The sequence below is a fragment of the Biomphalaria glabrata genome, chromosome 2 (assembly GCF_947242115.1).
Source record: "Biomphalaria glabrata chromosome 2, xgBioGlab47.1, whole genome shotgun sequence".
NCBI lineage: Eukaryota > Metazoa > Mollusca > Gastropoda > Planorbidae > Biomphalaria > Biomphalaria glabrata.
Genome location: NC_074712.1, coordinates 55,988,232 through 56,111,411, shown reverse-complemented (window position 1 = coordinate 56,111,411; position 123,180 = coordinate 55,988,232). Strand labels below are relative to the sequence as shown.

The 123,180-nt window shown below is 34.9% G+C and overlaps 4 protein-coding genes across 18 annotated transcripts; all 4 read left to right on the top strand.

The window, feature by feature from the left end:
- The first annotated feature begins 15,742 nt into the window (after positions 1 to 15,742).
- Positions 15,743 to 18,508, top strand: LOC129924776 (uncharacterized). Of its 2 annotated transcripts, XM_056021534.1 has the most exons (7): positions 15,743 to 15,884; positions 16,309 to 16,499; positions 16,628 to 16,727; positions 16,855 to 16,994; positions 17,089 to 17,342; positions 17,520 to 17,700; positions 18,290 to 18,508. In XM_056021534.1, exons 2-7 carry the CDS (start codon positions 16,310 to 16,312, stop codon positions 18,397 to 18,399), a joined length of 975 nt encoding a protein of 324 aa, XP_055877509.1. In that variant the 5' UTR covers positions 15,743 to 15,884; position 16,309; the 3' UTR covers positions 18,400 to 18,508. The 2 variants fall into 2 exon arrangements, with proteins under 2 accessions (XP_055877509.1, XP_055877507.1); XM_056021532.1 differs by lacking the exon at positions 15,743 to 15,884 and having other exon boundaries at positions 16,303 to 16,499.
- A 5,296-nt stretch (positions 18,509 to 23,804) lies between these two features.
- On the top strand, positions 23,805 to 38,958 carry LOC106074643 (eukaryotic translation initiation factor 3 subunit L-like). Its single transcript, XM_013235450.2, has 19 exons — positions 23,805 to 23,937; positions 28,076 to 28,127; positions 29,564 to 29,711; positions 30,497 to 30,576; positions 30,678 to 30,739; positions 30,896 to 30,965; positions 31,365 to 31,438; positions 31,551 to 31,634; positions 32,290 to 32,380; positions 33,269 to 33,423; positions 33,996 to 34,166; positions 34,465 to 34,598; positions 35,882 to 35,984; positions 36,174 to 36,247; positions 37,702 to 37,759; positions 37,872 to 37,910; positions 38,019 to 38,111; positions 38,217 to 38,297; positions 38,546 to 38,958. Exons 1-19 carry the CDS (start codon positions 23,902 to 23,904, stop codon positions 38,570 to 38,572), a joined length of 1,632 nt encoding a protein of 543 aa, XP_013090904.1. The 5' UTR covers positions 23,805 to 23,901; the 3' UTR covers positions 38,573 to 38,958.
- An 11,434-nt stretch (positions 38,959 to 50,392) lies between these two features.
- On the top strand, positions 50,393 to 101,671 carry LOC106056096 (bifunctional 3'-phosphoadenosine 5'-phosphosulfate synthase-like). 5 transcript variants are annotated; one of them, XM_056021530.1, is made up of 14 exons: positions 76,057 to 76,173; positions 78,710 to 78,978; positions 87,764 to 87,957; positions 88,413 to 88,569; positions 89,546 to 89,684; positions 91,492 to 91,610; positions 92,083 to 92,196; positions 92,963 to 93,074; positions 93,411 to 93,616; positions 93,922 to 94,053; positions 94,499 to 94,628; positions 96,207 to 96,349; positions 96,520 to 96,645; positions 99,868 to 101,671. In XM_056021530.1, exons 2-14 carry the CDS (start codon positions 78,970 to 78,972, stop codon positions 100,108 to 100,110), a joined length of 1,824 nt encoding a protein of 607 aa, XP_055877505.1. In that variant the 5' UTR covers positions 76,057 to 76,173; positions 78,710 to 78,969; the 3' UTR covers positions 100,111 to 101,671. The 5 variants fall into 5 exon arrangements, with proteins under 5 accessions (XP_055877502.1, XP_055877506.1, XP_055877503.1 ...); XM_056021529.1 differs by having other exon boundaries at positions 76,153 to 76,290; XM_056021527.1 differs by lacking the exons at positions 76,057 to 76,173; positions 78,710 to 78,978 and adding an exon at positions 50,393 to 50,612.
- Positions 101,672 to 106,521: 4,850 nt separating this feature from the next.
- Positions 106,522 to 121,860, top strand: LOC106056258 (adenylosuccinate lyase-like). Of its 10 annotated transcripts, XM_056021521.1 has the most exons (15): positions 106,531 to 106,703; positions 106,873 to 107,200; positions 107,735 to 107,804; positions 108,274 to 109,553; positions 113,280 to 113,455; positions 114,461 to 114,664; positions 115,101 to 115,145; positions 115,282 to 115,361; positions 115,794 to 116,012; positions 116,297 to 116,387; positions 117,712 to 117,781; positions 117,875 to 118,113; positions 118,979 to 119,068; positions 119,911 to 120,087; positions 121,327 to 121,860. In XM_056021521.1, exons 5-15 carry the CDS (start codon positions 113,309 to 113,311, stop codon positions 121,411 to 121,413), a joined length of 1,449 nt encoding a protein of 482 aa, XP_055877496.1. In that variant the 5' UTR covers positions 106,531 to 106,703; positions 106,873 to 107,200; positions 107,735 to 107,804; positions 108,274 to 109,553; positions 113,280 to 113,308; the 3' UTR covers positions 121,414 to 121,860. The 10 variants fall into 10 exon arrangements, with proteins under 10 accessions (XP_055877499.1, XP_055877501.1, XP_055877496.1 ...); XM_056021524.1 differs by lacking the exon at positions 106,873 to 107,200 and having other exon boundaries at positions 106,522 to 106,572; XM_056021523.1 differs by lacking the exon at positions 106,873 to 107,200.
- The last annotated feature ends 1,320 nt before the right edge of the window (positions 121,861 to 123,180 follow it).

The following is a 123,180-nucleotide window of genomic DNA, read 5'->3' as shown; positions in this document are numbered from 1 at the left end:
TGTTGTTGCTAGCCTTAAACCCAATCCACAAACCTGTAAAGAGACTTGGGTCATGCAAACGGAACCTTAACTGAAGATTGGAAATCATAACATCACAAAAAATATGTAACATTGTTCATTTGTCTGAGCCAGAGAAATTATAAAATACTAGTCGACCGGCGGCGTAGCATACGCGTAGCATACGCCGCTATTTTGCAGGGCCGGCCTTAGGCCACTGCAACCTATGCGACCGGAGTGGGCCCCGCACTTTCATAGGACCCGCACTAATTCAAGGTGTATAAATTATTAATTTAAACCATTTTATAACTTAACAGATTTCCCGCGTCCTCCTGTCGATTAACCAGGAGCTTCTGGAAATCTCTCGAAATTGCAAAATATACGAAAAAGTCCTTAAAATATATGGAAATATATATATACAAAAATTGTCATTTCGGGGTGTCATTCAATATGGTAAACTCCAATCCTACGCGCGATAAATAAAAACTGCATTATGCATTAGCCGTAATTGTGTAATCTGGTGAAAGAAGCTTCTCGTGCCTCAAACTAATCAAGAATTACTTGAGGTCAACAATTCTCAAAGATAGATTGAAACATTTGGTAATTCTTGCTATTGAGCGTGATCTATGTAGGAAACAGAATTATTATGATATACGCTATGACTTTGCTACACGCAAGGCTCGTAAAGTATTTCTGTACGTAGTAAAGAATGAATAAAATGCATAGACGAATTTATTTTCTAATACAAACTCTTACATTTCACAAATTATCCGCTTCCTTATCCAAACCTGGCCCCGCGAAATCTGTTTCGCATAGGGCCCCACAATGGTTAAGTTCAGCCCTGCTATTTAGTGAAGGGTGAATATACATAGTAGATTAGTTGTTCTCTTTCCATGACTTCTTGGTCACAATGGTTAAGTCAGGCGCTCCTATTTAGTGTTTGTAAAATGTTTGTTTGTAAAATGTTTTACATGTTTCGGATGTTCCTTCAGAGTTGAAGGACGAAGGGGGATGGGAGCGGGCAGGGTTTGATAAATCCAAACGACAGTCCAGCGCGCAAACCGCCATCCGTAGTGACTCCCACCCCCCTCTCTTGTTTTTTATTTCGTGGGGGGTAACTCTATCCGCAGAAATAAAAGAGTGATCTTTCCTTTACTTCTTCTTCTTGTCCATATTTTTCCTTTACTTCTTCGTCTCGTCCAAACTGTTGAGGGAAGAAGAGAATTATATATATAGATAGATGGAGAATTAGTCGTGCCATAGCTTATGCACAGTGTTAAAACGAGATGAAGCCTTGCATGTTTACCAATTTGAATGTATGGTACATAAGAAATCACGTCAGAATTTTGAACTACTGTGCCCCCTCAAGGCAATGACCTCTCAGTAAATATTGAATCTTACACTCGTGAAGCGAACTTGTCTTCCGTTGTGTGTTTTGGCCTGGGCAGGTACGTAAAAGTTTTCTTGGAATGAAATTGAAAGCTTTGAAAATTTAAATAAACACATGGATCGTGTTACACAGATGTGCTAGTTACTTTCGGGAGGAGGTCAGGGTCGAAGTGATGGAAATGTCAAGTTAACCTGTAGAGACATTTACTTGAGATGTCATTCAAATGTACCGTATAATCATTGCTAAAAACTAATGAATGTATCTCATCTAAATCTGGATTTGCGTAATCATGTGAAACGCTTGACTCATCCTTAATCTTCAGAATCGAAGACATTGCCATTATTATTATTATGTTATCTAAATAACAAGATACAATGTGCACCTTACTCTAACCATAATAACTAATAACATATGTAGTACTGATACACAACTCTGCAACGCTCACCCATTTACATCTCACGGGTGGTCAGTTAAATGGGGAGGAAGTCGACTGTAGGTAACGTCACGAGGTTAGTATCTACCAATTACTGATTTGTTTTCCTATGGCTAAATTATATTACTTGTATAGTTTGCAAAATGTGACATCTTGAACCAAAGAAAGGTATGTAATTATAGATACAACCTACAATCAAAGGGATGTGTCTCATTACATTGTGTGTGTGGGTTTTTTCTAGTCGATCGAATGCGTTTTCATTAAGTAACCCCCAATTTGATGACGTCTCTTTCTGATACTTTATTAGTGTCTGACAGAGTGGTAAGCTATCTTAGTGTCTGACACAGTGGTAATCTATCTTAGTGTCTAACACAGTGGTAAGCTATCTTAGTGTCTAACACAGTGGTAAGCTATCTTAGTGTCTGACACAGTGGTAAGCTATCTTAGTGTCTAACACAGTGGTAAGCTATCTTAGTGTCTAACACAGTGGTAAGCTATCTTAGTGTCTGACACAGTGGTAAGCTATCTTAGTGTCTAACACAGTGGTAAGCTATCTTAGTGTCTGACACAGTGGTAAGCTATCTTAGTGTCTGACACAGTGGTAAGCTATCTTAGTGTCTGACAGAGTGGTAAGCTATCTTAGTGTCTGACACAGTGGTAAGCTATCTTAGTGTCTGGCACAGTGGTAAGCTATCTTAGTGTCATGCACAGTGGTAAGCTATCTTAGTGTCTGACACAGTGGTAAGCTATCTTAGTGTCTGACAGAGTGGTAAACTATCTTAGTGTCTGACACAGTGGTAAGCTATCTTAGTGTCTGACACAGTGGTAAGCTATCTTAGTGTCTGACACAGTGGTAAGCTATCTCAGTGTCTGACAGAGAGGTAAGCTATCTTAGTGTCTGACACAGTGGTAATCTATCTTAGTGTCTAACACAGTGGTAAGCTATCTTAGTGTCTGACACAATGGTAAGCTATCTTAGTGTCTGACACAGTGGTAAGCTATCTTAGTATCTGACACAATGGTAAGCTATCTTAGTGTCTGACACAGTGGTAAGCTATCTTAGTGTCTGACACAGTGGTAAGCTATCTTAGTGTCTGACACAGTGGTAAGCTATCTTAGTGTCTAACACAGTGGTAAGCTATCTTAGTGTCTAACACAGTGGTAAGCTATCTTAGTGTCTGACACAGTGGTAAGCTATCTTAGTGTCTGACACAGTGGTAAGCTATCTTAGTGTCTGACACAGTGGTAAGCTATCTTAGTGTCTAACACAGTGGTAAGCTATCTTAGTGTCTAACACAGTGGTAAGCTATCTTAGTGTCTGACACAGTGGTAAGCTATCTTAGTGTCTAACACAGTGGTAAGCTATCTTAGTGTCTAACACAGTGGTAAGCTATCTTAGTGTCTAACACAGTGGTAAGCTATCTTAGTGTCTGACACAGTGGTAAGTTATCTTAGTGTCTGACAGAGTGGTAAGCTATCTTAGTGTCTGAAAAGTGGTAAGCTATCTTAGTGTCTGACACAGTAGTAAGCTATCTCAGTGTCTGACAGAGAGGTAAGCTATCTTAGTGTCTGACACAGTGGTAATCTATCTTAGTGTCTAACACAGTGGTAAGCTATCTTAGTGTCTGACACAGTGGTAAGCTATCTTAGTGTCTGACACAATGGTAAGCTATCTTAGTGTCTGACACAGTGGTAAGCTATCTTAGTGTCTGACACAGTGGTAAGCTATCTTAGTGTCTGACACAGTGGTAAGCTATCTTAGTGTCTAACACAGTGGTAAGCTATCTTAGTGTCTGACACAGTGGTAAGCTATCTTAGTGTCTGACACAGTGGTAAGCTATCTTAGTGTCTGACACAGTGGTAAGCTATCTTAGTGTCTAACACAGTGGTAAGCTATCTTAGTGTCTGACACAGTGGTAAGCTATCTTAGTGTCTAACACAGTGGTAAGCTATCTTAGTGTCTAACACAGTGGTAAGCTATCTTAGTGTCTAACACAGTGGTAAGCTATCTTAGTGTCTGACACAGTGGTAAGCTATCTTAGTGTCTGACACAGTGGTAAGTTATCTTAGTGTCTGACAGAGTGGTAAGCTATCTTAGTGTCTGACAGAGTGGTAAGCTATCTTAGTGTCTGACACAGTAGTAAGCTATCTTAGTGTCTGGCACAGTGGTAAGCTATCTTAGTGTCTGACACAGTGGTAATCTATCTTAGTGTCGTACAGAGAGGTAAGCTATCTTAGTGTCTAACACAGTGATAAGCTATCTTAGTGTCTAACACAGTGGTAAGCTATCTTAGTGTCGTACAGAGAGGTAAGCTATCTTAGTGTCTGACTAAAATGTGGGCGATTCACGTCTGACACATATAGGTCTAAATGACACATATAGGTCTAAATGACACATATAGGTCTAAATGACACATATAGGTCTATAAGTTTTACGTTCAGCAACATATCCCATTGACGGTAAATTATTAAAACAAAGTCGATATGAAAATTCAGGAGTTGTGTTTTTTTTCAGCGAATTTTCTGGTGATGTGGCAGGTCTGCAGAAGTACCGCCATCTGACAGTCCACAGAGGAGCTAGATAAGGATGTATTTATTCAGTGATGTGAACAGACTTTGCAAACATTTCTGCAAATTTTCTAAACCTTCGCATGTGAACCGACATGTCGCGACGAGTTTCTGATCATGAATTCTTTGAAAAAAATATGCGAAATTAAATTACATTGAATGTTTTATTGCACACACAGGCCTACACACAAAAATGCATACGAGCAGTGGCGTCACTAGGGAAGTGCGGGGGATGTGGATCGCATCTTATCTTATCTTATATAATACAGACGTTACTTCAAAAAAGAAGATGATTACGTCCTACGCGTCATGCATTTAGTCATGCATATTAACCAATGACTTAAATTCTGCCAAGTCACTGGTTTCCTGGCTAGCTCAGGCAACCCATTCCATGCTCTAATAATACTAGGGAAGAAGGAGAATTTGTACAAATTTGTCCTAGCAAATGGGACGAGGAATGTGCCTTTATCTTTGTGTCTTTCAGAGTATTTTATTAAATTTTGTTTTTGTATTTGAAGATTATGGTTCAGTGTTTTATGTATGATTGCTACTTTACTTTTGAGCCTTCTGTCCTGAAGGCTTTCTAAATTTAGTGATTTTACTAAAGGAGTTACTCTAGTCAAATGTAAATATTCGTTTGTTATGAATCTCACTGCTCTATTTTGTGTCTGTTCCAGTTTCTTAATGTTTTCTTGAGTTGAGGGGTCCCAAACGGAGGATGCATATTCTATTATTGGCCTAACCAATCATGCATCGAGTGACACCCACCAGGGAGTGATACCCGAGTAGACATATTACTGAATTTGAACCAAGTAGACAACATAGAAGATATAGTAGTACAAGAAAATGGAATCCAAAAACTATTAGCCAACACCAAACCAAATAAGCGTCTGGACCTGATGGTATTCCAGCTAGATTACTCAAAGAACTAAGTAATGAGCTAGCCCCAGTGTTCAAAATACTCTTTCAGGCTTCGCTTAAACAGGGCAGAGTACCAAAGGACTGGAAAGAAGCTAATGTCACCCCCCTATTTAAAAAAGGAGAAAAATCTGACCCAGGAAACTACAGACCAGTATCACTTATAAGCATCACATGTAAAATCCTAGAACACATAATATGTAGCAACATCATAAACCACTTAGACAAACATAATGTCCTCACACCATACCAACATGGCTTTAGAAAATATAGATCATGTGAAACACAACTAATAGGACTAATTGATGATTTTTCAAAAGGTTTAGATAATAGTGAACAAATAGATGCTATCTTACTAGATTTTTCTAAGGCTTTTGACAAAGTTATTCACCATAGTTTGCTTAAAAAATTAAAATATTTCGGCATTAATGGTCCACTGCATCAGTGGATTAAAGATTTTCTGATAGGGAGAGAACAAACTGTAATAATAAATGGCTCTAAATCAACACCGATAACAGTAAACTCATGTGTGCCTCAAGGAACAGTCTTGGGTCCACTACTATTTTTAATGTACATAAATGATTTACCAAATTACATTAGGAACAAAAGTCAGATTATTTGCAGACGATTGCATAATATATAGAACAATAAAAACAACACAAGACACAGATATTTTACAAAGAGAATTAGATGAATTACAGAAATGGGAATCAAATTGGAGCATGTCTTTCCACCCAGAAAAATGTCAGTTGTTAAGAGTAACAAAAAAAAACTAAAACAAATTAATTCCACTTATCTTATTCATGGCAAACCAGTAACACAGACTAAAAACGCAAAATACCTAGGTGTTATAATAAATGAAAACTGTCATGGAATCCACATATTGATGAAACTATAAAAAAAAAAAATCAAACAAAACATTAGGATTTATTAAAAGAAATTTCTATAAATCAAATAAGAACATAAAACTAAAATGTTATGTGAGCAGGTCAGGCAGGCTCGAGTGAGAGAGGACCTTTTCTCTGCTCAACATTAAATTATTACAGTAGGCAGATGTTAGCGCTACTGGGTGGGTTTCATCTGTGACACCTCAGTCTACGACCAAGGAGCTAGAGTCGCCTAAGCAACCAGACATACTAAACTAAACTAAATGAAAGCAAGAAGCAATAACGAAACTTTACTTCAAATTAAATAAAACAAAAAGATACTTTATTTACATAAAAAAATAAATCAATAATAAAAAATAATAAATACTCTAACACTACAACTGAACTCAGCAACTAACTAAAACCCTCTAAATCTACGCTACTACAAACACCAACAAACTAACCAAACCAACTATCTAACACAAACTGATCAAACCAACTAATGAACTATAGTATACTATCTAACTAAATCACTACAACTACTACACTAGACCTAGATCTACACAAACACACTACAATAAACTAGTCTAGATCTACAATATTCTACTATTACACTCATAACACTAACACTGAAACAAGAACATAATATATAACTTATAACTAAGTTTACTAAGCCACTAAGGCTACACTACAAAAACAAAATGACACTAGTCTAGATCTACAGCAACAGCTTAAAGCAGCAATAACCAGCAGCAGTATTACAGCAGAGTCATTGCAGCAGCTATAATTTATAGCAGTTTAAAACAGCAGTTAAAACAGCAGTAACAATAGCAAACTTACAGGCCATCCCAGGTACAGAATAATAAAATAATTAGACGACAGACCACAAAGTTCTTCAGCTGTCACACAGACAGATATGGTACTGACCACTGGTCAAATGTACACTCAATTGTTTTAAGACAGCATGTAGTACATCACTTTTATACTATCCCGCACTAACCTATATAAATATGCGGAAGTACAATTATAAAATCTGACACAAACCTATAAAAATAAAATATATAAAAACAGATCTAACCTATACAACAAAAATACATTGAAAAATAGCTAAAATTGCATATAAAACTAGCTCTGGGAGCGCAAGCTCACAGTTATTTAACCTTGGTTAAGCCAATAATAGAATATGCATCCTCCGTTTGGGACCCCTAAACTCAAGAAAACATTAAGAAACTGGAACAGACACAAAATAGAGCAGTGAGATTCATAACAAACGAATACTCACATTTGACTAGAGTAACAGCTTTAGTAAAATCACTAAATTTAGAAAGCCTTCTGGACAGAAGACTCAAAAGTAAAGTAGCAATTATACATAAAACACTGAACCATAATCTTCAAATACAAAAACAGAATTTAATAAAATACTCTGAAAGACATAAAGATAAAGGCACATTCCTCGTCCCATATGCTAGGACAAATTTGTACAAATACTCCTTCTTCCCTAGTGCTATTAGAGCATGGAATGGGTTGCCTGAGCTAGCCAGGAAAACCAGTGACTTGGCAGAATTTAAGTCATTGGTTAATATGCATGACTAAATGTATGACGCGTAGGACGTAATCATCTTCTTTTTTTAAGTAACGTCAGTATTATATAGGATAAGATAAGATAGAAAAAAAAATGCATTTTTGCAAAAGCAAGTAACTTTTATAAATATAATATGAGTGATAGCTATTGGAGCTAGATATCCAATTATTTTTCTTCGCATTTAAAGTGTACATTTAGATCTATATTTAATTAATGTATTTATTTATTTATTTCACTCTTACAAAATAGGGTTGAGCGCGAATATGTTTTTTTTTAATGTTCTATTTGCATCATAGCTATATAGAATATTCCATAGTTGAGTAGCATATCAATTAAATTTAAAAAAAAAAACATTTTTTTTCAAGAGTTTACACAATTAAATTATTAATTTTTTTTATGAACAAGTATAACCTAGTAATAAATTGAAATACCAACGTTAATGAATCTTAATTATTTTTTAAAATCATAAAAATCGTTCAAATAAATATGGCACAGTGAAATTGAACTAATCAAACTTTAATTATTAAAAAATTGAAAAATATTGGAGTTGTCAAAAATTTTATCTTTATGCTCTTTCATCTTTTGACTGCAACATATTTTGAACTAAGTTTCTAAACAATGTTTAGCTAGATTTCTTCAGTTGAGTGATGTTTAGTTAGGTTTCTTCGGATGAGTGATGTTTAGCTTGGTTTCTTAGATGAGTGATGTTTAACTGGGTATCTTCAGATGAGCTATGTTTAACTAGGTTTCTTCAGATGAGTTTTAAAAAAAAACGAACGATAGTTTTTGTCGGTCAATTTCTTTCAGGGGGATATTGATTTTTTGTTTGAAAGGTGGGGGGTTGACATCCTGAGCTAACGCACCGGGTGACAACGACCCTATTATAGTCACGCCACTGCATACATGACACAATTTTCTGTACATTTAGATGTGAGAATTTTAACTTCTTTTTGCACTAGGTCTAGATCATAGACATATAGTAGCTTCTTATATTTTGGACACCCCATCAAATTCTCCTTCAATGAACGGGTCGCTTTTTTTGTTTGTAATTCATTTGTTTTTATGTTTGGAGCAAAAATCAACGTTTCGGGACTGCGCATGTCCAATTTTAGATAAGTTCCGGTAATTTTGTTCCGTTTTTCCAAAGCAGATGACAGTTTTTTAGATTCTCGGTAACCATGTATGTAAAGCTGTTGTTTTAACCTCCCCCGGCAATTCATACCCATATAAGGGATGAAGGCTATATTATGAGCCTGTTTGATCGTAGGCTGATGGGCATATCAAAATAAGCTTCCAAACATCTTTAGAAAGACATTCCAATCACATTTATACCGTTAGCTGTTAAATAAAATTTAATAAGGGGGTGTACAACGAATAATAATGAATTTAGCTCATTCTCCTTTATTGGACACAGCAAAATCGTAATAAGAAATATTATTGGGATTAATAAATCTATGATTTTTTCAATGAATAAGCTTGACCTAGATCGAGATATCTATAATATATAATTTATGAATGAAAGAAAAAGTGCGGGCTGCTAATTTGAAGCCAGAGACCATGCCCACTGCAGGTGATCACTCCAGATGAGCTGGCAGTGAGGAGAAGTATACACTCAGCTTGTAGTGTCACAAACTATCCAACAGGCAGTGGAGGGAAGGGGGAGAGAGTCATGAAAAGAATTATAAGCATCTATGGGAGGGAGGGGGGTGTTAATGTGTCACAAAACGAACATCCAACTTATGACAACAAGAAGAGGGTCCTTGGATGGCAATTAAAAGAAAGACAGAGGAAATACATGTAGCCAATGTAGCCTAGTTGAAAATATCTTATTTATTAAATTATAATAATTAATTTATCGATATATAATCTATATAGATTTATTTCTGTCTGTTTCTACACATAGATTACATAGGTATATAAATAATAAACTATAAACGATATATATATATATATATATATATATATATATATATATATATATATATATTCTATATAGATCTATATTCTATAATATTATAGAGTTAGAGAGAGACAGAGAGAGAGAGTATATGAGGAAATAGACTATAAATACATATTGCAAAAGTGAATCTACTTCTTTTAATACAATCTAAAAAAAATTAAGTAACACAGATATAATTTATTAGCAATTACATAGTGGTGTACAATGACGGTGCTCACTGTCCAATTGAGGAGAAAGCCCAAAAACTGCGTTCAATATAGGAGCATGAAGTGACCCACTTTATTTTAAAATAAAATCTTGACTATGAGTGGTAATACAAAGGAATACAGCTATTTTTAAAGTCCTTTAGTTGCAGAATAAGAATCTGCTTTCAGTTTTTTTGTAAGTTAAACCGTCACCAAATAAAAAAATAAAATAAAAATTTGACCTAGTTCCCGTAAGTCGGTGTTCAGGTATAAGAATCTACTATATATTTATTAGGAAAGGCCCATCAGCGAAATGGCATATAAAGCGAACACCTCCCCGTAATATTTATCCATTCTTATTTATTTCAAAAGTAACTACAGAACTAATAAAATGGTATTACAAAGACTCCATTTTTCTACATTTCCCACATATTCACTTTCGTTTTCCCTCATACAATAAAGCATAGCTGAAGGTCAAAGTTGACATGTATGGAAATTTCATTCTCAAAACGTTTCCGGATAAACGAGAATAGGTCCGAACTTAAGGCGATTTTAAAGCACCAATGGACATTGGCCAAAAAAGATTTGCATATTGTACTTCTAAATAGGTGAGGAAATAGTTAACTATAATAGCTAAGGCTATTTATTCCGTTGACAAAAATATATTATGGAGTGTTCGCTCAAAATGACCTTTTTACCTGAAAACCTATTCAGCGAAAGCCCCTATACTAAGCTTTAAAAGCCATTTAATTATAACTTAATGACTGATTTAATCTGTTTTTCTTTTTGTCTTATCTATTGTTATTGTTTGTTAACTGAAATATTAAAATAATAGGCTTATTTTTAACCTTAACCCAATGTCTTCAATTTCGAAGATTACTCTATAAACAAAGCCCCATCGAAACCATTCTGGCGCGGTGTGGGGTAATAAGGGGTAATAATGTTTCATTGGGTAGATTGACCTACTTACACTCGCCCCTATAAAAACGTTAACGGATCGGTGTGGGATTTTAGTTATTGGGCCGTTAACGTCTTTCCGCTTTCGTGCCGGTGTGGGATTTCCCCAATCACGCCAGAATCAACATGATAAAATCTTTATTATAAAACAGTTAAAAGTATTATGATGTTTTTTTTATTTAATATAAATTATTTTAATTATAAATTTGGCTTTGTATCACTTTTTAAAGTAATATTATGATTTATTTATTTATCAATTAGGGTTCTATTGGTGAATTGCCCTAACTGGTCTGGTAAAGTTTTACCCTTGCCGGTCCAGTTCTGGAAATCCCCAAACAAAAAGGCATTTTTTTTCCCCCGCTGTACAAACTAAAAGAAAACATACAAACAAATGAAAATGAAAAAATAAAAAACACAGATGTTTAATTACATATAGAATCTTTAACCTCAGGAGAACATCTTGGATCTATAATAGATCTAGATAAAAAAAAATATCTAGATCTACATTTTTCATTTTATGCAGATTTTTTTCGACCAATGAAAAAGAAGTATTCTATTTAGACCTACGTTCTTTTGTTTTAAGCGCGCAAACAAAATAATTAATGAAATCTCGTCCCAGCACTTAATTGTCTTATTGTTTCGGAATACATCGCGCCGATCACATATCTCCTCGTATTTAATAGCGCTTATACCTAGACAATAGATCTAGACTTTTTTTTACTCAACTTGTGTGTAAAGTACAGGTAAGCCAGTTGCAAAGGCCGAAATATCTTTTAATTTCTTGTAAATATGCCTCACACCAACATTTTATGCAAATTAAATTAGTAATTTAAAGTAAAATAGATTAGTAGGATCTAGCTAGATCTAATTAAATTCAAATCTTTTCTATTCTCGATCTAGATCTAGAATTGTGCCTGAGTTAATTTTAAAATATCTAAGATTTTTCTAGACCTAGATTTTTTAATTATAAGTATTATGGCGATTATTATTTAAATTCAAATTAATGGTCTTGATTGTTTATAATTATCTAGATCTAATAAAAATCTAATCTAGATTCTAGATGTATATTTATAATATTATAGTCTATAGAATAGAATCATCACGTGTTGTGAAGTAGATCTAAATGTAATAAAATGATTTATTGATTCTAGAATCTATATACGCCTAGATCAATTATAAAAAAAAAATAATCTAATAAAATTAGATCTAAAAAATATAATTCAAATAAAGTATTTAATAAATAAATTTCTAATCTAGATTTAGATCTAGTTGTGAAATAAACGTTACTTTGGAACTTGATTTAGTGAAATTTAGTCTAAGATTATCTAGAGCAGTGGTTCCCAAACTTTTTTGTCTCGTAGACCCCTTGCCATGTTTTCTGATTTTCGGTAGACCCCCTGCTTAACTTATATTGCATTTTTGCACATTCATAAACTAATTTTTTAAACTAATTTCTAACTGCAGTGTACAAACAGTATTACAAACTAATTAATTAGCCTTATGTATTATTGTAAAAGTTCGCAAAGAGCTGTTTCTCGTGTATTTCTTGAGCTTTCACATTTGGCTCAAATATTAGTCCTGCGGAGCTGTATTCACTAACAGGAGAAGAGGCAAAGGCGAGTTGCTGGCGCCTAAAAAAGTAAGCTTCGGGCAGGAGGGACTCATTAGCCTTGGCTTGCAGCCCACCTAGCCGAAGGCAAATAGAATTCAAACCTCTGCTGCTTTGCAGCTATACACCTAAACATGGGATAGGTTTCGTGGGTCAGCCCTGGGGAAAAATATGGAGCTGAAGACCATTAGGTAGTTTGCAGCTTTAATGCTCATCCCACCGATGTGCCCTTGAACTGTAGTGTTACTCAAAGAAATTCGTTTCATAATATCAGATGAAGGTTTGTGTAAAACAGTTTTTAAAACTACTTCAAGGACTGGTAAAATCAATGTTTTGTCTACAGTGTTTTCCGTATTTGGCTATAGGTATAGAGATCTTGTAAGACGCTCACAAACCACCATCTTTTCTATATGATGTTGAAGAAAGATTTTGTGGATCTATTCTGACATTTTTTTCTCACTTTTCTCTTTTTATCAGGGTGGCACCGTCTCAAATAATGCTCAAGTTTAATTGATTTCATATAAAGACTCTTATTATAGACAACCGATTATTTAACAAGGAAATAAATAATCAACGCTTTAAAATCAAGATTTCTTTTTGTTAAATATTAGTTACATGTAGACAAAATTAACTATTTAGATTAGTATTTTAATTATATATGACTATTTTACTTTTGAATTTACGATAATACATTAAATATATATAACTAAGGTACAAATCATTTATAAGTGTTTGAAATAGTTACATTAATGGGGTGTGAAAATTAAAGTCATAGACCCCCATGGATAGCTCATAGACCCCCAATTTACTTTTTCACTTTCGTAGACCCCTTGGAAGTCTTCGTAGACCCCAGGGGGTCTATATAGACCACTTTGGGAATCACTGATCTAGAGCCTATTATATATCTAGATTATTCTAGATCTAGATTCAAGATCTTGATTGAGTTAATCTAGTCACTCAGTTCTTGAAATGTCTAGATGTAGATTTAAATTATAATATAGGTTATAGTTCTAGTTCTAGACTCTTTAATATAGAATAATATAGAATATTCTATAGATTGAAACTAGATTAGATCTATCATCTAGTTCTAGTTTGTTTGGTTTTTTTTTTTTTTTTTTTGGTAATACCACTTTAAGTTAAAGAGCTAGGCTACTCAAAAATTTTCACTAACATAAATAAAATAAAAATTGTCTAGACTTAAACTTCTAAAATGCTCACTAAAAAAAGTAAAACAAACTGCTCCTATTGGACTAAACGTCGAAAAATCCAGACAGAAGTTGACTCTCTATTACAAGTTAGACAAAATCGAACTGTCCAGAATTATGTTCAACCAAATTATAGGTCTAATTTATCACCAGAGTCTGTCATTCCTATTATTCCTAATAACATAGACATAGTTGATGACCAATCACAATCTCCTGATATAGCACCTTTGATAGATTTAAATTTTTCATTTGAATCAAATGACAATAATGCAAGAAATGTTTCTGCAAATATGCCTAGTTTAGATAGTGATGATCCTGAGAATATTTCTTTTAGTTTTTGCGAAAGCAATGAAAATGGGTCTATGATTGATTTTGATTCTATTTATAATTCATCGGAGTCAGAAGATGATTCAGATTGTAATGATGATTTTAAATTAGTCCTCAAAATGTGGGCGTTAAATAATCAAATAACTCACAATGCTTTAAAAGACTTGCTTTTGGTTTTGAGAAGGTTTACCCATTTTGACTTACCTATAGATCCTCGTACCTTGCTGGGTACAAAAGTAGTAGAAGGCATAAAAGAAAAAACAGGTGGGCTTTATTATCACTTTGGTGTTAGCTATGGCCTAAATCAGCTTTTAAAAGAAAATCCTGAACTAATGGCTTCAAATACAGTTTATCTCCAAATAAATATTGATGGTTTGCCATTGTTTAAGAGTAATTCTTTGCAGTTGTGGCCAATTTTAGGTTTGATTTTGCAGTCTAATGCTCCATATACAGAGCCATTTGTCATAGGTGTATTTTCTGGGAATCAAAAACCAACTGATGTTAATGAGTTTTTAAAAGAATTTGTAGATTAAATGATAGTTTTATCAAAAGATGGTTTAAATTTTAATGGGCACCATTTAAATGTTACAATAAAAAAACTTTATTTGTGACACTCCTGCTCGCTCTTTTGTTAAATGTGTTAAATCTCACAATGGTTACTCTGGTTGTGACAAATGTATTACAGAGGGTACATACATGGAAGGTAGGATGACCTTTCCTGATTTAAAAGCATCCCTCAGAAATGATGTTATGTTTGATGAAAAGCTTGATGAAGAGCATCATAGGGGTGATTCTATTCTTTCTTCTTTAGGATTAGGTATGGTTTCAGCTTTTCCATTAGATTACATGCATTTGATATGTCTTGGTATTATGAAAAAATTGCTTTCATACTGGACAAAAGGGCCACTTAATGTTCGAATAGGGCGTCAGATAAAATGTGCAATAGATGCATCATTATTGTCTTTTGTACCTTATATATACCAAAAGAATTTTCGCGAAAGCCAAGGTCCTTGGTAGAATTAGATAGGTGGAAGGCAACTGAGTTAAGATTGTTTTTATTGTATACTGGACCTGTTATTGTTGTAAATTCTTTATCAGAAGAAGTTGTGCACAATTTTTTATTATTTTCTTCAGCAATACATATTCTAGTAAGTCCATCGCTCTGTCAGAAATATGCTGATTATGCTCAACAACTTTTAGTATCATTTATCAGTCATTCTTCTAATCTTTATGGTCCATCATCAGTTGTTTATAATATGCATGCTGTTATTCATTTACCAGAAGATGTAAAGCGTTTTGGTTCACTAGATAATTTTTCCGCCTTTCCATTTGAAAACTTTTTTGGCAGGTTAAAACGATTAATTAGAAAACCAAGTTTCCCACTTTCTCAGTTAGTTACTAGATTGTTGGAATTAAAGCATATGCCACATTTTCCTAAATTTGAAACCCCTAGTTTGCATCAGAAATTTGGTCTTAAAAAGGAACATTCTAATGGCCCATTAGTTGCTGGAGAGATGTGTGTTTCCTGTTCTCAGTTTAAACAAGCAACTATCAATAATATTTTGATTGGTATAGGTTTAGCTGACTCTTGTGTACAGATTGAAAAAAAAGTTGTATTAATAAAAAATATAATTTTACATGCAAATAAAGTATATGTAATTTATCAATTTTTTTCAAGCTGTAAAAGTTTTTTCTTATATCCATTAGAATCTTCTCTATTGGATATTTTGGTTGTTTCTGATGTTGACAAACATCTTAATATAGCTAGTGCAGAATCCATAACTTGCAAATATGTAAGACTACCATATCAAAATAAACATGTAGTTTTTCCGTTAAGGCACACTTTGTGCAAATAGAATCAGCATCATGTCAATCATGTCTGATCTGGTAGGCCGTTATAGATCTATAATACTAATAGTAAAAGTTTCATTAAAGAAATAAATTCATACTTCTTGGCTAAATTGTTAGTCTTAAAAACACCTACAATATGCTTCAGAAGGAAATTAATGTAATTTTTTAAGTTTTTGACAGTCAAAATATGTAACTTAAATAATTCTTCTCTGGGTTGCTAATAAATTCTAGACATAAAAAATAATTACACATAGGTATTTTAACTAATAAATTTGTAAACTGAATTTTATGGGTTATGTGGGTACAATAAAGTAAAAATCAATATTATAATATAATCTAATATTTCTTAAGATGTATATATAGAATATTTACATTTTATGTAGAAATAAATTAAGCTAGGAGCAGAAAATGTATGTTGTAACTATACATATTATTAAACACTAATTTAATTATTGTCTAGAATGTGGGCTGTGGCTATTTTCAATGAAACTGAAGAAGTTGAGGCTGTACCCATTGTCTGGCTGTCACCATGCCAGACCATTGTGTCATGGCCACCTTTCAAGGCTACAAAGGTTTTGAAATGCATGAAAGAGCAGCAGCCAGCTGACAAAACATGGCTTACCTATCAAGTTAGGATCCTTAGACGCTATGGTAATTATTTAAACGTGTTTTAACTAAGGAACACATTTTATATCAAAGAAATTAAATCTATAGTTTTTAATTACTCAATATTCTAGCATTGATGTTTGTTAGATCTTAAAGGTGAATTTTTTTTTCAGAAAACTTTGAGGAAGCCAAAAAAGGGTCCATTTTGGCACAGGAGACCTCCGACTTAAATGAGGATATTTCTCTTCTACCCTTAGGCAGAGGAGCACGTATGTAAGTTTTTTTTCAAGTTGTATGACATTTTAATTTTTTTAAAAATTATTTGCAGTAATTTTGTTTTATATAGCCAATATATTTTATATATTCGTGTGTGTAAATGTATGTATTCAATTTGTTCCAGGACAAAAAAGAGGACTTTCTCAAGTTCAGAGGAAGAAATTCAGCCATTCAAAAAAATGGCTGAGAAAGCTGTCACACAACTACCGGTACCACCAAAGGTTCCCAAAGATTTAGCGTCAGGCGAATCGAGACTTGAAAATGGTTAGTTGTTTTTTTTTATCATTTAATGAATTTATGTTATAGTTGAGGTGTTAGAACTTCATTTCTTATTTTTAAAATGTATTTTCTTTTTCAGAATCAACAATCAATATCTTAAAAACCCTGGTAGAGGTTAAGCACCAGGTGATATCACTCTCTCAACAAGTGGTTGGGTTAGCTGACACTGTCCAGCAACTCAAAGATGTAATTGCACAGCAGGCGAGGGTGATAGCATCACTACAACCTCCACCAGCGGAAGAAAGTTTTGATGTGAACCTGCCCCTTTCTAGCCTGGAAGAATTTGACATTCATGAAGAAAAGTTGTCTGATGATATATATAGAAAGTTTTTGGTAGGTAAATCATTTGATTGTCTATTTATAAATGCTAATGAACTAAACTGATAGCCTTTTTGTATAACTTTGAAAAAATTTTGTAGTTGGTTAGTTTACATATTCATAAATGCTAGTTGAATGTACTGTTTTTTTTTTGTTTTTTTTAAATAACTGGTTTAAAAAATGCTTTTGCAGATAGCAAAATTGTCACATTTTGGTGGCATACATTTAAAGCATACCATTAAAAAAATATTGGACTATATGATGACAACAACACTGCAATGTCAATTCAATTGGGCTGGTAAACCAGGCTGGAAAGGGAATGGAGTGGCTAGAAGAGGATTTCAACATTGCCAACTTTGTTTAGTAATTGCAGGTCAGTGTAATATACTGTCCTTTATTTTGTCAGTTTATTTGAAAATGTGATGACACTTGTAAAGAATTTTTTGTTTATTTTCAACATAAATATTATTTTAGTTTACAATTTAAACATTTTATTTGTAAAGTTAATACCTGTATCTCATTAGTGGTAGAAATTAAATGTCATTTTCTCCACATAAAATAGCTGATGACATTCTCTGGGTGGAATCATCATCTTGAGTTCCTTGTGGAACATAGGGCCTCAGTAAAAACACACCACTCTTGATTGTCTCTTGCTAGTTTTTTTAAAGGCTCTTTCCTGTCCTATCGGCTTTATCTTGTATACTGCGTCACCATGTTCTTTTTGGTCTTCCTCTATGTCTTGTTCCCTAGTTGTTCCACTGCAAGGCCTGTCTAGCTCTGTTGTAGGTATTTTTTCTAGGGTGTGACCAATTTTGTCAAATAAAATTTAACTTCTTTAGATTACTATATTATATTATTAGATTTATTGACGCTTTAGCTTTAAATTTCCTTGTAAATTCCTTTTTGTGAGTAAATGTATATATGCAAAAAAAAATATTATCCTAATCTTTTTTTTTTTTCAGATGCTGTTGGAGAGATGGTCTGGCATGGCGACAGCCAGGCAATGGGTACAGCCTCAACTTCTTCTGTTTCATTGAAATTAGCCACAGCCCACATTCTAGACAATTATTAAATTAGTGTTTAATAAATATGTATGGTTACAACATTCGTTTTCTGCTCCTAGCCTAATTTTTTAAATGACTTTTTTCAACTTTTATAATTAAATTAATTTTTTAAATTTTTACTTTCTGTTTTGTAAAAATAATTATTACTTTTTTATATGTATAAATATTTTTATTTTTGTGCAAAACATTTTTTTTATTCAGTTATTAAAATTTTAGATTTTCTTTCTTTTTTTTTTGTACATTTATATTTTATTGTATCCTTGATGATTGTAAGCTTTAAAGCTTTTTTTTAAACTTTATTTTTATTGTCTTAAATTAGAGGTTATGTTCATTAAGCACACTGATATAGGTTTATTTCTATTTTATTATATTAAATACCATTTTTGTTTGTGTCCAAAGTTTTTTTTTCTCCTGTATTTTTTTTTTTAAATCTCAGTCAAAATTTCTAATTTAATAGTTTGATGAAAATAGTAGTTTTTCTTAAATGAGACATAACTTTTAACATTACATTTTTTTTGTCTATTTTACAGTTATTTTTGTGTCTCACATACATTTAAATTTTTTTTTTCACTGTTTAATTAAATTTTGTATTAGCTTTATTAAGTTCAAATTTTATAACAAGTTTTATCTGATTCTGGCGTCATCATTTTTAATAATAAATAAATCCTTAAAATGAATTATATTTTATTTTTTATTTCATTTTTATACTTGGTATGAGTGTGAAATACATCAATTCAACCTGTGTTTAGAAAATATATAAAAAAAAAAATTAACACTACATTGTATGTTTTATAAATGTGCATCAGGACACCTAATAAAACCTTAATTTTAATTACTATTTAATAATTAAAAGTATGGAACAAGTGTTATAAGTGCAGTAAAGCATCAAAGTTTATCCCTAACTAAACCATAGGGTCTAATACCAATAATGGCACAATAAGGGTTATCCCCAATTGAGCCCTAATAAATATTTCAATTACTAAACCATTAGGGCCAGCATCGGCATGAAATGGGCCCAATAAGGGTTATCCCCAATGGAGCCTTAATGAATATTTCATTTACTAAACCATTGGGTCCAGTATCGGAACGACATTGGCATAGTAAGGGTTATCCCTAATTGAGTCCTAATAAATATTTCAGTTACTAAACCATTGGGGCTAGTAACGGGGTCATAACGGTATAATTAACGTTTTCCCATAATTAAACCCCAATGAAAATCTCAGTTACTAAACCATTGGGGCTAGTATGGGCTTGATTAGGGCGCGATTCTGGAAATCCCCAATGAATCCGGAAGTGGGTTTACCCATTCTGGACCGATATTGGCACGATTAGGGTTGCCCGTATTGGTCCCTTATGGGGACCTAATGACGCCAATGTGCAAACGGTATGCGCGCCCATTAGGGCACGATTTGGGCTATTTAGAGCAAAGGGGGATAACCCTAATTAAAACTGATACTGGGCCGTAATGGGCATGTTTATAAGGATATGAGTGCATTACGTGTTTCACATGACTACGACCAGCATATTTTCCCGCATTTTCTTTCCGTCTAAAATATTTGACTCGCAGCTCTCCAACAGTCTCTCAGATGTCATATGCTGGCAGTTACTTTCCTCTGTGGCAGTGAGGGTGAAATGACGCTTCAATTGATCTTAACAGCGCTTAGGCCTATACAGCTTATACGGGGGTGGGGGAGGGTGACCTCTGTTTTGCCGTCCTCCTTTTTTTAACTGGCTGGTTAACCTCTTGTTACTAATTAATGATATTAATATGTGTATAAATGTTTAAAAGATCAGAATTCATTTTCACAGGGTTCCCCCACCATTCTGATATAAGGATTTCAGGAGATTTCCAAGAGTTTTCCAGGAGAAAATATTCGATCTCAGGAGCGGGAAAAAATGCGAACTATATACTTAGAAATAAATATAAGAATTATCATATAATATACATGTATAAAATTACAAGATCTCTCCTGAGCCTTTCGTCTCCATGCCCCAAACGCAAGCTGTTGTAGATCTGCCTCCCATACATCATCAATTCATCGCATTCGGGATCTGCCTTTGGGTCAATCAGCGCGCGTGTGTGTATGTGTGTGGGGGGGGGGAGAGATCGAGTTGATGGTGATTAAGTGCACTGAACATGTGTTCTTAAAAAAAAATAGTCGCAGTAACAAGAGTTTATTAAATGGAGAGTAAAACGACGTGGACTAGCCTATTGTCCTATAGGGATATAGGGAGGAGGCGAGATTGAATTTTGTAGTTTCTTTCTTTTAAAAATATTTGATCGCAAGTTTCGTAGGCTATATATAGACATCAGTTCCAAGCAGAGAAAGGAGATGTGGAGCACAAGAAAAGTGAAAAAAAAATTAGGCCTAATGCCTAATTTCCTATATTTTAACATGCTATTTCGCTATTTTTTACGGCCTTTCGCTCATTATGACTCCCGCGAAAATTGCGTTCGCTGATTAGGCCCGACCCCTACCGTAAGTTGACTTGAATTATAAATTTAATAGCTGATTTGGAAAAAAGAGTCAAATTTAGTTTTATCGCCCAATAGCTGAGGATTCCGCAGATGTTTTCATTTTTTTAATATGTTTAACCTTTGCGGAGTTATAAATTGTAAACTAAAAACTGGCACAAAAGCGTTCGCCATTGGTCCTTTCCCATAGACTCTATATAGTCTGATTTATTTATTTTTTACGGAAATGACGAGTCCAACGAAATTTCAGCATTTCATTTTCAGTAAATTTCATGAAAATTCCCATCACAGATTTTTAAAAATTAAATTTGTAAAAATTTCATTTAATTTAAAATCTAAATTATGATGTTCGTGTTGTGTTGATCTATCTATACAGATCTAGATTTATATGTAGATTATAGACTATAGATCTATATCTTGATCTAGATCTATCATGGGCGTAGCCAGGATTGTTTTTCGGGGGGGGGGGGGGGTTTGGGCCCCTCGACCCCCCCCCCCCCGCGAAAAACAAATTATATGTATTTATGTGTGTGTGTGTGTGTGTACATAATCTTTATTACATTCTGACCCTTCATTCTTTCGGAAGACGTTTATTGTGCCCTAGAATAGGTTCTTCCATGAGTTAGTGAAAAAATTGTAGATTCCCCGACATTACCAGCAAAAGGGTCTGGGGGAGCGCTAGGAGCTCCCCAGCGCGGGGCGAAGCCCCGCCGCAAAGCACTATTTCTGATATTGAAAACCAACAAAATGCATATTCTGAGGTATCTACAGTGCATTTTCCTGCTATTAAAAAGTTCTATTTCAAAAACCTAATGTGCTATTCTTACTGACTTAGGCCCTCCCTCGTCGTTCGGCGCATTTGCCATCAAGCTGTTTCCATAAAATTGTGGACTCCCCGCCACTAATAGCAAGGGGGTCTGGGGGAGCGCCAGGAGCTCCCCAGCGCGGGGCGAAGCCCCGCCGCCAATCACTATTTCTGGTATTGAAAGCCAACAAAATGCATATTCTGAGGTATCTACAGTCCATTTTAATGCTATTAAAAAGTTTTATTTCAAAAACCTAATGTGCTATTCTTACTGACTTAGACCCTCCCACGCCGTTCGGAGCATTTGCCATCAAGCAGTTTCCATAAAAATCTGTCACTGGTAATGTTTGAAGCCTCTTCCCACCTACCATGAGGACCTCCATGAATGAGTGGCGTCAAGTTGTACTAGGATATCATTGCAACTCTTCTTATGCGTAATTCATTTTGTCGGAGAACATGTCCCGCAAACCTCATGCGTCGTTCTCTCACAATCTTACTAAGGGGTCGACTCCCAGTTCGGCATAGGATTTCCTTGATTTAGATCCGATCTCTATAACTGACTCCTAAAATCTGTCTTAGCCATCTTTGTTGAGCTACATTTAGTGTTTTTCGATTTCGGTAGATGACTATTCACTGCAGTTTATTAATGGAGCCCTGCCACTGGTAAAAATGTGTAACCTCTCTTGAATACGCTCAATTGGAATTAAGTGACTGTAGTTTGCTTTGAATTTTATATCGAAAAGAGAAGTTTTATCGTCAAAATCTTCTGTTGGGGGTTTTCCACCTCAAAATGCTCTGTAAGGGGATCTTAGACTCAAAACCATCTGGAGGGGTTTTAAACTTTAAAAAAAAAGGCATCTGTAGAAGAAACTCAAAACCCCCGATTGGCTTGGCTACGCTCAAATAATTTTAGTGTGTAATTTGCTTTTTTTATATTGAAGAGGTATTTTTTAGCACCAAACCGTTCTGAATGGGGGTTTAAACTCAAAACCCCTTTTCGGCATCGCTCATAGCATTTTGAGTGCGTAATTTACTTTTTTTCTTACACTGAAGATGGCTGGGGGTTTAACTCAAAAACCCCTTTGACTACGCTCATAGATTTTAGAGTGAGTAATTTTCTTTTATTTATATTGAAGAGGTACTTTTTAGCTTCAAACTCTACTGGAGGGGAGTTTAAACTCAAAACCCCATAGGCTACACTCATAACATTTTTAGTGTATAATTTGCTTTTTTTTTTTTATTATTAAAGAGGTATTTTTTAAACTCAAAACTGAGTCAAAACCCATTTAGCTACGCTCATAACATTTTGAGTGCGTAATTAGCTTTTTTTTATATTATATTTATATCGTAAATTTTAGACGGGGTTTTAAAATCAAAATCTTCCTTAACTGTGCTCTTGGAATTAGGGGATTTTCGTTTGCATTTTTTGTTTGTTTTGTTTTATAGAAGAGGGGGAGTTAACTGCAAAAACCCCAGGTAGGGGGTTTTAAACTCAAAACCCCTAGTAGGAGTTTTTAAACTCGAACCGCTCTGGTAGGGGTTTTAAACTCGAATCCCCCTGGTAGGGGTTTTTAAACTCGAACCCCCCTGGTAGAGGGTTTTTAAACTCGAACCCCCCTGGTAGGGGTTTTTAAACTCAAAACCCCTTTGGTTGTGCTAGGGCAAGTGATGGATTAGTATTAAAATCTCCCCTAAAATAAACAAAATCAAAGCAAAAAATCAGTCACTAAATTCCGACTCCCCCCCCCCCCAGGGGGGGGGAATTTCATTTCGGGGGGGGTTGAACCCCAAGAACCCCCCCCCCCTGGCTACGCCCATGAGATCTATTATAGGCTTTGTTTCGACATTTTTACCGTGTTCCGCAATTGTGACTTCTTTAAAAATCCTGTTCCGTAATTGTGACTGACCATATGTCAGTCGATTTGAATGTAAAATTTAAATATCTGTTGAAAAACTAAACAATGCGTCTATTTTTATCGGAAAATGGATGGGCAATACCTAGATAATTTTAGTTTTTCCATAGGTCTAACCATTACGGAGCAAAAAATTGAAAACTAAAAGTAGCTGCAAACTGTTCCGTAATAGTGACTCTACTGGATCTATAATATATATAGATCTAGATCTAGACTCTAGTCACAATCTAGTGATAGAACACGGAATTATCCCCCCCCCCCCCCGAAAACAAAAAGTAGGATTTTTTTTGGCCGATATTGACAGCCAGAAAACAACATGTCTGGGGCGTGGGCAAGTGACATAGAACCAGAGGTAACTTTATTCTGTTTTTGTTCAAATGATTATTACTATATAAATCTACATATGTAGATCTAACTGTTGCAGTTCTAAATACGATATACGTTTTCTTTTCCAAAGTCTAAGTACCACCAAAACGTTAAATTTTGAACAGACTAGATCCACAGATCCAGATGTCATATTTATTATCAACGAATGATCACCTAATTTCGATAACCGGCTAGATCATGATAGATAGTAGATCTAGACTAGATCTATATTTTATTTATAAATTCTAGATTTAAAATAATCAAGATCTATCGTAGATTCTTATACCTGAACACCGACTTTCGGGAACTAGGTCAAATTTTTATTTTATTTTTTTATTTGTGAAGGTTTAACTTAAAAAAAAATGAAAGTAAATTATAATAAGCAGAATTAAAATATTAAATAATTGATCTAAAATTTAATTCAAATTAATTGTAGTTTGTACCAACTACCACACTCATACATGATACACTCATAGTCAAGATTTTATTTTGAAATAAATTGGGTTATACTTCATTCCCCTACACTGAACGCAGTTTTTGTGCTTTCCACTTCATTGGACACTAAGCACCATCGCTGAACACCACTGCCACTATGTTATAAAACTCTCTCTCTCTCTCTTGAGAAGAATTTGATGGGGTGTCCCAAATATAAGAGTTAATAAGAGCCTTAAAGGGAAACTCCGATAGTTTTTCAAATTTAAGTTATTGACATATTTAAATTCTGCGTAAAAAGTTGTAACAGTAAATATTAAATATCTTTTTTTTTTTAAATGCTTAGAAAATTTTATATTTAATAAATTAGTCAGTATATTCTTGACATCTAAAAAAAAAAACGGGATTCCTTGAGATTTTGTTTTAAGTTATTTCATGCGTCACTTCCCTAAACAATGCTGAAAGAGAAACTTGATTTAACCAATCGTATCGCTTCATTCTTACAGTAGCTGTTAGGCTTAATGATGACCTAGTCCAGAGCTATGATACAGTTATATATATAAACATGTATAGATTTTATAGATAGATCCAAAAGCATTAGGATAACCAACTCGAGAAAAAAAAAGTAACATTTTCATCTAAGCCTCTCCCTATCCCAAGAAGTTAATAGATCGTGTTTCTATCAGTGCAAGGCTAGTCGAGACTACGTGTAGTCGGTCATGACAAGAAAACCAAGCGATAGTGTTTGTTGTGTGTTGAGTGGTCTGGCGAGAAAATACACACTGCCGTGATTAGTCAAGCATGTAAATCTACTTTTAATACGCATTTTTTCTTTGCTTACAAGATCCTTGATCTAACTGCATAGACAAAGATATATTTCTTTTGCGAGAATGTAAACTTTGCTGTATGGTCTCCTGTTATACAACAAGTCAATAGATTAAAACACCTTTGTGACGTCACATAGAAACCCGGTGAAAGTCTGACTGTTTTGGGTGCGCAGGAAAATTACGTCGGAAAAACATCAATTACTAAGTTATTATTGCAAATTTAAAAAAAAGAATATATTCATTATCTGTAAATCAAAACACATATTATATCAAAAATCGTCAAAACCATCTGAGTTTCCCTTTAACAGACATGCCTACAGTCCCGCATTATGCTGGACCGTCCCGCAAAAGCATCAAAAAAGCTCACATGTTCCGCCGTTCCACATTCACGATTTTTTGTTCCGCCAAGTCTGAATTCCGACACACACAAAAAAAAAAAAATCGCCGATTTTTCATTATTTATTAATAGTGCGAAATGAAAATACTGAATGCAAAATAAAATATATATAGGTCTGTGTTTATTGTTTACTTTTCATCTCCTTCCAGACCCGTAATTTACGAAGATATTAGATTCTAGATATGGTTGAGCTAGATCTAGATTCTAGACATAGATCTAGAATCTAGACATAGATCTAGTAGTCTAGGTATAGAATCTAGATACTAGAGGAATTCTTAGAATCTAGTAAGTGCGGACCGCAAGTACTAATAAGTAATTAATAAGCCAAATTGCCCAAATCATCCAAATGTTCCATTCAAATCCCTTTCTTTTCCCGACAATGACAAATCAGACAATGACTGAATGAGTCACCGTCACAATGGCTCTAACTCTAGACTAGTCTACTAGACTACTTACTACTACTTTTTACTACTAGTACTAGTCTAGTCTAGATAACTAGTACTACTAGTAAGTAAGTAGTAGATCTAGTAGTACTAGTCTTAGTCTAGCTAGACCAGATTGTCACTAGGTCTAGAGTCTAGATCTATTCTAGTATTCTAACACTAACTCAACTCAGACAACTGGTTTCTTAGGTTTCTAAGTAATCTAAGAAAAATGATTATTTTTTAAATACTTTATTCTAGAGTCTAGACCTAAATGTAATTAATTAACTTAGACACTGTAAAGTGTAAGGCTAAGGCCTAAATAAGGCTATATATCTACTTAATCTATATTCCATAGTCTAAATTAGTTTCTAGGTCTAGCACTAGATAATCATAATACTAGATAACTAGACTAGATGATACTTGATACTAAATCTAGATTCTAGATCTATCTAGAAATACTAAATAGAATAGACTTAGAAGCTGATAGATCTCTAGATTTTTAAGTATCATTATGTAATCAATTTAGTTCTCAATAAGTCCATAGATCTAGACATAAATATTTAGATCTAGATCTATAATATAATTATTATAATCTGTGTTCTTAGACTTAGAGGACTTATTAGATGTAGGCCTAGACTAGTAGACTCTTAAATTATTTTAGATCTACAACTAGAGACATCTAGAGTGACTAGAGTAGAGCCCTAGAAAGGATAGATAATCAAGTAGATCTAGAATAATCTAGATCTAGTCATTAGATTTAGATGTAGATCTAGTAGTAACAAATAAAAAATAGATAGTAACATTTGAGTCTTGGTCATTAGAATAATTTTTTTTTAGAATTCATCATATAGTTATAGGAGTTAGAACTATTGATTTCAAAACAAAGGACATAATTATGAATTAAAGGTTTTCTTACTTTTAATTATATAAATACTATTTACATCTCTATTTATAAGAAGCAAACTAGTATTGTTGTTAAAGTAATATAATTGAAGTTTTATTTATAGTGCGTACAGTATGGCTGACAAACATAAACGTGTTTATGTTCCACATTGGGGCCCAAAATTCCACATTTTCAACCTGAGTGTTCCACATTCTGGGTCTTGGGGGGTAGGCATGTCTGCTTTAAACTTAAAGAGCTTACTGTAGATCTAGATTTAGAAATCTATAATCTATCTATATATATATTATATGATCTATATCTACTTACTATCTAGTAGACTTTAGTAGAGTATACTAGACTAACAATTTAGATCTTCATCTTGTCTTAGTCTTAGAGTACTTAGACTTAGATTAGTTAGAATTAATAATTTTAATTTATATTTAGAGAATTTAGATCTTTGGAATCATTCTTGTGACACTGATTTAAATTTTAATTTTAAGTCTAAGTAATTAAATTTAATCCAGATCTAGAATCTATATAAATATCAAAATTGTATTGTCATAATAATAGTATTGACATTGTTTTTATATTGCTATCTATTTCTATTGACTTTTCATTGTAAAATGTTAAAAAATTTTATGAATGTTATAATTAATACAATTAATGTTTAAGTTTATTTTAGAGATTTTTTAAGTGTTAACTTATAAAATTACAATACTAGAATCTAGATCTGGAATATAATTCTATATGTCTAGAATAGTCTAGATGCCTAACCTTAAGTTTACATTTCAATTCAAATACAAGTAGTTTTTATATTATATATATTGTTTTTATGTATGTACAATTTGTACTGTAGAGAGTTTTTACTTTAAGAGAATAGGAACTTGAATCTTGATACATTACTGGGGTAAAGTTTGATTCCTCTCACCACTTGATGTCTTGTGTGGCCAGCACCACTTAAACACATTGCTAAGTATGCCTCTCTTGCCCTCTATTACATCACCATACAATAAAGCTTGTGGAAATTGACCCCCATGGCATTGGTGTATTCCTTAAGTTCACGTAGCAATCTGGCTGTGTAACTGTTAGAATGTGATGCAATTTTTCTTTTTTTATTTCACTTGTGAAATCTTTTAAGTAAATACAACTTGTGCTTTCAGTATGTTCCAGGATATTATGGCTCCTATCAAGACTATGATATGTCACATACTGGTAAAATTATACTTTTTTTTCCTGTTTCATTTTGATTATATGCAAAATGTTTTGTTTTGTTTTTGTTACATTTTCTAAACCTACATTGAAAGTTAAAGAAAATACTATTTTAAAACCCTACCCCTCTTAAAGCTATTTAATAAGGTAATAAGAGCCTTTAAACATTTTATGTCTGCAAACTATAGTTTAATTTATTTATTTTATTCTTTTGCCTTAACATCGCTAAATATTGAAAAATAGCAACTTTTATACATTGGCTTGATAATAGACAGCCATATTAAAGCACAGATTTTGGTGATATTTATTGGCTGGACGTTTTGAAACACATGATATTTTTTTAATCAAATGAGCTAATTTGATTTATCATTTTTAATTTAGAAAAAAAAACACACATGCACACCTTAAAACTAACATAGTTCTTGTAATGTTATCTATTGTTTAGATAATACTGAATTTGTATAGGTGTGGCTGTAGTGTCTCAGATTGCAATATTTCTGTTATGTTAATTAGAATTATTAAATAAATAGAGTTTGTAGTGATAAATGGAAAATCAATACAATAACTAGATATCCAGTCAGTTTATAAACTTCTGAAAGTTGTAAGTCCTTAGTATTATTAATTAGCCAGAAAAAAAGAAAATATTAAAGTTTTCCTAATTGTGTGGGATTATGGCATGTAGCAAGTCTCCTGATGAAATCTCAATCTGTCCCTTGACTTTTGTTGTAGGGTGCTGTGACAGCAAAACCAAATCTCTCCACTTTTCATGGTCAGCAGCTGATCTAAGAAGGATATCAAGAGAGAGGCTGGTCCATTATTTTATATAAATGTTATCCAGCCATCTTTTCTTAGGACGACGTTTTCTTCATGCTCCTTCCACTGTACACTGAAGAATGAGTTTTGACAGTGAGTCATGTCTTACATGACCGAAGTCTTACAACATGACCAAACCAGCTCAGCTGTTAGAAGTACATACTCATTTTTCTTCTTTTTCTGGTACCCAACATTTTTCTGTAGCATTTACTCTCAATTCTTCTTTCAATCTCAGGTTTCAGTGCCCATCTTTCACAATCATATTTAGAAGTACAGAGACCACTAGCTAAAAATACAGTTTTAATTTGACTGGGAAGCTGATGATAAATGAGTCAACTTCTTCTAATGTTTGGCCATTCAACTGTATGCAACTTCTCATACATCTCCCACAAATTAGTATTCTGCTTTTTTTTTCAGCACTGAGATAGAACTGCTAAAATTCTTAAGATGCAAATACTGAATACATTTAACTGTCAGTGTGTTGAAATAGAAAACATCTTTAGGTTTTTTTAAATATTAGTACACTTTGTAATATCATTTCCATTTGGAAATGACATGGTTGTAGTAAAATATACTTTAACTAAGATTGAAACATTTTTAGGTACAAATACTTTTTTTTTAAATAGGTGACCCTCGCCAGGATATAGAGTATGAACGACATTATACTACCCATAGTTACATTGTTCCCGAGGTGATCAAGAATTTCTTGATTCACTTTCAAAAATGTATCAACACAAAAGAATTGGCTGAGATTGAAAGATCCTATGACAATGGGTAAGTTGGTTTTTTATTTATATATAGTTGGCCTCCTTCAGTCGTAGAACAACTATGGTTCATCTCAAACATTTTTGATGTGACTTTGGAGCCCTATTTTGGAGAGACACTCTCGTCATTATATCTCATGTTAAGGTGACTTTTGCTTTGGTAGTAGAGGAGCCAGCCATTTTTTGTATGGCACGCTTTTTTTCTCAGAGCTGAGGCCCATGTTTTTTCACTGTCCATAGCTTTCTTGGTTACCGTTTCTCTAACTAGTGTGGTCTAGGGCTATGTCTTCCCAATGGTCTGTATAGAAGTTCACTGTAATAAGGTCCTGATTTATTACTTTCAGGTAATAGAGGTAGGGCCAATAGTTTTTCTTGAGCCAGATGCGAGTTGCCCTTAGATAATTATTTTGGGGATGTGATTGTCCTCCATCCAGCGTACATGTCAGAGCTAGCGCAGGCTGTGTTGTGTGAGGACTGTAAAGATGCTGGGAAGGCCCGTTAGTGCAAGGATCTCAGTATTGCACATTCTCTCTTGCCATGTGATTTTCAAGATCCTTTGGAGGTAGCGCAAGTGGAATGCGTGTATTCTCTCTTGCTTTCCCAAGGTAGTCCATGACTCACTGCCATACAATAACATACTCAGAACGCATGCCTTGTAGACCTCCATTTTGGTCGCTGTAGTGAGCTTCTGGTTCTCTCAAACTCTTGGTCATAGTCAAGCGAAGTATTTATTTATAACTCGTATTTTACTAAACTGTTTATTTTATAATAATGATTTCATTCATTTGTTTTCAGATTTAACAAACTGACAGAAAGGTTTTTTAAAAACTCAGCCTGGCCGGAAGCAGACGTAGTCTCTCCCATTGTCAATCATGGTATAGTAGCTTGTATTTTCAAAACAGTTTTAAAATAAATATGTGCTTTAAATTTTGACATTAATTTGGTTATTACTGTTTGTTTTTTTTTGTTTGAACAGATAAACGATTTATAATTTTGTACAAGGAATTGTACTATCGACATGTCTATGCAAGAGTATCTGTGAGTAGGCTTTTGATTTAAAAATAAAAAATTTAATTTAATTTGTATTATTCAGAGTAAAAGTTAAAACTTCAACTTCTTCTACTGTGTTTTCAAATTCCATTTTATATAGCTGTACTGAGTGAGTGTCATTTTGTTTTGTTTTCTATTTGTCAGGGAGGACCAAGTCTGGCACAGAGATTTGAATCTTATTATAACTATTGTGCTCTGTTCAACTACATACTGAGTATGTTTTGCATTTTACTATTTACAATCTGATATAATCTGCAATTATATTTTCTTTCATTAAATAGAGTGACTCTTCTCTTTTTAATTCCTTTAATTGCTACAGTAATTCAAGGCAAACGAAGGAGCAAATTTCTAATTGACTTGCTCTTAAAGTAACCTTGAAACATTGCTATTGCTTCTCAGTTTATTAGTTTTAATCATATATTTTGTATTTATTTGACTGTATTGATGGCATAGAATGAAACAATCGCTTCGTTTGGGATAGAACTTGTATAATGTATAGAAGATCATTATATTATTATTTTTTGTGGTGATGTTATAACATTGACATGCAAAAGTATTTGCAATTTTTGTTTATAATTTGTTAAATATTTTGTTTTGTATTTATTGTGAACAGATGCTGAGGGCCCTGTGAATCTTGAATTGCCAGACCAGTGGCTATGGGACATAATTGATGAGTTTATCTATCAGGTTAACATGTTATTAAAAACATAGTTTTAATGGTCCTAACATTTTCTTTTATTTTTATTCCTGTTATGCAAAAAAAAAATTAAAATAACATTTTTTTCAAAATAAATTTCAGTTTCAAGCGTTCAGCATTTTTCGTCATAAAATAGCCAACAAAACAACTGAGGATGAGATTGAGCTTCTAAAGTCCAATCCAAAGGTTCGTTCTCATTTGATCATTGTCTTTTAGCTTGCCAATGCTACTTTTAAAAAGCATTAAAACTGATATTTTTGTTTATATTGTGTTTTACCTTACTGAGCAATCAGATCACGAACTACAATGATCTTTAATATAGTGGCCAATAGTTCCAGTTTTCCTTTCATGCTTAATATGTAATGTAGAAGCATTAATAATTTTGAAAAAAAACAAACATGTAATACATTATCAATACACTATTTGTCTTTTGAAATTTACAACCACCATTCCATTAAGACATTTGTATATTACAGTATATCAAGTTAGAAATTCTTATCATATCACACATTTTTTTTTAACCCAGTTGGTGCTTTGATTCACCTAGACAAGCTTTATGTATTGTGGTTTGGGCACAGCTGTATTGATAGTTTATTGTGGTTTGGACACAGCTGTATTGATAGTTTGTTGTGGTTTGGGCACAGCTGTATTGATAGTTTGTTGTGGTTTGGGCACAGCTGTATTGATAGTTTGTTGTGGTTTGGGCACAGCTGTATTGATAGTTTATTGTGGTTTGGACACAGCTGTATTGATAGTTTGTTGTGGTTTGGGCACAGCTGTATTGATAGTTTGTTGTGGTTTGGGCACAGCTTTATTGATAGTTTGTCAAACTTGATTTCAGATTTGGAACGTACACAGTGTACTCAATGTTCTCCACTCTCTTGTAGAGAAATCAAATATTAACAAACAGCTTGAAGTCTACACCAGTGGAGGTAAGCGAATAGTTCAGTCCATAAATGCTCAATAGTCCTTTTGCATTATTGTTACTGCTACCTTACCATATTTTCGCACATATAGCCTGCAAAAATCACAAAATAAGAAAAAACAAAATCATGCAACCAGCACTCTTATATACCCCACATGTGAAGAGTCTATCTATGACCCAATTGCTTCTGCCAACATATGATTCGCTTTTGGTAAAATAAATAGAATATGATACAAGTTTAGGGTTAGGTTTACTATAGCAAGGACATTGACATAAGTGAGACTGGTGTTTGCAGATATATTTCAGTCTATACATTTCAACATTACCTGTATTGGCAAATTCATTTAGTTGTTTATTTACTTGTCACAATTGATTAATGGTACATGAAAGATTCTCTGCCACTTCAGCCTATGAAAGGTTCATAAAGCTTTCCAGTGTAAAGTGAACTATAGGAGGTATAAAGACCCACAGGTGTGTCAATAGTTTCCATTAAGCTATGTTTATGAGAACAATAAATTGTATATATCCTGCACAGCTGCCATTTGTTTGTAAAAACTTGTATAACATTGTTAGTGTTATAAGCGTAAAAATATGGTACTTAGTGTTCAGTATTTTCAAAGAAATGTGCTATTAATTAAGTACCCATGGTATTAGATCTTGGAAATTGTATTAACTGTTACTGTTTCAAATACTTTTAGCACTTAGTCCTGAATGAAAATTTTTTTGACTGATGTTTTGAATAAGCTCGTTAAACTTTGAAAAAGAAAAAAAAATTAACAAAACAATGTTTAAAAAAACTGCTTACCCAAAATAGGTGGAGATACTATGTAATAGTTTTGAATGTTATGTTGTTTGTCTAGACTGAGAAGTCTTTTTTGTCCCCCACCCCTTGCAGGTGATCCTGATAGTGTTGCTGGAGAGTTTGGCAGAAACTCACTGTACAAAATGTTGGGTTACTACAGTCTTGTTGGACTTTTGAGGCTGCACTCTTTGCTTGGGGACTACTATCAGGCTCTCAAAGTGCTGGAAAACATTGACTTCAATAAGAATGTATGTATTACAGAAGACAATAAATAATACTGTGAAATTTTGAGCACTTACTGTCTTCTGTTGTTTTTCTAAAACATTTCATGAATTTTGTTATCTTTTCAAAATATTTACAAAAATATGGTTTCACTAGATTTTATTTTTTACACTTGTCTGGTAATCACTTCCTTTACATTAATTTGTTTTGGATCCCCCAATTAAGCTTAAGTTTTGCACACACCAAACAATTGATGATAAAAAATTATTTGGTGCCTACAATAGAAATTAAAATTCATAGCTACCCATAATTTCTTGATGTAGATTATATTTTTACTTAGGTATTTAAATACACTTAAGTCTTTTTGAGCTCCATTGGGTACTTGATATTTGTTTGGGTTAGTAAGAAAAATGTACCATTATGCTGCTTAAATAATTCTCTCATTAAAAATTTCTATCGTAATGGTTGAACACTAGTTAACAACACAGATACAAACATGGTTGTTGTACTCTCATAAGTTTATTATGGTTAATAAGTTGTTTGATAGTGGACTACATTGTTGAAGTCTTAATAAGTTTCTTCTCATGCCATTCTGCAGAGCCTCTATTCAAAGGTACCAGCCTGTCAGATAACCAAATACTATTATGTAGGCTTTGCATACATGATGATGAGGAGATATGAGGATGCCATTCGAACTCTGTCAACTATCCTCTTGTACATACAACGTACTAAAACCATGTTCCAAAACAAAACACAGCTTTATGATCAGGTAAGCCATTTCATAATTAGGCAGTTATATTAAAAAATGTATTTGAGCTATTGTCAGACTGAAATGTGATTTTTTTGCTATCATTGTTTGTTACACTGAGAAACTAAACAAAGAACTTACAAAGCCTCGCAGTGCCAAACCTAATCAAAGTTTTATGGTGGGCAATTTGGTTATCTGTATTTGACACTTCACACATGTAAAAAAGAAATACATAGATAAGAAATGTTATTTTCACGTTTTTTAAATATTTGTCTGTATCTTTGTCCAAATGTTGACTTTTTTTTTTTTTTTTCTTCAGATATCAAAAATGAATGACAAAATGTACACCTTGTTGTCAATATGTCTGGTTCTTTACCCCATGAGAATTGATGAAAGTGTGCACTCACATCTCAGGGAGAAATATCAAGACAAAATGAACAGGATGCAGAAAGGGTAAGCACTGGGGTACCTTAGACCAGGGATGGGCAAACTCTGGCCACATTTAGCCTGCCAGTTTATTAAGTGGTTTGACATGTACACCTTGTGATCATTTGTTGGATTCAGATTCTTGCTGTAGTTCTGAAAATTCTTCTAAATGAAGGTTTTCAATGGTTTTGTATTTTAGCTGACCTCTTACATAGTGTCATTCTGAAAGAAAGTCTTTCTAAAGCTGCATTAAATATTGAGTATGTTATGGTCCATTGGTATACATTGTCAGATCATAGGCAAATGAATTCCTTCTTTTTCAGAATTATTACTTTATAATAATTTATATTTGTAATAATTATGAATTATAAAACAATTTTACTTAGACTTAGATCCTCCAGCGCCATTCGGCGCAATGGGCGGCAAGCTGTCTCCACAAAGATCTGTCACTGGCAATATCTGAAGCCTCTTCCCACCTGGTTTCTACTGCTCTGAAGTCCTCCATGAAAGTATGGCTCAAAGTTATAACAGGACGTCCCTATTAGCACTTTCCTCTTAAATGCCTCCATGTCATCGCAACTCTTGGCATGAGTAATTCATTTTGTTGTGGAACATGTCCCACTTTCCTCATGTAATGTTCTGTCACAACCTCACCAAGTGGTCAACTCCCAGTTCAGTATAGGATTTCCTTGTTTGAGATCCGATCACTATAACTAAAATCCGTCTTAGCCATCTTTGTTGAGCTACATTTAGTCTTTTCTTAATTTTGGCATATGTCTTCCATGTCTCACATGCATATGTTGCTGTTGGGATGATGATTGTGTCAAGTAGGTGTATTTTTGTCTCCAATGGCTTGACTTGTCCAAATAGACTTCAGCCTTTGGAAAATGCTCCCTGCCTTTCCTATTCCGCGCGCTACATCATGGTTGGCATCCCCCCAACATTTGTTATGATGCTGCCTAGGTATTTGAACTTGTCCAACTCTTCAAGCTCTTACTGACCAAGTCTGACGGGGGCACTGAACACAAAATATTTTAGTTTTATTGTCAACTGTAATTTGAACTTAATTGTAATGTTTTTATTCAGAATTTCATTAATTTTAATATTTTATATATATATATATCTATATTTATAAATACACAGCTTCCATTTTGCAATTTAGATTCACTATGTTGCCTTCCTAAGTAAACGTTTGCCCAACCCTGCCTTAGAATTGAAAACTTTAGCATTGCTTATATTAATTGCAATTTTTATACTTGATGCATGAGAAATGTTGTTAGTCTTACAATTTTTTTTTTTTATAATCTTAGTGAGAAACAAGAGTTTGAGACATCATTTTCTTTTGCCTGTCCCAAGTTCTTATCTCCTGTACCACCTAACTATGATTCAGATGGCTCTGTGACTATGTTTAAGGTACTCACTTGTTGAATTATATTTTTTTATAGAATTAATTTTATTATAGTCTGTTTAACTTGGCTTAGAAAAAACAACAACTTGAAAGTTTATATTTAATTAGTTGCTAAACATAATTGTATAGAAACAAAAATACTTTCAATCCTGACATCTTCATTCATATATGTTGTGTCTGTCCATCTGATTCAGGAGCCATACCAGCTGCAGCTTTTGGTTTTTAAAGAAGAAGTAGAGCAACAGATTCTTATCCCTACTATTAGGAGGTAAATTTTGTTTCATTTCAAGTTAAAGGCTTTTCCACTTGGCATAATTTTGAATTGTTCTGCACAACATAAGTTTTGCACAACTGGCATGTCAGCAGGCTTAATTCCCCTGAAAGATCAATGCCCAGATCACATTATAGAAAATTCAGTGGCCAAGCAGATCATTGGTCAGAAGCTAACAATTGAAATTTGAAGAAAAAAAAAGTATTCTTTTGTCAAAAGAAAAAATTGTCCTCATTAGTTTCATTCCTCAAGTTTTTAAATGATTGAAATTATATTGGAAGAAACAAAGAGGGGAAAGTTACATTATCTTATACTTGGTTGGGAATAATTGGCCATTATTCAAGTAATCCAACAGATCAACTTGTCTAGTTTTGGGAGAGCTGAAATGTAAATTTTTCCTTGTTTTTCATAAATCATGCTGAAAATTCAGAATTTTAGTTGGGCTTATAAGGATCACTTTTCTCAGTATCATTCAAAAGCAGTCCTACTTGGTAACTAAAGTTATTAAAGTATGTTTCAACTTTGGCATTATTCCCTTTTCCTAACCACTAGGTTGGTTTTATTATTGTTGCTACTTAAAATATTAACACCAGTTGGATTTATGTATAATCTAGACAAGTGATTTATTTAAGCATTGATAAGGTCACTTCTCTAGAGCAATGACTTTAGTTTTAGACTTGTTAGACTATTCTAGTGAACAAAGTTGAATTAACATTTAATAACTAGGCCTAAAAATTTGTAAGTTTTTTTTTTCCTTTAAAAGTAACCACATAATTTAGCCCAGCAGTATTCTTTCTATATTGTCTCATGCAGTAAGCAATAACCTTTATTATACCATAATTCTTGTGTAATTTGTCACTTTACTTTGAAAGTATTCAGTAATTAGTTTGTTACTGCCACCCACCATTTCAATATGTTTAAGTTTGAAGAGACTGAAAGAAGTAAAACATTACAGTAAATATTCATTTCAATATAATTTAAATTACTGAAGATAATAAACTATACTAAGAAAATTGTATTTATTTAGAGAGTATAATGTTCATAAAAATTAATGTGTTTTTATTGTTGCTGTTGTTTTTTCTGGGCTGAATTACTAAAAGTTAAAAAAAGCAAGCCTGTGTGTCCCCTTTGCCAAGTTCTAGTTGTTATAATCTTGTTAAATTATAAGCAAATATGTGTGTCCTCAAGTTGTAGTTGGTGCAGTCTTGTTAAATTATTAAGTATTTAAGCATATTGGATGGCTGCCTGGTCGTGCGGTTTGCACGCTGGACTGTCGTTCAGATTTATCGATGGTCCAGGGTTCAAACCCTGCCTGTTCCCATCCCCTGTCATCCTGCGGGAGGTTTGGACTAGGAAGTAATTATCTTCAACTCTGAAGGAACATCCGAAACATGTAAAACATTTTACAAACATGTTGTTTTATTTTTAATTGTTTTTTTGTTTTTTTTCAGTTACTTGAAGTTGTATACCACCATGCCAATTTCTAAACTGGCTGCCTTTATGGAAATGGTAATGATTGCATAATTACACCAGCATGCTAGATACTCTAGTGTGTAGAATGTTAGTTATTTAATCCTTTTTGTATGCTCTTTAACCTTTTACATATTTTTTTTCTTATCAGAATGAAGAAGAACTTTGTACTCAGCTTATGTGCTTTAAGGTAATTTCCCAAAAAATCCACCAAATAAGAGTTAACTAGAACTTGTAAATATAAAGTCTATTTTTGTCAGTAATGTTGAACTGTTTTGTGACATCATTTTTATTTTAGCACAAGATGAAGAACCTTGTATGGACCAAAGGACCCAGTTGTTTAGAAGGAGAGTTCCAGTCAGCTTCAGAAGTAGACTTTTACATTGACAAGGTTTGTATTTATTTTTAAAAACATTGAAAAACAAAAGTGCTACATGTAATATCCATAGAATGAGATGTAAATTTATGTTGCACTTAAAATCTTGATCCTTTTCAGACTATGGTCCATATAGCAGACACCAAGGTAGCCAGACGTTATGGTGATTTCTTTATCAGACAGTTTCACAAGTTTGATGAGGTGAAGTGGCTTTTTTTTCTTTTTTTTTTATAAACTAGTAGACTTAATGATGAATTTTCTAGACTGCTCTGTCAATATTTATATAATCTTCTACTGATCATATCAAGATTTTTGGAAGAGTTAAATAATCTTCTTTGACTTATTTTAACTGATAATTTATTATCAGTTTAAAAATGTATTTAAAAAAAACAACACATATTTAAAAAAAATTTTTTATTTTTTTTTATTTTTTATTTTCCCTCTTGTAGATCATGCGCTCATTGAAGTCAGCCTAAGTGGTCATTTGATTGTTTCAATGTTCAAGAGTTTAATTATCATCTGAAGTGATTGTAACTTTAAATTAAATGGTTTATTTTTAGATATTTGTGGCTTAAGGTAAATTGTCATTCCTTTGAATTTTTATTTTTTATTTGTGTTGGGTATTAGTTACCACTACCACCTGTAAATCTCTTATATATGATTTGTCTGTTGAGCAACATGGAGGTCAAAGTGGAAGAAAGTGGTTGGAGAATCACAGGAATGGAGGGCTATTTTGTGTGTGCATTATGTTTAACATTCAGTAATCATGTGTTTTGTCATAATGATTTTATTCATAGTTTATTATTGAACTGACTGTGCATGGAACTTCAATTAAAAACAGACTTATCAAAGTTTAACATTAGCAGCTGTTGACTTGTTGTTCTTTTAGTTTTTTGGTCACTTTTGAATGCTCTGCTTTGAGGAAATATTTCTTCATATTTTGTAAGCAGGAATTAAACGTAAATATAATAAACCCATTCTTTATAAAGCTTCAGTGTTTTAATGAGCAAATAGCATATAAAGTCATCTTGTATTAAGTGTCTCATAGGTTACTATAAACTTGATTAAATTCAATTCCACATACACAAAGTTTTTATTATTCCATGACTTGTGTATGAAACTTAAAGAAAGTTTTTATTATTCCATGACTTGTGTATGAAACTTAAAGAAAGTTTTTATTATTCCATGACTTGTGTATGAAACTTAAAGAAACGGCTTTTTAGCGTTGCAAGTGTGTTTCTATTACTAAGCAAATGATTTTGTCACAAACTGTTTACAAGCAGTAATTCATTTTGCAAATATCCCAACTGAATGTACTCATCATGACTGTCTGGAACATTTAACGAAAAGTGGTAGCACAAAATGATTCTAACTGAACATTTGTTTCAATCTATCCAGGACAAGGGAATAGAGAATGTGATGCCATCATCAAGTTTACTCCGCAGCATCTACATGTACAATTCTAGAATTAAATAGTGTAGCAACACCTAGATAAACATTCCTTATTCTTTATCAACATGACTAAAGAAATTTAGATAATATGAAACTCAACTAATGGTTTATTTCAGTGATGCCCAAACTACGGCCCGCGGGCCACATCCGGCCCGCGACGTGGTTTGGACCGGCCCGCCAAAACATCGGCACAAAATGTAGGGGGAAAAAAAGGTAGAAAAATGTATTTTTTTTCTTTGATACGACTCAAGCTTTTTCTTTGATGGATTTCATTCTAATCTATTTTCTTGTAGTATTCATGTTTATTTTCTTGTTTTTTTTTCGGCGACAAGAATTGACAGTTGTTTTAGAGTCTTAGACACTACCGCGGCTGTCTAGAGCTAGCCGTGTTCATGACATCTCATGTGTGTAGCACAGCACATCTTTTCTGCATCATTTTGGTTCGTGTACTTCTGACGTCAACATGATTTTTGCCGCGTCCTGTCACATTTGCACGTTAATGAAATGGGAGAGCTGAAGAAACGAAAATTGGATGTTTAGCGAGAAATGAAGCATAACAGAGTGCTTGCTAGCAGTGATGGAATTAAATCGGCGTGAAAAAAAATGAAGCTGTGCCGCCTTTCTGGCATGACAATAGCAAAACGAGTCGAGTAGACGAAGTTGGTGAAAATCTCCATTCAAAACTAAATGACAGAGCAGCAGATTTCGAAATAATGACTATTGCCGCTGGAACTGATTGACTTACAAATCCAGATTTCGAACAATGAGGACAATAGATGTCTATGCCAGGTTGTCTACATAAGCCTTGCACATTTGCGAAAAAAATTGATGGTATGATCACAATGTTTACAAGCACTTATTTTAGTAGAAAACTTTTTCAGGTATAAGACATCTGAAACCCTTGTTACATAATTGAATTATGGAGCCACAAAATTGTAATGTAACTATTTAAAATGGTTTATTCTCTATTTCATTTTTTAAAATCTTTTTTGTTAATGTGGCCCGCGACACGAGTTTTAGAAATTAAAATGGCCCGCAGGCCGTATAAGGTTGAGCATCACTGGTTTATTTGATGAATTGTTTTAAAAGGGTTTAGATGAGCCAATATTTGCCATCTTCGTTAAGAAATTTGACCAAAATTCACCACCATAGCATGTTTTTAAAAAATAAAATACATTCTCCTAATAGAAGCTTCCTAATCCGCACAAATAACAATAAAACCGATACCGGAATCCCTCAAGGAACAGTTTTATTGCTCTCACGGTCATTAATTTTTTCAAATTGTTGAATAGTGCTGGCTTATCTTGCATCATTCCGAATGCATAGCTATAGCTTCATAACACTGAGCCACATTTAGTCCTCTCAATTTTGGCAGATGACTTCCATATCTCGCATGCATACGTTGCACATGGGATGACGATTGTGTTATGCTGGTGGAGTTTTTTGTCTAAGTCTAATAGCTTGGCTCGTCCAAATAGTCCAATTGCTTGGCTTCCAAACCCGGGTTCGAATCCTTGTGGATACTTTGATTTTTAATTTCGGGATCTTTTGGCACCTCTGAGCTCACCCAGCTCTAGTATCGGTACCTGACATTAGTTGGGGAAAAAGTACAGGCGGTTGGTCGTTGTGCTGGCCACATAACACCCTCATTTACCGTGGGCCACAGAAACAGATGAACTTTACATCATCTGCCATATAGATCGCAATGTCTGAAAGGGGAACTTTACTTTTTTCTTTGGCTTGTCCAAATAGTCCAATAGCTTGGCTTGTCCAAATAGTCCAATAGCTTGGCTTGTCCAAATAGTCCAATAGCTTGGCTTGTCCAAATAGTCCAATAGCTTGGCTTGTCCAAATAGTCCAATAACTTGGCTTGTCCAAATAGTCCAATAACTTGGCTTGTCCAAATAGTCCAATAACTTGGCTTATCCAAATAGTCCAATAACTTGGCTTGTCCAAATAGTCCAATAACTTGGCTTATCCAAATAGTCCAATAGCTTGGCTTGTCCAAATAGTCCAATAGCTTGGCTTGTCCAAATAGTCCAATAACTTGGCTTGTCCAAATAGTCCAATAACTTGGCTTGTCCAAATAGTCCCTTAGAAAGTTATGGTAGACATTCACATGGTTTGCTATGATGTTGCCTAGGTACCTGAACTTGTCTAATGACTGGGGCACTCATTGCCTTGTAGCCCACTTTCACAAATGTATTTTTATCCTAGGTTATGCCTCGCTGTATAGGCTGTCCGCCATTTCTTGTAAGCATTTACTTGTAGACCCGAGTAGTGCAACGTCGTCAGTGAAGTCCAAGTCTGTTATTCGATTCTGTTCACGCCATGAATATCGAATATCATTGCTCTCCTCATTATGTAGTCGGTGGCTAGGAGGAAGGGAGACAAGATGCACTCCTGACTGGCAACTTTCTCGATGCTAAAGAACTTTGTTGTTCCTTCTTTTTTAATGCAGCAACTAGATTGACTGTATAGATGTCATGGGATCTGGACGTCGGGTACCGCTATGTCATATTCTCTATTTTCCATAGTGATTCTCGATAGACACTATCAAACGCTTTCTTAAAGTCTACGGAACTGATCATTAGCCTTGTTGGTAATCGAGACTTTGATGTATGATAATTCGTAGAACGAAGATGTGCTCCGCTCAAGATCTGTCTTTTCAGAAGCCAGCTTGCTCTTCTCTGAGCTCCTTCAGTTGTTGCATTTTGCCAGTCCTCGGGGAGTTTACTTAACCAAGTAACAATAAATCAAAGCGGATTTAAAAAAAAAAAAAAGCCAAGCCTACCCTCTTGCAAAGACTCCGATAAACATTAATTTGATTAGTATAACTAAATAAGAGCATATATTTTTGAATAAAATCAACTTTTTTTTTTCAAAATAATATTTTACAACAGAAAAGAGAAACATTTTTTTTTTTCAGTTTTTTTTAGCCTAAGAATGTCTCAATCAGACCGGCGCCTGGGGTCACGGAGGTCTCAATCAGACCAACATGGAGTCATGGAGAGATAAACACAAGGACGTGTCCATGGGTACAAGCTGCATTCACAGACCTGGTGTCATGCGAGACTTGGCTTTAGCTGACTTCGATCAACTTATAGAAGTCCGTCTAGGAATATTATAATCAACAATCAATGCTTTTTTTTTTTATTCAAAGCCATCGAAGCTCTTAATTTGATCAATTAGCTAATTGGCTTCTATATTTGACCATGAGCACCAAACACACATTATCTTCACATTAGAAAATGTTTTATTTTTACTTGTTCTTCTGTGAACAATTTCTCGAGAGAATAAAGCTTGCCTATTTTGATTTCTTTATCTGCTCTACATCTGTAGCTGATAAAAATGTCAAGTTTGCGTCCTATATTATGACCCTAGAGCAGTTTCCAAAACTGTTCCGCTAAACCCTAGGGTTCTGCGAGGCCTGAACTACTGGAATAATTATCTAGTAGACCACCAAGTCAATTAATCTCTCTAATAAGCAACATATAAAAAATCCTTTAAAAAGCTTATCTAAGGGAAAGAACTCCGCGCTTACAACTATGTATCTTTCTAATGTAGAAGTTTCTTTCAAAATAATTAATTTCCAATAATTAGTTGACTAATTGATTATTTTTCAATGGATTCATGTTTTGTTAGGTACAATAAATAATTGTTTAGGCCTCTACTTGATCCTAGAATGGGTGTGGGAGAAAGAACGTGTTAAATTATCTAATGGGATGAAACCCTACATATTTAACATATCACTGAATACAGATGGATTTATTTCCCTTGTTGGTATCAAACAAAAATTAATTACTAATAATTAATTGACTAATTGGTTAATTTTTTTTATTGATTCTTCATTCATGTCTTGTCTTTGCTATTGAATAATTGTGCAAAGTTTTAACTTGATCCGAGAATGGGTGTGAGAGAAATAACGTGTACACACTTTGTACCAGACAGACATGGGGAATTGATATAAGCTTTTGAAAAAAAAAAAAAAAAAAGCAATGTGTTCCTCTAAATACCAAGAATGTGCGATGTGTTACGTTATTAAAATGTTTCTGATACACAGCCCAAGAGCAAAGCTAGGAATGGGAGATTGTCTCTTTACCATAGACCATATATTAAATATAGTCTAGGCTCTTTACTGACTTCTCTGTGGTTCTAAATGATTATTTCTTCACATCCGGTTCTTGAGACAACTCCGTATTCCTACAATACACACACGATCAAAATAAGAGGCCGACCACAAAAGCGTGGTGGATTGGCGCTTTTTTTTTTATAGTCTCAATTTTTTTATACAATAGAAAAATATCAGTATGAGTAAGTTGGATAAAGGTGACTAGGAGAACTCATCTCAATTGTTACTCTTAAAATGAAAAATTTCGTATCAATACTACATTTTCCAAAACAAAGTCTTTCTAAAAATAACTAAGATAAATTCGTGTGCAATGACATAAACTCTGTCGCCATATTTGACTATTTTGTTTTAAAACGTCTGGGACAGGTGGGGAAATGTGATGTGTGTTTGGCGCGTTTATTGTCTAGGGGATGATTATTTTTAAAGCTATCACACACCAACCTATCAGCATATGTATCGGGAGCAGACACGCAACGAGACAAGCAATGAAAGATAGATACAAAAGTTAAAAATAAAATAATATTTATTTACATAAATATACATATAAGAATGAAAAAAAAGGGGGGGGGGGGTTGCATCTATCTCTAGTGAATACTAGATTTAATCATCACTCGTGCATTTAATAAGAGAGTATGTCACTTTGTCCTCTGACTTAGCTGGTTGTCCTGTTGATGTCGCAGCTGGCTGTGTTCCGGCTTGGGGTTCTGCAGCTGGAGGTGGCGCTCTAGCGGATAGAGGGACGCCGGTGATTCAGCTCTTGTGGAGTTTCAGTCCAAAGTTCTGATATCTGTAGTGGGCACAGTAGGGCGGGTTGCCGGCTACCGTGGGCACAAGGTTACTGCGGGCAGAGCTGATCTGCCGTGGGCAGCGTAGTTGACAGGATATGTCCAGTGAGTTGCAGAGGGTTGGCCTAGCTATGACGTCTCACACAGATCTGAATCTATAGGGACGTCGCACCTAATAGCTTGACAGGTGGGCTGTCGAATAGGCGGGCAAGGCCGATAGCGCCAAGTGGTAGAGTTGAGTAGATCTCAGTAGGCAAGTGCAGTGCTGAATAGCGCTAAGCACAGATGCAGGTAAATAGATCGTTGATCCAATAAATAAATAGGCAAGTAAATAGGCAGACACCTGAGGGAGGCTGCGGATAAATAAAGACAAGTTAGGACATGTCTCTCATGCATCTTATCGATGCCCTCGACTGAGGTGCATTCGTCAGATTGGTAAAATTGCTTTAGAGCACAATGGGGAGATGATGACAAATGGGATTTGGAAAATAGATGGCTGATAGTAGCAATATAAAAAGGTACATAAAAGGGAAAGTAATAATATAAAAATGTACATAAAAGTGGAAATAATAATCTCAAATAAATAACACAGGTGGATAGAGAAAGAGAAGGGGGGGGGGTGAATTGGGCGGTGGTCAGCGACCAAGACGGTTTGTTTACATATGAGCGTGGGTCGAGAACAATGGAGCGCGCTTGAATGAAGAGGGTGTCCGTTCAAGCGGCGCAACTCTCATTAGAGTAAAATTAGTAAAGGGGAGATAATTCAATACAGGGGAGATAACTCATAAATCTTTTCTAGACGCAGTATTAGTGCGCTGGCAAAATTATCAAGGCGGTCAACCGAGATAAAGGAAATAAAATAAGATGTACAAATATATACATGGTTGCGTCAACGATCAATTGAGCAACGCAGCATTAATAGATTAATGCAATACATCAATAAATACATATGTCATGTTTATGTTTTCTACTTACGACAGTGAGAAATACACAATGCACTAATTAATGTAAATGAAATAATAAACTACACATGATAATATCCAGTGGAAACAGCACAAAAGTAATTAAGATGGAACTTGTGATTAAGTTCGGCTTACCATCAGGTATCCCTCTAGGAGTAAAAATAAATGAAGTAGTCCAGACTCGATAGCTCAGCTCGAATGAGAAATGAAAGAGTCTGATTTTATTTGGATCTACTTTATATAGGCCTGGAAAATGCGGGCGGAAACAGGAAATGTCCTAGGCTAAGAATTATCTTACACGTGGGTGAATTAGACTTGAGATGGGAGTCGCACATTTGAAAGGTCAATGGGCGTACTGGTCCGCGTGATCTCCTAGATCAAAGAGAGACGTGGGAGAAAGGGGGGGGGGGGAGAGTGACTTGCATTCCACACAAGGTGGTGTCAACTGCGGATGTCAGACATCTGGCGGGTAAGACAAAAGAGATTGAGTGTTTACCTTTCCCCGATCAAGGGCAGATAAATGAAAGGACGCGCCTTAGCTATCTCCAAGGTGGCCAACTAAGTCTAGCCTGGAGAGGAAAAGGTGGTGCGGCTGAAGAAATTGGGGTTATGTTGGTGAAATAATTAAAATAAAATAAATAAATAATGAAAAATAATAATTAATGCTGTGATAAATTTGAGTGACTCTGACAGCGAGTTTTTGACTTGTCACAACGTCATGTTTTCGTCTGGAAAGGGGAGAGGGCGGTAGAGTGAAAACGTTAATCCTCGCTCCTTTTTATAATTTCTGCTAATGATAGTATTTGGCATTAAAGAATAGGGGGTGGCGCGACTTGATATAAGAATTTAATTTATAGCATAGATAAATTATATTAGTGCTAATTTTTTTTTTCATTTTGTAATTTCTTGACTAAAATACAAAAAGAATAAAGTATTGGTTTGATTGATGGGCGGAAGGCGATTGCATGTATCGCCCCTCCCACCTGGTACAACCCTTTTTCATTTTATATTTACTAATGATAAAATTTGAGATTAGAGTGTGTGTCCGACATAATATACAAATGGGTTAAAACATCAATATATATATTATATTATTTAGATATTCAACTAATTTTGTTCACAAACTATGATTTCTCCATAAAAATAGGACTCAGAGGGCTAGAGTGGGGAGGGCAGTAGAAGCAATCACCCCCCCCCACCTCACGTAATCGGCTAAGATATCAGAAGTGTAACGATATAATATAAAAATTATCTAGTAATGCAACTAATTTTGTTCACAAGCTATAATTTCTAAATAAAAGTAGGACCGCCCCCCTCACTCAAAGGGTTTAGGTGGGAAGGGCAGTAGATGTATTCGCCCCCCCCCCCCCCACACCCAATCGGCTAACAAGGAAACGACATAATATAAAGATCGTTTAAAAATATCAATAACAAGTTTTAATTATATAAATATTTAATTGATTCTGTTAACAAGCTGTGATTTCTACAAATAAATTGGACCGCCCCCCCCACTCGAAAGTTTATAGTGGGGGTCGGGATTGATGCCATCGCCACCTTCCCATCCCACCAAATCGGCCAACATAGGCCTACTAGAGGGGGGGGGGGCGAAATAATCTAAAAATAGGTTGAAATATAAATAATCAGTATATAGTATTAACTTAGCTAATACGTTCGTATACAAATTGTGTGATATCTTAACTAAAATTCTCCCTCGGGGTTGGCCGAGTGGGGGGGGGGGGGAAGCGATCGCCCCTACCGCCCCCCCCTCCCCATTGGATCCGCTAGTGTATACATTATCGTCAGAACCTCTCACTTCAAAACGGATGCATCATATCGTCGCGTACAAATGGTCTCGCGCGTACCCGATATAACCTACTAGAGTTCATGTTCATTTTTATAAAGCTTATATCAAATCACTCTGCCTGTCTATCTGGTAAAAGTGTGTACACTTCCACTCCCATTTTCGGATCAAGTTGAAACTTCGCATAGTTATTGATTGACATCGACAAGACGTGAACCAATAAAAAAAAAAAAAGTAACCGATTGAACAATTAATTACTGGTACTATTTTTTTTCTTTAATAGTAACAAGGGAAAGAAATACTTCAGTATTCATAGATATGACTAAATTTGTTGGGTTTAGTCTCCTTAAATAATTGTTAACGCTATTTCTTCTCCCTCGAGGATTCTCCGATCAAGTTGATACTTTAAACAATTATTTATTGTACCTCACAAAACATGAATCAATAAACAAAAAAAATACTCAATTTGTCAATTATGTATTGGTAATTAATTATTTTGTTTAATATCGAATAAGGGAAATAACCTTTATCATTATTGGTAGATATAGTTTTAAGGACGGAGTTCTTCCCTTTAAAGTAAAAAAAAAAGAAAAGTAAAGTTTCCCTTTTAGACCTTGCGATCTATGGGGCAGATGATGTTAAGGTCATCTGTTTTAGATAGATAAATAATCTTTTTTTTAAAGGATTTAAAAAAAATCATTTTGCTTGTTCCTGATAGGCCTATTTTTCCGTGTCCCCTAACGGTGTTTTTACGAGGGTGCCACACTTTAACCTGAGATGAACTCCTATTGAAAAATCAGAGCAGGAAGGACTAGTCCTCCCGTAGTGCTCTGGCAAGAAACTTAGCCGTCCGGCGTAGTGCCTCATAGCTACCATACAAGTCAAGTGACTGCACAGGCAAGTCCCCCCTTAGCTCGCGGAGCTGGGGACACTCGCACAAGACATGCGACACTGTTTCGACGCTCTCTCCACAGTGACGGCATCGGGAGTCAAAGTTAGTGCGGAACCGGGCAAAGTATGCCCCAATAGGACAATGTTCCGTCCTGCACTGCGCAACTATTGACTGCTCTGACCTCCTCAGTCGCCACCATGGATCGTCGCGATCTGGGTGACGCATGCGCTGCCAGACACCACGTGCTCTGTCGGATTCCTCCCAGGACTTTAACCACTTCTCATGAATGAGTGCTCGGATTTGTGCCGTTGCTTGTAAGTACGTGCTTGGTGCTTCGAGGTGTGTGGCTGCCATTGCACCCTCCCTTGCGAGGGCGTCTGCCGTTTCATTGCCCCTCACGCCGCAATGTGAAGGTGCCACACTTTAACCAGGAGACTATTCCCTTGTTTGCTAGATCTAATCTAGATGGGGGCCCACTTCTACATTTTTTTTTCGACACACTGCACACGTTTATTAGGCTTGCTAAAATTTCCCTAAGGGTTTTTTTTTTGGGGGGGGGGGATTTAAAAAAAATATTTTGAAAGTTTGTTTTGTTTGTTTTACGTTTCGGATGTTCCTTCAGAGTTGAAGATAGTTTACTTCCTAGTCCAAACCTCCCGCAGGACGACGGGGGATGGGAGGGGGCAGGATTTGAACCCTCGACCATCGATAAATCCGAACGACAGTCCAGCGCGCAAACCGCACGACCAGGCAGCCATCCATAAAGTGCAATATCAACCTCTTACATTCATAGATGGCAGTCTTCAGGTTTTAAATTAATAATAATACTTTTCATCGAATTCAATAAATTGAATTAGGGTAGACTCCGCTTTGAATATATAAAATAAATAGGCCCATAGATGCACTGGCGTAACAATCCCTCCATGTTCTCAAGACATCTTAATAAACATGGAAGCGTGGCGCCTGAGTGGTTAGGCGCTTGGCTTCCGAACCTGGGGTCAAGGGGTTCGAATCTACGACTAGGATTTTGAATTTCGGGAGTCCACCCAACTCTAATGGGTACCTGACGTTATTTAGGGAAAGTAAAGGCGTTTGGTCTTTGTCCTGGCCACATAGCCATTGGCCAAAGAAACAGATGACCTTAACTTCATCTGCCCTATAGATGGCAAGGTATGAAAAGGAAACTTTACTTAATAAAACAGTCACGACAGTGAATTGAAACTGATAAAATGTGACAAAATCATTTTTAGTTAGCTGATTTGTAATTAGAAGTTGTTGTTTGAAACCATTGAGGTGTCTCAGATATCGATAATAAATTTATTCTTGATATTAATTTTATACATTTATAATAATACGGTATTTATAATAATAGTGTGCAATACTGAGATCCTCGCGCTAACGGGCCTTCTCAGCATCCGCGTGCGTTGGCTCGGACATGTTCGCCAGATGGAGGACAGTCGCATCCCAGAAATTATTCTCTACGGGCAACTCGCGTCTGGCTCAAGAAAAACCGGACGCCCCCACCTCCGTTACATGAATGTGATAAAACGGTACTTAAAATCAGTGAACATCGATATCGACCATTGCGAAAACATAGCCCTAGACCGCACTAGCTGTAGAGAGACGGTGACTAAGAAAGTTATGGACAGCGAGAAAACATGGGCCTCAGCTCTTGAAGAAAAGCGTGCCATACGAAAAATGGCCAGCTCCTCTACCACGAAAGAGAAAGCAACCTTGACCTGCAATATATGTGGACGGGAGTGTCTCTCCAATATAGGGCTCGACAGCCATATGAAAAAGTGTTCGAGATGAGCCATAGTCGTTTTACGACTGAAGGAGGCCAATGGTAATAATATTAAATTTGTTTGTATGACATAGAAGATCAGTGAAAACGCATAATCACGATCCTCAGACTAATTTTTCTCATGAAAAAAAAAAGACTACATTTCGTTTTGTTAGTTCAGAAAATCGCTCCCGCATAAAGTCATCTTACTTTCCAGAAATTCATGAAAAATATCTGGTCCTTTTTTTTTTCTTTTAAACGAACGCATGCTTCAGTGACAATTTTTGTTATTACAAATAATACCAATGGAAGAGTAGCATTCACATCAATACCTTCGTCCCCAGTAATCATAAGTAACGGAGCACAACTTACAGATGCTAATTTAACTGATATCTAGATGAAATTTCACAGCTGGCCCGATATTTTTCCATATCAGTACATTATATATCATTAAAAAGCTATGAAAACTTCGCCTTTTATCTCCCGTTCACGATTGCAGCTTCCGTTGCGGTGTTACTTTGGTCGCAACAGACTCAGCCTGATTAAGTTGAAAGAGACAATTGAGATAGATCTAGATCTATACTTTAGAACTGTAGTATTCTATATAATCTAGATCTAGGCTAGTTACGATAGATCTATTTCTGGGAATCTTGAAACCATAGAAATGGCTGCTTGTGGAGATAATGGAACATCAAGCAAAAGCGTTCACGTAAGTAAAAAAAAACAACATACAACGTCGCTCTTTATTTTATTGGGCTTTAAACTTTAAATTAATTTAATTAGATCTAAGTCTTAAGTACTTTATGTAACCTACCCTATACTAGACCTATTAAGTCTATAGAGGTCTAGTAGACAGTATAGATCTAATAATAACATCTATTCTATATTACCTATCATATACCACCTTTTATTTTACCTTGGCTTTAGAAGGCCTAAGGGTGAGGCTAAGCCGGCTAAGCCTAAGGCTATACACTATAGTACTATACTCAACTATACTGGCTATACTCATACGTCATACATCATTGTCATCATACTGTAAACTGTGAGTAGTGTGAGTTTTTGTGTGATAGTCAAAGATCCAAGTCTAGTTCAACTGTCATTAATCTTAGCTAGAATTTTGAGTATAATCTAGAGTCTATGTCTATATAATATTATATAGTATATATATATATAATATTGTCTATAGAATTATTACTAGATCTAGCTAGATTAGTTTTTATAGTATATATAATATATCACTTATATATCTATCTATCTATATATTATATATCTATATATTATGTATGTGTATATATATAATATATATATGTATATACAGTGGGCTTTTTTTGTGACGGTACCCACCAGTATTGGCACTGGCACCTTTTTCAATGTGGTGAATAAATTATTACTTTTCTTGTATTTTAACTTTATTATTAATTTAGTAGTAGTTAAAAGTTAGGCAATCCATCACTGAGTACCAGCACTCACCTATTTTTTTACAAGCACTGCATATATATATATATATATATATATATATATATATAATCTGAATTATACACATAGATGATAGAGCCTGCCCTGCATCTCCTGCCCCTATAGAAGACTCATAAGCATAAGAACCTTAAGTAGATTGCATAAATATTTGCTTTAATTTTGAAAGAGCATCTTGTTTGTTTGTAAAATGTTTTACGTTTGGGGTGTACCATTAGAGTTGAAAATGATTTTTATAGTATTTTGTAGTCCAAACCCCACACAGGATGACTGGGATGGCAGTGGGCAGGTCATGAATCCGGTCGACAGTCCAGCATAGGTGTTTGCCCTAATCTAATCTTATTGTTTTTATATAATATTTATATATAATAATAATAATAATTTTTATTGTCCATAAGGAAATTTGTCTTATAATTTGTGCATTACACCAAACAAAACATTGTAACTATAAAAAAAACAAAATGTACATTCACACCAGACTCACTCATAATTTAGATGTGAAAAGTTTATATCAGATTGTTTCTATTTAATGATTTGATTTCCACACACACATATATATATATATATATATATATATTTGTAGACCTAGACATCTGGACATCTAGATCTCAGTCTAGATCTAGATGTTTTACACAACCTTTAAATCTACAGTAAGTTTTGGTACAAAAGCTGAACTGTATATCATACATATAGACATACACAAATAATATTTTATAGACTCTGCAATATAGATCTACTAGATAGATAGAGTCTAGATAATTCGACTTAAGATTGAAAGGACATTGTAAAATAAAAGTTTTTTCCATAATTTTTTTCTGATTTTAATTAGATCAAGATATATCAAAAATCAATATTTAATGAGCCATATGAATATTTTTACTCTTAAAAGTAATTTAAAAGTAGTAAATATTTTAATATTTGTCAATTATAGACTATTTTTTAATTCTAGAGTATTTTATAATAGAAGTGCATTTAGTGTAGTCTGGGGGGTTTCCTCAGGCTTTTTATATAATCTCCGCATTGTAAGAAAGTTTTCAGTCATGTGTGTTGTTCCAATGTTGAAGTAAAAGAATGGTAGGTATGCTAGAAACAAATGAAAGCTATCCAAAAACAGTTATCTGCGTATATATATATAATATCAAAATTTAATAAGAAAGTCACACTACAATAGATCCCTGGGAACCTAGGCAGCAACACCTCATCTTCCCTGAGAGAGTTAACAACACTAATCATGATAGTACATGTACATCATATAATATCAAAATAGAATATAACAATCACATTACAATGGATCCCTGGGCAAAGAGGCAGCCTTTAGAACCACCATAAATGCTGGTCTTGGTGTCCTCCTGTCCTATCCCAAAATTAGCACCTTGAGATAAGTGCACCCTGCGACAATAGCTGCTCAAACTTCCAGGCTGAAACCAAAGCCCTGACAGGATAAGGTGGCATGGGGTAAAGTGTCTGATCGTTGTACTGGCTACATGACACCCTTGTTAACTATTGGCCATATAAACAGAATACCTTTCCATCGTCTGCCCTATTTGTCTTCAGAAAGAGGTAATTTGAATCCATTTAAACTGCTTTCCTTAGTGCTACTTTTTTTTTTAATGCTTTCCCTGTGAACTTTTTCCCCACTGTTTCCTTAAACCTCTTTCCCAGTGATGCAACAGTCTAAACAATTTCTCTTCTGCCTATATTTTTTGGAAGCATCAGTTTGAAATAAAACAGTTCATTGCTGGGCGTGGCAGGGTGGTGGTTTGTGCCTCAGATTGTTAATACACTAGGTCAAATTCTGCTGCTGCCATGTCCTTTTACCCTGCTTTAGGTTTGAAAGTAGCACATACACATTGTCTGTTACTTATTAGGGCTGTAAATATTCCAACAATAATTAGAACATTATATTTTTTTTAATATTATCACGATGAAAAAGAAAAGAAAGCCAAAAGTAAGAGTTTTCCTTATCACTTATATATCTAAATAAGTGCTAGCAAGTTATAATTGGTTATTATGTTTAACTGACTTTTCAATTCATTTTTTCTTAAATATAGTTTATATAATTATTTCTTTTAAAAAAAAAGTCACAAAATTTAATGGTAATTATAATAATTATTTCAATATTCTTTCATAGAAAATATCCAGAAATTTATTGTTGTTGAATGGAGTAAAATATGTGGTACAAACTGAAATTATTTTCTCTTTCTAAGCATAACACTAAAGTTGTATTTCTCTTTGCTTAGCTGAGTTATTGCTGGACTTACATCCATAGTCCTTCATTCTTCGTCCTAAGTTTTTTATTCACCTTTTCCTTTCATATATGCAAACATGTATCCAACATATTGCCAGCGTACAACTTCCTTAAAGCAAACATTTCTTTCAGTGTAATCATGATCAATTAATCATATCAACGAGAGTTCTTTGCTTGTTTTACCCTTGGCGTAATCACATCATCATTTTTATGAAATACGTTTTCATCTTTTCACCCACTCCCGTGTTTCTGAAGCCGTGAACTTTATTGTTCCCAGGGCTCACACGAAGAATCTTGTGGAGCTAGCACACTCTCTGAGCACGTGGTGTCCCTGGCATCACAAGGCTTTGGCACTGGTGGGGAGAACTATGACGCCAATCGGCCTGGCTATACAGAAGAATCGGTTGACATCATTTCATCAGAAATCAACGCCATGGCCTCGGATTCCAACAATCTACTGTATCACGCGCTAGAGCTAGGGGCAGGAACTGGCAAACTGACCGAACTGTTAGTCAGCAGACTTCCTAAGTCCATCAAGTATTTAGCTAGTGATCCTTCGGGCAATTTTCTGGATGTTCTGAAAAAGAAAAATTTAAATGTCGATACTGGTGTCTTTGCGGCAGCCAACATTCCTCTGCCAGAAAAGTCTGTCAAAAATGTGGTCTGCGCTCAGTGTTTCCATTGGTTTGCAGAAGTGAAGGAAATACAAAGCATTCACAGAGTGCTGACCCCTGGGGGCAAGTTGATTTTACTCTGGAATGCCAAAAATTTTCAGGAGGGCTGGATGAAGCTCTTCTATGACCAAAGGATTGAGGTTTTCACCAAAATGGGAGCATCTCTGATGTATTGGTTCAACACGTTGGAGTGGCAGCGAAACCTTGACCACTCTCCATATTTCAAGCTGGAAGCACATCACTCCCTGCCTGGGGTTAACTTTGAAGGTGATTTGGAAAAGATTTTAACCAACCTGACCACAGTGTCGGCTTATAATACACTTCCTTCAGAAGACCGTGACAAGTACATTGACCAGCTGAGACAAGCTTTGAAAACTTGGCCTGGCCTTGACATTAACAAAATAAACATTCCTTTTACCACTGAACTGTATATTTATAAGGCCCTGTAACTTTCTAAACGGCACTACTGATAGTTCTAGTATAATTTAATTCTTCTGATTGATATGTTCTAGCCTTTTTTGTTTTTCTTGTTTTTATAATGTGTTTTTTTTTTTAATTCCTTTTGGCGACATTGTATTATTTTTCTATACTCTATTGTTTATTTTATTCAAGAGAGATATACAACAATTATCCATAGGTTAAAAAGTTATCTAAGCAATATATGATAATATATAGCTCTATATATGAAATGAACCATCCTGTTAGGGCTAAATGTATTTTTTATTCAGAGAACCATGACTAAAATAAAACCAACAATTCAACGAATTGTGTTGTTATTTACCTCGTCCAATTTCTCATCACTACCTAAATAATATACAGTAATTTAATATAGGAAGTATGAAAAAAAAACAACTTTAATTTAATGTAAAGAAATCTTATTTAATTTAGGTTAAAAAAACAACAAATAAATCAAGTGCGCTTGAAAAGAAAAAAAAACAAATGAACTACAAAAGAATTATTTTTTTTTTAAATATATATTGTAATCGAGTGCTTTACACCTTTAGGCATTGCATATTTGTCACAAAATAAACCACATGATATATGGGTACCAAGTCCTTTACTCTAGAAAGCAGTTACTGCCCTTCTAAGCAGTAATACTTGGCCTCAGGGTGTGGTGGCTGAGTGGGAAAGCATTGGCTTCCGAACCGAGGAGTCTCGGGTTTGAATCTCTTTGAAGAATGAGGTTTTGGAATTTTTAGGACGTCCCTGTCGGTCATTGTGATGGCCGCATAACGCCCTCATTAACCATCGGTCATAGAAACAGATGACCCTTACGTCATCTCCGATACAGATCACTAGGTCTGAAAGGGGGAACTTTACTTAACTAATAGGGCCTACCTATTGCAGTAACAATTTCAATGTACTACATGATTTATCCTCCTTATTGAAATTAATGACAGTAATTAGCGGTTCTTTCTCTTAAATAAGCTTTTTTTCTTTTGCCTGTTGGTATTTCTTAGTATCAATAATAGCCGCCCACAAACAAGGGTTGTTTCTTTACTATGTTATTTGACCATAAATTATCTATCGATTTAAAAACAAAAAGTATATTATTCTTTGTATTGAGCAACTCCTTCAATACGTTAGTTTCCTACTTGCCTCACCCATCCCTCCTCAAAGCGTTCCTACGTGGTCTTGGGTGGATTAACTCCCATATTGACCTTGTTTTTCTTGTGCTCTGTACCGGATGTGTGTTTGTTTATCAATGTGATTGCTAGGAGGGACTTTAAAATTAAAGCATGTATTACCAGACGTAGAAAATAAGTGAGAGACTCGAGGGAAAACAAAATCGACAAAAACTAACCGATGTAAATCAACATGAAGCCTCGGCTCATTGTGACATAAACTATTGAAACCAGCAAAATTCTGTTTCGAATGTTTTGTAAAGTACATACAGGGCCGGTCTTAGGCCACTGCAACCTATGCGGCCGCAGTGGGCCCCGCACTTTCATAGGCCCCGTGTAAATTATTAAAATAAACCATTTTAACTTATTATTTAAAGGTTCCTGAAATTCTCCTGAAATAGCAAATTATACGAAAAAGTCATAAAAATCTCCTGAACTTATTAAAATCTTCTGAAAACTCGTGCAAATCTCCTTAAAGACAGACAAAATTGTCATTTCGGGGTGTCATTCAATATGGTAAACACCAATACTACTCATAAAAAAAAGGCATTGTCGTTTAATAATGTGGCGAATTTTAACGAAAATACAAAGTTCAAATAGTACATTTACTTCGCTGGCATACAAATATAGATCTAAATCTATCTCGACCTATTAAAAAAAAAAAAAAAAAAGTGATAGGCCTATTTTGCTAGTCGATAGTAAATCTAAAAGGCAGTGGTTTATCGGCTTTTTTTGTTGGAAAACTACTATCTATTGTAGAAATCTCGTAAAGGTAATTTGACAGTGATTTATTTTGTACTTAGTAAAGTATGAATAAAATGCAAAGACGTATTTATTTTCTAGTACAAAATCTTAATTTTCACTTATTATCCTTATCCATACCCAGACTGGGCCCCGCGCAATCCGTTTCGCATAGGGCCCCGCAATCTGTAGGACCGGCCCTGAGTACATAGGTACCAATGAAAACATGCCTGGTTCTCTATTCAAATAGCATGAATGAAAGTTAAGCGCTGCGCAGTACATCCGCCCCTCTCTGTGTGTGTTTTTTCTCCACTGCCTTAGGTCCTAGTAGAAGAGTGGGACATATAGAACTTCTATAAGAAAATGTTCCCACAAAAGTACATGTACCGAATACAATGTTAAAGACCATCTTATATGATTTTGGTGTGTGTTGGCTAAGCTAAAATATGTTGGGTCTGCGCAGCCACTCTTCCTTTATCGGCAGTCTCTAAGATTATACTTCTGATCTTCCCCATTGAGTCTTGAGGCACCGTAAACGGTTAAACTCCTGTTGGTGTGACGGATGCGGCACTGTATCATCGCTAGCGTAACCAGATCCCTCCCAACAGCTCACTACAACCATTCTCTTCAGTAGCCGTTAAACAGGTCAACAGACACACAGGGTTCACGCGTAATAACACCAACACACGCACACACACAATAAAATGAAAGAAACAAAACTTGAACTTGTTTTAGAGTACAACAGAGACAAATAGTTTAATGTTTTCACTTAATTGTTCAATACATTGGCTTGTATTCGCTCTAGTTTAAGCCGTGCGTGATGCAGTAACGGATTGGTAATTTAATATAGTGATTGGCAGATGAACAGATGGTCTTAGGTTTGAGCCCCTGGGGAGATTTAGATTTTTTATGTTTCTATTCTAATTCCTCTTAGCTGTAATAGGTATTTTATTCCCCTGGCATAATACTATCAACTGAGAAAAACAATTACATTTACCTCTCAAAGTTATATTGCAGTAAACAAGTTACATGTTAGTTTTACCAAGTCTTATCTGGGTTTAACAGCGAAAAAGCAACATCAGTGTAGCCACCAAAGTGATAGATCACCGATTGAATCTTTATCAAAGTTGTCCAACTGCAACAACGTGGCCACGTTTTTGGTGAATGTCACAAAAGATTTTATCAAACAAATTAAAAATTAATATTGGACAAGTTTTATTTAAGTCACCTCTTAAAACAAGGTTTTAGTATACTTAAGTATTAAACCGCTTTGAAGTTGCCCAGCTTGTAGATGTTTACCTCTCTATAGGGGCAGAAACAAAACGTACACACACACACACAGTCTTTACGTAGGCCCAAACGTGAGTTTGTTGAACCGAGACCAGTCTTCATAGAAGGCCTGAACACTGACATGCAACGTCACAACCTGTGGGCGGTTTGGACAAATAGCTCGTTGCCACGTCACAGGTCTGTACGACTGGTCTCGGTAGAACTCGACTTTTCTTGTCCTTAGCGAAAGAGTAACTTCAATGTGAATGTTTGGAAGAAGTAGGTATCCTCCTCCGATAATCAGGCTAACTAATACCGTAGTTAAGATGTGTCAGCTGGAATCATACTGAGATAGGCTGCTTGCAACGTATGTTACAGTAGACGTTTATTTCTAATTGTATTACAGTCTTCAAATGAGGGCGTTAATCTCAACTATGATTTTTTTTTTGTTTTGTCTTTTCCAAGAAAATAAATGATGTAGCTGTGGGTTTGTTTTCTGCCAGCCCACCCCTCCCCAACTTGTTAACGCTGTGTGTGTGTGTGCGTGTGTGTGTGTGCGTAGTCGGAAATTAATATATTGAAGCTAATGGCGGTGAGGTAATAAATTGACTGGACCTATTGTGTGTCTTATGTTGACCAGATTTACGTATTCATTGTACGCGTGCGATTAAGGTATTGTGTGCGTATAGCTGTGTGACTGTGAGGACCGCATAAATACGTATTAGATTGACTTGTGTGGGACTCACTTAACTCTGATCTGCCATCTGTACGCTCAATACAATGTGTGGGTGTGTGTGTGTGTGTGTGCGCCTGTGATTGTTGTCTTATCTCTAGAAGTCAAAAGTAATATGATGAATTAAAGTCAGGCCTACACACGTGTGCTCTTCTATTAAATTCTTGTGTGCGGTTTTGAGGTCACGTCAAGCTGGCGCTATGGTATGTATGTAGTCAATATGTACACTTATACATTTGCTTGGTGATTTTGTAATTCTTCATTTATAAATTGTGTCGTCTTTGACTAGTTAATTAGTGTGATTAGGGAAAGTAAATACTATTATTAATACACCTGAGATGCAAATCATGTATATATACAAAATAATTCTCCACTTCTACTTGAAGTAGTTATCATTTCATATGTTGAGATTCATTTTGAAGTAAAGAAAAAGTTTTTCGTTGTCTGATATTAAATAGAAATTTCTTGTTATAATATAGCTTCCCTATATTTTTTTTTAAATTTCGTTGAGTTGTTTACCTTAATTTTTCCAATTGTCAGTTTCACTCCACCCATGAAGAGTAAGCTATCATTGTTCTGCCTGGTCGTGTGGTATACGCTCTGTCGTCTCGATGGTCCCGGGTTCAAACTCCCGCCCGCTGCCTTTCCCCGACGTCCTGCGTGAGGTTCGGGCTAATGCGCTAATATAAATAAACTTCAAACCTGGAGGAACATCCGAAACATGTAAAACAAACAAAAAAATTACGAATGAAATAATCAGGTTAAATTATAATCTCTAAGTTTTGTTTTGTTTCTGTTTATTTCTACATCCCAACTTGACTTCAGTTTAGTCGTATACGTTGTCGCTGACAACTGCACCCTGCGCTCAATCTAAGCGCTAGAATGGTTTTGTTTATGATATACTCCCGTCTTCGTGTGAAAGTCTGCATACTTGACCTGATTATCCCATCCCTGGTCTGAAGAGATTTCAACGTCAGTTTCATCTGTCTGGGTCATTGAGGCAGTGGGTAACAATCTTTGCTGGTGTTGAGAAACATGTTTTGTTGACGCTGAGTATGTGCTGTCTCTATGGAGATCCTCAACGCAATGTTCATTCTCATTCATACTCTCTGACACCTGGTCTTAGATATATATACTGTGTCCTTTTTAGTAGAATGGTAGAATATAATAAATGAAATAGTACAGTATACGATATACGATATTGTATTATTTATAATGGAGTAGAAATGTATTATTAGTTTAATTCACGTTTGCTATACTGGTACAGAATTTCACAGTAAGACTATTTCAACAAAAATAAAACTAATTTCAACAAAAATAAGACTATTTCAACAAAAGTATGACTACTTAAACAAAAGACTATTTAACTCCACCAAAAATATTGCATTTTTATTATCAATAATTTCCTTAGCGCCTTATAAGCTATAGTTAGATCTAGTTAATTCATTCCTGTCCTGTATTGTGTCGAAGAAGGAATTCTTTTAAGTAACATGACAAAAATAAGCCTAAATAGATCAAGATTCTTAGGGGTAATAAGGTTTGTGTTTGTTTGTTTTTTTCAATTGATGCTAGACATTAATAGTAAGACTTATTGCCGACAGTGACGATACTAATGTAATAATTACATTTCTATAGCGATGTTAACAGAATGTAGGCTCTTTGCACTGTGAGTATTGAACAGGCATAAAACAAATGAAAACGTTTTGCACAGGTATGTTCTAATGTTCTTCTAGAATGGAGTGCAACAAATGGTCTGTGTGATTTCTCTCACATTTGTAATATGAACAGGTCATGTCATGGTTAAGTGTGCAAGTAGTGGCATGGAGAATGGTCTAATCGTCATTTGTCTTGGCTACACAAATCAAATCCTGTTTCAACAGAAGTAACAACATGAAGTCTAAGGACTTTTTGTGCATTGTCATAGGGACACAAATGCCTTTCGACAACAGAGTCGACTCGAATTTATTTCCAGGGCTGAATAGGAGAATAATCCCCTCTCCACCGGGGTCCTCTTTAAAATCTAAATCCTGGTTACTCAACCTGGGAGGTCTACCAACATTTGAGAGGTCAACAACGTATTCCGTGAAAAGAATTGGTGATTGAAATGACATAGGCCTAGTTCTTTGAGATTTACATCTCTGGCACTGGGCAGCTGTCCATTAGAGATGGCACTGGACAGCTGTCTAATAGAAATGAAACTGGGCAGTTGTTGAATAGAGATGACACTAGACGGTTGTCTAATAGAGACGGCAGCTGGCAGCTACACTTATGTAAGAAATAGTTCTGTGACACGAGATGTCAAATGAAATACTGAACAATGTAAATATGAAACATAGGGATATAGATATTAGATACGAATTAAACAAATAGAAAAGCAAGGCCCTTTTTTTTTTGTTTTTGTTGTTGTTCGGAGGGAGTAAGGCAAACTGCACAAAAGAAAAACATTGATATTCAGTGTTCTAGACTTAGAATGGAGTTCTAGATCTACATCTTTGCCATGCCATTGTCATGAAATGAGACTTGTATATGTCTTCATTTATTTAGTGTTTTAAAATAAAACATTTCCGAGGGGCTTTTTATTATTATAGCTTTTATATAGCGCTACTTTCATGCTCAGAGCGCTTTTGGTCCAATCTCATTTGTGGACCAGTGGGGGGGGGGAAGGGGTATCTAGGAGTTGGTTTTCCGTGCTGCCTTTAGGCGCTCAGTAAACACAACTCTGCCCGAGTCGGCTGTCGAACCTCGAGCCCCCTTCTAGGTAGCCAAGCCAAGTTCAAGCGCACTGGGCCTCTCGACCACGCTTCCCACGCTTTGCGGATATACACATGCAAAGTGTGTTATTGAATATGTTATTGACGGTCGTTGACTTGTAGCACCAAACTGCTGGTAGACTGACAACTAAACCCCTGCAAGCGTATTATATCTTAACTAATAAAACTTGAAATAATTCTAGTAACTTCTTTGTGAACTATATATTATAATATAGACAAAATCAAGTTGATATGAGATGAAATCAATGTACTAGACTTTAATAATAGTATTTTATAACAAAATCTAACTCACAACAATAACACAACCTATCAGTCTCACGTTATGGAGTCGTCTGCCCTATCCAAGACCACTGACGACAATGCCACCTATGTTGCATCATTCACAACCAATCGCTAACCTCTTCCCACCGTCACCATAGAAACACACACACACCATAACAATGTGCTAACACATTTGGCTAATAACTGTGTTCAGGGCCGGTTCTAGCGATTGCGGGGCCCTATGCGAAACTGATTGCGCGGGGCCTAGTTTGTGTGGGAATAAGGATAATAATCGAAAATTAAGATTTTGTATAAGAAAAAAATTCGACTTTGAATTTTATTCATTCTTTACTAAGTTACAAATTGCGATCTTTACTTTACGAACCTTGTAACCAATGACATATTTAAATGCCAGTGACTATAAAAGTAAATAAAGTTATGGAACTTCCGATTAAGGTAAAATTTGCCCGATTATTACATTTTATTACATGAGAGCTGACAATGCTTTTTTTTTTCTTTTATCGCGCATAGGATTGGCGTTTTCCGCAATGAATGACACCCACAAATGACAATTTAGTCTATTTTTCTGGAGGTTTTTAAGAGTTTTCAGGAGATTTTTATAAATTCAGGAGATTTCCATGAGTTTTTCGTATATTTTTTTGCAATTTAATAATTACACCTTGAATTAGCGCGGGGCCTATGAAAGCGCGGGGCCCACTGCGACCGCATAGGTTGCAGTGGCTTAAGACCGGCCCTGACTGTGTTCATATTCATACATTTCTGCATTGTTCCCTTTATCTGCAGACACGTAGACAATGTGTTCAGTCTTTGAAAACATTTCATTCAGTGTAACCTATTTATTTCAGAACGACGTAGACATTCGTAGTGAGAGTCTAGTCACGTGTTCTTTCACTCTAGTCCTTTTTTTTTTAAACCTATTTGTTTTGTCTCAATTTGTATCATTTGTATTCGCCACCACCAAAACTAAATATTCGCATTATGATCTTCCCAACATGAGCTTAGTCAGCTACGAATGGAATCAAATGTGCACGACACAGCTGGCTACTTGGTTGCCTCGTAAAATACTACATTATTTTTGGTAGCTCTTCCGACTGTTGCTTAATTAGAATAGAACAAAATGGTGGCGTGGTAATGAACAGCACGTGAAGTTCACTCCTGCTAAACCAAAAAATCAATAATCTGCATGCATAGCAAAATTATTAATACAATACAAACAAAAATTGCACCAAAACCTGACTATAGTCTTAGCAAACCCCCCATTTTGTGTTTGTGAAAACTAGTTACGCTGAATTTAATACATTTGGAAACATATACAGATTTTTACTTTTAAAAAAAGTTCGAAATAAATACTTAAATAGGTATAAATGAAACAAATTGTACAATACCAATATACCAACAAAAACAACGTATTTGCAAAACTCAGAGGTACAAATTTGGGACATTCAGGAAAGACATGACCCGATAAAAGCTTCGCATACATGTTGATTTAATTAATAAATCAAACATTAAACTAGACATGTGATACTGCAACATTTAAAAAAAAAGAAATATTTCCCAGAGTTCATATAAGTGTTGTTTTTTGTTTACTGCGTGAGAAAGAAAATAAACAGTTTATATCAGCTAAGCGAAGCATGTTCGTAAAAAGCACGTTAAAAGGTGGGGAGAATGGTCGGTAAATCAGAATTAACAATTCTAGATCTATGTCCGAAACTTGTATTTTGAAATTTCATTGGAGACTTTACTTTACTGTGGGACAGTTGAAACCCTAAACAATTATTTACTGTACCTGATTCAACATCAATCAATAAAAAAAAATTAACCAATTAGTCAATTAATTATTGTAACCAATTAATTTGTTTGATATCGAATAAGGGAAATAACTTTTACATTATCGAGATATATAGTTGTACGCGTTGAGTTCTATCCCTCAGATAAACTTTTTTTTATAATAATTATATAATATGATTGCTTGTTTCTTTGTTGTATTTGGTGTACAGAATAGTATTGATAAACTCTACATTTTTTAACCATATAATTTGTATACACTTCTTTAGCGCCTTAGAATCACATTTGCCCACCTTGCGAGCGCTTTCCTTCGCTTAATAAATTCTTCGCTGAAGAAAAACGCCACAAAAGAAAAGCAAGACAAACGACACCAGCCCCAGCTGGAATAACCTGCCCAATAAATGGATGAGACTAAAGAGATCATTGAAGAGCCAATCCCTCAGTCTTTCCCTAGTCTAAGGGAGCGTCCACTCGACTCTTTGACAACCTGCAATAATGATACCCCGTATAAGAACTTAAAAAAAATACTAAAATAATTCATCCTTCAATTCCACTATATTATGGTGTATACATTCCGGGCTCACATAGGCCTCACCAGCCACATGAGGGGGCATAAAACCCCAGTGCAAAGCCCTCAGCCCCCTGGATGACAAAGTGGTCATCATCGAACCACGTTGGACGAACTATATAGAATCAAATAATAAAATGTAAATAAAGAACAATATCACTGTGAATAACCTATCGTATAACCATTTCCATTCACAAGTTTCTGACCCAATTAAAATGTTTGCTACACAGAAAGGGGCGTGGTGGCTGATGGGTCTTGAGTTCGAATCCCTGGGAAGACTGGGATGTTTAGGGCGGCCCTGAGTCCACTGACATATGTTGGTGGAAGTAAATGCTGTTGATTGTTGTGCTGGTCACATGACAAACTCGTTAGCCGTCAGTCATTGAAACAGATGACATTTACAGCATCTACCTCTTAGACTGCAAGTTCTGAAAGCGTTCTATTTTTTTTTATTTTTTTTATTATCATCGTGCTACACTCACATAACTTTACCTCAGTCGCCCGAGGCACTTTGAGTATCATGTGGGCTGCAGAAAAGCGGATGGGGAGTTCCTTGCAAATATATTCCGAACCCCCCACCACCCCACCGCGACTGTTAACACACTCTGACTAGATGTAAACAAACTGCATTTCTTTGCCCCCATTATTGAGTTTGAAGATGAGTACACATGAGAACCGAGTCTCTTGAATAAGATCTCAATCTTAAGTCAGCCTTAATTACATCATCTCTCTTCAGTAGGCTCACAGTGTTTGAACCTATAGAAATGATATCAATTGTAATAAAGGTAATCATTCACCTGAGGGTTTCATTGCTTTCTGTCGCTGTTAACTCATCCCACATAGCCTGTTTATGATATTATTATTTTTTACCCAGAGTGGTGTCTGAATCGGTTGAGAATCGATTTTGTTCAACCCAATACATCCCCACCGTATTAGTTTGAAGTCCCGGTAGATATATGGCCTCGTTGCTCAATAGATTCAAGAAAATGAACAATAGGGTGGGGGGAGGGAAGAGGGAGGAGCCACTGTTTTACACACACACACACACACACACACACACACACACATGTGCATTTAGTAACTAAACAGAGTATGTCATGTTTCTATATCCAGTGGTTTTAGCCACTTAATTTGATCATAGATACAAACTTGAAGGAGAGAAGTAGATGTAACTCAGTCGACAAGAACACTGATAGAGAATATTATAGAACCTAGTTTCTTCTCTCTAGTGCGGTGGTTCCCAAACTTTTCTGTCTCGTAGACCCCTTGTCATGTTTTCTGGTTTACGGTAGACCCCCCTGCTTAACGTGTAGTGCATTTTTGCAAATTCACCAAATCTGTTTTGTTTTTTTTTTAAACTGTAGTGAGTCGAAGAATGAAAAAGTAATTGAAAGCTTCATTCTAAGTTATAGAGATCATTTTTATTGATAACATCCAAATTTAAACCAATTAAAATAACAATTTATATATATTACTGAAATGACAAAACACACTGGAAATTATTTTTTTCAGGTTTATCATCCGTTACTATGGTTATTATAGGAATTTGTTGTTCTATGAAATAGAAATATTAATTTATTTATTAATTTGACCTAAGCATCATTGTAAAAATCTTCGCATGGAGCTATTTCTCGTGTATTTCTTGAGCTTTCACGTGTGGCTCACATATTGGGTCAGCGGAACTTTTCATTAACAAGAGAAGGGGAGAAGGTGGCGCCTGAAACAGTCAGCTTTGGGCAGGAGGGACTCATTAGTCTTAACTGGCAACCCGCCTAGCAGAAGGAAAACTGAATTCAAGCCTCTGCTGCATTGCAGCTATATCAAAACATGGGAAAGGTTTCTTGGGTCAACCCTGAGGAAAAATAAGGAACAATCGACCCTCAGGCAGTTGCACTTGCAGCACATAGCGCTACACACTGTCAGAGCTTGCGACGCCGCTGATCCCAAACTGTATATGTCATTTGCAAAGAATTACATCATGTGCCCTTGAACTGTATTGTTGCTTTTAAAAATTCGCTTAATAATATCAGATGTAGGTTTGCGTAGAACAAGTTTTTAAAATTACTTCAACGGCTGGAAAATAAATGTTTTATCTATAGTGTTTTCCATGTTTGGCTATAAGTGAAGTAAAGATATCTTGTAAGACGCTCATAAACCACCATCTTCTCTATATGATGTTGAAGAGAGATTTTGTGGTGTCTATTCTGAACTTTATCTTTGAGAGTTTTTTAAAGCTTTATCTTTTTATCAGGGTTGCATCGTCTCAAATGATCCTCCAGTGTAATTAGTTCATATCGACATGAAAAGTCACTTAGGCAGCCGCTCGTTTGACAAGGAAGGCATGAATCCCAATTTTAAATAATCAACGCTGTACAATCTATTTGTCTGTTTGTTAAACATTACTTTCCATGATCGTAGACCCTCGTGGACATCTCATAGACCCCCAATTTATTTTTTCACTTTCGTAGACCCCTGGGGGTCTATATAGACCACTTTGGGAATCACTACTCTAGTGCCTGCAGGCAAACCTGAAACTAGTCCACACGTAGATATCTATGTTGTTGTTTTTTCCTTGCCTCTGTGGTACACATTCGTGATTCAGCAAAAGTTTCAAACACAAGATCTAGGTCAGAATGTAGATCTAGGCCAGGCAAAGTTCGTTTTTGGCTTCCATATGTCCAGTCAGTAATTTGATGGGAATGATTCGTGAGTCTTAATATAGCCTTGACATTCGAAGACTTAAGTTCAGAATGTCACCTCAAAGAGTGTCAGTATGTGTAACAATCCTCCTGTCGTGGCGTTGTGGGCTGGCCTGCTATCAGAATATGGCTCAAAGAACGCAGTGTCGACCCACTGACTTGCTTTGTGTTGCCCATCTCGTACTGACATGGGGGGGGGGGGGGCACTGTCCTATCTGCATTGCTCTGACGTTCTAATTTTTATTAATTAGACCTACATAAATTAATTGAATATCGACATGTTCAGATGATTTAGGATTTACCGGTTCAGATAGTTGTTCAGATAATTAAGTAGGATATTCCTATAGTTATACACATATAAACTATTTTTGAGTTTAAGAAATTAATTGTATTAGTTCATGAATGAATGAGCATATATTACTATTGTAGCATTTCGTAGGAACTTGAATGAGCTAACTCGTTAATCTTCTTTTTTATTACACTTTGAGTTGTAAGAACGTGCTCAGCAGTCTTAATGCAACAAAATACAGTCACAAAAGAAAAGAAGAGAAAGCAAATTGATGAAACGTGGGGGCGGTATAAGGTAATCCTTAAGAAAAATATAAGTAAAAAAAAAAAAAAAAGGAACATTGAGAGATTTAACAAATTGGTAATAAAATCAATCGACATATTAAACAATGTCAATGACACCAAATGAAAAATAAATGCATGCAATTTATAATAATAATAACAACAAAAAAAAAAGAAAAGCTTAAATTGAGTGAAATGGCAGCACTTATTTTGGGTCAATCTTGTAATTAATTTTAAATAGATCTCAATTCTAGACTAACAATAATAAATTTGCGCTGCTGGAAATATTTTTATTCATTGTTTTTGTTTATTGCTACTTGCCTGTTTCTAGCCTGCTCAGTGCGCTATGGTCCAGTCACTTTGTTGGATTATATAGGGGAAGGTTTCCGTGCTGACTTTTCAAAAGCAATTTTTAAATTTAAAGGAAGTTTCTCGAGTCTGAACTCTAGCTTCGACGATGGAAGGCCGACGTGCTTGCCACTGAGCTATTCAAATGCTTATAAAATAGAAGGTTTTATTAGTCTATTGTTAGTTTAAAATTTGTAGAGAATAATAATAATAATAATCTTTATTATCCGTAAGGAAATTTGTCTTACAATTTGTGCATTACACCAAACAAAAAACATTATAACTATAAGAAACCAAAATGTACATTCACACCAGACTCACTCATAATTTACATGTGACAAAGTTTATACCAGATTGTTCTTATTTAATGATTTGACTGCCAGGGGAACAAAAGAGTGTTTGTGTCTGTTTGTCTTTGCTATCGGTGTCTTGTATCTCTTTTGTGATACACAAGGGTTATCTCTCCTTAGTTTAGTCCATTTTCTATATAAAACAAAAAATAATTAATCACGATTAATTGATTTAATATTAACTGGTCAATTTTTTCATTGGTTCATGTGTTGACAGCGACAATGAATTATTGTGCAAAGTTTCAACTTGATCCGAGAAGTGGGAGATATATAAAGAGTCCTCCCAGACAGATGAAGTCGGTTAATATAAACCATATAACGGTATTATAACCACTGTTCAGGGGGTGTCATCTCTTGAATCTCTAAGAACCACTTTTCAGCGAATCATATGTTGTATCGCTATGTGATAACAACTGTTCAAGCAAAAGGAGTGGGGCGTCTCTTGAATCTCTTTGTAAGAACCACTGGTCAGGGGGGTCATTTATTGTATTGCCGTGTAAAAACCACTGTTCAAGAGGTTATCTCTTATATTGCTACGTAAGAACCACTGTTCAGGGGGGCTAATCTCTGGTATCGTTATGTAAGAACGACTGTTCAGGGGATATCTCTTGTATTGTTATGTAAGAACCACTGTTCAAGGGTGTCATCCCTTAAATCGTTATGTAAGAACCACTTCAACTTTTTTCCCCCTTTCAAACCACGTTCATCCTTCATTCTAAGTGTTAAACCGTTCACCTTTTTTTCCCCTCATTGAAATAAAACCTCCACACATAAAAAAAAAATTAAATCGAACCTTGTCACCAATTAAAAGTTGCAGTCATAAATTGTATTGAGTGAACATCTTGTTCTAACCATCATTTACACTATATGTTCAATGCAATAATCAGAACAGAAATTGAAAGGGTCGCGTAGCGTTGTTTCTTGCTTCGGAAGTCGCTCTTGCAATTATTCTAGATGTCTAGATCAGCTCGAGCTGCCATGAATCACTATTACTTGGTAGGTAGGATCTTTAATTGACGTGTGCCTTTAGTTCGATAAAGATAATAAAACTATTGATGATATAAAAGTGTTCGGACAATAGAGATGCACGATGCTTCTACTGGCTGACGATATATTTGGGGAGGAAGCGGATAGGTGGGGGATTCCTTTGCTTATTAATCCTAATAAGCATTTGTTGGGGATAGATCTAGCTCAATTCTCCTCTTTGAAAAGTCGTTTTGCTGGAATGACTTTTGTTTTTGTCGCACACCTGTGTAACGAAGATGGACTTTGTCATGTTGAACTTCAATGTGCTCAGCTGTCATGTTGAACCTCAATGTGCTCAGCTGTCATGTTGAACCTCAATGTGCTCAGCTGTCATGTTGAACCTCAATGTGCTCAGCTGTCATGTTGAACCTCAATGTGCTCAGCTGTCATGTTGAACCTCAATGTGCTCAGCTGTCATGTTGAACCTCAATGTGCTCAGCTGTCATGTTGAACCTCAATGTGCTCAGCTGTCATGTTGAACCTTAATGTGCTCAGCTGTCATGTTGAACCTCAATGTGCTCAGCTGTCATGTTGAACCTCAATGTGCTCAGCTGTCATGTTGAACCTCAATGTGCTCAGCTGTTATGTTGAACTTCAATGTGCTGTTAGATAGCTAGTTTAGTTAGATGGTTGCGCACTTTGTTAGACCGACAGTGAACATACATTTATTAGTGACGACATAGACTTTGGGTTAGAGATTAGAATAGACTTTTAGAAGTCAGTTACTTGTAGACTCTTGAGGGGTAAACATCGTTATTAGTGACGGACTAGACTGTGGCCCATTCTGTATTAAACGTTATTGAATTTTCATCTTGAGTGAACTTAGTCATTGAGTCTGTGTTCCTGTTTAGTACCTGTTCATTCTTGTAACGTGATGTTCATGTCCCGAACTCGCAGTTGTAATACACTCAACAAGGTACGCACGCACTTAGCCTGATTTAACATCGTTAGAAATACTTCAACTACATTTGATTTACACATGCATCCGTTACAGTGCTCAGCAAACTTCTGTTCTAGTTTACTTGGCTCATAGTATTAGTTTTTAGCGCAAAGATCTTCTTTTTATTTTTATTTGATTAGATTAATATTAACTAAGGGGGCCTTCGGACAGGAAGCTTGGCCTAGAGCCTAACACAAATCTGGCATCTGAAGGAATCCCTGTCTTTGGTCAAGGATCGTTGGCTATTTGGGCTTCGAATTCTGGTGAAGACTGGGATTTTCAATGTCGGGATCTTTGGGCGCCTCTTGAGTCCACTGATCTCTGACATAGGTTGGGGAAATTAAAGGCAGTCGATATGTTATAAATATTAACCAAAAAGTAGTATATTGATTTATTCCACTCTTCGTTTGCGATGTGGTCTTTGTATGTGATACCTGGGATCTTTCTCATAAAGGAAGAGATTAGAGACAGGATTAGTTCAGGGATCGTTTGCCCCCCACCCGAGGATTTGCTAATTACCGGTACTGTAAAAAGAAGATCAGCTAACTGTTTTCAAAAAACGCAAATTAAAACTCTATGGCCATTTCACAAAGTCCTTCCTACAGGGAAGAGTGCCAGGAAAAAAGAAGAAGAAGACCCAAAAAAAAGTTGTGCATAAACGTATCAAAAAAAATATTGTGAAAGAATTTTTGTAATTTTTTGAAATATAAGACTCTACCACACACTACAAACAGCAGCTTTCCCCCTTTCGGTGTCCGCTATAAATAAATATTTGCGCTACTATTGTTTTATTCAAATACTAAAAAAAAAAAATTACAAAAGAAAGGTTGTTTGGGGAGGCTTGGGGCATTCTAAGCTACTAAAAAGGCCAAAGTTCATCTGTGTTCTAGTATAATCTGTATTTTCTTACATAAATTTACCTGCAGTTGTTATCTAGTTTATGACCTTGTCTTACATATATAGACATCGGATGATGAATGATAAAGAAATATCAACCAACTAGAACTACTGTTATCTTTTAATCTCCTACCTAATGGTCTTTTAGAAGAGTTAGGAATGGCTTATACTTTCTTACGTTTGTCTAGACCCATTGACCTGAGAGAGACGAGCCATTTAATGTAGGGCTCAGAAAGGGGGAAAGTTGCTTTTGGTTTTTGTTCTATCTCTCAGTCTCAGATCGAAAACAAAAAAGCGTTTTTAAAAAAGCTGATTTCACTATTGCCTACAGTTTGAGATTTTCACGTTCAACCAAACAATGTCAAGGTCGCTCGATTGAACGTCAGTGCTGCCAACTAAATAAAAAAAAAATAATTGAAGCTCCAATTAACACTATCTCAACGTGGGACAGATGATATTCGTATCATGGCGTCTTTATTAACGCTAGTTAGCTGCCCGTATTCGTATAAGTCTTCTTAAATACCGCTAGTTAGTTGCCCATATTCGTATCATGTCTTCTTTATTAACGCTAGTTAGCTGCCCGTATTCGTATAAGTCTTCTTAAATACCGCTAGTTAGTTGCCCATATTCGTATCGGGTCTTCTTTATAATGAAATCTTCTTTATTATTGCTAGTTAGTTGCCCATCTAGGTATCGGGTCTTCTTTATAATGAAATCTCCTATATTATTGCTAGTTATTTGCCCATCTTCGTATCAAATCCCCTTTATTAACGCTAGTTATTTGCCCATCTTCGTATCAGGTCTTCTTTACTAACGCTAGTTAGTTGCCCATTGGTTTTGAACTACGTGTGAAGTCCTAAAGTCGAATGCTGTCGCCATATTACAATGATTTAGTGCTGGCTTAGCTTACAAAATGAGTCAGTGCTACAAAGTGCAGATCCTAAACCTTTAAAATAAAACATAATTTATCAGCTTTTCCTTTATTGTGTACACCGGAAAAAACTCATTGAGCAAAATCACTTTTGATTCTCTGAAAGCTAACCTTAATTTTTATTATTACATATTGATTATATGTTCATACACTTGCACCATTTCTACAACTATATTAAAACTAATGTATTGTTTTAAATGGCTCCGAATTTGCCTACTGTATGTATTCCTTCGAAAGAAAAATCTCATTCATTCATTCATCTGTCCCTTGACTTTCGTCGTTACGGTGCTATGACAGTTCGCATAACCAAATCCCTCCATTTTTTCCAGCCAGCAGCTGTTTCTAATAAGGTATCAAGAGAGAGGCCTGTCCATTCTTTTACACTGTCCAGCCAGCTTTTCTTCGGACAACCCTTTCTTCGTTCTTCTTCTACTGTACCTTGAAGGACGACTTTAGACAGTGAGTCATGCCATACAATATGACCAACCAGCTCAGCTTTCGTATTTTCACAGTCTTGAGGAGTTCCTCCTATTTGCCAGCCTGAGTATTTTTGAACAGTACAAACTCAGTTGTCTTCTTTTCCTGGTATTTGATACCTAACATTTTTCTGTAGCATTTACTCTGCATTTTAGTTCTTGTTAGATTAATCTAACCTTTTGGTTCAATATATACTCATGTCTAAAACATCGACTTGTGATCATGGAAGCCTACAGTTTTGTTTTCGTATGATAAGTATTTTGTTTGAACATACATCTCACATACACAATTTTTAAAACAAATATTTGTTGGAAGTTCGTGGTCATCCCCAAGATGCCCATAATTCACCGCAAGATGTCCATAATTCACCGCAAGATGCCCATAATTCACGAGTGTCTGTGTGCAAAGTGAGTACGAATCGTCTGCGAGGGAAACTTTGGATTTAGTTTGTTCTACTTAGTAATTTGTATTTTTGGTTTAAATACAAACTTTTATTTTTATACTAGCAGTACACAGCGGCTACGCCCGTTGATTTGTTCCTAGGCCCTATATTGTTTATTATGGCCAGAACAATAATGACCTTTTATGTTACATCATATCACCTATCAATCATGTCATTTCATGTTACATCCTATCACCTATCAATCGTGTCATGTTACATCCTATCACCTATCAATCACGTCATTTTATGTTACATCCTATCACCTATCAATCATGCCATTTCATGTTACATCCTATCACCTATCAATCATGCCATTTCATGTTACATCCTATCACCTATCAATCGTGTCATGTTACATCCTATCACCTATCAATCGTGTCATGTTACATCCTATCACCTATCAATCATGTCATGTTACATCCTATCACCTACCAATCATGTCATGTTACATCCTATCACCTATCAATCATGTCATGTTACATCCTATCACCTATCAATCATGTCATATTACATCCTATCACCTACCAATCATGTCATGTTACATCCTATCACCTATCAATCATGTCATGTTACATCCGATCACCTACCAATCATGTCATGTTACATCCTATCACCTATCAATCATGTCATATTACATCCTATCACCTATCAATCGTGTCATGTTACATCCTATCACCTATCAATCATGTCATGTTACATCCTATCACCTACCAATCATGTCATGTTACATCCTATCACCTACCAATCATGTCATGTTACATCCTATCACCTATCAATCATGTCATATTACATCCTATCACCTATCAATCTTGTCATGTTACATCCTATCACCTATCAATCATGTCATGTTACATCCTATCACCTACCAATCATGTCATGTTACATCCTATCACCTATCAATCATGTCATGTTACATCCTATCACCTATCAATCATGTCATATTACATCCTATCACCTACCAATCATGTCATGTTACATCCTATCACCTATCAATCATGTCATGTTAAATCCTATCATCTACCAATCATGTCATGTTACATCCTATCACCTATCAATCATGTCATGTTACATCCTATCACCTATCAATCATGTCATGTTACATCCTATCACCTATCAATCATGTCATGTTACATCCTATCACCTATCAATCGTGTCATGTTACATCCTATCACCTATCAATCGTGCCATGTTACATCCTATCACCTATCTATCGTGCCATGTTACATCCTATCACCTATCAATCGTGTCATGTTACATCCTATCACCTATCAATCATGTCATGTTACATCCTATCACCTATCAATCATGTCATGTTACATCCTATCACCTATCAATCATGTCATGTTACATCCTATCACCTATCAATCGTGCCATGTTACATCCTATCACCTATCAATCGTGTCATGTTACATCCTATCACCTATCAATCGTGTCATGTTACATCCTATCACCTATCAATCATGTCATGTTACATCCTATCACCTATCAATCATGTCATGTTGCATCCTATCACCTATCAATCATGTCATGTTACATCCTATCACCTATCAATCGTGTCATGTTACATCCTATCACCTATCAATCATGTCATGTTACATCCTATCACCTATCAATCATGTCATGTTACATCCTATCACCTATCAATCATGTCATGTTACATCCTATCACCTATCAATCATGTCATGTTACATCCTATCACCTATCACTAAAGACATTTTGTATTACATACTATAATGTCCGTCTTGGATGTAGATCACGGCCTGGCACACCTCCCTTGTCTTCGCACTTAATTATGACATCGTTAACATGTCACGTCGCATTGCATCATATCCCGACATGGTCACGTCATTTCACAACCATGTCACGATTATGCCACGCCATTTATATCATTGGATAATCAAGTTGTGGACAATGCACCATGCGATATTGTTTTAAAAAGTAAAGTAAATAAAAGTGTCTGCAATAAATCATCTTAAAACAATGTGAGCTTCACTAAAGTTGTATTCAATAGTGTCCATGTATCTCTGTGAGTGCTGTTTATAAACTGAGTGTCCTTGTATCTCTGTGAGTGCTGTTTATAAACTGAGTGTCCATGTATCTCTGTGAGTACTGCTTATAAACTGAGTGTCCATGTATCTCTGTGAGTGCTGCTTATAAACTGAGTGTCCTTGTATCTCTGTGAGTGCTGTTTATAAACTGAGTGTCCATGTATCTCTGTGAGTACTGTTTATAAACTGAGTGTCCTTGTATCTCTGTGAGTGCTGTTTATAAACTGAGTGTCCTTGTATCTCTGTGAGTGCTGCTTATAAACTGAGTGTCCATGTATCTCTGTGAGTGCTGTTTATAAACTGAGTGTCCATGTATCTCTGTGAGTGCTGTTTATAAACTGAGTGTCCTTGTATCTCTGTGAGTGCTGTTTATAAACTGAGTGTCCTTGTATCTCTGTGAGTGCTGTTTATAAACTGAGTGTCCTTGTATCTCTGTGAGTGCTGTTTATAAACTGAGTGTCCTTGTATCTCTGTGAGTGCTGTTTATAAACTGAGTGTCCTTGTATCTCTGTGAGTGCTGTTTATAAACCGAGTCCGCCTCTCTTGTAGTACTTAGGGTGTTTTATTCATTTATTGGCATGTTTAGTTTGTGGCGTTGACTCTATGCTCATTTGGTACTATTCATTTTCATTTATTTTCCTTTTATTTATTTTCTCTTTTTTTCTTTCTCTCCAACCCAACCCCAATCTCTCTCGGGTTTAGTGTCGGTAGGCTTTTATCATATTTTTTGTTTTATAAAAGAAACATAAAAAGTCACGTTCATGTTTTTCTGAAACTTAAACTTGTCATGACCTTTGTAAGAATGTATACTTGTACAGGTCAGTGAGGTCTGTCCGTGATATTCGTAAGGAATCTGATACTTGTAGCTGCTTGGCTTAATATTTTCTTATCTAATAAATTTATTGGTTTGATTCGTGACTTGCATAATAGTCCAGGTATCGCGGATTTCTTTAAGAGGGTCAAATAAATACTTGATGCAAGTAATCGATTTTGAATTTTTTAAAAATATGTTTAATGTAAAGGATGGAACAGCGCGTAATGAAATGAAGATGGGGTGTTTAGTAAATTGGGTCATTTGAGTTAGTAGGACTTGGAACGGTTTGCTAGTACCGGTAGCGAGAAGTTGACTATTATAAAGGTCAGAAATTGGGACAAAGGCTTCAATAGTAACTACTAAGGCTGGTGGGAGTTAGGGCGGGGGGGGGGTGAACTTACTATTCGCTTGACGTAACGACCTGCCACATCAGCGATCTGACGGGAGAGGAGGAGGGGAGGGGACTAGATTATGTGGGGGCTTTAAAAAAAACAAGCCACGCGTAGTACGCTGTCTTATTTTCTGTGTGATTGTTGTGTGACACTGGCTGTACAGCTGCGTGAGTTTATTTTACCTGCGATCATAGATGTGACTAAATACTAGACTAATGACATGTGATAGAGTGTTGTAGAGTACATGGTCATAGACATTTCGATCTTGTGTATTAGAATCAAAGGTCCGGTAATTTCGAAAAGAGAATCGAATAAGCTCTGTTGTGACAATATTAAAACAGTTTTTAGGTTTTCTATTAGTCGTATTTAAAAAAACAACAACAACATCAATGCTGAGCGATAGAAAAACGTCACTATAAAGTTGGCGATAATTTGTTTTCTTAATTAACCTGATAGGCCGTCGCCTAGCGATGAAATACTGTAGCATTGCTTCATTCAACATATAGACATTGATTTTGAAAATTGTATCTTCAATGTTTTTAATAATTTTTTTTCTCAATATTTGTTTCGTTTATCACATACATTTATAGTTACATTTTAGCGTAACTTAATAACATAGCATAGAGTATGTGTAGTTTTTTTATTTATAATATTTATATCGATCAACACATAATCTACAAACGAATTATATATCTTTTGACTTTTATTTTTTAATAAAATAGTTTTATCTATTCTTTTCATTGCCGGATTTACCTATAGACAGCATAAGCTATAGCTAGCAGGTGAGGGGGGGGGGGCTCCAAAAATGGTCCCAGGGATATTTTCAATCATTTTGAAGAAATATCAAAGAAATAACATTGTCTTTATGTTGATTACAATAGGCCCCATATCTTAAAAAAAGCTTAGGGTCTTATCAAATCTAAATCCGACCCTGATTATTTTAATTGTTTTTAACGTTCAGGCAGCTGTCTGTGTATCAAATGGGGAAAAAGTAGTAATATAGTTGTAACAAATCAATTAGACACAGATCAAGATCTAGATACGATTTCACAATTCATAAAAAAATGGAGCCGCAGGCGATGTTTCTATGTTGAAAGACTAAGTTTAAACTGAGGCTGACAAGATTAACTTTTGAGATTGCCTAGGGACGTGACGGAATTTACCTTGCCATCTTGGTGATATGTAATAGTGTTGGACAGCTTGATGTTTAAAGATGGGTTTTTCTTCAATCACTGAACCCTTAGTTGTGACAGCGAGACAGGGAGAGAAGCAGGCGTAAGCTGATTGGTTGAACGTGTGCACCAACATGTAGAGCCATCACAAAGTCATGCAGACTTGACCATTTTTAAATGTTATTAAATGGATGTAAGCAATGCAAGGAGGGGGGGGGGGTGATTAGGAAATAATGTAGGACGTTTCTATTCAGTGGTAGAACTAGTTATATTTGCAACGAATAATTGACTTCTGAAGATTAACAAGAAAATAGCGCAGAAATTTGCTTACTGAAAGAGAAATTAACACACTAAATTCTTACAAAAGATTTTATTAGTTTGAATTTGGTCTAGTAGGATATCTCATCAGTTTGAATTTGGTCTAGTAGGATATCTCATCAGTTTGAATTTGGTCTAGTAGGATATCTCATCAGTTTGAATTTGGTCTAGTAGGATATCTCATCAGTTTGAATTTGGTCTAGTAGGATATCTCATCAGTTTAAATTTGGTCTAGTAGGATCTCATCAGTTTGAATTTGGTCTAGTAGGATCTCATCAGTTTGAATTAGGTCTAGTAGGATATCTCATCAGTTTGAATTAGGTCTAGTAGGATATCTCATCAGTTTGAATTTGGTCTAGTAGGATATCTCATCAGTTTGAATTTGATCTAGTAGGATCTCATCAGTTTGAATTTGGTCTAGTAGGATCTCATCAGTTTGAATTTGGTCTAGTAGGATCTCATCAGTTTGAATTTGGTCTAGTAGGATCTCATCAGTTTGAATTTGGTCTAGTAGGATCTCATCAGTTTGAATTTGGTCTAGTAGGATCTCATCAGTTTGAATTAGGTCTAGTAGGATCTCATCAGTTTGCTTTTTTTTTTTATTTACAAATGTTGTTTTTTTACAGCGTTAATTTTTTTGTGTGTTTTTTTCAAACGAAACACACAGATATTAAATTAATCAAGAAAAACGTGGCATTGTTAAAATACATTTTGGGCGGGAGGGGGGTAGGAAACCTAAGATTTAAGGGCCCTAGATATTTAGTAGATAGGACCTATGACGTGATGATAGTTATGAAAAGATTTAAGGGCCATAAGATGTTAGACATGTGAGACTATACGAGCCACTAGTTATAGCGTATGTTTTGAAATCATGTTATTATTAGCTGTACATTTGGTTCAACACCTTACACAGATAAACTAGGCCACAACTGGGCGAGCTTTTCATTTGTCAGAATAAACACTTAGTAATCTAAACAATACCTCACAAAGATATCTCGTAGGGGATCTCTCTGACCTTTCAAATACACTGTTACAGGAAGCATGCCAGACTTTGTCGCGTTTAAATTCTTCATCTCTAAAATCCGAATGAAGTAAAAATTGTACATCATAGCGTTGATTGTAGGAAGTCTGGTTCGACCTTGCCAGTTTGGAATTTGGTTTTTATTAACTTTATGTGTACAAATCAGTTATTTTGAAATCATTTTCTGTTTAGGCCATCCAAGCTTATGTGTTCATAGCTGGACGCAATTACTACCGGCCAGCCTGTCACACACACACACACAAAACATCGAATGGTTGAAGACATTAATGTATGATGCAATTCTAGTGTTTTTCGTGTGTTTGTGACATTTCCATCAGGAAAACCTACAAGGCACTAAGTGAACTACTGAACATTGTTTCTAGAAAACAATTACTTTAGCGCTCTAAGAAATTACTGTGACTCAAATCAAATTTTGGAGAAAAGATTACAAAATGTTGCGGGTATGTTTAATGTTCTTGTCTTGTCATCAACTTTTTTCTTTTAAGGCTAATCTTAAACTAATCTTTCTTGTGTCTATATCTAACACTTTTTAGTCCTATCTACACTTTTTAGTCCTATCTTCACTTTTTAGTCCTATCTACACTTTTTAGTCCTATCTACACTTTTTTAGTCCTATCTACACTTTTTAGTCCTATCTACACTTTTTAGTCCTATCTACACTTTTTTTAGTCCTATCTACACTTTTTAGTCCTATCTACACTTTTTAGTCCCGTGCCACTTCTCTGTCTCTCAGAACCCAACAATGATCGACTAGCTTCAAATCTAGGGGAAGAAAATAGAAAATATCGTTTTAATTAACTAGAGAAAACGCTTGTAAATATCTGGCAGATGTTTCTGTTCTTAAATACATACAAGTTTGATTAGAATGCGTAGGCCTACAACATTTATTGAAATGTTGGGATTGACGTTTTTAACAGATGTTAGGTTGAAATGATTAACATTTCCAACAGATGTAATGTTGAAACGATTAACATATTCAACGGATGCTATGTTAGAAAGCTGACATTTATAAATTATGCATGTATAGATACTCCTTGTATAAATAGACGTATTTATAAATACACCGCATTACTAAATATGTATTTGCTGTGTGTATTAACGAATGTAGACATTTAAAGATTTAAAATACATATAGGTGCATACTATGTCAATACAAATCTCACATGTTGAAACTGTACTTGCCATTTAGTATGAGTTTCTGAAATACACGTGTATTGTGTCAACACACGTCATTGATTAAGTGTCTGTAGTCAATCTGTTTATAGCTTTGAATTTAAGTGTAGTCAACGCCTTACCTTCAATCATTGTATAAGTGACTATAGGTACGGAAGTGTGTCTTATTAACTTTAAAGTCAACTTCAACTTCACCTGACCATTACTCTGTTGAACCTTTGGGGCAACATACGTGATCTGTTGACCGTATTTCTCCATTCTTCTCTGTCATGGGTATAATCTTTTTCATTGACAGGCCTTTCCACTATTTGATGTTGTCTTCCCATCGTGTTCTCTGTCTGCCTCTTCTCCTTTTTCCTGGTAATTTTTCCTGAAGGAAGGTCTTTGTGAGCCCTGAGGACCTTAACAAACTTAAATTTCTTTAAGCTAATTGCGGTCACCTTAAGGAAAAGCCGCTATTGACCTTGAGCTCTCCGTCTGTCTGACCCACTGTACAATGGTCAAAACTATATAATCGATAGAGAACTAAACTCAGGTTTATTGAAGGGGTCTGGGGTTCTCAGTAGATCATTCTTTTGTTGTCTTGGATCAATTTTAGACTGAAAATAAAATGTGCTGTTAGGTGCAACAGCAACATAGAGTGTTTTTTTTTTTAATCGAGCACTTTTATTTTTAAAATGAAATGTGCATAGTGTTTATATATACGGTACTAGAGTTAAGAGACATTTAGCCTCAGCCACGATGTCATAAGTGTTTGCTGGTTTGAAACATAATGTGTGAATAAAACTGACCCACAGGGGACGCTTACGAGCTAGTGTAAACACAAACTCCCTCGGGTATTATCCAGTTAGCTATTTTGTGCCACTCGCCTCGTCAGGGACTTCGTAGATTTGTGTTTTTTTTTCTCTATGTTCCCGTGATATCTTATTGAGAACCATATTACTTTATCCACTGGTGAAGACATGCGGATACAACTAGGTAGTAGGTACACATCTCTTCAGAATTCAAAAGCATCACGAAATGAATTCCTTAGTCTAAATATAGCACTGTACAAGGTCGTTGATTTATTTTTTTTATTTTTTATAATTATATGTCATGTATTACTTATTGTATTTTCTTTATCTTGAAGTTTATGTGTTCACATTGAAAAAATACTCTTAAATTTTCTGAGCGGAAGAGTGATTGGGGGGGGGGGGGGTTAAAGACGTTAAAAACCCGCGTGTCAATGCTTTGAACAGTTCAGACGTATTATGACCAGTGTGTTTGGCAATGTCAGATGCTTCAATACCTGTTTGAATGCTGCTTTACATGATGTAATACCAAATCTATCTCAAACTTGTAATAAAAGATGTAACACCAAATCTATTTAAAATTATTTAGTTTCTTAATTGATTAATTAACTTTGACGATGCACACATATGGCCCTGTCACATCGATTTCCTATTGGGTCTCCCCATTTTGAGGCTATTGATTTCACGTAGTTCTCGTCTGCTGCTCAGTTTGATCCCTTCCCACCTCACACCCTACCTTGTCAGAAAATGTATTTAAAAAAAATATTGTATATGCAAGGGTTGACAGTAGGTGCATTTGTCCAACTTCAGGTAGTTCGCACCTTGAGACCTTCTAGTCTACGGGTCTGAAGGATATTACGTGCAAGAACTGAGGCGTGTCTTACCTGTTGTGATATATGAGGGGCGTGGAGTTGAAGAAGTAATTGCAGACAAATATTAGCACATGTGACACTTAGTAATACGTAGGACACTGTTAGGTCAGTCAACGAAAGGGAAGCTACTATGAAGAAATCGAATAGATATATCTTGATGATACGGGCCTTATGAGAACTGACGTGACAATCTGGCAGAAAGTGTCTGTAGCTATTGCAGAAATGTAAAAAGAAATGCAAGTTTTTATGAAAATGACTGAAAGCTAAATTATTGACCGATTTGACTTGTTTTGTTAGTCACTAAGAAAATATGTCTATCTATCATACATTTCTCTTTCTTACCTTTACAACAAATGTACATTCCGGGCCATAGAAATGTTTTTAAGAAACGAATCTTGTTTTAAAGATCTCTCTATTTCTTCACCATTCAACTGCTCCCGTGAAGGTCTTTATTTTCTGTCACGGCGTGACACCAGACATGATCTGGGGGGAAATCAAATCACGAATTCGCACCTTTGTTCCGTTCCTTCGTGCCGTGAGACAATTTCCTGTGCTGGCATTGATCGGGCTTCTTGTCTGCTCCGGTGGGCCGTGCCTTGAATTCGATTGATGGCAAATAAAAACTCAACCATTTTTTTCTTCTATGGCTTGTTAGGTATTTCAATGTCAATCTACCATAATATAGTTCGTCCAACGTGGTTCGATGATGACCACTTTGTCATCCATGGGGCTGAGGGCTTTGCACTGGGGTTTTATGCCTCCTCATGTGGCTGGTGAGGCCTATGTGAGCCCGGAATGTATACACCATAATATAGTGGAATTGAAGGATGAATTATTTTAGTATTTTTTTTAAGTTCTTATACGGGGTGTCATTATTGCAGGTTGTCAAAGAGGCGAGTGGACGCTCCCTTAGACTAGGGAAAGACTGAGGGATTGGCTCTTCAATGATCTCTTTGGTCTCATCCATTTATTGTGGGGACAAAAAAAAAAGTTTACAAAGAACGAAGTAAAAAAAAAGCCAGACAAAAACAATGCACCATTTCCTATGTGTAGCTTATTTGGTTTATTTAGTAGTACTATTATAACTAATGAATTAAAGAAACAGATGAAGTTGTCTTCGTGTGAATAAAATTGATTTATTCCCTTAAGCTCCTTATTACGCGCAGAATTAGCCTACTTTCTGCGCTACTCTATTTTGTTTTCTTCTTACTTATAAAGTCATTGTTTTAGTAGTTCAAGCGAGACTTGTATTGATCTAGATCTAGATCGTTGTTGAACAGTTGTTGCTTTCTTGGCGATCTCTCTGCTTGTGTCTGGAGACACAAGTCAGACAAACAGACGTCTTGTGAACATGTCTGATGTTTGTTGACCATATCAATATGGCTGTTGACATTACGTGTTCAACACAACACCACAACATTGCATCACGGCGACAAACACACAAAAATGGGGGGGGGGGGGTAGGACATTTAACACCTGGGCGGATTAAAAAAAAAACTTTAAGGGTTGTATCGCGATTGTCTGAGCGATATCGTATGACTAGCTTTTATTGAGAGAGGCTTGTATTTCTGCAAAGCTGCCACAGTTTTACATTAACGCATTAGATGTAAATGTTTGAGAAACAGATGCGCCAAATCTCAGATCAATAAGTTGTACACATTTCGAATTGAAGAATTTGAGAAATAGTTTAGTTATGGTCTTAGGTTGCATTCAAAACATTGTCAGGCGATTTTACGCGATTGACTATAGTTACAGAATTAAGAAGGAATAAGTATTGAATCTTCAATCATTTTAAAAGAAGTTGTTTTTTTTAAATGCCTGTTTCCTATTCAATTCTAAAAATCGTCCATGAAAAAACAGAGACAATATAGAATAGATCTCTATGTACTATTTTAAATCTAGTTCTATATCTCTCTATGTACTCAATCTCAGTTGGTTTGTAAATCTAGTTCTATATCTCTCTATGTACTCAATCTCAGTTGGTTTGTAAATCTAGTTCTATATCTCTCTATGTACTCAATCTCAGTTGGTTTGTAAAGCTAGTTCTATATCTCTCTATGTACTCAATCTCAGTTGGTTTGTAAATCTAGTTCTATATCTCTCTATGTACTCAATCTCAGTTGGTTTGTAAATCTGATCCCACTGTCTATGTACTCAATCTCAGTTGGTTTGTAAATCTGATCCCACTGTCTATGTACTCAATCTCAGTTGGTTTGTAAATCTGATCCCACTGTCTATGTACTCAATCTCAGTTGGTTTGTAAATCTGATCCCACTGTCTATGTACTCAATCTCAGTTGGTTTGTAAATCTGATCCCACTGTCTATGTACTCAATCTCAGTTGGTTTGTAAATCTGATCCCACTGTCTATGTACTCCTGTATCACCTCTGGCTATATGGATGTGTTGTTAGCTTCCTAAAATACATAATGATAAGATTAGGAACTATCATCGATACCAAAACTATATTTTTTTCTTGAGCAAAAGTATCACATTGTTAATTGTTTTGTTTTTTTCGCGTTGACTTTACATGATCTACAACAGATTCCTTGTTGTTGTTGTTTTTATTATTATTAATTATTATTTATAAATTCGTCTTCTGGAAGACAAACCCGATGTGGCAACCATAGAAAGTTGTTCGAAATAGAAATTTAAAATGATACACACCAACTGAGGAGAGGCCTCAACACTGACCTGCGATGTCGCAATCTGTGGGCCGTTTAGACCAATAGCTCGTTTGCCACATCATAGGTCTGACGTCATGATTTGTGATGTGGGAACGAACTATTGTTCTAAACTGCCCACAGGTTGTGACGTCGCAGGTCAGTGTTCGGGAATTCTATAACGATTGGTGTCGCCCTCGCCCGGCAATTAAAGTAATTGTTTCGTTAGAAATCTTCCTACAGAATTGACTTCACTGTCATTCCATTCGGAGTTTTGAATTGACCTATTGAATAGCATGGAGCTGTAACGAGTAGTATCGAACTGGGAAAGATTTTTGTTTTCCTACATGGCGGCTATGTATCCTGAAGATTGGGGGCTTAGATGAGATAAGTCTAGCTCCAAATGAAACGAAGCCTACGTTGTGGCCAGACAGGTGTCCATGTACACTTATACTACTCGCACCACTGCCTCATTTGACTATCCTTCCAATGTCAGCAACATTTAAACGATTCCAGTTGAACCGCTAGCAAATGTGTCAAACTCGGTGAAGTTGATATTCTTGTCACCAGGTTGCCCTCAATATGCTACCCTCATTATTTCAAGTCTGAATGCTTCAACATAACAGTAATTGTTCTTAAAACGTACCAGCACAATTTAGCGTGTACATAGAGATGAATGCTAACTACTATTGTTCGCTTCAATGATTGCAGCTGTGTCCATACAACGCTAAGACTCTTTCATTATTTAGACCTTTTTTTTTTTAACCGTGGTCTCTAACTTCATTCTGTTCTAAGGCCGTCTGGGTTTTTTTAATGGTGTAGATCTAGAACTAAATATCAAGATGTTTGGTCGTTGTGCTGCTGAATGGTTTCTGCTATGGTTTACTGGCTTTGAATCAATGCCACTTAACTATAAGGCTCTCACTTAAGTCACACTTGAGGTTTAGTGTTGACACGCATACATGTACGCTCTCATATTTATGTATTTATTTTTTTACATTTTTTATTTATAATTGTACTATAAATTGGAGGCCTGACAGATACACAGATATTGATATAAATGATGTAATGCTTTAGTGGTTGTTTAATTAATAAAAAAAAAACACCATTCGTTATGGTTTACGTGCCTAGAATATTCAAAGTCCGCTACTAATTACAGACTAATCAGGTCAATTTCAGGAGCAGGTGGGCCATAATTGTGCGGATAATTGCCATCGTTAGCATCATGTAGTAGCGGTGCGGTCAAAAAGTTAGCGTTACTTTTGTTTCTGTGGCTGACCATATTGTTATCATTGATTAGTTGTTTCGTTTCTTTTCACGTCTGATTTTTTTGTATCCATTTAATAGTGTTCTAGTTCAGTCTATCCTTGGTTGGTTTCTATCATTTATTTTTCTTTTTGGCTTGAATAAATTATGTACACTTAGGCAGGCAAAATGGGTACATGGCTTTGAACTATAGAATCTATGTCTGGCGGTGACTAGCCTGGACGAAAGTGCATGTAATAAAATAAATGTAGAACCTGAATGCGAAAGTTTGTTTCAGTACACACCTCCTTAAAGGTTGATGTTTTTAAGTGGCTCATTTAGCAACTGTGTATGTGTGTGTGTTGTATGACGTACATGTGGTTATGGAAGGTAACCAGTTGATAAGGGAAGCCAAATATAATGTACCGGTGCGTTTTAATCTACACAGCTAAGAAAAAAATTAATTAATGACCGAAAAGATTTTGGCTTCAATATTCGCCTTGTTATGTTTGTTTTTAAAACTGAGTAAAATGTTGCTGTATTTAAAAAAAAAAAAAAAAAAAAAAAACAGTTAATATGATGTTAAGGTCAGCAGGGGCTTTGATGGGGTGGGGTGGCGTCACAGTGTGCCCTGGTCAAAATACACACAAATAAATGATTGGCCTACAGAATGGGAACGCCCTTCGGCGGTTTCGTTTGATGACGTCACACAGTTATAATGTCTTTGTGGCAACAGTGAACTATATAACCCAGCGGTTCTCAACCTTTTTTGCTCGGCGACCCCTTTTTACAATCCCCCACGCTGCCGCGACCCCCCCCCCCTTTCAACACACATACTGCAATAGTGGAATAGACAATAACAATCCATATTTTCGATGGTCTTAGGCGACCCCTGGCAAATCGTCAATCGACCCCATAGGGGGTCGCGACTCACAGGTTGAGAACCCCTGATATAACCGATCGTGATCTTTTGGCTGAAAAGTAAAAAAAAAACAACATAATATTCATTCCGTTTTGAAATAGAATGAACTTGATCCACTTCTGTTACTTCTTTGTTACGGTAGAATTCAACGAATTGATTTCACTTGAATCGACAACAAATTGTGAAGGGTTGTACTCATTGTGTGCTATTTATCTTTCATCAGTACCATTGTTTTGTTTGCAAGGACCCACCGCAGTCCATACTAAGTAGAGATGGGAAACGAACCAATAGAAAGCTACACGACCGAATCGAATTTCACGACTAAACCAAGCCCGAATTTTAAAACTGCCCTGTCCGAAACGAACGTCCTTACTCTAACCGAACGGAATGGACATTTGCAATAGCCTAAAAATAGTTTTCACGTCACTTCCCGCACCGCAATTACATTCTAACTAGTTAATGGACATTAATAATTGAATGGAATTGTGTATAACTGTGCGTGATTATGTTCTATGATCTCGTCCAAAAGATGATCAATGTGGATTAGGGTTGTCGGTAGCAGCTACAACTCTGCAAAGACATAATATATCACACATCAAAACGATCAATGTAGAACCTGGACAATTTAAAATGAAACATTTTTTACCTAAAAATTCGTCAGTGTGTAAGATCAATGCTTCAGTGACTGCTTGCATGATTTCAAGGCATCCACTGTCAACACTTGTCGTGATTGTTTTTTTAATTGGATATGCGTAGCATGGTAGACAAAACTAGGACTTCTTCAACACACTCAGATAGTGCACATATAGAATGGGTGAATGCAGTCGTTCGGATCAAAGTTAACCCTGAATCATAGGATTGGCAGGCTTAAGCTGATAGTAATGGCATAAGACATCAACGTGAAAAATACTTGCCACTGCCCCATGACTGACTGCATTGCACTTTTCGAAAGACAATGTTTTTAACCCAAGCTCACAACGATGGCATAGATTTCTAAAAAAGTTGTTGGCTATTTCTGCCGCAAGTACTGCAAGTGAAAGGTTATTTTCAGTGTGTGGACTAACAATGAGTGATCACATGACTAGGTTAAACCCAAAGACATTAGAAATGCAGCCATGATTGTTCAACTGACAGTCAGCTAATTAAACTACCTCATCACATATACTGCTTCCATTTGTGTGTGTGTGTACTTTCACTGCAACTATTAGTCAATTTATTTATATATTTATTAGATACATATATAAATAAATGAACACTGTAAGTTGCAGGCCATTTTCTCTAATAACCTTCTGAGGTAACTGAAATGTCTGTGGAATTTCTGAACAGTTTTGATCAGCTGGTAATTGAATGTGGTGGGGAAAAACGAAATGAGCCCCTTAGATACAACAAACTTTAGTGATGGCATTGGATTAGATAGACATATATCATACAATCCCTCGCCCATTTGAAAAAATATCCTTATCTACCAAGACTGCAGATCGTGTATCTTTTATATTTCATTTTCTTTGACTCTTCAGAATGATTTCATTGATTTATCTCCCTTTTCACTCCCATTTTGTAGGCTGTTCAAAGGGCGACCAATGTAGTCTACCAGGAGCACCATGTATCTCGAGACAAGAGAGGCAAGGCTGTAGGACAGAAAGGTGGCTTCCGTGGTTGCACTGTGTGGTTGACTGGCTTGTCTGGCGCTGGCAAGACCACCATTTCATTTGCTCTGGAGGAGTATCTGGTTGGCCAAGGCATTCCTGCCTACTGGTAGGTAGCAATACAAACTCCCGCAAGACCATACTAAAAATGTATTGCTTCAGCTTAGGTCTCCACAACATTGTTACAGTTTCACACTAAACTTCAAATAGAGAGATAGCTTTAAAGCAATGCCAGTAGGCTAAGGTCTCTACATCATTGTTACTGTTTCACACTAAACTTCAAATAGAGAGATAGCTTTAATGCAATGCCAGTAGGCTAAGGTTAATAGCAATAATAATAATAATTGTACAGTTATAAATCACGTTATTTTACCTGTGGTAATAAGAAAAAAAAATATTTTACTGACCATCAATCACCTAACTGGAAGTACACTTACAGACTATGTGCAACAGCATTAACTCAAATGTTTTCTTCATCATAGTAGATATGCAGCCCAGCATGAGATGTTAAAGACTTTGTCAAACTATAGTTTTATACAAACTTGTTTTTCTTCCTTTCTTTAGTCTGGACGGTGACAACATTAGAACTGGCTTAAACAAAAATCTGGGTTTCTCACAGGAGGACAGAGAGGAGAATATTAGACGTATTGCTGAAGTGGCCAAACTTTTTGCAGATGGTGGCATTGTGTGCATTACTTCATTCATCAGTCCTTTTAGAGCTGTAAGTATAGCCTCCAATATGTGCCGTCATCTTAAAATACAAAGCATTTAGTGTTAGAATTCTATTGTCATCAGTCCTTTTAAAGCTGTTAGTTGTTTGTAATGATTTCATAACTTCAATGACTTGCCTCATTAATCAGTCCTTTTAGTAAGTAAGTTGTCCATTTTGATTCACCTTTATCACTTGTCATCATATTAATACAATAAAAAATTTCAAGATTTTGAGTTGGGAAAAACAATTTTTGAATAAATACATTATTTACAAAGCTATAAATCACTTGATGGACATGATTGCAACAGTTTTTGAATAAATACATTATTTACAAAGCTATCAATCACTTGATGGACATGATTGCAACAATTTTTGAATAAATACATTATTTACAAAGCTATCAATCACTTGATGGACATGATGGACAACAATTTTTGAATAAATACATTATTTACAAAGCTATCAATCACTTGATGGACATGATTGCAACAATTTTTGAATAAATACATTATTTACAAAGCTATCAATCACTTGATGGACATGATTGCAACAATTTTTGAATAAATACATTATTTACAAAGCTATCAATCACTTGATGGACATGATTGCAATAATTTTTGAATAAATACATTATTTACAAAGCTATCAATCACTTGATGGACATGATTGCAACAATTTTTAATTTCTGCTTCCAACTAGAACATTTCTCATCTTTTTAATTAGTTATTTTAAATGTTATGTTTTCACAGTTAAATCAGTTAACATGGTGCTTGTTCATGTGGTGCTTGTAAAGAATGACCTCTTTTATACGTTTGCTATGTATGAACAAGAAATGTATCTATGTTTAAGCATTGTTGAGTTGCAAAAGTTACCTGAGCAACTAAATTCACACATAATTATGGATTGGACAAAATAATGTGTTTTTTTTTTGTTTTTCATTGAAGGAACATCTGGAAATAAAAAATATTTTTGTTTGTGTTATCAGGATCGAGACAATGCTAGAGAGCTCCATGAGAAGGCTGGCCTCCGGTTCTTTGAGTGCTATGTGGATACTCCCATTGAAATTTGTGAGAAGAGAGACACTAAAGGCTTGTACAAGAAGGCCAGGGCTGGATTAATTAAAGGTAATTGTAGTTTGTATCAAAGACTCTAGTAGTAATTTGAATCACATTGAAGAAATATTATGATAGGCTATCTCTGGCATAAAGAAATTTACATAAACTTTCAAAAATGAGCTGCTAACCTTTAATGAAGTCCATTAACTGATCATTTAAATAGTCAAGGGTACTTTAATCTACTAACTTTCAATGAAGTCCAGTTACTATCTTATTATGTACAGATGTTACTTTAAAAGAGAAGATAATTATGTCCTATGCATATCCCTGTGTCAATCTAGTCATGCATGTTAGTGACTTAAAATCTGCCTAGTCGATGGTTTTCCTCGCTGATTCAGGCAACCCGTTTCATGCGCTAATAGAACTAGGGAAAAAGGAGCTTTTGTATAAGGTTGTCCTATTACCAAAAAAAAAATATGCCTTTATCTTTGTGTCTTTCTGAGTATTTTTATAAGGTTTTATTTTTGTATTTGTAAATTATGGTTCAGTGTTTTATGTTTTATTGCCACTTTTTACTTTTCTGTTTTGAAGTGTCTCTAAATTTAGTGATTTTTATCAAAGGTGTTACTTTAATAAAATGTAAATATATTTTGTTATATATCTCACTGCTCTATTTTGTGTCTGTTCTGGTTTCTTTTCTTTATGTTTTCTTGAGTTGAAGGGTCCCAAACAAAGGACACTTATTCTAATATTGGCCTAACCAAGATTAAATAACATTTTAGTTTTATGTTCTTCTTTGATTTATTTTTTAAAAAAATTAATATTAATAATTTTTAATAATTTCTTCAATTTGGGGATTCCATGATAATTTTTCCTTTATTAAAACACCTAGATATTTTGAGTTTTTAGTCTGTTTAACTGGTTTACCGTGAATACAATGAGAAGTTTTTATTTGCTTTAGCTTTTTTGTTATAGAACTCTTAATAGTTGGTATTTTTCTGGGTTTCTCTACTTCTCTTTGTAAAATTTCAGTATCGAGTTTTTTTATTGTTCTATATATTATGTAATATTCTGCAAATAATCAAACTTTTGTTTTACCAAAATATTTTAATTTTTTAACCAAGCTATAGTGGTGAACTTTGTCAAATGCCTTAGAAAAGTCAAATAAAATGGTGTTTATTTGCTCATTTTCTAAAGCCATGTTGCTATTGAGTTTGGACATTATGTTTATCCAAGTGGTTTATAATGTTGCTACATATTATGTGTTCTAGTATTTTACATGTGATGATATTGGTCTCTAGTTTCCTGGATCAGATTTATCTTCTTTCTTAAATAGGGGAGTGACCAGTCCCTTGGTACTCCACCCTGATTTAGTGATGCCTTAAAAAGTATTATTTGAAAACTTATGCTAGCTTGTTGCTTAGTTTCTTGAGTAATCTAGCTGGTATACTATCAAAGTATTTATTTTTAGAATGTTAGCAGCTGAGAATGGGTGCTGGATTGGCGGTTAGAAAGGATTTTATCTAACAATCAGCTGTGGACCAGAAGCTCTTCACCCCAAGTTCCACAATGGTAGCAACCTTTACTGGGTTGGGTCATACTATATACGTGGTGTGCTGTGCTATGGAATGGGTCCTGCTTGCTATAAGCAGCCATAGGCAGCGCTAACCACAGGGAATGTCTTCATATTTCTGTACTGTAACCACCACAATTTCATGCCTGTTAATGGCCTATTTAGTTCCACTTATAAATGTTTCCACAGAGTCGCTATATTGAGGCTACTGAAGCTGGACTCTTTTAAGTTACTCTACTAACTGATTTATATATTTTATATTTGATTTGTATTCTACAACTTTATTTCTGTTATTCGCGCCAGGTTTCACTGGTGTAGACCAACCTTATGAGAAGCCAGAAAAGCCAGATGTTGATCTACTTGCTGGAGAGCTCTCTGTTGATGAATGTGTGCAGGAAGTAGTCACTTTGCTAGCAAACAATGTAAGCTTACATAGCATCAAGTAATAATAATAATAAGGCTTGTCTTAGAGTCCGAAGGAGTACAGTATTTCCTGTGGCTGCGCAGCCTCAGCTGTGACCTAATATTTTACCACATCCAGGGCAAGCATAACCATTGTCCGCAGGTGTCGATTTAGATTTTCAAGCACCAGTACTGCAAATGTAATACTCAAAAAAATAAATTTCTTTTTAAAAAATTTAAATTATTTTAAGTACAATAATCTACATATATATAAAAATATATTAATTTTTTTTTAAATTTCAAAACTTCATTTTAAACTACCTTTGCCTAATCTGCATATTATTAATAAGCTTTTTGACATAAATTTTGTTTTGCTACTAATATGACATTTTTTTATCAGTGATTTTTACTATTTAATTACATTTGAAATATTAGGTCTGTGCTGTGTTTAATTCAATGTTTAAAATATGTATTTATTCTTGTTTTATTCAGGATATAGTCCCACGTGGAGCTTTGCAAGCTGTTCGTGAACTCTTTGTTCCAGAAGCCCAAAAAGAGGCTGCCAAGGCAGAAGCTGCCACTCTTCCATCTGTAGAAATCGGAATGGTAGATCATTTTATGTCTATTTCACAAATGAGACTATTTATCATGAATGTATTTCCAACAAAGATAAATCAAGCTTAAGATTTTTAAAATTTCATTTAAATAATCACTTTTGAAGGGTTATCATATTTTATTAATACATAATTTTTTTCAAATGAGTACATTTCCGAATGTAGTTCACACTTTGTAGACAGTTCAGGGTTGTTCACAAATGTAGGACAATTTGGCTGTACTCAAATTATTTCACACATGACGCAAAATAAAAAGAAAACTAATGCGAGACAGACCTTGATAGGTCTGCAAGGTTATTGCAGAAAAATAAAATTCAATAAAGGTCAAGGTAAAAGGGGAGAAAGTAATATTAAAAAAGCCAAGATAAATGTTATTGAGGTTGCATGATGTGAGGTAATGATTCTAAAAGATTCTTTGAAATAAAGGTATAAAGACGATATGGGAGAGCTGGGAGTTAATTGGTTAGAAAGTTAAATTTAGATATTGCTAGTTCAAAGTTGGTTAGTTTATTGATCATCATTAATGTATCGTGTATCTACTTTGTACTTGAGCTTGTTTCATTGTCTAGTTTTAAAGGCATTAAACTCAAGAGAAGTATATTAGCACTGTGTTAATTTATTTTTTCTTAAATAGGTGAACAATAATTATGCCACCTCCGAATCTGCGTGGGTCAGATGTATTAAGAAAAAATGCTATGCAAGTCTATCTTCAAATAAAATCATAACATCTTAGTTACAATTCCTATTTTCCTTTGTAGGTAGATCTTCAGTGGACTCAAGTTCTAGCTGAAGGATGGGCCACACCAATATCTGGATTTATGAGAGAAAAAGAATATCTACAATCTCAACATTTTGGATGTTTACTTGATAGTACGTACAATTTTTTACCAAAGTCTTGAAAAGTCAAAGAGTTGTCCCATTTTGAATCAAAATTAATACCCAAAAACAAATATTCAGATTTTTAGTATTAGGAATATATATATATATATGCCCAACCTGCGATCGCAGCTGTGTATCAAGGATTGGCCTCTTAATCACACAAGAAGTTGCAAAGGGAAAAGATCGCCTAATCCATGACAAAATTCTATTGAGTTTTAAGTTACTTAAACGACTTTCAGATGGTGTTATTAACCTGTCTATATTACAGTCAATATCACTTTGAAAATGTTGTTACAAACCTTTTTGATAACCAAATATTATTTTCAGATGGTGTTATAAACCAGTCTATACCTTTGGTCCTACCCATTAAAACATCTGATAAAGAAAAACTTGACAAATGTGAGGCAATTACACTGAAATATGAAGGAAAAGATATTGCCATTCTACGCAAGCCAGAGTTTTATCCACATAACAAAGAAGAGCGGTGTGGGCGACAATTTGGCACCACTAATCCTGGGCATCCATACGTCAAGGTAAGACAAAATCTGATGTTACAATAACTTGTATATTATTGAAAAAAAGATTTATTTATAATCATAAACCAAGTCAGTATAATGGAATGGGCGTTTCACTCATTTTATTTGTTTCATAATTTAGAACAATACAGATTTATATTTTAGTTGGAGTTCAATTAAAAGTGTGTATGTTGAAAGGGGGAAATAATTGTGTTCTATTCATGAATTTACAAAAAAATACACATTAATGTGAAATGTACTTCTATAAAAATGTGTTACAGGCTATAATTGAGAAATGGCTTTTTGTTTTTAATGTCCTTTAGATGATAATGGAGAGTGGTGATTGGCTAGTTGGTGGTGATCTAGAAGTGCTAGACAGGATTTATTGGAATGATGGTCTAGATCAGTACAGACTAACACCTAAAGAACTAAGACAAAGATTCAGAGAAATTGGGGTAACTCTTTCACTATTATTTATGGACTCAGTGTTCACTGTTTCATTGTTTTCATTTGTTCACATTTTGATCACTCTGGAAAGAAGCAGAGTACACAACCAGCCCATTTTTCTGTTTTTTTTTTTTTTTATATAGGACAGTTATCATTTAATGAGATGACTTTTGTCTTTCAGTTGTAATTTTACTTTCAAGTGATGCTTTCTTGAGCTATTTGATTGTGAACATTAATTTCTCATCATTAACATATTCAACAAACAGTGCTGAAATATTTTATATTTGATTTATGCATCTATTTATCTTATTTTTATAGTTAATAGTCTCATTAGAAAAATAGATAACTAATTTAGACATACAAGTGTGTGGTCTTCTTATGTACTTTTACCTTTTTGATTGAATGCCATATTCTTGATTACCACTTTGATTGAATTGCATTTCTTTATTTCAGGCAGATGCAGTTTTTGCCTTTCAGTTGAGAAACCCAGTGCACAATGGCCATGCACTTCTCATGACAGATACCAAGAAAAAGCTTTTAGCTAGGGGCTACAAGAAACCAGTATTACTGCTACATCCATTAGGTAATTCACAACTGTGTTATTTTTTTTTAAACTCATATTTTACCAAGCCATCAGATAAAAAGAGAAACATAGTTTTAGAAGTATGTGTTAGTGTTAAATTTGTAAGCCTGTAATTATTATTTAGTTGGTAAGAGCTCAACATACCGGTACTACTGTTCATTGTGTCTTTTTTTAGAAAAGAAAAAAAACATTCTTATCATTTTTTGTTTCTGACCTTTCTAATTGATTGTCTATTTTATTTATTTACTAGACTTTAAGCTTATTTTTTTCTACCAAATACTTTTGTCTGATTTAGTCATTTCAATATTTGTTGCATCTATGCAATTTTTTTCATTAATTAATACCACCCCTCTTTTTTTCCAAAAAAAAAAAAAAGGCAACACAGTTTTCTAGAGTTTCTTGAACTTTGAAAATATGAACTTATGTGATGTACGAGATGAGGAAGTGCTTCTCCCAAATAGGTCTCTAGGGCCACTTCAAGAAATGCTCTTTGTGAAGAGACTTAGTTGTTCTAGGACCAAAAGCAGTCAACAGTAGCCAACAGGCTGCTGAGTCTAATAAGTGACTGTCCTTTAAAAAATTTCACCCCAGCCTTTTCTATAACTTTCAAACTAACCTGTCACATGTTCGTCCAATTAAACTATCTTGGGGCCTCATGTCCCCTACTTTCATATGCCCTAGACTTTTTATTTCACACTGGTCCTTTCACAAGTAAACTTTTTCCCTACATTTTCATCATAAATAATACAAATAAATAATAAGCTTAAATGTGTCAAGGACTTGACCACTGGCTGCTAAGTAATTAGGATGTCAAAATTAGTTAAGTCATCAAAACTATATATTTTCAGTGTCAATTTTATTTCAAATGCAGAGAGGTTTTTAAAGTCTCCCCATGGGTATATCAGCTGGTCAGGCATGCCTAGCTTGAGACCTGCCAATAGCTCAGTTTTAGTCCTCACATTCTTTGTAATTTTTTTTTTTACAAGACTTCATTTCAGTGTTCCACATATTTTTCATATGAACACTTATAGCATCTTGCTCCAGTATAGTAAGGATGCTTACTACAGTGTACTAGCATTTCTAAGCCATCACCAGGCTTATAGCTATACAGAGTAATACTGGTACACTAATACAGTTGTTTAGTATGTTTCTTTTGTTATACATGTTTCGGATGTACCTTCAGAATTGAAGATTATTACATCCTAGTCCAAACCTCCTGCAGGATGGCAGGGAATGGCTTTAGGCAGGATTTGAACCCAGGAGCATTGAGGCAACAGTCCAGAGCACTAGTCACATGACCAGGCGACCATCCAATACAAAGGAAATATCAGAAATATTCCATTTTTTAAACTGCATTTAAAACTTTATAAAATCAGTGATTCACAAACTTTAATAAATAAACTTTAGTACTTTTTGTGTAGTGCACAGTTTGGTGTAATAAATGTATTCAAATGGGAAGTGGTACATTTGTCATAGTTTTTGGCTCAAGGGCTGGTAACATTAAAGGTAACATTTTGCACTTGTTAACTAGATATAACAGTGTTTGATTATAAATTATTAATGGACAATTGTCATCAGGTGGCTGGACCAAAGATGATGATGTCCCATTACCATGGAGAATGAAGCAACATCAGGCTATTTTAGAGGAGAAAATTTTAGATCCAGAGTCCACAGTTATAGCCATCTTTCCATCACCAATGATGTATGCAGGACCAACAGAGGTTAGCCAGAGATAAAGGAAATTTATATAAACTCAACTAAAAATTTACCTATTAACTCTTAGTAACGCAATTTTTGCTTAGTTTTAGTGATCTTGTTTTATTTACTGTAAATGAAATATTCATTGGCTTGTATGGGAGGTAATCCAAATAAACCTCATTTTCTTTCTCAGGTACAGTGGCATGCTAAGGCTAGAATGTCTACAGGAGCCAATTTCTATATAGTGGGTAGAGATCCAGCAGGGATGCCACATCCAGACGGAGGAAGAGATCTATATGACCCCACACATGGTGCAAAGGTTATAGTTTGAACTTTTTATTTAAATAAATAGATAGCTTGGGCGGCGTAGTCAAGGGAAGTTCTCAACCTACCACCTCCCACAAAATAAAACACTTCAAAAATTGACCTGTTTTGTCTATTGGCCGCTGGGCTCCATTATTAAAGTAAATCTACCAGAATTCAAGCAACTACCTTAGAATAACTAAAGCTAAACTACAATCATCAAAAAGAAGGGAATTTGAGGTTCAACCCTCCCTCCCCCGAAATAGAATCATCTTGAATCCATTTATAAAGTAAATCTATGAGAATTCAAGCAAGAATCTGAGAAAACCTAAAGCATAACAATAGTCACGAAATTCCGGGGTAGGTGGGTTGGGGGGGGGGGGAGGGTTAAACATTATTCGATTTTCCTACCAGTTACTGGTAACCATTAACAAAGTAAATCTATCAAGCAACAGCCTGTGGAAAAATTAAAACAAACTAAAGTCACTGTAGGCCTAATCAGAGTGTTTGAGGTTCAACCCTCCACAAGTAAAATTTTTACACATTGATCTATTTCTTACCAGTCCCTTGACTCGTAAATAAATTGCAGTGAATAGTAGATTTTATGTTTTACCTGCCCTGTTTTTTTAGTAGAATAGCAGGAAACACATTAGAAAATGCTCTTTTGAAGTTCAAAATATAGGAAAAAAATGTTTGTGACCACATAGTACCCTTGATAATGGTTAGCATGGTTAGCCATTATATTACCTTTACACATCTCTAACTGAAAATAAAGAAGAAATAAGGAATGCACTCAAACAAATGAAGACAGGTAAAGCAGCTGGAATTGACAACATACCACCCGAAGTCCTAAAAGAAGGAGGAAGTGAAATAGTTGACCAAATGCACAAACTATTCAACAAAATTTGGTTAACAGAAACACCTCCGGGTGAGTGGAAAAAGGGCTTGCTAATTAAAATACCAAAGAGTGGAGATCTATCACAATGTGAGAAATGGCGAGGCATCACTTTGCTGTCAGTACCAAGCAAGATTTTTAGCAGAATCCTACTAAACAGAATAAAGGGAGCATGTGATGAACACCTAAGGGAAGAACAGGCCGGATTCAGAAAAGGGAGATCTTGTGCTGACCAAATAGCTACACTCAGGATAATTGTAGAACAATGTGTCGAATGGCAATCTCCTCTCTATGCAACTTTTGTTGACTTTGAAAAAGCTTTTGATAGTGTCGACAGAGAATCTATCTGGACAGTAATGAGACATTATGGGATCCCCAATAAAATAATAACCATAATCAAGAACCTTTATGATGGTTTCACCTGCCAAGTAACCCACTGTGGCAAGCTGTCAGAGGAATTTCCAGTCACAACAGGAGTCAAACAGGGGTGTCTTCTTTCACCACTCCTGTTCCTTCTAGTACTGGATTGGGTCACAAAAGAAGCCTACTCTAACGCAGGGAAAGGAATCCAATGGACTCTCACACAAAAGCTGGAAGATCTGGAATTCGCTGATGACATAGCCCTATTATCACACAGACTACAGGATATGCAAGAAAAGGTCACAGCTTTAAGCGAAGTAGGAAAAAGAGTAGGCCTCAAAATAAACCACCAAAAAACTAAAGTACTTAAAGTAAACAATAAACAAAGTGGAGACATAGTATTGGATTCTCAGACAATAGACCAAGTAGAAAATTTTATATACCTTGGGAGTGTAGTCAGTATATCAGGTGGAACAGATGAAGACATTAAACGCCGTATAAATCTAGCACGTCAGACATTTACACAGCTAAAACCAACCTGGAAATCTCCTTACATCTCAAACAAGACTAAACTAAGAATCTTTAATTCTAATGTCAAGGCTGTCCTACTGTATGGTTCTGAAACATGGAGAACAACTGAAGCCACAACAAAAAAAATACAGACCTTCATCAACAGATGCCTGAGAAATATCCTAAAAATACACTGGTATGACAAAGTAGAAAACACCAAACTGTGGGAGATGAGTGGACAGAAAAATATAGAAGTGCAGATCTTACAGAGGAAGTGGAGATGGATTGGTCACACCCTTAGAAAAGATACCAGCAACAGAGCTAGGCAGGCCATAGAGTGGAACCCCCAGGGAACAAGACGCAGAGGAAGACCAAAAAGAACATGGCGACGCAGTGTACTTGAAGAAGCAGAGAAGACCGGGAAGAGCTGGGACACCATCAAAAAGCTAGCAAGAGACCGTGGAGAGTGGCGTGTTTATGTCGAGGCCCTATGTTCCATGAGGAACTCAAAGGAATGATGATGATGATGAACTGAAAATAAGCTTACCTTTTTTTTTTTTTTTAAATGTTCATTGTCTTCTTAAATACTATCTTACTTCATTTATAATAGCATTGTTTTAAAATAAAAACTTAGTCTAAACTTTGTCCAAAAAAAAAAGAAACAAATTAATTCCACTTATCTTATTCATGGCAAACCAGTAACACAGACTAAAAACGCAAAATACCTAGGTGTAATAATAAATGAAAAACTGTCATGGAATCCACATATTGATGAAACTATTAAAAAAAAATCAAACAAAGCATTAGGGTTTATTAAAAGAAATTTCTATAAATCAAATAAGAACATAAAACTAAAATGTTATTTAACCTTGGTTAGGCCAATAATAGAATATGCATCCTCCGTTTTGGACCCCTCAACTCAAGAAAACATTAAGAAACTGGAACAGACACAAAATAGTGCAGTGAGATTCATAACAAACGAATATTCACATCCAGAGTAACACCTTTAGTAAAATCACTAAATTTAGAAAGCCTTCAGGACAGGAGACTCAAAAGTAAAGTAGCAATTATACATAAAACACTGAACCATAATCTTCAAATACAAAAACAAAATTTAATAAAATACTCTGAAAGACACAAAGATAAAGGCACATTCCTCATCCCATATGCTAGGACAAATTTGTACAAATACTCCTTCTTCCCTAGTGCTATTAGAGCATGGAACAGGTTGCCTGAGCTAGCCAGGAAAACCAGTGACTTGGCAGAATTTAAGTCATTGGTTAATATGCATGACTAAATGCATGACGCATAGGACGTAATCATCTTTTTTTTTGAAGTGACATCTGTATTATATAAGATAAGAAGATAAATATTAGAACACTTGTAATAGAATTACTGTATTTGGAGAACAATTGTATTTTTTTTTCCATTAATTAATTCAGAAAGTGAAATAATTTCCTTTATCTTCTTTAGGTTTTAACCATGGCACCAGGCCTAACACTTTTAGAGATAGTTCCTTTCAGAGTGGCAGCATACAACAACCGCAAACGAGCTATGGATTTCTTTGACCCAGAACACAAGGAAGATTTTGAGTTCATTTCTGGCACACGCATGAGAAAAATGGCACGCGAGAACATTGACCCGCCAGATGGTTTCATGTCCCAGAAAGCCTGGGGGGTCATGGTGGAGTACTACCAGTCTCTTGGCAAGCAGTAGACAGTGAAAACTAGGTCAAGCCTTCATGCTCATCTGCTGACTATCACCCTGACTGTTCCAGGAAAAGAAATGTATGAACAAATATTCCTCTTGACCTTTTCTCCACTATCAAACTTTTTTTTATTCTGAGAGTTGTTTTTTATTCGACTAGGTTTACACTGTTGTCTGGTTTAACTGGGTATTTTGTTAAAAATTACTTGTATTATTGATTCTTAAATACTGATACCACAGAGATTTTTTCTAAAAGTAAGTCGTCTGAAAACTATTGTTTTGTCTCTAATTATATTTTCCTTAGACTAAAAACAAAATCTTAGTTATTTTGTATCATGTTTTTTTCTCTAGATGTGTCTAAGTTTGTATTGGGACCAGCCTAAGTATTTTTATAGGAATCATTTAGTGGGTAGCCCTATCATTTTGACACATGTAACAAAAAAAATAATTTAATTATTAAACTATGACTGTTTATTCAAAACACTGTTGATTGTTAAATACTCGGAACTTAAATAAATTATATTGCTGACTCTTATGATTTTACTAATATCAAATTTGTACCTGTGTAAACTCTATCTATATATGCATTTGTGATAAGACAAGAGAAAGTAGTGATAAGATATAGAAGAAACTATGTGATTCATTTCTTTTATCATATCTTGCTTTATGTATGCTTACTATTTGTAACTATAAGGTGGATCTTTTATTCCTAACATTTAACATAACTTTTTAATGATAAATGTTGTTGTAGGTCATCTTTTTTTTTCTGAAAATTTGAAATTAATTTAACAAAAATTTGTATAAACTTTATGAAGACACCCTAAAAAAGTTTCATTTCTTTTGGTCTGTTTTTAAATTGGACATTACAGAACAAGGTAGTCATTTGTTTTCTTCACTCAACTCTCTGAGCTTAAAAAATAGCTTGTGGTTTTAAATTCTAGACAACTGTTTCCAAACTTTTCATGAAAGATCTTTCAGGACATCTTGATGACATCATGACTTTTTGGGAATAGCAGTCATGAGTCATGTATTAAGAAACACTGTTCTAAATGACAAATCTCTTATGTATTCTTAAACTGGGCTGAAATTCTACTTCACACTTTGTATTTTAAATGAATAATGATGTCATTACGACTGTTAGTTATTAATTAAGACTTTTAAAAAGGAATATGCTACATTAAGTATTTAATAATGACATAATTATTGTTGATCTATAAATTTACATTGGTTAACAGAAGTATTGTTGTTCTATTCATATCAATAATTATGCACCCAAACACACACAAAAATCTGTTAATGTCATCACCTAAAATGTTTGTCCAAATACTGATCTGTGAGGCTGACTGTGTTACATTTAGATCATTTAAGTGCCAGTAAATTATTGATTGTCTGCTGCATCTTTTCTCTTCAGTGGGATCAATGTTGTTGATTTTTGTTTTTTTCAATGCTTTATTGTTTCTTTTTATCTAAAAAATCATTTAAAATTGTAATGAATCAAGCTATAGTATTGACAGTATAAAAGCAAGATTTGGGAATCTAAATATATTTTTAAAAAAATCTTGGGAACAAATTTGCTTGACTTTGTTTATTGTATTGTTAATATATACTGTTGATGACAGATATAACACAAAATTCTCTTATAAGCTTAAAGCAAATTAATAACACATAGAACAGTATTTGAAAAATGTGTATTCATAGAAAATTGTTAAACTTTTAAATAATTGGAACATGCATGAAATATTAAGAAAAACAAAAATTACTTGCCAATGAAATTTTTTAAAACTTACTTTAATACACCATATCAATATTATTATTGAAGACAGTATCTCAACCCCCCCTCTCCTTCCCATTTTGAAGACAAGTCTCCACGCTGTAAACATTTAGAAAAAAATGAACTGAATAAAAAAAAAAGTTCAGAGACCAGTATTCTAATCAATTTGGTTCCTATGTATGTCGGTCTTGTATCTATGAATCTGGTCGCTTCAAAATGAAATTGTTCATTAGTTCAAAAATATATGCAACAAAAGTTTGTAAGCGATGTCAGGATATTTGCAGTCTTAAATGGGTCTTAAAAAACTAGCTGTCAACTAATTCATCAACTTTCATGCTTATATAGCATGCTCAGGGCGCTATGTCCAATCTCATTTGTGGATCAGTGGGGGAGGGAGTATCTAAAAGAATGTTTCCATGCTGCCTTTAGGCGTCCAACACCTAAACATAACTTTGCTCGAGTCCGGTGTTGGACCTAAAGTTCCCTTGATAGGTAGACAAGTTCAAGTGTACTTAGCCTCTCAATCACACATCCAACTAAGTTGAAGAAAGGGAAGGCATACAAGTCAAATAACATCAGTTCAAGGGCAGGCCTATTCTTTGTATTAAAAAAAAAAGTTGAGACAAATTGTGACAAGAAAAAAAAATAAAACAAATACACTTTAAAGTAACAAAGCTTATGTTAAGTGTATTTGTATTAATTAGTTTGGATCAGTCATGTAATTACATGTATGACTGACCTAGGCATACAAAGCTGTGCGATAGAAATAATGTTACCAATTGTTTTGGAGAAGGGGGTATCCCAATTGTTTTGGAGAAGGGGGTATCTTGGTGAATGTTTACATGATCGTTTTTTAATTGCATTTTTTTTTAAATGTTCACTCAGGGCTCAGGATTTCTCAAGGGGACTAATTCAACTTATGCCACCACATGTCTAGTACGATTTATTTCCATTGTTTAAGATACCAAACAAAAATAATTAATTACAATAATTAAGTAACTAATTGGTTAATTTTTATATATTCTTGTGTTGTCGGGTAAAGAAATTGTGCGAAATTTCAACTAAATCCAAGATTGGGCCTGGGAGAAATAACGTGTACAAACTTTTTACCAGGAAGACAGATAAGAGTGAGTTGATATTAGCTTTGTAACAAGCCATGTACGAGTCGATGCTGATGCCTAATCTTCACTTCTGTTGAGTAAATAACTTGTACCTTACAATTATGGGAAAGACTTCGGGAGTCAACCCTGCGGAAAAATCAGGAGCAGGCGACCCTTAGGCGGTTTGCAGCACTCAGCAGAGCCTGCGACGCCGCTGACCCCAAACTGTATCGGCACTTGCCGTTCCTTTGAATACATCAGCTGCGTGAAGACTGATGCGTGGGCAACATCGTTCCGACCAGTGCTAATGCCCTGGCATTCATCTCATTCCATGAGATGATCCATAGTCCCTTCGCGACGGAATGAGCCATAAATAAAAGACACATTTGTCTAACGCTGATAGTAATGACAATAGACATGTAATTGAAAAGTATTTGGCACTGCTCTTGACTGACTGCAATGCCTTGCAAATTTGGAAAGAAAAGGATTTTTAATATTTCGATGACTGACTGCAATGCCTTGCAAATTTGGAAAGAAAAGGATTTTTAATATTTCGATGACTGACTGCAATGCCTTGCAAATTTGGAAAGAAAAGGATTTTTAATATTTCGATGAGGGCATCGATTGACTGACTGCAATGCCTTGCAAATTTAGAAAGAAAAGGATTTTTAATATTTCGATGAGGGCATCGATTGACTGACTGCAATGCCCTGCAAATTTAGAAAGAAAAGGATTTTTAATATTTCGATGATGGCATTGATTGACTGACTGCAATGCCTTGCAAATTTAGAAAGAAAAGGATTTTTAACATTTCGATGAGGGCATCGATTGACTGACTGCAATGCCTTGCAAATTCGGAAAGAAAAGGATTTTTAACATTTCGATGATGGCATTGATTGACTGGCTGCAATGCCTTGCAAATTCGGAAAGAAAAGGATTTTTAACATTTCGATGAGGGCATCGATTGACTGACTGCAATGCCTTGCAAATTCGGAAAGAAAAGGATTTTTAACATTTCGATGATGGCATTGATTGACTGACTGCAATGCCATGCAAATTCGGAAAGAAAAGGATTTTTAACATTTCGATGATGGCATTGATTGACTGACTGCAATGCCATGCAAATTTAGAAAGAAAAGGATTTTTAATATTTCGATGACTGACTGCAATGCCTTGCAAATTTGGAAAGAAAAGGATTTTTAATATTTCGATGATGGCATCGATTGACTGACTGCAATGCCTTGCAAATTTGGAAAGAAAAGGATTTTTAACATTTCGATGATGGCATTGATTGACTGACTGCAATGCCATGCAAATTTAGAAAGAAAAGGATTTTTAATATTTCGATGACTGACTGCAATGCCTTGCAAATTCGGAAAGAAAAGGATTTTTAACATTTCGATGATGGCATTGATTGACTGACTGCAATGCCATGCAAATTTAGAAAGAAAAGGATTTTTAATATTTCGATGACTGACTGCAATGCCTTGCAAATTTGGAAAGAAAAGGATTTTTAATATTTCGATGATGGCATCGATTGACTGACTGCAATGCTTTGCAAATTTGGAAAGAAAATGATTTTTAACATTTCGATGAGGGCATCGATTGACTGACTGCAATGCCTTGCAAATTTGGAAAGAAAAGGATTTTTAATATTTCGATGAGGGCATCGATTGACTGACTGCAATGCCCTGCAAATTTAGAAAGAAAAGGATTTTTAATATTTCGATGAGGGCATCGATTGACTGACTGCAATGCCATGCAAATTTAATATTTCGATGACTGACTGCAATGCCTTGCAAATTCGGAAAGAAAAGGATTTTTAATATTTCGATGATGGCATCGATTGACTGACTGCAATGCCTTGCAAATTTGGAAAGAAAAGGATTTTTAACATTTCGATGTTGGCTATTCCTGCCATTTGTACTGCCACCATTTATGCCACCATTTGTACTGCCAGTAAAAGGGTATTTTTAATGCGTTGAGTGACATTGAGCGACCTTAGGGCTGGGCTAAACCCAGAAACATTAGAAATGCTGACATTTCTCATATACAACCATCAGCCCGATTTTTTAACTGACAGCAGACTGCTCAGGTAAATTGTTGGGGAGAGGTATTTTGGGGAGCAGTGGCGTCACTAGGGAATGCGGTCCGTACCGGGTGACAACCAAGTTGGAAAAATTATAGCTTTGGAAAAGCAGACACATCGGAAAAGATAATAATAATAAAATCTCTAGATATATGCCCAAATATGCCTAGACACATCTAGATGGTAATTTAAGTACAGCGTCATACCATTTCTGTCTTAAAGTATAACAAAGGAAACCTGTTCATTTGATGTTAAGTCTGTTTCTAATTTTAATTAAATATCATTGTGAAATTTGCAATAACGATTGAATAAACAATTGAATTTTATAATAGAATTGACACTCATTTTACATTTGAGTAAAAATCAATAAAAGTAGGTAATAAGCTCACTGTATTGGTTCAACAAAAAGAACTAGCTAAATAGTGTTTATTGGAACATATTTGAAGAAAGTTGATGGAGGAGGGGTGACACCCTGAGGTACCACACCAGGTGACACCGACACTGTCTGGGAGGCTTCCATACTGTTCTTAGGTGATCAGTTAATGCTTCTCTACTTATTCCAGAAGAGTCTTATCTAAGGCGACGTGTTGTCCTCCTATTTGCTTTTATGTGAAAAATATCGGCTAATGATTTTTTTAAATGTATTACTATAAACGATCAAAACAAGACTATGGCTTGAATATTCCTGGTCCATTGGTGAATTCGATGGGGCCGCCTCTGAGTTTGTGTGATAATACAAACTCTCTTTGTAATCTTGTTTTTTTATTTGATTATATAGCAGAATTATATTTTAGACAAAATATAGGCTAATTTCATATTATTTCGTAATTAAACATAAAGCTAGCTCGTATAGGTCTGGGTTGCCTAAACAGACCTATATTATGGGGACACGACAATTTGTTCACGACTTTTCGTTCACGCGACTATTCCTTCACCAGACATTTCGTTGACCTGACAATTCGTCCACGCGACTATTCGTTCACTTTGTAAGCAAAGTAAAAATGTTACCTAAAGTATAGTGAGGGCCCATTTAAATGTTTCAGCTTGCTTGTAAGATATCTTTTTTCGTTTAAGTATAATTTTTATCACATACTGTCCTCATTAATTAATATTAACAACAAACAAAAAAAAATTAACAAAGAATTTCGGATTAGGCCCGATCTCTAGCAATTTTTTTTTGTTTTTGGAAATATCCAGTGAACGATTTGTCTGTGAACGAATAGTCACGTGAACGATTTGTCGTGAACCAACTGTCGGTGAACAAGTTGTCTGTGAGCGATATGTCGCGTGAACGAATGGTAGCGTGAACAAATAATCGCGTGAACGAAAAGTCGTGGAACCCTATATTATATTTATATATATAGGTCTGTGATTGCATTTTTTTAATTATGAAAAAAATACAGACCTATATAAGTGCTGGTTTATTGCCGGAAATTATTGTTGCCATTGAATACAATGGTTGTTGCTGTTGTTTCAATACAAGAGAACTTACACATTATCGAACGTGTTTTGTAAGAGATACAATCATGTTTTATATAACTTCCTATCAGGGCCGGCCTTAGGCCTCCACAGGACTCTTAAACATTTTTTTAGAGAAGAACTACTTCAACTAGCAAAACTTGTCCTCAATATTATTGTTTGGGTACGCTGTGGCTGTTTTAAATAAATTGCGTAGTTTATTAAGTTTAATTTTTTTCGTTGTATATTATATTTTGTATTTCTTTTGGAGCCACTAAATAATAAATAGTAAATTAACTTCGCCTAGGTCCTCCAATAATCTAAGGCCAGCCCTTTACCTATGTTCTATATAGATCTACTTATAGATTCTAGATCTAAATATTCTTTCAATGGAGAAACTAAGCTTTCTAGATCTAAGCTTGCCTTAATAATTTAATACAACTTTGAGAAAATTCACAAGAATGTTAGAAAAGAGGTGCAAAGACTACAGGAAGGAAGATCTCAATGAGACATAAATGATCTTAAAAAAACTATCAAGAATCATAAAAAGCAGCAAGTATGCAGACAACTTGCCATAATTAGCAATAAACTCAGTGAGAGGGTTCAAAGACAGGAGAATGATCGTCAACACAAAAAATACAACATGTGATGTACTATCTTCTCACTGCTGTCAACTAGAGGGTATAACTTTACTTAATTATAAACATTATGATTATTCATTATATTTTCCTTTCAAGATAATATAGATGTATAGATCAAGAATTTCATTTTTATAATTTAATTATACAAACTGTAACATTCAGTTAATTTAGTAGATTTAATTCTCTATATAAGCCTACAGTTAATTACCAACGATATAGATTTAGAAAATCACAATTTCTCATTTTCTTAGCTTCAATGTTGATATCTACATCTGATCTAAATTAATGCTTATGATAGTATGATCATTCTTTCATTTTCTTTAAAATTAATCTTAAGAGTGTGAAAATGTTTTAAATCAGCAACCAAAATACTCTGTTCTGAAGGTATTTGCTTTTATTAAGAGTTTTACATTTAATTTAATCATATGGTTCTAGATATTTAAGCTTACAAATATCTTTTGAAGGGGTGGACAATGCATAAGGTTAAATTTAAATTGGATTTTGAACTTTCTTTTTATATTTTGACATAATGATATTTATTTCATGTAAATATTTTTTTATTATTTTTTTTTAGATTATATGTCTACAAAAGAAACTGCAATTTGTGAAAAATGAATACCCAATGAACATTCCAGATTTTAAAGGTACAGATGTAAATTCAGAAACAACACTGCCTGATGTCACTGAAATATCCATATCATCCTACTTGGGACCATTCAATACCGTAATTGATAAAACAGCAAAATTATTTTACAATGAAAGTTAATTTACTTTTAAACTCATATGTAGACTAGCTTATATTAGGCTTTATGTTAAGTTATGATAGAACTTTTTTTTTTCACCCTTAAATGGATAAGCCTATACATTATAATGCCACCCCCAATACTTTTGACCAAAAAATGTAATGTCCTATCCTATCACAACAAAAAAATATTAATTCAGTAAAGGCTGGGTACTTTAGGCTAGTAATGTAAGTGTCCTAAAGATCTAGGGTAAAAGACACATCTGGAAAAGAACCCTAAAGTGTTGTTTCCATCTGCCAAAATTAATGTCTTTATGTTTTATAAGCTGAATTTGGTTTGAATCAGACTCTTCATATTTTTTTTTTCACAGAATTTGTTTCTCAATTGATTACACTGAATTTCACAACCTCAAGCTAATAATGGTATTTCAATTTAAAAAGAGAACTGAAAAATACAAAAGATATAAAAGGAAAAAACTACTTCTATCTCTGGCCAATTTTGTTTTCAACAAAGAGAAGATAATTGTGTAGCAATATTAACTATTAATAAAGGAGCATAATTTAAATGAAATGTCAAAAAAAAATAAAAAATGAGCAGACTAATACTGATATTTGTGCAAATGGTTATTTTATTTTTATGTCTGTGAATTGGTCTTTGACAAGTGTGGACACTATATGCCTCACTGAAAAATGGAAATCCTACAACTCTGAACTCAATATGTTTTTAGTGCCTTCTAAAAATGATGTTTCAAAGTCAATTACTTTTGTAATTAGATTTATTCAATAAGTTATTGCCTAGCACATTTTCTTTTTTTTAAAGAAGCTATAGATAGGTTAGTCAATGTATTTCCACATATTTCAAAGATGCCACTGCCTCCTTTAAATATAGCTGACCTGGTCATGTGATATATGTATCTCGTACACCTTCAATGAAATTAGAGTAAAACCACAGTTGGAGTGAGACAAGGCTGCCTATTATATTTTCTACAATATCTTCCTTGAAAGGATAAAGGAAGATGCTCTCGGGGGCTATAAAGATTCTGTAAGCATTGGAGAACGAAACATTACTAACTTGTCCTTTGCGGACAACATAGATGGTCTGGCAGGGACAAAAGAAGAATTAGATGACTTGGTGATGTGCATAGACAAGACTTCCGCAGCATATGGTATGCAAATCAATGTAGAAAAAAAAAAATTATGACCAATATAAGCCAACAGGACTTTAAAGGGGACATCAGCATTGGTGGTGAAAAGCTGACAAGTGTCTGTAGTTTTATATACCTTGGAGCTATTGTCTCAGATGAAGGAACCAAACCTAAACTACTGGCCTGAATAGCACAGTTGACAGCAGCACTTTCAAAACTCAAAACAATCTGGAAATAGAAAGGCATAGCCATCAACACTTAACTCAAACCGATGCGCTCCCCGGTTATGACCACATTCTTATATGCTTACGAATCTTGGACGCTGACTGCAGCAGATCTCGAGAAGAGGATCTTAACAATGGAACTAAGATGCTAAGGAAAGATCCTCAGAGCTAGCAAAGACCTTTCTTCAGGGAAAGTATCAGGAAAAGAAGAAGTGGCAGACAGAGTTCAACATCAAAGAATAGACAGGCCCGTCATTAAATGAAATTCCATCCAAATTCAAAGTGAGTCTGTCTATATTATGGATTTTACTCTTCTCCTTCATCTAGATTTATCCCTTAGTCTGGGGCGCCACGCAAGATCTGTTGACCGCCTTTCTCTGCTCCTGTCTTTTGATTATAGTTATGAAATACTGTTTTCCATCCACTTCTATCAGATCAGCTCCAACTTTTCCAATGGACAATTTCATTATGTTGTAGATTCATATTGTTGGATAATATAAGACCTATAGATCTAATAAAATACTCAGAAAGACACAAAGATAAAGGCACATTCCTCATCCCATATGCTAGGACAAATGTGTACAAATGCTCCTTTTTCCCTAGTGCTATTAGAGCATGGTCGGAATGGGTTGCTTGAGCTAGCCAGGAAAACCAGTGACTTAATTAATTTAGCAGAATTTAGGACATTGGTTGATATGCATGGTAAATGCATGACGCGTAGGACGTAATCATCTTTTATTTTGAAGTAACTTCTGTATTATCTAGATCTAAGATAAGATCTATATAGATCTATATATAGGCCCATCAGCGAAATGGCATATAAAGCGAACACCTCCCCGTAATTTTTATCCATTCTTATTTATTTAAAAAGTAACTGCAGCACTAATAAAATGGTATTACAAAGACTCCATTTTTCTACATTTTCCACCTATTCACTTTCGTTTTCCCTCATAAAATAAAGCATAGCTGAAGGTCAAAGTTGACATGCATGGAAATTTCATTCTCAAAACGTTTCCGGATAAACGAGAATAGGTCCGAACTTAAGGCGATTTTAAAGCACCAATGGACATCGGCCGAAAAAAAATCGCCTATTATGCTTCTAAATAGATGAGGAAATAGTTAGCTAGAATAGCCAAGGCTATTCATTCCGTTGAAAAAAAAATATTATGGGGTGTTCGCTCAAAATGACCTTTTAACTGAAAACCTATTCAGCGAAACCCCTATTATAAGCTTAAAAAGCCATTAATAATAATTTAGTTACTGATTTAATCTGTTTTTCTTTTTGTCTTATCTATCGTTATTGTTTGTAAACTGAAATATTAAAATAATAGGCCTATTTTTAACCTTAACCCAAATGTCTTCGATTTCGGAGATTAAGGATGAGTGCAGTAGCCTACATGTTTCACATGTCTACGCCCAGTTGCGACCAGCATATTTTCCCGCATTTTCTTTCCGTCTAAAATGTTTGACTCGCAGCTCTCTCTCCAACAGTCATATGCTGGCAGTTACTTTCCTCTATGCCAGTGAGGGTGAAACGACCATCATTTGATCTTAACAGCGCTTAGGCCTATACGATTTATACGGGGGGGGGGGACCTCTGTTTTGCCGTCCTCCTTTTTTTTATTTAACTGGCTGGTTAACCTCTTGTTACTAATTAATGATATTAATATGTGTATAGATGTTTAAATGAAGATCAGAATTCCTTTTCACAGGGTTCCCCCACCATTCTGAGATTAGGATTTCAGATTTCCAAGAGTTTTCCAGGAGAAAATATTCGATTTCAGGAGCGGAAAAAATGCTAACTATATATTTAGTAATAAATATAAGAATTATCATATAATATACATGTATAAAATTACAAGATCTCTCCTGAGCCTTTCGTCTCCATGCCCGAAACCCTAGTTGTTGTAGATCTACCTCCCATACATCATCAATCCATCGCATTCGGGATCTGCCTTTGGGTCAATCAGCGCGCGTGTGTGTGTGTGGGGGGGGGGAGGTCGAGTTGATGTTGATTAAATTAAGTGCACTGAACATGTGTTCTTATAAAAATAGTCACAGTAACGAGAGTTTATAAAATGGGGAGCAAAAAGACGTGGACTAGCCCATAGGGAGGAGGCGAGATAGAATTTTGTAGTTTCTTTCTTTCTCTAAAAGAAAAATATTTGATCGCAAGTTTCGTAGGCTATATAGACATCAGTTCCAAGCAGAGAAAGGAGATGTGGAGCACGAGAAAAGTGAAAACAAATTTAGGCCTAATGTCACAAGGAGGACAATAGTTAATGCTTCATGGAAGAAGTTAAATGATAGAACTAATTGAAGCATAATTTCCTATATTTTAACATGCTATTTCGCTATTTTTTACGGCCTTTCGCTCATTATGACTCCCGCGAAAATTGCGTTCGCTGATTAGGTCCGACCCCTACCGCAAGTTGACTTGAATTATAAATTTAATAGCTGATATGGAAAAAAGATTCAAATTTAGTTTTATCGCCCAATAGCTGAGGAGTCCGCAGATGCTTTCATTTTTTTAATAAGTTTAACCATTGCGGAGTTATAAATTCTAAACTAAAAACTGGCACAAAAGCGTTCGCCATTGGTCCTTTCCCATAGATTCTATTGGCTGTTACTGACAAATCAGCTGTTCAACATGAGTTAGACTGGAGACGTTACTCCCAGTCATAACCTATATAAACTGAAAAAAAAACAACTTAGTAGACCAGGCTGACCAGTACCTATAACTATACCTATAGAGTCTACTGCCTATCTGACTATCTCTAGATCTATTTGACCTGGCTATAGATCTAGAGTTTAGATCTATTTATTCAATTTAGACATCTAGATTGCCCCTGACACGTGTTTGTATTGCCTTAGATCTACGTTTTCTTATTTAATTTAGATCTAGATTTCTAGACTCTAGCCTGGGATTTGAATTTGAATGATTCAATCAGTTCAGTCAACTTCAATTCAGTGTCACTTGCTCACGCATGTCATTCGATGATTCATGGTCATCTTATGACTGTCAGTAGTGTCAGTGTATCCATTCCACATTCCGGAACATTCACTATTCGATGCTTTGTCTCTCAAACTGAGACTCTATTCTCTATCTTAGTATCTAGGTCTATGCTGTTGTCTTCTCATCGCTTTCAGAGGCTTTCTTTTCCTTTATACGGATCACTGTGATAGAGTCTAGTAGTGAGTAGAGTCTAGATCTAGATAGAATTGGTAGACTGAATAGATTATGATCATGTCAATTATGTAGATCTATCGGTATCGTCTAGGTACTATATAGACCTAGGTCACTAGTGTAGATCTTAGTAAAGTTTGTAGTCTTAGTAACTCTACATCTATAATATTAATATATATGAGATCTAGATTAGCTAGTGTAAGCGAGCCCAAAGTCTAAAGTACCTCATGATATCAATAAATTGAATAATCATATATACAGTTTTACTTACAACTTAATCTCTACCAGATGAAATAGATCTAGAATAATCTAGATCTACTGTCTACCTGAGCAACTTGATCTATTAACAAAGAAACTCAGATTAGGCTTGATCTCTAGCAATCCAAAATTTTTTTCTAAAATAATAGCTACAAAAGTTTTAAAGTAAACACATTAAACACGCGATGAAAGTAGATTATATAATATTAACAATCCAGTGAACGATTTGTCTGTGAACGAATTGTCAGTGAACAAGTTGTCATTGAGCAAGTTGTCGGGTGAACGATTAGTCGTGTGAATAAAAAGTCGTGAACGAATTGTCATGGAACCGTACCATAGTGCTGCTAAAACTTCAAACTTAATTTAGCCTTCTCAAACTGCATGCAAAAATATTTATCTTACAATCTCACAGTGAGAAAAAGTTTCATTGTTAAAATTTAATCATCGGTGTAATCTGTCATAAAACTGCTCCTACATAAAATGAATGACCATGTTAATTCTTATTTATTTTACTTGACTCATTTTTATATACATTAAACATTATTTACTTGTTTATTGTTTAGCCCTGTCCACTTGAAAAAGACAGCTGAAAATGTCACAAGACAGCCCAGATTACAACACCTATAGGACTCCACTTGCATCTCGCTATGCTAGCACAGAAATGAAAATTAATTTTTCAGATCAGAAAAAATTTTCAACATGGAGAAAGTTATGGCTTTATTTGGCTCAGGCCGAAAAGGTATTTCTAATGTTCAATACTGAGAATACTTTGAAAATGTTGTTCAATAGTAAAATGAATGAAACTTATGTGAACTGTGAAAATGTAGTATGGTATTAAATCGGAATAAAACTTAATTGAACCAAGAATTGCTAATTATAAATTGATTTATTTGAGCTTAGAAGAATATTCTCACTATTCTCTTTGAGGGGTCATGAAAAATTGGTTTTAAATATATTTCTGCTTGCAAGTTATCAAACAATGTAAATGAATTTTTTTTTTTATTTGATTCTTCACTTTCCCTTGTCTCGTAGACTGATGTACTTTTACACTTGAGAATTATCTATTGACTTTCCTTTACATGTCTTCTTGCATTCCTAAGGTGTCACTCATCAAAAAACAAATCCATCTTTTACATTTATTCCCCATCACTCCTTGCCTCTACCTCTCTTCCTTTGAAACATGCCATATTTTCCTTTCATTTTATTCTCGTACTTTCTTTTTTCATACTTAGAATCTTCTCAAAAATATTTTTGTGTATAAGTCTTATACCTGTTTGTTGACTTGAGTATCTCTCTCTCTTTGTTTTTTTTTTTTTGAATACAGGTTCCTATTTTCAAAGTCACTAAATTTTGTGAACTAAACATTTTCTAATTGTGCATTGTAAAGAACTCCTGATTGTAGATTTTTACAGATGCCTAATTGTAGATTTTTTAAAAATCCTGATTGTATGTTTTTAAACTGATCTTTTAACATAAACATTTCTTGCTGAAGTTCTAGCAGAATTCTTAAATGTTATTAATAAATATATTGAAAAAATATATTGGATGGCTGCCTGGTCATGCGGTTTGCGCGCTGGATTGTCGTTTGGACTTATCAATGGTCCAGGGTTCAAACCCAGCCCGCTCCCACCCCCCATCGTCCTGCGAGAGGTTTGGACTAGCAAGTCATTATCTTCAATTCTGAAGGAACATTTGAAACATGTAAAATATTTTACAAACATTTTTACATATATATTGTTTTCAGGAACTTGGTTTAGATATTACTGATGAGCAGCTTTCAGAAATGAGCCAAAATTTGACTAACATTAACTACAAGCAGGCAGCAATGGAAGAGAAAAAATTCAAGCATGATGTAATGGCTCATGTTCATACATTTGGGGCTGTTTGCCCAAAAGCTGCTCCCATCATTCATCTTGGAGCCACTTCCTGCTATGTCGGTGACAACACAGTATGTAATCATTTATATACACCTATTTATCTTGATACTTAATAATACTGTCTCAAACCAGTTTTGCAATATGTAACAGACAAAACCTTAACTTTGTTTAAATTGAGCATTTTTACTAGTATGACACCATTACTTTCTTATTTCCACTATTTTATCATATGGCTAAAAATTCAATTGACATACCAATTTTTATCTAAAATTTTGTGTATATCAATATTTGAGATTCATTCAGGGTTCAGCATAATGCCACTTAAAAATACTTATTTTCGCTCTGCAAATTTTTATTTCTACAGTTGTCACACATGATTAGCACTAGATCTTTCAAACATTTTGTTCTCAAATTTTTTACTAATAATTAATTGAAAGCCAAAAATTTATTTAAAAAATGTGTTTTATTGGATTGGTTTATAAAAAAAAGTTTTTATTCCTTTTGCAGGATTTGATTGTACTCAGGGATGGATTTGAAATACTTAAGCCAAAGGTGACTTCATCTTTACCTTTAAAAAAATATATATATAAAATCATGCGTTTATTTTGTTTGTCTACATAGTACAATGTTATTATTTACTATGATATTCTGGAAACACTTACTAATTTGTCTGCTAAATGTCTTTCAGCTTGCCACATGTATTCATTTATTAAGAAACTTTGCTATGGAACACAAGGATCTCCCATGCCTTTCGTACACGCATTTACAGTAAGTAGCCTCCCCATAACTGAAACCATATTTGTAAACTGCATTTCTCAACTTAGGTTTCTCATAACTCACTTTGTAGACAGCTTGGCTAAGGTCAAAATACATTTAAATTAAAATCTAACAATATTGTTTATTTGATGTTACATTGTAGAGTGGCGGAGTGGTAACTGTTTGGCTTCCAAACTAAGGATATTTAGTTTAAATTCCACTGAAGACTCTAATTGAGTACCTGACTTCTTCTTTTGGGAAGGTAAAGGCGGTTGGTCGATGTGCTGGTCCCTTTACATCCTTGTTAACTTTATGCTGTTAAAGCAGATGTGAGCTTTATCCCCCCCCCCCCCCAATAGATCTGAATGGAGTACCATGTTACATTGTAATGTTAGATATCTTGAATGTGTTTGTGTATGTTCTCCCTAATATTTATATCGACAGAGCTGCACAAGTTTCTACTGTGGGTAAGAGGGCATGTATTTGGGCACAAGATCTTCTCATGGATTTGAAGAACATGGAAAGAGTCAGCAGTGAACTTCGTTTTCGAGGAGTCAAGGGTACAACTGGCACACAGGCTAGTTTCTTGACTTTATTCGATGGAGATGCTGCCAAAGTTAAAGAGCTGGATAGGAAGGTTACTGAGCTTGCAGGTTTTAAAAGGTGACATCACATTATTGGTAGAATATCTAATCAAAATAGATAAATTACTCATATGGCACAATTTAAAAGGGGATATCACTTTACTGGTAGAATACCGGTACCTAATCAAAATTGATAATTACTGATCTGAAAAGCATTTTAAAAGGTTTTTGTGTCATTATCATGAACATAGCAAGCAACAATGAAAAAGTATGACATCTGTGCATCAAGAAAGTTAGAGATGTATACACTTAGAATACACACCCAGGCTTTACAATAACTTAAGGTATTCACTTGTTCTTCAGTCACTTCATCATCTGTGGACAGACTTACCCCAGGAAGGTTGACGCAGAGGTTCTGTCTGTTTTTGCAAGTTTTGGTGCCACAGTTCACAAGGTACACTTTAGAATGTTATAAAATTTTATTTTGTATGCGATCAAGTTATAGTTATTTGATTGAATCTACTTTAGTTTTTATTGAGGTAGAAGTCGATTCAGACTAAGTCCACTTCTAATGAGACATTTAAAGAGATTTCTAACAACTACTATAGAGCTGTAATCAAGATCTTGATCTAGAATCTAGTAGGCTACTAGAGTAGTTTTTTTTATTTTTATTTAGATCGATCTAATTTATAGATTTAAATTCAACTATAACTTTTGTCTAAGTCCTCATCCAGTGAGACTCTGAAAGAGGTGTCTAAACTAGATCTACTAGGCTGCAGTGGCGTCACTAAGGTCGATGTCTTTAGAAAGACATTTTGTAATGGACTTTTTCTTTTTTGTGCAAAAGACGATACTAGAACAAAAGTACTTTACTCTGAAGAAATTTGTCTGCTTTTACGTTAGAAGGCAGTAGACTCTACAATTGAATGGAAATATTTTCAAAAGAAGACTTTCAATCTTGTTGAAAGGATCTACTTTAAAAAAGTCGCTTCATTCATTCATTAAATCTGATGTCTTAAACAGTGGTAAAAATGTTTTTACTTCATTAATATTCAAATGACTAGGCCGACTTTTCAAATAGAACCGTTTTTATTTTGTTTTAGAAAAAAAAGACCCACCCACAAGCCTCGATATCAACTATAACGTAAAGTAACCTTTAGGACACTTAAACAGGTATAAATATAAAATGTATATTGATCTAAATCCATATAATAAACTTGCATAAGCATCTTGGGTGGTTATCTAGCTAGTCTCTCATTTTTTTAAACATCTGCATTAGCTCAAGTTAATGCTTTTCTACTTGGGTGTCACCTCCTTATGGATCCATACCCCCTTAGTGATGCCACTGCTAGGCTGTAGATCTAATCTAGATGTAGATCTAGAGTCAAATCTAGTACACAAATCAACTAGTACATTTAGAATAACAGTAAAGCACTGCAGAAAACACGCGGTGGGGGCAATGTAGGTCATCTTGAAGTAGAAAAAATGCTGTAAATGATTAGCTCATCAGCTGATAAAAAGGGAATAAAATAGTCAGACGGGACCAAAAAAATAGTTTGCTCACAAGACATTCCTTGATATTTGTAATTATATGTAGAACTAGAGTTAATATAATAAAGTTATATCATTTTAAAATTTAATCAAGACTAAATCTAGATCTAATCCGCACCAGATTTAAAACTTTATGAAACTTTTTACTTTTGAAGTTTCAGTTTCCACCTGACTGATTTCATGCTTAATGTTTCAATTTTTTTGCCTGACTTTTATTTATTCAACAGATTTGTACTGACATTAGACTTTTGTCAAGTTTTAAAGAACTTGAAGAACCTTTTGAAGCTGAGCAAATAGGTAACACAATTTTCTTGGGCTAGTTTATATAAATTGTATATGTATTATGAGTTCAGTTCTATAATTTGTTTGTTTTACACTGTCTCTTTTAAGGATCCAGTGCAATGCCTTACAAAAGAAATCCTATGCGATGTGAAAGAATCTGCTCTCTTGCAAGGCTTCTCATCTCATTGGTCATAAACCCTCTACAAACTGCATCAGTTCAATGGATGGAACGTACTTTGGATGACAGTGCCAACCGCCGTGTTGTTCTTCCAGAAGCATTCCTTGGTGCAGACGCTATTCTAATGACTTTACAGACTATATTTGAAGGCCTTGTCGTTTACCCTAAAGTAAGTCTTGCAGAGGAGAAACCTTTCATCATTGAAGTTTCTTTCATGGTTTTGTGCTGTAAGAAGCTAGAAAGTTTTTTATTAAATGGAATCTTTCTTTTCTAGTTTTTATTGAAAGCTTTTTAAATAAACTGCCTTTTTAAACACCCAAATACACATTTTTAATTGAATTATTTTAAAAATTTAGAAGAATACATTTTTTGGGTCTAAATTTGTGCGACTTCCATCTAAAAAAAAAAACTTTTCAAAAATTCCTTTATTTGTGTGGGGGGAAAAGATCATCTTTACATATATTAAATTTGATGACCTTTTTCATCTAAAAATATTCATTCCCCTTGCAACTAAATTTTGATTGACTTATTACCAGCCTAAGTAGCATCATTACTGTTGTAATGAACATAAGCAGCAAAAAAAAAAAAAAAAAGAATTAAAAAAAAAATCTTACAAAAAATATCTTAACATTTTTTTATTTTGGTTAAAGTAACTTAGGCATGGCCTCATTGACTCAACTAGGCAAGCTATCCTGATTGTAGGAAACAACAGAAACAATTGTAATGTGATACACATCAATACCATATTCATTAGTCGCTTTCTTGCTGTTATCTATTAGGCAGAATTGAAAAGAAAAGTGTATTTTGCTTTACTTGCAAAATAAAAAAAATCTTGATGAAAACAAAAGCTTATCAGAAGATAGCATTATGTATTTGTAACTGCTTATTAAGGTGATAGTCTTTTCTAATATTTAAAGTAAATGTTTTGTATACTGGTAGTTATCAAATCTCAGATTTAAGATTATGTTCAATGTATCTAACACTTTTTTTTTTATCAGCACCTAAAATTTAGAATTTTTCAATATATTTCTTAGGTCATAGCCAAAAGACTGGAAGATGAACTTCCATTTATGGCAAGTGAAAACATTATAATGGCTATGGTTAAAGAAGGAGGTAACAGACAGGTAAGAGTGTTTACTATTGTTATTATTTTAACTTACATTAGAATTTCAACTTCTGACTTACAATTTTTCATACACTGTGCATTTACATTAGTCTAATGAGGTTTGATAATTGAAAACAAAGTCTAGGAAAAAGCCAGTGGGGAATAACATTTTGTCAGGGTTCTATTCTTTGCTTAACTCGTTAGGGGTTACTTAATAATTACAATTAAGAACAATTATTACTAAACACACTTCAACTCCCAACTCCAGATATCCATGGAAATACAAATAATACTTTAATATTCAATAAAGCACACAATTATATCAACTCTCAATAATTATTAATTCATAAACACCAGTCCAGGAAGTAACCGTCCAACCTTCCTGGACCAGGAACAAGACCTCACTAACTCACACACTCTCTAGCACATTCAAGGAAGACTAAACCATTCAGTTCAGAACACGTGCAAGACTATTCACATTCATAAGTTGGGAGTACATAAACAAGGGGATATAACTATCATACCAAAATATCAAAGTAACATATTCACTCTCGCCATACCTCCCCTTGACACATTTTATTCATTTGTTGTTATTTTCTTTTATCTAGTTACTGAGGTTACTAGACCAAAGTCATCAATCATTACTTTAAACATTTTGGTTATACTTTCCAAAACATAAACACACAATTTTGTTGTAACATGTTGATCTTTTATTTATTTTTTTTATATATGATTTTTTTTTTTTTTTTTTTTTGAAGTGAATAAAGTACATGAATCATTCTTTTTGGTGTGAATTAAGCATGCAAATTATTCTTTGTGGTGGATTAGATACATGAATCATTCTTATCCAAACTTGTACAGGAATGTCATGAGAAGCTCCGCAGTCTAGCATTACAGAGTGCTTCTGTCATGAAGCAAGAAGGTCTTCCTTGTGATCTGATTGCCAGAATAAAAGATGACAGCTATTTTCAGCCCATTTTGTCAAAACTGGACAGCTGTGTAAATCCCACAACATTTATTGGGATGTCATCAATTCAGGTACATCATATTTTTTTTAACTAACTACAAAAATTGAATGCATAAAAGTGGCGCTACAGCCCATGAAGGACTCTTGTCTGCTTCAGTACTTCTTTCCATTCTTTCTCTTGATATTTTCATCTCCATGTCCAAACTTCACAAAGTTGTTGAAGATCTGCCTCATCAATCTATTGATTGATCCTTTTGGTTTAAGCCAATATACTCTGACATTCTTTCAAGGTGACCTGTCCAATGGAGTCAAGTTTTTTTTTTTTTTTAATTTTCATCACTATAGATGGGTCTTCATATAATTGGTATAAAAAGTTACTACCAAACAGTACAACTGTAGCGTAACTAGTTTCTACAGCTAGAAAGCTCTCTCATAATTATCTTTCTGCTCCACCACATACCTTTCTAACCACTCACCATCACACTCGAGAGCACAGCCATCACTATTCTAAATTTAAGCAATTATACTATTCCACTGAAATACTCTAGTAAGACAAAATAAATTATTTTAGACATGCTACGGGTCAATAAACTATAACTATTTTACTATAATGTTATGGGAACGAACTGGAATCATGGGCACTTCGACAATAACAAGGCCAAGAACTTATCTGTTCTGTATCCTGAGTCGGAAGAAGATCGCTTCACTCAAGGCTCTGCAGAAGAGACAAGCCAGTGACAGCCTAAGCCACTGGAGCAGACCAACGGTTCTAACTTCAGTTCGGTTCCGGTACAGCAGTTAACAAGACACACAATTCCAGGCCAATTCCTTCAACAGACACTCGATCATCACACGTTGCCACTCAAAGTCATAAAAAGTTACTCTGGTGCAAAATAGTTAAGTCTAAATTTATCGTTAGTTCAAACAATACACAACAATTATATTTGCATAATTTGCATTACAACAAAACATCAGACCGCTAAAACAGCTTAAATGTACAATGTTATATATAATTATATTTAATCACTACAAAATAATACATTATATATATGCCCCAGCGTTCCAATAATGGTCAACTTTAATTCTACTTTCCCCAGAGCCAGAACAAATAACCAAATAAATCATCCTTAGTATCCTGCTCACAATTACTGAAATAGTGTATTTAAATAGAATTCCACAAATACATGAATACTTATATGGGGCAGGCACACATATAGTTTATTTAAACTTCAGCAGCATATTCATTTCATTAATAACCTTTTTCAATCTTTATCATATTTATGCTTATATTGTAACTTTCCATTTTGTAGGTTAAAAATTTTATTGAGGATGAAGTGGATGTAGCATTAAAGAATTACAAGAACAACTTGGTCAAGTCCGTCAAGCTTGAAATTTAGCATGTCATGCTGTCAGTGAGGTCACATAGATTGTTTTGGTTAGAGTATAAGTGAATATTTGATGAACTAGAAATGTGATTGTAAATGACATGGTTCAAAGAACATTTCAGTCTAAAATTATCTAGAATTTAATGCAATTCTATGTTCTGGTTAAATTCTGTTTAAAAAACAACAACTTTGTTGTGTTCAATGAAATGCACATGCTTCAGTTTGAGGCACATTATTTCCAGGGTCTTTTATTCAGTTTATATATAAACAGAAATTTTTTCTTTACACAGATATTATTATTTTTTTTACTGCAACCGTGTTCAGGGTGGAGGGCATTAATGATACTTTCAGGTTAATTGGGTTTTTATAAACTTGATTCCCCTTTGTTTGGAATAGAAGAGTTTCTATACTGCCTTGAGTGTTGAAATGTTGATAAACTCAATAAAATTTACAATCAGATCAATTTTGTTTTTGTCTTTTATCGCTATTGGCTAATTAGTGTATAGTTTGCGCTGAACTTCCCTACAACTTCACCACAATTCTCTGCTCCTATTCTTTGTGTTCCCCACTCTTCAAAATCCACAAGTAATTGAAAGAACAATTTCACTTTTAAATCTTCTTAGCCAATATTGATGTAATAATTTGTGTGTTAAGTTGCAGTTGAATTCATAAGTTTTCTTTATTTTCCTCCTCTTAGCTTGCAAACTTTTCAGAGTTAAAAAGTTGCACAATGGACTGGGATTTTGTAAAGAACACAGAATTTTTCTAGATTTTGGACAGTTTATGTACATCTTTTGAAAGAAAAAAATCACTCCCTAATTGGCCACACTGTGAAAAGCACTGCACAGTAACTGCCATAAATATCAATATTGCAAGTTTTATCTTTCCTTTTCTATATAAAACAATTGCTTAAAATAAATATTTCCTTTTCTGTATAAAACAATTGCTTAAAATAAATAGTTCCCATTTCAGACCTTGCAATCTATAAGGCAGATGAATCCGTGGCCCAACTTTAACGAGGGTGTCGAGGCCAGCACAATAGCCAACCGCTTTTACTTTTGCTCAACTAATGTTAGGTACCCATTATAGCTGGGTGGAGAGGTGCTGTAACATCCTGATATAAAAAAATTCTTGTCCCCACCAGGATTTGAACCCTTTACTCCTCAGCCACCACAAGTCCAAAACAATTAATTACCACTATTTAAAAATGTAACCAATTATCAATTATTGGAAAACAGTTTATTACCACTGATCATCTTTAAAAAAAATTAAGATTGTTTTTTTATTTGAACACACTTCATCAGGAATTCCCACACTCAAGTGTTTCTTTGTATTCAATTGAGCTTAAATAAATAGACTTATATGAACATTTTGGCACCTCTTATGTAGAGATTATTAGATGGACCATGGATGGACTTTTACTAGAGCTTGATTGTGCAGAGCTCAGTGGAAACACTTCTTGCACTAATTAAGCATTGCAAGAAATGGATAGAATATCATCAGCGTCACAAAGCAAGAGTACATGCAACAAATCACTTTTTTAAAACTTGCTTTTAGAATTGGGGCCCACATGCTGACTCTCAAACTTTATTACAACAGTTCAAAACCAATCAATTAGCAATCTGCTATACTTAATGTATTGTTTCTGCACCTCAGAATACCTAGCTGCTAGGGAGAGACTTTTAACTTCTCAATTCATGAATTGGTGTTAATAATCAGTGAACTGTCTGTGACAAACACTTTCAGCATAGAAAATAAATTAAAAAATTACTTGGGGGG

Bases quoted from the DNA above. Each gene is read 5' to 3' on its own strand.
- LOC129924776 (XM_056021534.1), top strand. From the start codon at position 16,310: ATGTGGGCTGTGGCTATTTTCAATGAAACTGAAGAAGTTGAGGCTGTA. The intron at 16,500-16,627 runs GTAATTATTTAA...TTTTTTTTTCAG, and splicing joins TAGGATCCTTAGACGCTATG to AAAACTTTGAGGAAGCCAAA. The intron at 16,728-16,854 runs GTAAGTTTTTTT...AATTTGTTCCAG, and splicing joins TTAGGCAGAGGAGCACGTAT to GACAAAAAAGAGGACTTTCT.
- LOC106056096 (XM_056021527.1), top strand. From the start codon at position 50,568: ATGGCTGCTTGTGGAGATAATGGAACATCAAGCAAAAGCGTTCAC. The intron at 89,685-91,491 runs GTAATTGTAGTT...TATTCGCGCCAG, and splicing joins CAGGGCTGGATTAATTAAAG to GTTTCACTGGTGTAGACCAA. The intron at 96,350-96,519 runs GTTAGCCAGAGA...TTTCTTTCTCAG, and splicing joins TGTATGCAGGACCAACAGAG to GTACAGTGGCATGCTAAGGC.
- LOC106056258 (XM_056021524.1), top strand. From the start codon at position 113,309: ATGTCACAAGACAGCCCAGATTACAACACCTATAGGACTCCACTTGCA. The intron at 115,146-115,281 runs GTGACTTCATCT...AATGTCTTTCAG, and splicing joins TTGAAATACTTAAGCCAAAG to CTTGCCACATGTATTCATTT. The intron at 116,013-116,296 runs GTGACATCACAT...CTTGTTCTTCAG, and splicing joins GAGCTTGCAGGTTTTAAAAG to TCACTTCATCATCTGTGGAC.
- LOC106074643 (XM_013235450.2), top strand. From the start codon at position 23,902: ATGTCTGGGGCGTGGGCAAGTGACATAGAACCAGAG. The intron at 31,635-32,289 runs GTTCGTTCTCAT...ACTTGATTTCAG, and splicing joins TTCTAAAGTCCAATCCAAAG to ATTTGGAACGTACACAGTGT. The intron at 37,911-38,018 runs GTAATTTCCCAA...TTTTTATTTTAG, and splicing joins CTCAGCTTATGTGCTTTAAG to CACAAGATGAAGAACCTTGT.